The following is a 144,179-nucleotide window of genomic DNA, read 5'->3' on the forward strand; positions in this document are numbered from 1 at the left end:
CTGTTCAGAATGAAAACAAATAACATTATCTTTTTATCAATATAAAATGTATATATATAATTTGCAGTTCATTTTAAAAACGCATGACAAATAATTCCTTGGTTTAAAACGTCACTATTGAACTTGTTGTAACTTGTCATTAACGGAACTATGATGATATTTCCCGGCTTAATTTCCCGTTTAGAAGCTCTAAAAAGTTTTGGCCGGTAACTTTTCAACCGGGCCTGTAACTTTTCAGATTTACAGGCCCGGCTGGCCTGTAACTTTTTGAGGCATATTTCGAACACTGTTTAGAATGTCATAAAGATCATTGCATATAAATATCAGCTAAATTGGAGCATTTTTGAAAACTTGACCTTTGACCCCTTTATGACCCCTTAATGACTATAAATGAATATTGAAATATTTACCTGTTCAGAATGTCATAAGGATCATTGCATTTAAATTTCAGCTCAATTGGAGCATTTTCGGTTAAAATGACATTTTTTGACCACTGTGACAGCCCTCTAATTAACCCACGGCACTGACTGCATATTGCAGTGGGTGCCCACCCCCATTGCCGCAATGCCTTCAAAATATGTCCTTTACCGACGGCAGTCACTTGCCGTGCCCCTAAATGAAGTTGCCGTGGGTGCCCTAGCCGGCTAGCCTTGCACCTTCATTATAAAATCATTAACAAGTACTGGTTACTGACCCCCAAAAATTGTGGAAAATTAAATCAAAAATCTTGAACATGATCGCTATTTTGAGCATCGTAACCACAGAATTGATCGTAACCCAGCTATCAATCACAGTATACACAATAGTTTGTTGCCATTAATATTCATTACCCCTACGTAAGCTTACATATTCAGCCAATCACATCGAGAAAATAAAGTCAGATTTCTAGCAACCAGATAATGTATAAAAGCCGTAGACACATTTCTGATTGGTCAACCCGAGACATGTCATTCATAAAGAAGGTGCTCCAGACAACTGCATTCTTAGTCAATGGGAGTGGTCTAGTTCGTAGACACATTTCTGATTGGACAATCGCATGATTTCGGGTGCCGTCTATCAGGCCGTAGACGACCCCGTCATCATCATGCGCGTCTTGATAATGCGTAACACGCGATGTAGAGGTCTTGCGTATGTATCGCGCTGGATGCGTGACTAGTGCGGAATCTGCGAACGCTTCTAGCAGTACGCGCAACAGAATACGTGAAGTTGTAAACAAGTTTCGTTCATTTTATAATGAGGGGAGTTTTATGACGGCAACTTAGTTTTTGCTTTAAAAAAATTGTTTCCAGTTATTAAAATAATATTTAACTGACTAAGAATGAGAATAAACGATAGGAATTTTTATTGTGCCTATCCTCTACCTATGATAGACGACAGGCAGGTCCAAAATTTATATTTTTTATTTTAATATTTTTATGCGCCGGCATCCACTACTCAAAATATTGGACCTGCCTGTCGTCTATCACACGGTAGAGGATAGGCAAAATAAAAATTCCTATCGTTTATTCTCAAAGTAATTGTCTCCTGCTGAACTAGTTTTTCAATCCCCTTCTGACTGTCGACCTCAACATCAGGGAGAGACAAACTATTACCCAACAACTTATTTGACTCTCCTAGGCCTGGTTAGGAAACAGGAAGAGGAGCAACTGCAGAGATGCCAACATTAACATCTAGAAAATAGGGAGGATTCAAATAAAAAATTGGGAGGTTTTCAAAATTACATGCAACTTCAATGGCACATAACTTCTCAGAAATAGGGAAGTTGCAGAATTTGGGTGTCAAAATGGACAAAAATGTTTCCGAAAATAGGGAGCCTCCCTATAAAATAGGGAGGGTTGGCATCTCTGCAATTGCTCAGGGATAACAAGGCCAAGCTGGCCAAGGCCCAGATGTGAAGTGCTGAACTGAATGTCATTGGTGCAACCACTGACATGACTGTGGAGAGGGACACATTACTGTTAGACAGAACTATAAGGTTGGAGAAATTACTCTTAGGAGGCTCGGAAGGAGCAGGGGTCCTCAGACAGACGATCTTTAGAAGCTTGATACCACATCCTATTTCAGACACTTTATATTATAGTATTCCTGACCATCACATTATGGGCACAGAGTAGCCCTAACCTATGTTTCCTGACCCGCTCCCAGCAATCATTTATTGAGACAACGAGTCAACTTGAAAATGAACACCTTCTTCCTTCAAAATGCGATGATGAAATGGTGAGTGAAGAGGAAACAATAGAAAGAGGAAAACGCAAAACTGAAGGGCAAAAACTTCTTGTTGTTTTTCGTGACAAGAGTACTTTTTCAGCAAATGATGATCAAAGAAAATTGTGGACTGATTGACAGACGGGGCATATCAGAACAAAAGGGCGAGGCTCTTGCCTGACGATATCAGACTTTATCGATAAACATAAACGGGCATCTTCGATTAAACCCTGAAGAGGAGAAATCCAAAAAATGGCTTTGAACATTCCCAGACCTGAAACAGGGTCTTTATTAAACAAGAGGGAAAAAACTGAAAATGCTCAAAAAACAAAACGCTGAAAAAGGTGTACAGTACAATTGGGGTAAAATGGCTCAAATTGAGCTGAAAAGAGGAAAAGTTTCAGGTCTGCATTCCAAATCCCGAAGCTCGACACAAATTTGAGTATGGACAGAACAGAGAGGGCTATTGGGACAAGGATAAATTCATGGCACAGGTCAAGAGAACCATTGACTTCACAAAGGTTAAATACCCAGCTGATGATAATAACATTGTATGGTTGTTTTCTTTTCATACTCTTCCCTTCTGTAGACAAGTGTCTGAGCAGTCCTTGGCTTATTATGGAAAAGGCACAAGTCTGGTCCATTGCCAAGTGGAAAATTCTTGGTGAGGCCCACCCGTATCTGGGCTATCTTTGTTTCAAAACTTCCCCATAACTAGTTGCACATATTTTCATTGCCAGATGGCAAAGAAAAGCAATGGCAATCACTAATTGAAAAACTACCAGAAGATCACTGTGTGGTAGAAATGGACTTCTCAGAAACTATACTGCAATGAACAGAGACGAGGGAGTCTACAATCTTAGTCACATGTACGATCCACTTCTGAAGACTGCTAGCAAGACTAACATCACTACCGGAAGTGACATAACTTCCCGCCAGTCATCAGCTGTTGGATCATCACAACAACACCAAGCTTTGATAAAGTCAGTGGCTCACTGACGAAACTGTCAGCAAGAAAAACTAGTGGCTCACTGACGAAACTGTCAGCAAGAAAAACTAGTAAGTTTTCTTCAAATTGGTTTTGACAAAAGAAAAACTCTCTTTATTTGTTGATTACCAAACCTGATGAATTTGTTTAACTATACTGCAACATACCAGGATAAATTATGATACAATCTCTTCATTGGGTAAAAACTTGGATGAGTATGGTTGTGACTTGTCTAACAGTTCCAACAGATACATTTGCAGAGAGTCATGTGAAAGAATATTGGTTAGTTATTTCCAATGAACTTTGTTTGTCATGATTTTAATTTTGTAAACCACTGTGTTCAAAATATCATAATAGTAGGACTGCGGAAATTAGGTTGCAAAATATCAGTACTTCATCAACAAACAGATGGGTGCGCTTCATAATACAAGAGAGCCAATTGTTTTGGGGACATCCCAAGAAGTGAACAGGATTTAGGTGTTAAAGTTAAAAATAATTTTTCTGATAGTGGTCACGGAAATGGAGAGGTTGATGCGGCAGCTGGCTTTGTACAAACAGCAGCAAGACAATCAAAATCACTCATCAGGAATTCAACATTTGGACTGACAACACTGTCTTTCCAAATCATGTCATATATGGGACTGTAAACAGCAGATGGGACTTCCTCGCTGTCTGTATTCATTGTACCAATATCCTCTGCTTCACATTCATGGTCATCACTGTCAACACTGTCCGAGAATGAACTATAGCTAGAATAATTAGCTGAAACACACTGAATACAACTGCAAGAAAGTGAGTATTTTTAGCTCTCTTTTCCTTCTTCTTTATAGTTATCATCTCTTTACTGTATGTATTTATCTTGATCAGACACCAAAAAAGGAGATTATAGTCGTACACGGAGGACCAACAGGAAGGCGATGAAGCAATTCAAGCCGCTGACGGCCAAAGCAAGTTCAGATAAAAGGGGAAAATGATCAACGATGCGAAAAACATAGTGGGCCAAAACTTCTTAATAAAGAATGGTTAGCCTGACCAAAAACTTGTAAAACTTCTAAATGTCTAATCACAGATCAGTGATGTTTCTGAAGAACAATGCATTTAAAAATGGTATAGACACAATATTATTGAATATTTATTGAATATTTATTGAATATCAATAAAGAATCTGAATCTGTAGTCCATGTTAAATCCATTGATGGTAGAGCAAAATGAGTGAATATTTACAGATTTTTTTCAAATAACTTCTCATAAACCAAATAAACCCATTGAAAAATACAAAAGTAGCCCTATATATTGCAACAATATTTTGAACTGTTAAAAAGGTTTGAATGTGCCCCAGGGAATGTGCAAATTGGACCACAGTGCATAAGTCCATGAAACCTTCTATGCGTATTTGTACAATGTCCAAGGCAGGCTTGAAAGCCTCAATCTTAATCATCAGATGAGAGATCTTATTTCGAAGAGGTAAGATAGTATACAAATACTACATGCTTTGAATGGAAATAGGGGTGGTAGGCATGTAGCCAGTACCGAAGGGGTGACCCTACCTTGTAAATACCATGTAGTATTTGTTTTATTACACCTCATACATATTTATGAGTGAATGACACCAATTCATATACAAAATAGGCGCTAGCCCAGGAAGATGGCAAGAGGGAAAGTAACAAAAAATAACTGCAAATTGTAAGGTTCACATCCTTGAGTCAAAAAAATCAATGGACTACAGCCATAAAGAGTTACTTGCCTACTTCGTCAATGTGGCTATTGAGGAGGTTGTCAGAGAACATGATTTGCAAGGAAAGGATGTGATTGACAAAGCCATTGATGAGACTGAATATGCAAATAAATGTCAAGTGTTGCAATGTAGCACAACTGTCTTGCAAAGCAAGCACAACTGCTCTAATGTCAGGTGGTTGATTTGAACTATGGACTGTGCTTGGTCTGCCAGCCCTTACCCTTCCACTGATCATATGGTCAAAGATAAAGGGGATCAGTCTTAGGCATTTCCATGTTGGAGGATGAAGAGCCACCTGTCGCTGTTCCATTCACCCTCTTCTCCACATCATCATGTTACATTTCATACCAACAAGAGAACCGCCTCCTTCTGTGGAAGTGGGAGAAGATGTTCACTTCAGAGCAGCTACCACCAGAAGTGATGAATGGATCAAGTACTACCACTGATGATGAGTGGGGTATTAGCAGCGAAGAGGCTGGGGACGATGTTGTCATGCTTATTGATGACAAAGAAAAGGAAGAGGATAACAATTTTATCAGCGACGCTCTGGCAAACTGCGACACAGACCCGCACTACATAAAAATTATTGACTCATTAAACACCAATGCAACCATATATATTAAGACAGCCGAAGGGAAAACCAATACTACAAGTATTAACCGAGGTGTAAAATAGGGATGCAGCATTTTTTTGCGTTTTTCAGCAGATGACACTATTTCTGCAGACGACAGCTCAGGTTATCCCATTCAGACACCCACTATTGTAACACCCTCTTCAAATACCAACGAGACAGACATGCCAGTAAAGTACCGGGTAATTGTCATTTCCTTTGTATGGATGACAAGTCAAAGGTGAATTTTGGAGAGCATGGGAACAGCAATGGCTATGGGGACGAGTGGTCATCAGACACTTGTACCAACAACATCAACTCTGGGTGCTGCTGACCATAAGTTTTGAGAGGTATTACGTTGGCCATGTTTTTCATACACTGTTGTACATCAACAAGTACAAGAGACTGAACACAACAATGCATTTGCACTGTGATGTTGATGCATCCAAACAGTCCTATTACGATTCAATACTTTGATTTTTGAGCTACAATATTTCTTGCCTGAATTTTGATTTGTTTTTATGTATCATTTCCAGCATCAGCCATGGCACCTAGCGCTACAATTACGTCCATGAAATTACAGGTGATGAATGAAATGAAGTAAACATCCGAGAAGAGCTGGCGATTTGACGCAATTACAGAGAAAGATAGCTTTGAGAACATAAGTCTATAACCAGAAACTGATGCCAAAATTGGTAAAAGACAAGACTGAAGTGAAAGTAGTGAAAATTACAAACTATTCAGTCATTGAGAATGAGATTGAATTCAAGTAGCAAGGTAAATATTTAACATTTAAACTAGTTTTGGCAATTTATCTGACAGCTGTATGACTTTTGTCATGAGAGTAAAATGTTGGATTACTTTCAAGTTTGTATTTGTAAGTAATCTAACATTTCAGTGTGTTTTGTTTGACAGGGTATTACCGGTATGTCTAAATTTAACATATCTGCTAAATGCAGTCCTTTATGCATGGCGGGCAGCATCGACAAGGCAAAATTATATATTACAGGCAAGCTTCCAGGCACACTTAAATTGAAGTAGAGAATATGAGTGTCATTCGAGTTCTGCATCAATTCTCATAACTTCAGTTCTGTAAATGGTAGCATCTTAAACGTCTGATACTGATATTCTTTGTTCATATTTATTGCAGAAAGACATCCACCACAGAGGTGTTTAACTCTATGATTGTGGCATATGTACCAAAGCGGATATCATACAGCCCAGCTACAAATTGAGGTTACTTTTTTATTGTGGAAACACATCCACCACAATGTTAACTCTATGATTTTGATGTCTGTTCCAGAGAACATATCCTACAGACCACCTAGTTACAGAGCAAGGTTATATTTTACTGTAGAAACACAGGTGTTTAACTCTATGATTTTTGTGTATGTACCAAAGAGGATATCATACCAACAAACATAACAAATTGGATGATGTTATACCAGACAGAATCCAGGCACACATTGAATCCTTTTCTGCCTGTGAGTAGAACAAAACAAAAGACCAGGAAGTATTTAGATGCTGCTTAGAGCACAGATGCATCGCATCTCAAGCGCTGGGTGCATCAGGACATACTTACACAGGAGTACAATGTAGCATTTGATTTGGTTATCCCAGAATCTGTGATAAGTGTGAAGGCTTCTACGCCAAGATACAGTACAGACAGGCAGTACAGACCGAATCTATTGCCACAACATTAGCTTAATTATTTAAGTCCAGCATGAGCATCATGTCAGAAAAGCAGAGCATTTCAAGACACATATGAGACAGGTTTCTGCAGCTGCAAAAGGAATGATACACAAGCAGTCATGTGTATGGATTTCCAAAAAATTATAACTCTTCCACTTGTAGGCATAGGTCAAGCATACTACAAATGTCAATTATATGGGTATAACAACACTACCATGTACCTCTACTGAGAACACTATGCTAAGAAAGGTATGTGTTACAGCAACACACTACCAGCCAACATGAGTGACAGCAACCAGGGTCTTAGCTAGAAATTAAGGGTTGCCCATCATTTGAATAAAATTGCCTGTCCTAATTTGACCTTTAAAACATTTCCCAGACATCTATAGCCCGTTGGGGGTTCAAAGAGTTCAAATATGTGCTGATATGGCCTTGTTCTACAAATTGGGTCTACTAAAAAGGTCAATTAGCTTCTCAAAACAAACAATTTATAATATAGCATCTGTCATAGGCATTAATTTTGCCCGTCCCAGGAGCAAACTGGCCGTCTAAAATGACGGCCAGACGGGTGGCTAGCTAAGACCCTGACAGCAACACACCAGGAGCCCAACTGTTAGGTGCAGCCAATTCCAATCATTCATGCATATATTGTGAAATATCCACCACTTCAGAATGTTGTTGGACAGTTGAGATCAATTGCTGAAATAATAGAGTTCTTTTTCTTTTTTTTAAAGCCAGAACAAAATTTTCATGCAAGTGCATCCCAATCTTCAAATCAATCCCACTAGATTGTGACACACTTTCGCTTGTTTCTTTGTATTTCAGACAAATTAATAGAAAGCTTAGTGAAAGACTGCAAGATCACAGATAAAGCAGGTGAAAAGAGTGTCCACATATGTGTGCTCTTGAAGCAATGATCTCTGAATGTGGTATTCATGCTGGATTCTACACTGACCGTGTCAGTGAGTTAAGAAAACCTAGAGACTTAGGGAAGGGGTATGTTTTTGAAAAATATCAAATTTTAATAATTTGTCATAAAATTTGTATTATATCGTGAATTTCAAAAATGAAAATTATTTGATATCAGAAAGACATGCTTTGTATTCAGAATGCAATTCGATACGTCTGAGGTGCACTCATGTCCCACAAAAAATACTGTCGAAACGCCATAAACGCTCATTCTAGATCCCTTAACCAGGCCAGAAAATTGAGGTTGTTTGGAAAATTAGAGAAAGTATAAGAGCTACTGAAGACTTGTAAACATAGGACTGAAACAGAGGTTTCTCAGATTATGAGTGTATGGAGAATTTTGTACAATCACATAAAGTCATTTGATGAGTTGGGGTGTGAATCAGAACAATGGACTGATGGTATCTCAGGGCAGCTCAAGAAACCGTTTTGGCAATGGTTGACAATGTACTAGTATATCTTTTTACAGCCCATAATGTAATGCCATATATGCACTTGCTGACTGACCACATTAGAAACCTCATAAGTGCACATGGAAGTCTTGACATCTTTAATTCTCAAAGTCTTGAAAAAAAAATCGTATAATCACAAGTCATACATGTAGAGTCACTGAGCCAACTTATGCGCAAGTATAATAGGAAATTGTTCTTTTACCACGAACAAATTTCTATCCAAGAGCGGCAAAAGAAATGCAGCAATTGCAGAGAAAGTGGCCATGATGTAAGGACATTTTTGAAACAAATTTTTACGGTATTTTTCGGAAATTAGCCCAATTTTGCCTCTCTGTTTATAGTAAATGATGCAACATTTCTTTTCTTTTCAAGATTAGAGGGTGTGGTCAAACAAAACTTAGCAACTTCTGCTCAAGCTCTGCAAGATTGTGATGTCAGACCAGTGATAACCATACTTTCGATACTGAGCCTGCTGTGGGGGAAACCCTGCTTTGGTACTAGTGGACTTTCATGTCCAAATTTGTGGATTTTCTTTTGCCCGTGTAATCATGGAGAAATTTAAAATAAGACAAAAGGCAACTGAAAGGGTTTTCGCTCAGGACTGAAGAGGTCTGAGGCAGAAGTTCCAGACAGAACTTAGGGAAACAGAAATGACTGCCAATGTACATGACATTGCAACACAAATTATAGAAGCTTTCATTCATTGGATTGATGATGACTGGAGACTTCAAAATTGCTGCCTTGGTTCACGGTATGTCCCAGAAGACCATACAGCAGAAAACCTTCTGGACTGCATGGAAGACCTTTAGACTTTTGGGCCTTAGATCCTTTAATGCAGGTTGCAGTTACCACTGACAATGGAATAAATATACTCAAGGCTTGATCCATAAAAAGGATGGTACTACGGATCTCGATGTTTCTTGGAGCCTCTATGTGGAGTTTTCTAAAGCCCATAATTTGAAAATGGTGTCAAGTTCATTGACCACAATGGTGACAGTTTTGAGCGTCAAGCTGCACTATTAACATGTACATATGACCTTCCAGTTAAATGTCTGGTAACCAACAGCATGCAATTCAATGGAAAATATGGATGCTGGCACTGTCTGCAGAAAGGGGAGACTTACCGTACAGAAAAATATGACCTTCCAGTTAAATGTCTGGTAACCAACAGCATGCAATTCAATGGAAAATATGGATGCTGGCACTGTCTGCAGAAAGGGGAGACTTACCGTGGAAACTGCCCCATTTATCCACATAACGCTGAAGATAAAGAAGGATCGAAGCGTAACCACAGATTCCATTAAAAATATGTAACACAGGTTAATTCAACAACATTATAGTGGTAAACGAGACTATGTCACCAATGGGATTAAAGACCTTTTGTGGCTGATGTATTTGAATATGTTTAATTTTGGGGACGGCTTTGTGATAGATAATATCTAGCAGATGCTGTAAAAGCAACTGGGCCCCTGTTTGCTAACAACAGTTTTGCATTTGAAGATATCAATGGTTTCATCGTGTCCCACATCCACGGAACGCAGGGAGTTGATACCTAGGTATTTCACACTATAAATTTTACTCAGCCTACACCAATTTTACCTGAGCAGTTTGCATACAACGATGATGAAGCTTTAGTTTTCATAGATAGAATGTCCGGGAACAGTAAGTAACAGGTTATGGGAAAGAATAGGCGATGACATATATCAAATTGACTCCACTAAAAGTATTTCTAAAGATGATTTGTGTGCCATTAAGCAGAGATATATAGAACAGATGCAGTTAAATGCTGGAAAAGAATATATTTGGCATGCAGTGGCTCCTTTGTATATGGGTCATATGACAAGTTGGTGAGGAGAAACCAAAGTGTAGTAAAATACATGTATATAGAAGGAGGTGTATATTTGGTTCAGTCACATATTTTACAGAAGTACTATTTCACAGTACCAGCTAAGATTGCTGTATTGAATCAATTTCATTTATATGTATATGATCCCAAAGACCACTTTCACCATGTCAAACCGGAGTTAGACAAAGTTCACATTGTTGACTTAGAGAATGTTGAAAGAGATACTGTGCACTACACTACTAAAACAGTACCAACTGACCAGCAGGGAAACTTTGAATGGATCTTAAAAAGATTCAAGTAGTGTACATAACCAAGGAAAATAAATGTTAAAAACTGTTTAATATGTACAACAACATCCAAAATTTAGAGTTAAAAAGACAAAACAACCGATGTTTCGGGAGCTAGTGCTACTTGTTTTTACCCCGGGTTTTTACCTTATAAAAGGGATGTTTTTATGCTCCCGAAATGTTGGTTGTTTTGTCTTTTTAACCCTAAATTTTGGATGTTGTTGTACATATTAAACAGTTTTTAACATTTGTTTTTATTAATCAGACATCAATTTTCCATGTGGAAGTCTACATCTGCTTTTCCAATGGGAATTGATTCCTGGCAAATTAGCATTGGCACAAGAAACCTTTGTTTTTACATGAACAAAAATCTGTGATAACTGCCTGTCAAATTCCTTGTTGAGGCTAACAGATTAAAGAAATCATCAGAAATCAATACTGTTAGGGCAAATTAAAAAAAATTGTGCAAAGAAGACCAACAACTGATATACATATGCCAAATATGCCAGCAAATCCTTTTCAAGCAACAGGTAAGAGCATTACATCGAGACAAATATAATGAACGCATATATCTTACTATATACCAGCATATATTGCAATTGCAGAATTGCCTCTTACTACAGGATAACCAAAATAAATGGATATGTGAAGCCTGTCATTAAATATGTTATCAAATTCTGTTCCTAGATTAGCAACAGTAAATCAGCTTAGCTTACATAAGCAGCCACCTGAACTGTCTCAGTTAAATATGCTGGAAAGACATCTCATTTCGCCAGCCATACTATTCATGAAAATGATTTCACTTATGAAGGGTGCTCAGAATAGAATCAATAGACAGGTTGTATGCATCAAAGCTAATGTCGATAATACTGCTCGGTGTTTACCAAGACTATCAACGGAACAAAGTCTAACAGAGTGAAACTGAAAAGGAAATTAGAGTGCAAGGGATAACACATGTGTCAGGACGTAAATCCAACAAAAGTAAGGCGAGCTCTTGTCTGGTTAAAACAAAACAATCCAGAGCATAAAAGTGCTGATATAAATTTCGACGAGTTTGACACTATGTTAGAGGATCAGTTACTTTGCAATGAAAAACATCAGGGACAAAACAATCCGTTGGAAGAAACAATGTCAGAATCAAGTCACCACCACACTGATGAACTTTTCCAAGATACTTCTAAGAACGATGATGAGCCATTCATGCAAACTACCAACTATGATGGAAGTTCTAGATGACCCACGCTATGCCACTGGCAGCTTTGATGACCTTCGCATCTGTAGTATCATATTGACATGCTAACTTGGATATATAACATGGTCTAAACCATATACCAGAACAAGAAAGGCATGCTATTTGGCAGAAATTTCACAATCTTGATGACAGTGAGGGTTTTGCTCCTAACACTTATGTATATAAGAAGTCCAACACGTTCATGAGCTCTTTCATAATCGGAAGTTTAACTACAGAAAAGGAGGCAGTATTTGAAGGGGTAAAGATAGCAATGGCCAAAAGGCTGTGGACGGCAATATTTTTCCTCCATGCCTTCCTTAGGTAGAACTTCAGGCTGGAATGTCAACATCAGTGAAGGCACAATCTAGCGGATTTAGGAAAATGTGGTGGTACTGTCAAAGACTTCCTTGGCATCACAAGTTGAGAATGCCACCGTAGCCGATATCAGTACATTCATATCTCAGGGGTGTGATTGGTGCTTTTTGAAAAAAAAACCAAGGCAATGAAATTGCGAAGCGGAGCGAGCGAAGCGAGCGGAGCTCGCCTGTTGCGGCGGGGGGGTCCAGGGGCCCGCTCAAGGGCCCCTGGTGGGGTGCAGGGCAACGCCCAGATGGGAATCTAGGGGCGAAGCCAGAGGGTTTACACACTTGAGCACCACTGGAGATGCAATTTCATGGGGTAAAATGCAAAAATGAGAAACTGTTAAAATACTTCACTTTATAGTATAAAAACATTTATTATCTGCGAATACATACTTCCAGTATCATATCATTCACATACACATGAGAAATTGCATCACCATTTTGCACAGTACAGTGTGTCTATAAATCATCCAGTCAGGGTTCTAAGGAATTTTCATTTTAAAATTGGAGATTTTCTCATATCTGGAAACTGAAAATTCCGGAAATGTGACATCTCTGTTAAGCATTTAGCTTTTGGTCCAGGGCCACTCCAAAAGCGACAAAAATCCGGAATTTTGTTTTAATCCCAAAAATCCGGAAATCCGGAAAAATCACACCCCTGATATCTGCAGCCTCTTCAGTCTTGGCAAAATACAAGTAAAAAATATACAAATAAAATATAGTAACATAAAGTTCGCAATTTTGGACACATATAATCAATACCATTTTTAATATAAGACACAGTCCCGCCATGTTGCATACTTTTCCTATGGACTAAACCAACTGTCCTCATCATTGGTGATTCAATCCCAAAGTATCTGCAGGAAAGGTGCATGTCAAGATGCATACGTATTGTCAATCGCTGTATCCATGGCAACACTGTTAACCTGTGGATCAAGCCTGGCCTAATTTTCATCCAAGAGGATCAACCTACGTCTGTGATTCTTCATCTCGGAACTAAGAGTATGGACACAACATATCCACTAGAAAATGTGGAAATGATCTGCCAACTAGTATGCATTATGAAACAAGTTGACCGTCATGCCACCAAATATATGGATCGCAATTAGCACTCACTGCGCATGCGCATGAACGAAGCTCACTCACATCGACCCACAAACAAATTTCGTGCAACCTGGATCGTAGGGAAAAGGATCATTGGTTTAAAATATATAGCGAACAAGAGCGTGCAACCACTTTAGCAAAAGAAAACAATAGGTTAGTAAAACAATTAGACTCTACTAAAACTGGTAAGCGTAACTTAACGTTTGAGTTTGAATCGGCTGCGACGGCTGCAAAGAAAGCAAAACAAGATCATTAAAGTGAGATTGAATGGTACAAAGAATATACCTAGCTCCGACTTTAAAAGTGAAAACAGAGTTGCGTGACTCGGCTATTGTGTCCTGCTCAGATACCAGTCATTTTTGGTACATCGCAAGTAAATGTTATGTTTTCTATCTTTCTTTTGTTGCTATTGCAGTCCCAGCTACATGTAGGCATTACTGGGACAGTGGTATTCCCAGCTGAACTGGTTGATATGATTAGAACCAGATTTCCTGCTGACCAACATGATGCTCAGCACAGGGCAGCAGTAAATTTTGTTTTCATCATTTCAATGTGATATTTGATTGAAAAGATGGATATATTAATGGAAGAAATAAATGAACTTACAGGAAAACTGCATGAAGCAGAAGACAAAACCATAAGTTTTTACAATCCAGAAAAACGCTGTTTTGTGCCACTTCTACATAAATGTGTCTGGAATTTATTATCCAAAAATGTGTCTTTTTCTAACGTCAGCGACGTGATAGCCATTGTTTTAAACACATGCAACATAAAGTATGACCGCCTTCCAAGTGATCAACAAACACAATGCTACATGCAGACTGAAAGAATTTTGTACAATTCACAAATGGACATAATATGTATGTACCTTCACTTAGGCAGTGATTCAAGAAACATTTGAACTGCTAATTTCAAAATTTGTACGTTAAAGCAATTGGTGATGAAACTGTGCCCATGCAAGTGGATGGGAAGAGATATCTTTGCCTCTACTGCAAAGGAAACCTTTTAAAGGACAAGATGTCTCCACTTTCAAATATGAAGAATTTAGAATAATTTTCTCCTCATGAATCTGAGACAAGTTTAAATTTGACAGAGCTAGAGCAATGCATGATAGCGAAGGCATTACTGTTCATGAAAGTTTATAAATTACCAAAATCTTTTTTTAAATCTTCTGACAGCCGGCCATGGTGTTAATATTTTATTTCACAATTTTGTGGATTAAAATGGAGACAATGAAATAACAGAAGCATTCTGGGCAAGTAAAGCATCAGGCTTCACCGTCAAAATCTACGCCAAAGCAAACAACCAAGAAACAGTTAAGCTTCTGTAGTGTAGAAACAGAAATTGAACACACCCGCACATCCGGGTCATCCGATTCGGTTGTAAACAAAGATGGCACCGCCCAGTCAGTCAGTTAGTTGCTGTTACGGAACATTGCCTAAATCTTGTTAGAAGGCTGTAAAGGACAAACTTGTTTATATTTCAGTATTCAAAGAGGATATCATAGCAAAACTTTGCAATCACTTCCTCGCACTCCTGCAGAAGCGGCAATTGAAAAGAATGAAAAACCTGAAAAATTATCATTTAGCTGAACATTTAGCTTTTTGCCAGAACTTCGTACTTGCAAGGTAGCCTCATCCCTTTTTTACTACATGTGGTTTATTGAATGGCTATTTTTTTCATGTCACCTGCCCAGGGCTGCCCTGCTAACAAAATATTTCACTGTGAACTTTGACAAGAAATAAGAAAAGCCACTTCCTCTATAAGATTAAAGACAAAGTAAATATGGTGGCACTCCCATAGTCAAGGAGCCTCATAGTTATGGTATTGAGACCATGGATGCCATTTCTTACATTTCCCTTTTTTTTGTTTATTTGCTGCTTAGCTTGTGATTTTCCATTTTCATGTTATTTATTTATTTAACCTTGGTCCCTAGAGTCATATTCTTGCTTGGATCCTACAAGAAAGAATGGTTTGAATACAAAACAAACTAAGGCCGGTGTCAACAGGTCCTCTGTCGGAATCCTGTCGACAAAGTGAATTATGTCAACATATCGACAGAACTTCGTCCATGGCGACACAGTGCTCAGGCGATGGCCCAGTAAAACTTAAATCAGGCAAGCTCATTTTCACTCAAAATTTTGGCCATTTCAATGTATTTTCAACAAAATGCAATGCCAAATCTTATCTTTTACCTACTATTTACGCCAACTTTTTTTGTTATTTGCCTTCAGGGGTCATACTTTTGACAGTATTTTGCCTTGTTTTCCGGTATAAATTGTACACTTTTCGCTATGTGCTCGCTATGAAAACGGCCATCTTGGTTTTTTGGAAATTGCCGCTGGTGTTTCTAGATATTTTTAGGTTAAAATTTTTAAAATATTCCTAAAATCATGAAAAAAAAAAGTCCTGGTATTTTTTCGGAACCCAAATGTATGTCGACACACTGTCGACGTCAAGATACGAAATATGTCGACATCAAAAAACAGTGCCGACCCCGGCCCTAAAACAAACCATCAGAATAACACCCGATGGAAGACTATCAATGAACTGGTAAAACAGAAGGAGTCATCATGCCTCATTTGTGAGGTGTTGTACATATAGACATGCAGCACAAATACTACATCCAAATTCAGGTGCAGCCAAACTACAGGATATGAGTGGTGTGACTTTGCGGAAGCCCCTCTTCAGATTGATTTTTCAATTATACAGATGTGTCAGAGGGAGCAGTGGACCAGGGTGGTCCAAGGAATGAGCTCTTCACTATGTACCTGCAGGAGCTGCAAAAGGAGCTCTTCAAATTGATTTTTTCAATTATACACAGATGTGTCAAAGGGAGCAGTGGACCAGGGTGGTCCAAGGAATGAACTATTTACACTTTGCTTGCAGGAGATGCAAAATAAGGGGAAGTGTTTCATTGGTGAGAAGATGAAACCCAAGTTTTAACTTACATTTCTTCCAACAATAAGTTCTTGTATATGTTGAAATTTTTACAGATGAACAGCATGGACAAGGGGGAGCAGATTACAGGTTGCATTCGTGGCTGCTTTGATCAACCTGGGAACAGACAGTACCGGAAGCTACAGGATCTGCTGCTGTATGCCGTGAATGGCAATGATTTTGAAGCCCTTCTTAAAGACGTAACATCATTTTATGGCTCCGATTTTGACTCGGAAAGTGGTTTATGGTTCTAGCCTTCTAGCTGCTCACAAGTGCTTCTTGACACCAAGACTTTTGCACGGACTGACGTGGTGCCGTTTCTTCAATGTTGTTGGGAAACTGGACACTAACATTCAGCCAGACAGAGCTTGTGAGCATGACAATAGAAACTAAAAAGACAACATAAATGCATTCCATGGGAAGATTACCAAACAGGCAGTGCATCGTGTCAGCCGATCAGCGCACAGCATACAGACAGTTATGAAGAGGTAAACGCAGAATGTAGTGTCAGGAAAGGGTTTGGCAAACACAAAAACAAAGAAGAGATAGCTAGAGAAGATGTGGCAGCATCAGCACATCACTACCACAAGGAGGAACTGTTTGTGTTCAAGCCAGGTAGAAGATTCAGGGGAATTCCTAGTTTTACTAGGAATTACCTTACTTCACAAGTAGATACATACCAAATGCAAGTTTGGATGAGAGAGACATTGAAAAAGGTAGGCTGCGCCATAGCAAGTATCTAGATAATAAACAATTGCTGACCTACTACTTTTTTTGTTTTTACATCCAGTAAATTTTGCTCAATATTTTGCAGACAAACATGATGAATCAATTATCTTGTTCCAGGCCAAGGCAATATACCTGAAAAGGTTTTGGAAATGGAAGCAAAAAGTTTTCCATCTGACAAGGAGTACATCCATTTCCCAAATGTACATGTAGAGCCCCAACTTGGGCGACTGTGATTTGTTAGACATATTAATTTAGTAAATTAGCTCATTGTCTAGAGCCTCAAAATTGTTGAAATTAATTTAATCAGATATGGGCTTTGAGCAACCCATTTGGTAAAACTGTCAGGTTGTTTTTACTCAGAGACAGGTAATTCAGCTTACTCGTCTCATTGTACCAATCCCCATCTAATAACATTATCTGATTTACATCAGATAATGTCGGTCGTCAGCGTGTTATTGAAGATGAAGAATGTAGGAAGCAACAACATGAACATGGGTCAGGCAAAACACGTACAAAAAGGGTGAGCCAAATATGACAACTTATGACTTCTGTAAATGGGTGAACTGTGAACTTTTGCCTAACATGACCCTTGAACCAGGATTTCCAAGATCAATTTCAACAGAAACAGCCAGTGTACAGTGTGGCTTCACGAACTTGACTTTACTCCACGTGACAAATCAAGTAACAAAGTGTACATTGACGGACATGAACGCGATGATGTTATTGAATATCGCAATGAGTTTTTGGCAACTCTTCAAAAGCTTGAGGAAAGTCACATCCCTCCACCAAGTGATGAGAACTATACGAACAAGGAATCGGCAACGCATGCTGAACAAGAACGTAATGGAATGAAACGTATGGTGGTTATTTGTCAGTTGTCACGATGAATCGGCTTTCAACTCGAATGAAGATCAAGGAACAGTTTGGGCAGATGACATCACCAACATAATTAAACCGAAATCGCATGGATCAGGTTTGATGGTGTCTGATTACGTTGAAGAGTATGGCGGTTTCCTTCAACTGTCTGATGATGAACTTTGTGCCGCCCAGGAGACAAAACCGGCCATTAAACAGCGTGCTCGCAAGACCATCGACTCTCGGAGTATGAAGACTTTAAAGCTGAGAAGTCTATTGTGCAAAATCTTCTTGAGAGCAGGGGTCACACCTGCATCTTTATCCCCAAATTCCATTGTGAATTTAACCCTATTGAGCGTGCGTGCGTGGGCAAACAGTTTAGTTAGTCTGACAGTTGGAAAACAAGTGATGCACATCAGACAAAATTTGGATGGATGAGGTATAAACAGGCAGCTGAAATCACAGAAGAGTCTAGGCTTCTGAAGTTTACATTCTCATCAAAATGCTGAAAAATTGCCCAAAGGCTGTAGCTTATCATAATTGCGGAAATGATCAGAGTCAGCTACAAAAGGATTGTTGACAGATGATCCATTCTTGTCCAAACTTTAATGCCAAATCCATCACAGCCTGGGAAAATGCTGGATTACATAACATAGTCTAATTATGGGAGTCAAACTAACCATTCAAGAAGATGGGATGTACAGATTAGATGAAAGTGATAAGGTGTACTGGATAATTTTTTGATGCAGCTAAGACAATTAGCAAATACAATGTAGGGCTTTTTCTTACAACTAACATTTAACGATGTCTGAAGACAGGCGATGCATCACCCTTTCACCCATCAACTGTCCAAGATCGCCTGATGTATGTCGATGCCATAGACAACATTACAGGTTGCATTCGTGACAGCATTCATGGTTGCATTCATGGCAGCATCAGCACATCACTATACCACAAGGAGGAACTGTTTGTGTTCAAGCCAGGTAGAAGATTCAGGGGAATTCCTAGTTTTACTAGGAATTACCTTACTTCACAAGTAGATACATACCAAATGCAAGTTTGGATGAGAGAGACATTGAAAAAGGTAGGCCGCGCCGTAGCAAGTATCTAGATAGTAAACAATTGCTGACGACTTTCCCGATTCAATATCCGATTCAAAGATATGGAAGATTAAACGCAATTCTGATCTGGATCCTATGATAATACTGAGCCATCAAAATATAACCCTCTAAATGCATCAGAAAATAATGTGCAAACGGAAACTGATATGTTATAAATACCTCAGCACCACTTTTTAGTTTTTACATTCAGTAGAATTTGCTCAATATTTTGCAGACAAACATGATGAATCAATTATGTATCTTGTTCCAGGTGAAGGTTTTGGAAATTGAAGCAAAGAGTTTTCCATCTGACAAGGAGTACATTCATTTCTCATATGAGATGACGATCAACATTACAGGTTGCATTCGTGACTGCTTTGATCAACACGGGAACACACTGTACCGGAAGCTACAGGATCTGCTGCTGTATGCCGTGAATGGCAGTGATTTTGAAACTCTTCTTAGAGACATAACCGCATTTTCATGGCTCCGATTTTGACTGAGGATTAAGTGGTTTGCGGTTCTAGTCTTCTAGCTGCTAACAAGTGCTTCTTGACACCAAGGGTTTTGCACAGACTGATGTGTTGCCGTTTCGTCAATGGTGTAGGGAAGCCGGACACCAACATTGAGACAGATAGGGCTTGTGAGCATGACAATCGTAACCAAAAAGACAACATAAATGCATTCCATGGGAAGATTACCAAACAGGCAGTGCATCGTGTCAGCAGATCAGCGCACAACATACAGACAGTTATGTGTCAGGAAAGGGTCTGGCAAACACAAAAACAAAGAGGAGGAAGTTAGAAAAGATGTGGTAGCATAAGCACATCACTACCACAAGGAGTAAAGTCTCTCTGTGTTCAAGCCAGGTAGCAGATTCAGAGGTTTTCCTAGTTTTACTAGGAATTACCTTGCTTTGCTTGCAGGTAGATTTTACTAGGAATTACCTTGCTTTGCTTGCAGGTAGATACATATATACCAAATGCAAGTTTTGATGAGAGAGACATTGAAAAAGGTAGGTTGCACTAATATGTTCCAAAGGAATAGGCCAAAAAGAATATAAACTGTAACAGTGTCACCATGACATTCTTGATAACCTTATTTCTTAAATTATTCCATATCAATTTGTCCATTTTTATGGTTTAGGAACAAGTATGGCGCATTTGTTTATCGGGTTAAGATAGAAGAGGTAATGAACCAACAATTGAAGAATTTATACAATATAGGCTGAAGAAGATATACGAGCAATACACCCCCCCATTTAGATGGACACAAGAAGCCCAGGAGGCATTCCAGATACTAAACAGCAAATCTACAGTGACTTTAGTAATGTACAGAGACAACATGAGAGGGTCAAATAGGCGAGGAAATGTATGCTGCTGGCAGTTTGAAACCTGTCTTTTCAAATGGCCAAGTTCTGTTCACAAAAAATTTTGCTCATCGCTCTCCTATTACATGGGGCATTGTGGAGAAGATGTACGAGAAATACACCCCACCATTTAGATGGACACAAGACTTACGCAAAAACTTGCCTCATCGCTCTCTTACTACATGGAGCATTGTGGAGAAGATGTACGAGAAATACACCCCACCATTTAGATGGACACAAGACTTATATGCAAAAACTTGCTTCATCGCTCTCATATTACATGGAGCATTGTGGAGAAGATGTATGAGAAATGCACCCCATCATTTAGATGGACACAAGACTTACGCAAAAACTTGCCTCATCGCTCTTGTACAAGGTGTCCCATAAAAAGGTTACATGTAGAAAATGAACCGCATTTTGCGATGGTGCAACAAAATAATGTCATTTTTTCAGATATTATTTATTCATCCTTCTTGTAACTGTCTGCGAAGTTTCAATTCCTTATCTTAAAATCAACGTAACTTATGAGCGCAAGATGACATGGGTGTCAAGAGTGTATACCCATCAAAATATCGCACAATGAAAGTTGATCACAAACACGACTTTGTTTTCAGATTTTTCATTACTTTTTATGTTTCTCTTAATTTTTCATTGTTGAACTTATTGCACAAAAGAAACATATTGAAAAATTAAATATTGCACACTGAAAATAAATCAGTTTTAGAGCTTCTTGACTCTTGGTGGTAACAAATAAAGGAAGATGTAAACCAACACGTATTTGGTAAAAGCAGTTCTGCACGCTGTATCTCCTATCATCAACATAGTGAAATGAATAACAATCTTTTGCATTTTGGCCTTGCTTGGATTTTGTTGACTTGAAATCGCTGCTGTTGTTTTTATATTTCTGACTGAACTCTTGAAATAAAACTGAACAAGTTTTATTCTTTATTTGTCAAAATAAAACACTGCATCTGCCATGCTATGACTGTGCCTACTCAAGCATTTTTCTTGTATCATGTAATGAGTGAAAAGATAATAATAAATCTATCTATCTATCTATCAAGTGCCCCGCCAAATGCACGGTGGCTGTGACGGTGGTATAATGAATATCGTGTTGCATTATTTCACGTAAAGAGCTTGGTCAAGAATGCCTGGAATATGGTCTAAAATCGTGGGTTGTGAACTTGACATTCACAGGGGTACTAGTAGAGGGTATATAGATTATGTCATGAAAAGGATAGTTGTATATTTTGTTCACATTAACTTAGATTATTTTCAAAAATCTACATGTAACCTTTTTATGGGACACCCGGTATTACATGGAGCATTGTGGAGAAGATGTATGAGAAATGCACCCCCACCATTTAGATGGACACAAGACTTATGCAAAAACTTTGCTCATCGCTATCCTACTACATGGAGCATTGTGGAGAAGATGTATGAGAAATACACCCCACCATTTAGATGGACACAAGACTTATGTAAAAACTTGTTTCATCACTCTCTTATTACATGGAGCATTGTGAAGAAGATGTATGAGAAATGCACCTCCACCATTTAGATGGACACAAGACTTATGCAAAAACTTGCTTCATCGCTCTCTTACTACATGGAGCATTGTGGAGAAGATGTATGAGAAATGCACCCCATCATTTAGATGGACACAAGACTTATGCAAAAACTTTGCTCATCACTCTCTTATTACATGGGGCATTGTGGAGAAGATGTACGAGAAATACACCCCACCATTTAGATGGACACAAGACTTAAGCAAAAACTTGCCTCATCGCTCTCGTACTACATGGAGCATTGTGGAGAAGATGTACGAGAAATGCACCCCATCATTTAGATGGACACAAGACTTACGCAAAAACTTGCCTCATCGTTCTCGTATTACATGGAGCATTGTGGAGAAGATGTATGAGAAATGCACCCCCACCATTTAGATGGACACAAGACTTATGCAAAAACTTGCTTCATCACTCTCTTATTACATGGAGCATTGTGGAGAAGATGTACGAGAAATACACCCCACCATTTAGATGGACACAAGACTTACGCAAAAACTTGCCTCATCGCTCTCGTACTACATGGAGCATTGTGGAGAAGATGTACGAGAAATACACCCCACCATTTAGATGGACACAAGACTTAAGCAAAAACTTGCCTCATCGCTCTCGTACTACATGGAGCATTGTGGAGAAGATGTACGAGAAATGCACCCCATCATTTAGATGGACACAAGACTTATGTAAAACTTGTTTCATCACTCTCTTATTACATGGAGCATTGTGAAGAAGATGTATGAGAAATGCACCTCCACCATTTAGATGGACACAAGACTTATGCAAAAACTTGCTTCATCGCTCTCTTACTACATGGAGCATTGTGGAGAAGATGTATGAGAAATGCACCCCATCATTTAGATGGACACAAGACTTACGCAAAAACTTGCCTCATCGTTCTCGTATTACATGGAGCATTGTGGAGAAGATGTATGAGAAATGCACCCCCACCATTTAGATGGACACAAGACTTATGCAAAAACTTGCTTCATCACTCTCTTATTACATGGAGCATTGTGGAGAAGATGTACAGAAATACACCCCACCATTTAGATGGACACAAGACTTACGCAAAAACTTGCCTCATCGCTCTCGTACTACATGGAGCATTGTGGAGAAGATGTACGAGAAATACACCCCATCATTTAGATGGACACAAGACTTCACGCAAAAACTTGCCTCATCGCTCTCAGTATTACATGGAGCATTGTGGAGAAGATGTACGAAAATGCACCCCATCATTTAGATGGACACAAGACTTACGCAAAAACTTGCCTCATCGCTCTCGTACTACATGGAGCATTGTGGAGAAGATGTACGAGAAATACACCCCACCATTTAGATGGACACAAGACTTACGCAAAAACTTGCCTCATCGCTCTCGTACTACATGGAGCATTGTGGAGAAGATGTCTAGAAATACACCCCATCATTTAGATGGACACAAGACTTACGCAAAAACTTGCCTCATCGCTCTCGTATTACATGGAGCATTGTGGAGAAGATGTACGAGAAATGCACCCCACCATTTAGATGGACACAAGAATTACGCAAAAACTTGCTTCATCGCTCTCATACTACATGGAGCATTGTGGAGAAGATGTATGAGAAATGCACCCACCATTTAGATGGACACAAGACTTATGTAAAAACTTGTTTCATCGCTCTCTTATTACATGGAGCATTGTGAAGAAGATGTACGAGAAATACACCCCACCATTTAGATGGACACAAGACTTATGTAAAAACTTGTTTCATCACTCTCTTATTACATGGAGCATTGTGGAGAAGATGTACGAGAAATGCACCCCACCATTTAGATGGACACAAGACTTACGCAAAAACTTGCCTCATCGCTCTCGTATTACATGGAGCATTGTGGAGAAGATGTACGAGAAATACACCCCATCATTTAGATGGACACAAGACTTATGCAAAACTTGCCTCATCGCTCTCTTACTACATGGAGCATTGTGGAGAAGATGTACGAGAAATACACCCCACCATTTAGATGGACACAAGACTTATATGCAAAAACTTGCTTCATCGCTCTCGTATTACATGGAGCATTGTGGAGAAGATGTATGAGAAATGCACCCCATCATTTAGATGGACACAAGACTTACGCAAAAACTTGCCTCATCGCTCTTGTATTACATGGAGCATTGTGGAGAAGATGTATAAGAAATGCACCCCCACCATTTAGATGGACACAAGACTTATGCAAAAACTTTGCTCATCGCTATCCTACTACATGGAGCATTGTGGAGAAGATGTATGAGAAATACACCCCACCATTTAGATGGACACAAGACTTATGCAAAAACTTGTTTCATCACTCTCTTATTACATGGAGCATTGTGAAGAAGATGTATGAGAAATGCACCTCCACCATTTAGATGGACACAAGACTTATGCAAAAACTTGCTTCATCGCTCTCTTACTACATGGAGCATTGTGGAGAAGATGTATGAGAAATGCACCCCATCATTTAGATGGACACAAGACTTACGCAAAAACTTGCCTCATCGCTCTCTTACTACATGGAGCATTGTGGAGAAGATGTATGAGAAATACACCCCACCATTTAGATGGACACAAGACTTAAGCAAAAACTTGCCTCATCGCTCTCAGTACTACATGGAGCATTGTGGAGAAGATGTCGAGAAATGCACCCCATCATTTAGATGGACACAAGACTTACGCAAAAAACTTGCCTCATCGTTCTCGTATTACATGGAGCATTGTGGAGAAGATGTATGAGAAATGCACCCCACCATTTAGATGGACACAAGACTTATGCAAAAACTTGCTTCATCACTCTCTTATTACATGGAGCATTGTGGAGAAGATGTACGAGAAATACACCCCACCATTTAGATGGACACAAGACTTACGCAAAAACTTGCCTCCGATCGCTCTCGTACTACATGGAGCATTGTGGAGAAGATGTACGAGAAATACACCCCACCATTTAGATGGACACAAGACTTAAGCAAAAACTTGCCTCATCGCTCTCGTACTACATGGAGCATTGTGGAGAAGATGTACGAGAAATGCACCCCATCATTTAGATGGACACAAGACTTATGTAAAAACTTGTTTCATCACTCTCTTATTACATGGAGCATTGTGAAGAAGATGTATGAGAAATGCACCTCCACCATTTAGATGGACACAAGACTTATGCAAAAACTTGCTTCATCGCTCTCTTACTACATGGAGCATTGTGGAGAAGATGTATGAGAAATGCACCCCATCATTTAGATGGACACAAGACTTACGCAAAAACTTGCCTCATCGTTCTCGTATTACATGGAGCATTGTGGAGAAGATGTATGAGAAATGCACCCCCACCATTTAGATGGACACAAGACTTATGCAAAAACTTGCTTCATCACTCTCTTATTACATGGAGCATTGTGGAGAAGATGTACTAGAAATGCACCCCACCAGTTAGATGGACACAAGACTTACGCAAAAACTTGCCTCATCGCTTTCGTACTACATGGAGCATTGTGGAGAAGATGTACGAGAAATACACCCCATCATTTAGATGGACACAAGACTTACGCAAAAACTTGCCTCATCGCTCTCGTATTACATGGAGCATTGTGGAGAAGATGTACGAGAAATGCACCCCATCATTTAGATGGACACAAGACTTACGCAAAAACTTGCCTCATCGCTCTCGTACTACATGGAGCATTGTGGAGAAGATGTACGAAAATACACCCCACCATTTAGATGGACACAAGACTTACGCAAAAAACTTGCCTCATCGCTCTCAAGTACTACATGGAGCATTGTGGAGAAGATGTACGAGAAATACACCCCATCATTTAGATGGACACAAGACTTACGCAAAAACTTGCCTCATCGCTCTCGTATTACATGGAGCATTGTGGAGAAGATGTACGAGAAATGCACCCCACCATTTAGATGGACACAAGAATTACATAAAAACTTGCTTCATCGCTCTCATACTACATGGAGCATTGTGGAGAAGATGTATGAGAAATGCACCCACCATTTAGATGGACACAAGACTTATGTAAAAACTTGTTTCATCGCTCTCTTATTACATGGAGCATTGTGAAGAAGATGTACGAGAAATACACCCCACCATTTAGATGGACACAAGACTTATGTAAAAACTTGTTTCATCACTCTCTTATTACATGGAGCATTGTGGAGAAGATGTACGAGAAATGCACCCCACCATTTAGATGGACACAAGACTTACGCAAAAACTTGCCTCATCGCTCTCGTAGCATTACATGGAGCATTGTGGAGAAGATGTACGAGAAATACACCCCATCATTTAGATGGACACAAGACTTATGCAAAAACTTGCCTCATCGCTCTCGTATTACATGGAGCATTGTGGAGAAGATGTATGAGAAATGCACCTCCACCATTTAGATGGACACAAGACATATGCAAAAACTTGCTTCATCGCTCTCGTATTACATGGAGCATTGTGGAGAAGAAGTATGAGAAATACACCCCCCCACCATTTAGATGGCCACAAGACTTACGCAAAAACTTGCCTCATCGTTATCCTACTACATGGAGCATTGTGGAGAAGCTGTACGAGAAATACACCCCCACCATTTTGATGGACACAAGATTACGCAAAAACTTTCCGCATCGCTGTCTTATTACATGGAGCATTGTGGAGAAGATGTACGATAAATACATCTTCACCAAATAGCCTATAATGATGGAGACATCTTCAACTATTAATTTTGATTCCGTCTATTGTAAGGAGGGAAAAGTTGAAGCAGTAGAAAAATACGGCTCATGGTTTAACTTTTTGATTTTTGTTATCATTATTTACTGGGACATGAGAGGGGGAAATAGGCAAGGAATGCAAGTATGCTGCTGGCAGTCTGAAACCTGTCTTTTCAAATGGCCAAGTTCTGTTCACAAGACTTATGCAAAAACTTGCTTCATCGCTCTCGTACTACATGGAGCATTGTGGAGAAGATGTACGCAAAAACTTTGTTCATCGCTATCCTATTACATGGAGCATTGTGGAGAAGATGTACGAGAAATGCACCCCCATCATTTAGATGGACACAAGACTTATGCAAAAACTTTGTTCATCGCTATCATATTACATGGAGCACTGTGGAGAAGAAGTACGAGAAATACACCCCCACCATTTAGATGGACACAAGACTTACGCAAAAACTTGCCTCATCGCTCTCGTATTACATGGAGCATTGTGGAGAAGATGTATGAGAAATGCACCCCCACCATTTAGATGGACACACGAATTACGCAAAAACTTTGCTCATCGCTCTCTTACTACATGGAGCATTGTGGAGATGTACGAGAAATACATCTTCACCAAATAGCCTATAATGATGGCGGCATCTTCAACTATTAGTTTTGATTCTGTCTTTTGTAAGGAGGAAAAAGTCGAAGCAGTAGACGAATACGGCTCATGGTTCAACGCCATGGTAATATCGTCTGATAACCAAAATCACACAACTGATCCTGTGACATTTGATGGGTGGCCGAGTGATTTCGATTTGGAGGTGGAATTATCTCATATATACGACAGAGATGTGGGAAAGCGGAAAGCACTACCTTCATTTGAAAGGTCATTTCTTGCAAAATAAAGAGGAGATACTTTTTTGGCCTCAGGAATACCATGACACATTTGATATCAGTGTGTATTTGTTGGGGGAATGTTATGAAGAAGTGGGGCTAACATATCGCTGACGGCGAGTGGACTATTTAGGAAATAATCAACAGAGAATGCACATCAGGGAATGGATAAATATAAACCCAGGGTTTCAAGACATGGATTTTTAAAAATTGTTGCATTTGACTTCTTAGACCTGCTACAAGGAACGGACATTTTTTTGCCATATAGGCCGGAGCTTTTCAAACTGTGTGTCACAAGCATTTCTTCATGGGGTCAAATATTCCTTCAACGCCTTCATGAGAGTGGTATCAAATCTGCCGCTCTTTCGCTTGTTCAATCATACTCAAAGGAGTTTGTTCCAAAGATAGCATGAAAGACCTATCCAAACCCTCTAACATCATTTAACCAACCAGAACTGTATGGGAAATCATACAAGGAGATAAATGAAACCTGCAAGAACATAGATATAACAGTGACTAAACAACAATCAAGGGCAGTTGAGCGGGATACGAAAGAACAGGCACAAACTAAGTTATGGTTTGCTCAAAGAGCTGGACGTATAACAGCATCCAGAATGAAAGCAGAGTGCCACACCGATCCCCGCAAACCAGCACAGAGTCTTGTTAGGCAGATTGTGTACCAAGATCTATACAGATTTTTGTCCGCAGCAACACACTGGGGTCAGAAAGAACCACATGACAAATATGAGCAGTATATGGCGATACGGCGGTACACGAAGGTGAGGAAGCATGGGTTTACTGGCCCAGGACCCGTTGGCCCCACCTTCGATGGTACATATATAGTATAGGGCGGTGGATTTTTTCTTTTAATTTTTTCAACTGGCTGTTATCCTCCAGATGGTCGAGTGAACAAATGCCAACTTGACAATTGCCAGGAAGTGTCTGACCAGCATAGATGAGATAAATGCATGGCTGGGCATAACATTGGTGATGGGCGTGGTTAATATCAACAAGCACGTCGACTACTGGTCAAGCAACCTTGGCCTGAGAAATATGCTTATCAATTGGACTATGTTACTTGGGCGGTTCAAGGTTCTTACCAGAAACATGGGATGCTGTGACAGTGTTAATAATCCAGACCTATGTCCTGCCAACATGTTAAAGCACCAGGCAGCACCAGTACAACAAGAAAAAGTATCCCACCTACCTAGTCAAGCCAGTATGGGATGCAGTAATGCACAACTGCAAGACCAAGTTCCTGCCCAAGAAAGACCTGGCTATTGATGAGGCAATGATAGCATACAAGAGCTTCAAAAGTGCCATACACCCAAGTGTTTATGCCCCTGAAACCTACCAGGGTACACTTCAAAGCATATTCACTTGCAGAAAGCAAAAGTGGCTTCCTACTTAATTTCTTCCCGCATCAGGCATCTAAATCACCCCAGAAGATGGGAGACATCGCCTACAGGGTCGTGAAGCCCTTTTTAAACCTGCATTATCACATGTATACTGATAAGTTGTACACATCGGTCTCCCTGGCCAGGAGATTGAAAGCTAAAACCACCTACCTAACTGGCTCAATCAGGCAGAATGTGGTGGACCTGCTTTCATTTGCAGCAAGGAGTATAACCCGCAATAAGACCCACAGCCAATTTGTGATGGAAGTTGTGGAAGGCCTAATCAACGGGTATAATGATACCACTGAAACCACTAGGCCTATGTACATGTAGGTCAAAATGCAGCTTGAATTTAGCAGCAACAATGTGTAATCCTTATCCTATTTGTCACAATTTCAATATACCATTTATAATATTTGCATTTTATGATATTTTACTGTATTTTATATTTATGCTTCATATACTCAATCCATCTTTGTAAATGCAGGGCCTCCTTGGAAATCAGTGTTTTAACATTGAAGGAGCTACCCTGGGTAAAGAAAAGTTCAAATAAATACAGGTATTGTATAAGGATCCATTCCGATGATAGAGACAGTGCTGAGAACAATGATTCAGACAGTCAGTATGTATGGCAATACAGACGATGATGATAGAGACAATAGAGATTGAGGATGATGTTTTACTATACCTCAAAATATTTATTAGGTAATCTAGACATCTTATTGGTTAATAACGCCAGCGTCCGAGTACAGTATTTCGACTACTTCCCGCCTGTGCAATTACTGTGAACGCTGGAAGTAGTAAAACTTCCGCACCCCTACTACCACACGGTGTCTCAACCCCAGCGTCACCGTTCCTTCAGGCGTAGCATTATGCTACACATGGCGATTCTGCAGATGCGTTTATCGTGAAAATGACGTCTGCTGCAGTTATTTTGCCGAGATTACCGATGGATAATAACACACGAATATGACGTTTTATGAAACAAACTGTTATTTATGGAAAGTTCAAAAGAAAATTAGAATAATAGTCAAAATGTAGATATTGATTGAACAGAAATACTCCAATAAAATCAGGTAAGCAAAATATTAAGCTTATTTACCATGCTGGCCGGCACGTTGACTGGTGTGTGTTTTGACTTTTGTTTACGATTTTACCGTGATAGTGAAAATATTTATGAGGTATAGTAAAACAAATACAACATGTTTCATTTCGGGAAGTAGTCAAAACTACTGGTCCCTCGGTGTTGGATGATTTGACTACTTCCCTCCGCTGACGCGTCGGGAAGTAGTCAAATCCATCCAACACATGAAACATGTTGTATTTGTATACTTCCCCCCAGTGATAATCTATATTCATCAGATTCTGATTAGGTTGTGGATGAGCCAGATATTCTAACCGTAGATAAAGAACTAGCAAAATGGGCAGCCAAAAATAAATGTACACGAGGATGTATTAACAAAATACTGGAGATAATGAGAAAGCAAGGTCCTTGACTACCAAAAGATGCACAAACCTTGTTAAAAAACCCACACCATATCGAAACAGTAGAGGTGTAGTGGGACATATTATTATGAGTATCACATCTGGCATTTTAAGATTCGTCAGATTCTGATTATGTTGTGGATGAGCCAGATGCTGAGCCAGATATTCTAACCATAGATAAAGAACTAGCAAAATGGGCAACCAAAAATAAATGTACAAGAGGATGCATGAATCAGATGGCATTAAGTCTATCATTCTTGAAGATGACCTGATACTTCAGTTGGGAAATTCAAAGTTGGAAAAGGTCCGGAGAAAGTCGAAAGAGCTACATAGGCCAACAAATGCGGCAACTTGGGTGTGTTGTCAACAAAATGCGAGAGATGACAGGAAATAAAACCATAAGCTTGAGCCAGTGTATAGACCCAAAACATTTTGATAATGTAGTTACTGCTACAAAACAGCCGAGCAGTGTGAACAGGAATGCAAAAACAATGAATGGTGTCTGGAAGCCCATCATTTGGCCTACATGTTGGTCATGCATTGTCAAAGGCCCGTATCCTTGAAGTTGGCAGAGCGATACGAGCAAAGGATAGAACCATGAAAGAAGCAGCACTCAGTTTTGCTGAGCTCCATAGTTCAGAGTGGACGGACCAAATTGCAAGCCCAGCTTTGAATTGGGAAATAAGGAGATCATCACAGAGTCGAGATGTAAGCAAATTAGGGACGAGTCAGATATATGTCTATGCTGCAAGTACCCATCGCCAATAAACCTACACACTATGATCCCCTTATTAGAGTTGTACCCGGACAGAAAATCGGCAAGAATTTTAGGTGAAGGGTTCAGGTTTGGGTTTAGGTTAGGTTTTCGGGGGGAAAGGCATCTGAAGGATGCACCAAATTTGAAATCAATAGAAATAGATCCAAAAAAGGCGTGGGAAAAGCTAATGAAAGAAGTGAAAATGAAGCGCCTTGCCGGCCCATTTGCACAAAGGCCTATATCAAATTTAATTGTATCACCAATTGGGTTGGTCCCAAAATCGGAACCGGGGAAGGTCGGATAAGGGATTTACAATCATTAATAGAATCGTTGTCACTTGTGTGCAAAGCTATATCGCCAGGTAGGGCATTTTTGCGGCGTCTAATCAGTATTACATGCGGCATAAAAAAGCCTTGGTGCATGTTGAAACTAACGGTGGGAGCGAAAAAGGACCTAGTGATGTGGCTATTATTCCTTGAACACTTCAATGGAGCAGCAATCATTCCTGAACAAGCATGGTTTGAGGATAATGATTTGCAATTATTCACAGATGCTAGTGGGGTAATTGGGTTTGGCGGATACCTCAGAGGTAGATGGTTTCAGGGCAAATGGCCAAATGAGAAAGTCAAGAAGTGATCCATAGCATGGTTAGAGTTCTTCCCAATTTTGGTAGCAGTGGTGCTATGGGGGAGCAGCTGAAAGGGAAGAGAATAATCTTAAGAACAGACAATATGGTGGTAGTATGCATCATTAACAAACAAACTTCTAAGTGCCCAGATATTATGAAATTACTGAGGTTTTTCATCCTTCAGTGTTTGAAATTAAATTCAGCTTTTCGTGCGAGACATATCCCTGGCATTTCTAATGACATTGCTGACGCTCTCTCACGTTTTCAGGTGAATCGCTTCACAGCGTCGGCACCAGAGGCAACGGGAAAATGAGCAAGAGTAAGCAAAGGCCTATTTTACAAGCGCACATTACCCAACAATGAAAGATTGGCCACTCATCTAAATGCATGGCGCCTGAATGAGAGACGATTTTAATGCAACGAGTGCGGGAAGACATTTGGAAGGTGGACAATTTAAACGACATGAGGTCAACCACCGGGTCAATCTCCGAGTGTCTTGTCCTATTTGCGAAAAAATGTTCGCAAGAAAAGATTGCTTGGCCCATCACATAAGAGATGTTCATCAAAGAAAACGCAAGTTACCTCCAACAGGAGAAGGAAACGTAAAAAGATCGAAAAAGAAAATGGCAGCTATGGTTGGATAAGCAAGAAAAGATAAATCCATGGCTAACCAGGTTGATGTAGGCCTATGTGTTGACACACAGGTCAGTGGATGATTGGTCCATATTGAATGTGATTGAGCTTATAAAGCAACATTATTGGAATATCTACCATAATTGCCTCGAGGGCAAAATTTGATTGGCACATCAAAAGGGCAGATTAATAAGGGGCAGAAGAAATAACCATTCCCTCCCCAACCCCCCGACACCAGACCAAACCCATATTGGGGATTCTGTATAATGATGATTGGTCCATATTGAATGTGACAGAGCTTATACAACATTATAAATACACATATTTTGTGTAAAAAACAAGAGCTCTGTTGAAAATTTCTTATCCACAATAAAAGCCTTATAGCAAAATAGTAGCCTGATCTGTCCATCATTATCAAAAGCAAAGATAAATATGTTTTCAAAAAATATTGCACTTCATGTTCTAGCTGATAAGTTATTCCCAAAATAAGTGATATAATCACAAAATGCAAGGTATAGATGAGTTGACTTGTGATGTCATTGCCTGGCAGTAAAACCGCGCGTATCATCACAATTTCTGTTGTTTTTTACCTGACAGTACACACGCGCATATTTTGTTCAGGGCAATCATAACATTATGCCTTATATGTTAGAAAAATAATTATCAAGCACGAATCACGTGGTTTTATTTAAAACTAACTCATATTGACCATAAAAACGAATAAAAATAGTCGGCTCTCAACACGCGATATTCAAAATTCCCGCGCCGAAATTGCCTAAGTGCAATGACGTAATGGTTATTTGTGCTCAATGGTCGTCAGCCTTCATTGTATTACTGGGACGTCATTGCACTCGACAATTACAGCGCCCGGGAATTTTGAATATCGCTTGTTGAGAGACGCATGTTTTTATTCGTTTTTATGGTCACTATGAGTTTGTTTTAAATAAAACCACATGATTTGTGCTTGATAAATATTTTTCTTACATATAAGGCATAATGTTGTGATTACCGGAGTCATCCTTTAAAAATCCTGCTACATCACAATAAGGCTATTGAACAGTGTAGTGGTTGTATGCAATTCGCTCAAGCATATCGATATACCAGTTCCTTGCCTTTGTTGATAAACATTGAGGTCAACTCATCTATACATAACAAGTGTAAGATTGAAAGATGAAAGCCTGCACTTCCTGGAATTCATCTGAAAAGTAACACATTCTTGTGTCAGAGCAGAGTAAATCTGAACTCTACCTTTGCTTATCCAGTGACTATATGCAATGTGATGAACTTGCACATAACGACTGCTCAGTGCCAGATAATGGTAAGTACAATAGCTAGCTGCCCTGTGAACATAAGGCAATTTACATACAGCATATTGTACTCATCTACACATGGCAGCTATTTCACTTTCCCACTTCTGGCACTGAGCAGTCTATAACACCAACTGTATCACACCTTTCGTCTAGAATCTACATCGATTATCAGAGTAAATTAAAATAAACAAAATATATATATATATTACTTCAATGTGATTCCAGGTAATAATGCACAGAGACCTGTTTTCCTGGGATAATGCATATGATCATATCAAAGGATGCAATTGTGGAGTTTGTGATTTATGACAAAATCAATAAGCCATCATATTTGATGGCTTGTTTCATTTCATGGCAGTCTCTCACTGTTCAGTCTGTCACAACTGTATTAATATGGTTACACACACATTTTCTAAATTCTCACTGATACTCATCAGTCTTACACATCAACAAATAAATATAATAAATGAATAACAAATTATAAAAGTTATATAACTAAAAAAATACAGGTTCAATTCGAAAATATGTTGCACGGAGCAGATTTGATTCTCACACATAATTTGTACAAAATCATACAATAATAATTATGCTGTATATAGCACATGCATGATTCAGAGAAATTTAATTTGATAGCTTAAAGTCTAAGGCACTGTGATTTTGTAAGAAACAATGACCTGATACATACAAAATTTGAACCTATAACAATATGCTTATGGGTTCTCAGCTTTTCCTTGAAACCACTGGTAAACACATGTCAAAGATGGGCTTTGTTTATTTGTGACATGATCTGGTCCATGGATGCCAAAGGAAACATTTTTGAAAATTCAGTTACTATAATTATTACCTTATGTTATACAAACAAAAGGTCTAACATATTTGCTTCTAAAAGTTATGACATTTTGCAATGTCTTTATGTCTTTGATTGTTTTTACTTCATATTTTTGCCTTTATCGCCATTTCAAATGCACCGCTTTTGGCCTCCAATTGTGTAACATTTTACCAATGGGAATTTTTGATCCCAAGTTAAAATATAATGTACATGCATAAATAAACAAATACAAATTTAAGGGCTCACCACACTTGGGGTCATGACCTATAGGCTGAGAACCCTGCATTATGTGGTGTGATCAAGGAAAATCAGTCTGAAGTCGGTCATATTAAATTTTCAGTTTCTTATTGGATTGTAACCAGCATTTGCAAAGCTACATTTTGCAGAAAACCCCATCAAAATTGGACAGCCAGTTCAATATAATTATAAATTCCAAAACAGTGGGAAACAAAAGCAGATATTTCTTTTGTTTGGCTATATCTTAATTAAAATCAATATTTCTGACTTCAGACTAATTTTGCTTGATCACATCACATATTAGTACTATTGACACCAATACCATATCCTGTTAGCATCCATGTGGTATCCCTGAGTGAGTATTCCATTCCATGGGAGTAACATTCATCCTGCATCTGATCTGCTGACCATTCGCTGACACTTGGTACCCTATCCACTTACGGCTTTAGGATGGACGAGTCCATAAATGATGACAGACAAACACACACTAAGGACTACCAAACCTACTCCTAGCAGTCCACAGGCCTGCAATGAGTCAAAGAAAATATTCAATTACGTAATTGTAAGAATATGGTTTGATCTAGCTCTCATTCAGAATGTATTGTTATTATAATAAACTCTGGTTAATAATTACGTTCCCCTACATTTATTTCGATACTTTACTCTTCATTTGCTTAAGTTAAAAAGTTACCTTTTCCAGGGTCTTGGTTAGTAGCAACGTAGCTTGCGACACCATCACAGCATTACCATCTTGTGGTCACAGGACCACCCAATGGGTGGTCAAGTGTTGGCTATCATCATAAACACTACACTGAATGAAGATGCTGTGATGGTATCACAAGCTACGTCGCCGCTAACCAAGACTCTGAAAAGGGTAACTTTTAAAGCAAATGTCAAAAAAAATATCAGTCAACACGCTGATACAGGGTGTATCAAAATGTTTAGTACCCATCAGATGTGGTGTTTATTGGCAAGCTTGCTTCTTCAATATGCGACATTGGATCCTCTTGGAATGCTAAGAATTTATAGTTTTATGACCTAGAATAACAGTCATCCATGAATAAGGTAGCTCATGGGTTGCGTTTTGTTGTGGTAATCTTGTCCATAATCACTGTAAACGGATGGGTACCAATCATTTTGATACACCCTGTATACTCTTCATGTGACTCAAGTTACCTAGAACCATTTCAAGAGAGCCAGTATCTTTAGACCAGACTCATTAATGAGATCAACATTTATTATTTGATTAAACGAAGTTGTTACTTAAACAAAGTAACAATCTTGTAAAACTTTTGCTCTCAATCCCAAAACAATCAGTACGTTTGTACCAAAATAAAGTGTATGATTTCTGACTTCTGTAATTCATTCTAAGTTAGACTGGAAGACACAGCAATATTTATTTAATAGAATGGCATACTTTTTGTTACCAACATAGTAATATTTAAAGAAAAATTTAAAAATCAAACCAACTCAAATCAAAAAGTGCTAAAAATGATAACCCATTAAGGATTTATTCCAAGTGAAAAGACTTCTGAAATATTATCAAACATATCAAGGGGTCACAACCAAAGGTAAAAGCCTAAGTGCATTTTTGGCCAAAATTAGATTTTGGTGCCAAAATAATCCTTATAACACTGGGCACTTTATGATTGTATACCATAATCAAGGTATAGCTACAAAAACTGTTACCAGTGAAAATGTAAAGCCCTAAGTGCAACACTATGCATGAAATGTGTGAGAGCCAGAAGGCCCTAAGTACAAAAACGCCTGTATTATTAAATGTCGTTTTTGTACTAAGGGCCTTTTGGCTATGACCCCTCAATATTATCCACATGTGGAATTTAGTGTACTTACAGCCACTTTACGTATAGAAGACCAGCTTTCTCTTCCCAAAAACATATAGAATAGGGCTGGTAAGATGAACACCAATGTACAAGATGCAGTTGCTCCTGAAAAAAGTATCAAGTACGGTTTTATTTTAACAGAGCAGAATCATACACACTAAGAAGGCGCGGCAAAGCAACCTTTCATTACAACCACATCAGAAACATGAACATTGGGAAAAAGTTATGGCCATGTGTACTCCAATATCCAATGGCATATTGAATTAACACCTTTAAAATGTTCAGAAGTAGACTTTTTTTAACTTTGGAAAACTTAAACATAAGGGGATTTGATGGCTATTCACTCGGTCGGACATCCGGGAACGTTGTCCCCTTCGTCCCCTTTGTACAAGCGCGCGCATAGCAACCAGCTCGAGAAAGGGTAACTGCACATGCGCACATAGGTTTTACAAGGCTATTTCCCCTTTGTGACGTCAGCCCGACCAAGAGAATGAAGATCCATGGATATAGCATCACCTACATGCTGCTTCCACATTTGAATGGTGCCGCTGCTACAGCTGTATGAGTCATAACTAGTGACATCCTGGACTGCCACATACCATTATCTGCCTTTAAATGATAGAGATTGTTTCTTTGAAAGACAGTGCCTGATAAGAATTGCATCAGATTTCTTGTAATGACTTGGGCAAATCACTATTATTTGAGACACTTACCTACAATGCCAAAGATTTCTTTTAGATTCGGCATAAATATTGCAAGACATGTCACTATTGTTAGAAGGAAGACTGTTGCCGCCATATGACGGATCCAGGAAAAGCTTCCTCCTGAAGGCCGCCATATGTCGATCACCATCAGCAATGCCTTTCGACTCTGGAAAATAAAACATGAACATGAGGTAATAATATATGATTTTTGCACTGAAAAGCAAAATTCGCTATTATAGATGACGACATCTCATTTTCACCATTTCAATTATGGTATTCATTTAGGCAAAGATGCCCACTATTAAAGTTTGTGCTTATATATTGCAGAAAAAATAAGATTCATAACACTGTGTATTGATATAAAATGATGTACACATAGTTTGGCACAATGCTTACACCAGTTGTGCGTTGCATAATGCGTGACTGGCACACGCTTATGTGAATTTATCCAAGCGTGAATTGGGACTTTATTGACGCGCACAGTAACAAAAGCCAAATAATTTCCGCCTTATAAAACGAACAAACTTAAGAAACACAAGGATTTTATAATTTGTTAAATAAAACACGATGTGGTCCACACATGAGTATTTATGTTAAAATATAACATGAGAACCAATATCCACAGCAAATAGAAGTCCAAGTCATACTACTACTTATTTTAACCATCTACATTTAAAACATTTGACCAAGAATTGTATCTCCTATAAAATGTAATTACTTACTGGATAATGCACAAGTGGAATGGTTAGTATGATAGCCATTACAACAGCTAATCTCACTGTCAATATCAGTTTATCTTTCTCATCATATTCAGTGTAGCCTTCAAGAAGCTCATCCTTGATATTACCTGCAGGAAACAAAACAATCATATATAAGTAAATACAAGGCATGTGGTCAGCTCTTTATCAGAATACAACAGAAATGATCACAAGTCCATCCTTATGATTTACAAATTTTTTTATTTGATTTGTTCGGGTTTTGACAACCCTGGATAACCCAAGCAAGCCTCTATTGAAGCTTATTTTCATTGGGGTCCATTTGAACACCGGAACAGGTTGGGAACAGTCAGGGGTTTACACCCTACTCTTTTCGAAACTGGCTTCGAGATACATGTACAGTTATGGCTCTCTGCACACGGGACCGACGGCTTAACATCCACTCTGAAGGACGGAGTACTTTCATGATTCATTTACCCAATTCTAAATGAACCATGGGGAGAGCGGAAGTCTGAATTTAATCTACAGAGGCTGCCAATTAATTTCAGACTTTTTTTTCCAAGTTAATATCCCAGCAAATCGCCACCGCCGGGAATTGAACCCGGGACCTCATGCACTAAAGGCAAGCACCCTAACCATTTACCCACAAGATGGCAAAGGCTGATGGCTTCTATAAGATACCAATATTTCATGCTACAATTCAATCAGCCAATCAAGACAAAACTTTCAATCAAAACATCACTTCTGTTTTTGCACCCTTTCAAGCTAAATGATTCTGCACAAGGGATTGTTCTGTAATTAAAATCAAATTAAACATTTAAAAGGGCATTTCGAGATCCACAGCCTTATCCCCCACTTTTCTCAAAAACAGTTCAGATTTTTATACCAATGGAAACCTCTGGTTACATAATGTTTATGTACCAAAAATTTCTTGCAGATTAATTCGTTTAGCAAAAATATCGTCAAATTTGAATTTTGTTCTGGTATAGACCACTTGACATCACTATTTATCAACAAAGGCGAGGGACTCGTCTATCGATATGCTCGAACGAGCCACGACACTGTTCAATGGCTTTCTTGTACTGTATGAAATGTGGCGGGCGATTTAAAATGCACGTGCCCTTAGCAGACTATGATGCGTACGCACACTGCAGGGCAAAGAACAATATAAATTGTCATAATGCGCGTGCATACTGCCGGGCAATGGCGTCACATGCCAAGTGGTCTATACCAGAACGAAATTACAACAGTGGCCTATGGAGCAGTGTAATACACATACTCTTGCATAACTCGCAAACGCAAAATCGGAATCAACTGAAATTTTGGGAATAAGCTTTTTTCGTGGATATCTACTGAAAAATGTCATAAAAAGAGGATGCTAGGATCACAAAATCCTCCTTTTAAGTATGAAATAAATACTTGCCATAGAAAGTGAGATATCCAAAGATTGATGTTACTGTATACATGAGTAGGCACAGGGCGACTGATGTGTTGGCTACATTCTGCATACGACTTCTTGAAGGTCTAGTAGGTTCAAGAAATCAAAACAAATTTTGTTCAATTATTTCTAAATCTTTGCCATTATCAAATTCTCAACTGATTTTCTGAGGTCCAAGTCACCAAAAATCTCTAAAGATTTGACTGATAAATTTACTCTTTCTGCAATTAGCACATCGATGTTCTCTGACAAAGGTTACAAACAACCCTAACTATGGTATCACTGTCACATAGGGAGCCAAAGCATGATGTATACAGCCAAAATGGTTTGCTAAGTTCAGCCAAGCTTTGCTGCCTTCACTGATGGTTCAGCTTCCCTAGAGCCTTCAATACAAACAAGTGAACTATATACCAGTATGCCGATATGTATCGGAGCCTTCAGTAAAGCAGCAGGATTATAAACACTGGTCGGTGACACAACCATAATCAATTACCGTATTCATTCCAATAAGCGCCCATGCCCCAATAAGCGCCCACCCAGGGTATTTTCAATTTGCTAAAGGGTACATGTACCATTAATGTTTAAGTGACAGATAGACGTTGATACAGTGAAATAGCTGGAGGACTATATCCGGTGTAAACTTGCAATGCATTTTCAACATCAGAAAAGCAGGACCCTTTTATAACATATGTACATTCGTCTCTAATAAACGCCCCTCACGAAAAATTAGGAAAACCAGGTAAAAAATAAGTGCCCACCAGGGCGCTTATTGGAATGAATACGGTACCTTTGTGTAATAGAAAGTCAATTAGGTGTCAAGGGATTATCAATTCAAGCATGGTCATAAAATAGATTCAATCAATTTTGGTCAACGGTGGCATCATCAGAGCAGTGTGTGGGCTTGCTTAAAGCCGGGTACCCCTTCGCTAGAATATATTACCAAAGGCAGGAAAGCTTGGCTGAGCTCAATAAACCATTTTGGCTGTCCTCTTCTTCTTCTCTTCTTCCTTATTAGTGCCTCCCTCGTATATGTATGAGTATTATCGCACTGCGTACAGAAAAGCTGTACTTATTTTTTACTCTAGAACCTAGAGTAGATGAGTGTATTTTTGAAGTACAGTCAACAGTACCGGGATGATCCCCTGCTCTTTACGAATAGCCTGTGACATTCTTTAACGTGCACACTGCATTAATGTCAGAAATACATGTACACAGCAGGGTTGCCAAAAAAATTTCAGCCCCAATCGCGGGTCAAATAATCTAAAAGTCGCCCAATTTTTCTCTTAACCATTGGTTTCTATGGGGCAGGAAACTATCGGAAATCGCGGGAGCCAATGTTGAAAAGTCACCCAATTTTTTTCTTAACCATTGGTTTCAATGGGACAAGAAATTGTTAAAAGTCGCGGGGAAAACCTTCAAAAGTCGCCCAATTGGACTACTAAATCATGGGTTTGGCAACCCTGATACACCAGACCGACGGCTTAGAGTTCCCTCCGAAGCACTAGGCAAGTAGAGTGAAGGACACAAAGAGATGAGCTCTTACTGGTACTCAGTGTTTCTATACCTACCTTGAGAGCTCTGTATAAATTGGTAGAATAGCTGTGTGGCAAACAAATGAAAAGGCCATGGTTGGAATAGCAAAGGCAATCTGAAATAGAAAAGAAAAAGCAATTTACATAATAGATCATATCCATGCTAAAAGAATGCAACTTACCTTAGTTAAAGTGTTACACTTTACAAGAAATGTTGGGAATAATCATACATGAATGCATTATAGAGAAGATACAATGAACACAAGTTGAATCATAAAGACAAACAAAGATGAACAGGGAGAGAGTCCATCATTGACTATATAGTGTCTCGTGTCAAGTTCAGAGTAATGCCATGTTAGATTTTGTGATGGTAAATTTGAATCAGTGCATTTACGTAGTTGCATCGCCACCGCACGTACAAATCACCCTTCTACTTGTGTATACACCACATGGGATTATGTTAGCGCATGATTCAACTCTGCCACTGTGAAAAATATAAAATGTCTGATGTGCTCTTAGGTCCCACAAAAAATATGTGAAAACATTGCTATTCATAATCCAATCCCTTAAAAAGTTAAAATATTTGGTCAAGATACCATATGTGACAAAATCTGGCCCATGGGGTCCAAATGATGCATTTTTGAAAATGATTGTAATTATTACATTACATTACACATTAGGCTTTCATTTACTGAAAACACCAAAGCAGGCTCAGAAATCTGACGCGAATCCGTGAATCGATTCGCGCAAAGATTCTCGTAAAACATCAAACGTCAGAAAAAAAAAATATGTACCAAGTTTGACTCTGGTTTGACGACATGTATATACTTCATTTTTTATGCAACCGAACCCCCAAAATGGCGAATTATGGTATAATTTACTTCAATCATTAATAATTTGTACAATAATACTGATTTGAGTGGGCATTTTAAAAGCAAAAACAGTCATCGGTTGCGGGCCGATCTTTTGTTCGCCAGAGTCGCCATCTTGGATGACTAAATCAGATTGTATAAGGGCTGTTTTTTTTTCAATCATTGTGCAGCGGGAGCAGGATGTAGATTTGCACGAATCAAGGATTCTCGCAAAATTCTCTTTCTAGGCCTGCAAATGTCTAGCATGATGAAGTTTTTGATGTCTATTTTCTTATGTAATTTATTGTTTTTTACTCCATATTTTTACAATTATCTCAGTTTCAAATTTGCTGCCTTTGGCCCCCATGGACCAGATCATGTCACATAATATTATACATATGAATCTCTCACTTGTTTTTTTCTCATCAATAAATCGTACATACCTCCATTGAAAAAGAGTAGTACTGTACACTACACTGGTCTGAGGTAGAATTGCCCAGATTAGTCTCTGGTATTTCATAGTCCATTGGATATGAGTATCTATGGGTGTGACTTGGTTCCTTGTATTCTGTGTATAATGATGCATTGACTATGGTGCCATTGTGTGGAGGAGGTATTGGGCATGGGAAGCTCCATTTCTTTATAACAACCTAGAAAAAGATGACAAATTGTAATCTATTAACAATTCATAACCTCATTAATATATGCGAAGCCTGTAATCCAATCAAAAGAAATTGATTGCCTGAACGCGCACTAATTGCAAGGTCATTAATAACTCACAATGACTCCGGACGCGCAACAATGACTTCTGCGAGCGTGTGGGTGTATAAGCTACGCGTTATCGTAACGCACACGCCTACGCGATGCCGTCGCGCTTCTGTGATTGGTAGCTCTTGTTGTCGGCGCGAATGTTATATTCGCCTGGTTATATTTAACAGCGTTTTATGGCATAAAATAACATAAAATGCCATTTTGATTTGTTCAAAATATTAGATACGACGGTAATGAATGACAATAATAACTTTGCCAATTTTTTTTTAGAAAGTTGGATAAAGTTGTACATTTTAATTACTTTTGCTTCTATTGAACAGCTAACAATGTACACTAATTCAATGTGTCCCTGACTGTTCAATAGAAGCAAAAGTAATCAAAATGTACAACTTAATCAACTTTGTAAAAAAAATTAACATTTTTTTAAAAAGTAGTTTTTTAAAAGAAAAATCGGGACATCCCGATTTTATGACGTTTTTGGGGGGGGTCTAAAATCGGGATGTCCCGCCAAAATCGGGACACTTGGTAGGTATGGATTTGTTTTGGGCCTCGGTATTTCCTCGGAAAAATACCCTCAGTCCAAAACAAAACCCTCCGATTTCACACAATGACCTCAAAATAGATGGTGCGCAGTTATTATTGTCTAAATAGAGGTATCCAGTTTGGATAAAAAAACGTGTCCCATGTTGGTTGAGGGCACATTATTTATCTACATGTATAATGAATACTGTACTGCAACCCTTATTTCTATGCATAACTACAGTGTAAATAATAGTGCATATCATAGGATATAGAACACATAACCATGCACAATACCTGTGATACATTCAATTAAAAGCTATTCTGAATATCAGGAGTAAATTTAAGAAGAATTTCCTGAGGCATTACCTTCAGAACTCATTAAGCAACATAAAATAATATGATAGAAATGATCAAAAAGTCCACTGCCGTATCGGCAAGTACAATAGCTGCCCTGTGAACATTTAGCAATTTACAAACAGTTTATTGTACTCATCTACACATGGCAGCTATTGCACTTACCCACTTCTGGCACTGAGTAGTCAACATGTAGGCATCATGTGTATAATGCTGTGGAAAATCTTTCATAGTGAATTGTCATGACTGAGAACCAAACTATAATAGAAATTTCATTTGAATGAACACAGCTACCGAAAGTTTGACTAGTCTCCGCGTATATTGTGTGATAAACGCCCGTGTGTGCATAACGCAGAAGTGAATCCAACCATCCCAACTCATTTGTGATTAGTTAGTATTTTCATGAAACCAAGGGTGTGCGTTCCCTTTGTATTTTGAACTATAATTGCTGCCAGATTGTGTACAGCTGTTGGTAACTGTGTTCATTCAAATAGTACAACTCCAGCATTTTGCGCAATGACCCAAAATCACTTGATAATTAAAGTGGCACCTGTTTCAAACATCATACTTACCACAACGGTGAAGAATACCATACAAAGAATTGAAAGACCACTGGTATATCCTAGAAATCCTATCTTTGGTAGACATGATAGTGGCAGAATTATCAGTATTAGTGACAGAAGTACGAGGTAGTCGCCATTCAGATACCACACACTAAAAAAGAAAAAAATCAACGTAAGGTTCATTTTTATCATGTTTCAAGAGAAGCCTCCAACAACAAAATAGTAAGATTTCAATGTCATCTTCACCAATATGCTGTATGTAGACAACACATGGTTTTTTGGAAATCAAAATTGATTTTTGCTAGTAAGCATCTTTGCAAAGATCAAGTCATTGATTCTTTCTGATTGATTGTGATTATTTACAACTTCAATTCTCACTGAAAAATTCCTGTCTGTTCATTATATTAGTCACAATTATTTGTAAGATGGACAGTCTTGTTATCAACATACATAAATAGTGATGCTATATACAAGTAGTTAGCCATATGCAGCATTGGACTCTATTATGATTTACATGATAGTTGATTAGCTTTTCATTTGATTTACCGCATTGAAGAGGCCCTACAAAAGCCAAAAGCCAATTCAATAATTCAAGTTAACTAAAGTATCTCAATTCTTCAAACAAATTTTGCTACGATTGATAAGCAATGGTCTATCACTAATACTCGAGAAAGTTTCAATGCAACAGACTGAAAATTGTATAAATTATATAGATATGCCCTCTCTGGATGCCCATTGTATGAACAATGCATGAAATATAACTTGTACAATCACATGAATTTGCTACTGAATACGATATTATTATCAAATGTTTAAAAAATTTTAAAAGCTGTGCAAGTGTGCTTACTGTAAATTTGTAGAGTTCAACAAAATACCCTCTCAAAAGAGAGGGTATACAAATAATGTAGAAATGAGGCAAAATAATTATGCAAATAAGCTCATTAATATTCATAAATAATAACAAGACACAAATCCATACAGCACATGAGGCCACCATATCCTATCACCATACCAAGTTTATCGGTTATTGCGTTGGAGCTGTAGAGTGGAATAATGGCTTTGCTTCTCCGGACAGCCAACAGAGCAGACAGACAGGCAGGCAACCATCTGGGCGATAACATAAGCCCCACATTTGTGTGGGGGCCAAAAAAAGCATGAGCAAAGGCAAAATAAAAATGCAAGACTTACTCTGGATTTGGTGAGCCAGATTTACCAACTAAAATAGCATGGAAGATTTCTGGTAATTCCTCCTTCACTATGAATAGATAGCTTGACATAGCTGCATAGCATGAAAGGAATATGCGATAAGCAGGATTTAAATATTATAATGATGAACTGATGTTTTACAATCGTATTTGTAACTGCCATTTTACCACCAGGTCTTTCCTAGGATTGGATTTGGAAAACACCTTTCAGAGAAATGAACATTAAAAACATAATTTGTTCTAACATTGTAATAAAACAGCCTGTTAGATTTTGGTTAAATCTATGAAGACTGAAGAGGGTCATCATCATCAGAATAAGGTTTCAAATTCCTGATCTAAAATTAAGTCAATAAAGTACTCGATGTTTATTGTTACACACTGGAATTTATAACATACAAAGTGACCTGATTGGTCAAACTGTTATTCTTAAATTATAATTGTATCGGGTTCAGCCATATGGAGTCTCCTAAAATGGAAGGCAATACCGGTTTACATTTTCCCTCAATTGACACCACAAATTAACTGATAAGGTGAATTTCTAAATGGAAATATTAAAAGGAAATATTAAAAGTCTATCATGATATGACTAGCAAGTGGTAGTGCAAAATAAAAAATTATGATAAAAATGAGATACTGTATTTAAGTCAAATAAATGCCCCGAGCGTTACATTTTCCCAAGGGGGGGGCATTTATTCAAGGTCAATTTTAGAACGATAAAAACGCTAAAATGATGAAATATGAACTAGAAACACTGATTTCTGGCTCACTTCCGGGTTTCCAATCCAGATTTTCGCCAATTATTGACGCTATTATCGACCATGTGGGGAACTTGGTAAGCTTACTACACAAGATGGCATGGAAATATCGGCATTTTTGAAACATCTTGATTGAAAAAAGTGGTGGGGGCGTTTATTTGAGGGGGGGGCGACTATTTGACGAAATACGGTATTCACTAGTTCCCTTCAAAGCATGCCATTTAAACCTGTAATAAAATCAGCCTACCCACGTTTAGGCCAATATTCGACATTCAATGTTAGCACACAGATTCCTAGTGGGGCCACCTGCACAGGTACACTGTCACCAAGGTACTTGACTGGTACTGTGCAGTACCAGCATTGGTACTATGTAGTTACTGTGTAGGTACTTTGTGTGTACCAGCCCAGTACCTTGGCGACGGTGTACCTGTGCAGGCGGCCACAATAGGAATCTTATAGTGTCAATGTATAACTCCATAAATGAAACAAAGGTACTTACATCCTATATTTTGGGTTATTATAGCACCAGCTGCCAAGAGCTGAAATAAAAGTGAAAAATAAATCAACCAAGTTATGAAAATAATCAAACCAACAGCATTTACTTTAATTTTTTAATATTGCTTTGAGAACAATTTGCAATTTATGTGTAAAGCAAACTTTACTCATTATTCTGAACATATGGCTACAAACATCAGAAAAATACATCATGATTTGAATAATTCCATTAAATGAGTATGTTATAATCCAAGACAGAATTAAAAAGACTAGTTTGCGTCTGTAGTCAGAGCAAAAGCATGGCGTGATTGATTGCTGACCTGCACAATATGGTATTTTTGGTTCACAAGACTCATATGCAAACTGTCTTTTTAATTTTGTCTTGGATTATAATCATATGAAAGCATACCAACAAGTACTAAGTCTATAATGTAGTTTTAACAAAATGCATTTATACTAGTTATTACAGGAGAAAATAGGGGAGCAAGTAGGGGCTTTACTCCTGGAGTTAAAAGACACTAACCTTTCCTGGTACTTTGAATGCATAGAAGCCAACATCTTTATATGATTTGATACTAATTTGACACCAGTCAGATCATACATATAAAGCAGCAAATGAATGGCAAAATAAAAGTCCCCTCCTAAAGACACTAACCTTTCCTGGTACTTTGAGTGCATAGAAGCCAACATCTTCATATGATTTGACACTAGTCAGATCACACATAAAGTTGCAGATGGATGGAAATATAAAACTCCCCTCCTAAAGACAATAACCTTTCCTGGTACTTTGAGTGCATAGAGGTCTACATCTTCACATGATTTGACACTAGTCAGATCACACATATAAAGCTGCAGATGGTTGGAAAAATAAAAGTCCCCTCCTAAAGACACTAACCTTTCCTGGTACTTTGAGTGCATAGAAGCCTTTATCTTCATATGATTTGACACCAGTCAGATCACACATATAAAGCTGCAGATGGATGGAAAAATAAAAGTCCCCTCCTAAAGACACTCACCTTTCCTGGTACTTTGAGTGCATAGAAGCCAACATCTTCATATGATTTGACACCAGTCAGATCACACATATAAAGAAGCAAATGAATAGAAAAAGTAGCTAACACTGCTATGACTACAAGTAGAAAACTGGAATGAAAAGAAAAATTTCAGTTGGTAAGACTCCGAGAAAAAACACCTTCTTCGACGGGCGGACGGACCTTTTAAGTAAGGTCTAGGTCTTGCATAGTATTTTTGTGTGTGTTTAGTTTTCTTCAGCAAATGACTCTAAATATCATCAAACTCTGTAAATAAATAGCAGTTTCTTTGCACTTTTCTTTCCTTATTTCACTCTTTTTTTCATTCACAATAGATCTACTTTTTGCCCCAAACAGTTGATTTTACATGCATGCAGCAATTTCCATCAAACTCAAATCCACTTTTGGCAAAAAAAATGGCTGGCTAATTTTGCATGCATACAGCAAATTAAAGAAATAAATTAATTTAAAAAAAATCCAAAACAAAAAATCAGGGACAGTGGAGCAGAGTTGTTTTTCCTTGCCTAAGCTAACATTTTTATCTTAGATTGGCAAACATTTGGATCTTGTATCATTTGTTATAATTCTTCTGTAGTTCAGGTTTGTGCTGGTCATCAGCGATCGCATAGAAGAGGTCCCTTCTATGCGCTGATGACCAATGGGTCAACCGCTTTGTTGTCATGACCGTTGATCATCCAATCAGCTTGATTGTTTATCACTTCTGCATTCACTTTCTTATAATTATGCTTGACGCATAGCACACACACATCACAAACGAATTTTTTTTAAATTACTTCATATGCATCCAAACCCAATAGTGCATCGAATGATTGTACAAAGCAGAGCATAAACAATTACATTTGACCATCTGACCATACAAAATTTAGTGCAGTGAAAAATGCATCAATTAATACCAGTAAAATATTCTTTAAAGCAAGATTTTTACAACTGCAGTGAAACAAGTGTTAAGGGGGTACTACACCCCTGTGGTAAATTTGTGGCTATTTTTGCATTTTCTCAAAAACTAATAACACCCTGGTAACAAAAGTTATTATTGGGGCAAGGGATCCAATAACTACGCTGAAATTTCAGTGACCTAAGACAAGCGGTTCAGTATATATGATAGGAAATGAGGTACATCCTAGCGGTACCCTATTTCTTATCATAAATAACGAACCGCTTGTCTTGGGTCACTGAAATTCCAGTGTAGTAATTGGATTCCTTGCCCCTATATTATACGTAACTTTTGTTACCAGTGTGTTATTAGTTTTTGAGAAAAATGCAAAAATAGACACAAATTTATCGAGGGGTTTAGTACCCCCTTAAGTTTTGTTGAATGTCCAGTACCTTACCTAAAGAGTACAATGCCAGTTTTAGCCATTGCATATGGTAATCCCAGTATACCGCTACCAAGGACTGCATTCATTACATTGAAGACAGACAGACTGAATGATGCTCCTCTTACTGGTCCTTCTTGAACAAATACCTCGCCATCTTCATCATCCTACAATGAAAATAGATCATAACATATTATAGTATAACTGCTAAGCTAACCCATTGTGCAAGAGTAATTTGGTATGTCTGTAAACAAGATCAAAGCAATTTTTTTACCCTGTAAGGCGTTCGATCACGGTAAGTCGTCTTTCATCCAGCAATTTGGCTTAACTTAGGTAAGTTTTGGGTGCCGAATTTGGAAATACATTTCTTGTAACTGCAACATGGACCCACAAACACCAATTTGGGACCCACAAATTTCAACTAAATGGGATCTGAATGGGTCCAGCATAAAAAAGTGGACCTGGTTATTTGAGAGCAAACTGTGAACCCTGTAAATAACCCTTTGGAACAAAGTTGTGAACCCTTTGGAGCAACATAAAAGTTGGTGGAAACTAGAGCGGTTCTCGACTTATTGCGGTTCTCGACGCATAAGCGTCGGCCATAATGCTCTCCACCTTGAGGCGATCATTTGAACTGGTGCAATTTCAACCTGAAATGACCTTCCAAAAATTTGGTTCTAAATATTGAATGTACCCACCAAGTTTTTACTAAATTGACCTCAGATGACCCCTTGTGACCCCGAAATGACCTTCCAAAAATTTGGCTCTAAATGTTGAATGTACCCACCAAGTATCATGCCCATACGACAGTATTTACTAATTTGACCTCAGCTGACCCATGGATGACCTTGGATGACCCGAAATGACCGTCCAAAAATTAAACTTTAAATGTTGACTGTACCCACCAAGTTTCATGCCCATTCGACAGATTGAAGTTATTTGACCTCAGATGACCCTGGGTGACCCCGGATGACCCCAAAATGGCCGTCCAAAAATTTGACTCTAAATGTTTATTGTACCCACCAAGTTTCATGCCCATACGACAGTTTTAAGTTATTTGACCTCAGATGACCCGTGGGTGACCTTGGATGACCCAAAAATGACCTTCAAACAATTTGGTTCTAAATGTTTACAGTACCCACCATGGTTCATACCCATGTTTACAGTACTCATGCCCATATGACGGTTTTTGCTAATTTGACCTCAGATGACCCTAGAGCGACATTGGGTGACCTTGACCCACTAACCACACCTACTGGAATTTGAAGACCGCCAATGACCATCCCTCCACCAAATTGCATCACTATACATCTTACCAGTTGGCCCATATGACGGTTTTTGCTAATTTGACCTCAGATGACCCCTAGATGACCTTGAGTGACCTTGAACCACTAACCAAACCTACTGGAATGTGAAGACCGCCAATGACCATCCCTCCACCAAATTGCATCACTTTACATCTTACCAGTTCCGAGAAATTGGACCCGCAAGCTCGGACGGACGGACAGATGGACGGATGGACGGACAACCAGGAAACATAATACCTCCGGTGGAGGCATAAAAAACTGCTGAAATAACACCAAACTTCCCTACCAAGAAGAAAATTTTAGCGTACCGTACCATATTTGAAATGTATTATGTTACCAGTTACCTGTTCAATTTCTTTCAAATGTTTTACCTGTTCTATGCTCACTAATGGAGAATTGATGGAATGTGAATGAAAAATGTTTCCTGGCATTCTTGTAAAATCTTCAGCATCATCTATAGATCTGGTCAATCCTCTTCTTGGTGTGGGCCAGTCTGGTTCCTCCATGGTTCTGTGAAAATAAAGTGTTGCTGGTATAAATCAAGCACAATATTTTGCGGTACGGCTTATTTTGTGAATGTTCTGTGATTTCTACAACATACACTTAAGATCTTTCCACTTGAGATCTTAAAAGATCCCAAGTGGAAGAATTTGGAAACACGGCAACAAGAAAGCAGTTGGATGAATACACTTGCATCTGGTGCTGAAGGCTACACAAGAGTGGCTTGAATATAGTATGACAGTCAATGAATTTTGAAAAACAGCAGGTGTGCTACAAATCGCACTTCTGGAAATAGTCAGGCGAGCTACAGGTGTGCTGTTAATTGCACTCGGTAAGGATTTTAGGTGTGCTATCATTTGCACTCGGTAAGAAGTTTAGGTGGGCTATTTGAATTATTGCACTTAATATTCAGATAAGCATTTAGTGTTGAATGTGGGACTACAAGTACAATGTACAGGTGGGCTTACTAACTTTGTGAGAATAAACTTTCGACACGTATATCGTCCCGTCTGCCTCGGTTTTTTCAAACCCCATTACATCATTAAGCTTGTAGGATTTCCACGTCTTGTACTGGACCCATTTGTTCTTTTTGTCCGCCATGATGAGTAGTATAAACTGATATTTCTACCGGCAAACCTCGGTACAATTTTATCATAGCGCTACACTCACCGCTGACAGATCACACGTGTGTAGGTCATGTCAAAATATTAAATCAGCCTTGTTCAGCTTCTAAATAATTATACAGTTCAGTTGAATGCATAAACATTACCACATTTAATACGGTGTTCAATGGCATGTCATGTCTTTGTTGTGACATGAACAGCACGTTATCATATTTCGGTAGCGTGACCTCACAAGAAAGGTCAGCTAATTTACATATTAAATTGTCGAAAATGGCCAATCAGCGAGTAGAAAAGATATTGTTTGGGTCGTCACCTTTGTAAAGGCCATGACGTCGATTTATTTTATGAAAATCACTTTCGGGAACTTTGGAAACTCCTTGAGGTGACAAGGTGCGCTATCAAATCGCACCCGGTAAAGTGATTTAAGGTGGGCTCTATGTGCGCGATCGCACTCGCGCGCCTTAAAATGCATTGACTGGTATGAAGTCAAACTATTCCATTAAAGGCCCAATTCTGGCATTTCACAATACGATGCGCGGCCAGCGGTTGTTCTTGCCAGTCCAATTTTTGACCTTCAGGGTCGACATCACGATTCTAGCCACCATTGAATTTTCATGCGAGTGTGATAATAATAATGTTGGAAAGAGCTCCACAAAGGATTCTGTGTGATCAATAGAAAGAAAATGGATCTACTTAAATTGTAAATTACTGCTTTGCTGCGCACTCGCGTGTAACATCGTTATATTGACATTTAAACACACAATGACATTATGTTCCTGTGTTGTATTCGTATTACGCGGGCTTTGGATGTAGACATTTCCCCATTATACTCTGTGTGTTTTGAATCCAGCTGGGGGTGCATCGTATTGTGAAATGATCATTTATATGGTGGAAAAAGCAATGGGCTATTCCATTTCAATCCACACTACCCCTGTGGAAGATTTTGGAAATATCTTCCCCAGGGGGAGTATGAATCTCAAATGGAATTGCTAAAACACATTAGGCAGCTTCATTTGAATTTCATACACCCTCTGAGAAAGATTCATAGTATAGTACCGGTATAGCATATTTTACAGTACCGTACAAAATAAACAAAACTTGTTTATTTTTTTCTAAATAGAAAGCGCACCGAAATGTCAATTTTGAGGACTAATTGTTCAAAAAAGGGGGCCATTCATCAGTGCAACAATTTCTTTGGAGTGTGTGAGACAAGTTCAACTCAAAAGAATGAAAGCGACATAAATATTTCCATTTTATCGGTACTAGCTAGCTACATGTATATCTATTATGTGATACCAAAACTTCATCAACAATGAAAAATATCGGGGGATGTAGTCCGAATAATCAGTCCCAGAACAAAATATCAATTTCTGACATGATCGTGTTCTGGGTCTGAACTGATTCCATTCGAAATCTTGATGGAAAATTGGACAACAGTAGCACATGGTTCTACTTGACAGCTTTAATCCCTATTCATGTTAGGCCAATGAAAGTCAATTCCTTGTTTCCTGTTACACAATTTTTCATGACTGTGTAGGTGACCATTTCATTTTTCATACCATTTCATTATTGCATATGTTACAGGTGTAAACCAATACCCATGTATACATATGATAAATCACTTTCGTAGTTTACAGATGTACAACCACATGAAGGTGATTGTACAACTATTTACAATATTTTTTACGGGATGTGATCAGAGCAGATCAAAAAGTGCGGGACAGAGAAGTGAGTAGGTATTCATTATTAATTCATTATTAACCATATGCCATGCTCCTACTGCAAAGAAAATCCCTGAAAATCAACAGAAAGAGATTTATTTTTATATTTAAAACCACAATTTTTTATTGGTATGTTAAAGTTTGTTATAGCCAAAGTAACAAATTCTCGATCATGAGAGGATGTACCTTCTGCGTCAGCGTACTTTTCATAGAATAACACAATCACGCAACCTGCATGACCGAACCTTGACCTTGCCTAGCAACGACACCTCAAAAGCTGTGTTTGCGCCGTAAGTGCCGGTATTTGCGTAGTACGCTGGACGCAAATACCTGTGCATACCCAAGTTGGCTCTCATGATCGAGAATTTAATATTTTGGCTATAGAAATCAATGTTTTATTCAAAATAATGAAATATTTGGCCAGCAATTGGTTTTGAGCGGAGCTAGTAGGGTAACGGGAAACAAGGAATCGACTTTCATTAGCCTTACGTGAATCACGCTATTGTGGACCATCCTTCTGATACTTGAGTGTTTGGACAAGCGGAACGGTCTTCTGTCTACCTCTCTGCTGTTTGTAAACAGATGAGCTTAGGAGGTCGAAATTGTCATCCTCGCCGAATAGGACAGTCATATAGTACGGCACTAGGGGGGATGATGCTGTCGATCGGGTTACGGACCTTTAATTATTGTCAATATTAATATTTTGCGACATTTATAATGAAAATAATTAACACTGAGTGAAGACACCTTATAGCACCTTCTACAACTTTAGAACAAGTCCTCAAACGTTCAAAATTTGTAGTTACTACAACTGACTACAACTTAGTCCTGGTCATGTGTCATATGGTGGGACCCCAAAATAGTGGGAGGCGTTACATTTTTCTCTCCTCTTTCAGATATAACTTGTTGGTACAGAGCTATTCTTTGTCCAATTGCATAAAGTTTGGGCTCATTATACAGCTTGATTATTCTACTTTTCAAATATGTTTCACAATTTGAAATTAGTGAAAAATATTAAAATGTTAACGAGGATAAACCTGGAGGATAAGCGGTGGAGGAGCATGTGCAATCTCTATGAGAAATGTTGTGGAAACATGATATCTTTTTGAATTTTAAATTTTATCATTACCAAATTCTGTGCTATACATGGAAATCGTATCTCAAATCAAAGCTTGTTTATTTATTATTTATATTCAACTATTAGTTTGATCTATTTCATGTTTACAAGTATTAACTGAGAACCGCAAGTCACAATACCCACAATTTTTCCCTATTCACTACACACACATGCCAAGATTTTCTGTCACAACATGCATTTTGGCTTTAAATTGTTGTATCTTGAGAATTATACACCCTAACATAGGAAAAGTATACATTTTTGGAAAGCATTTTACCTCAGAAATCCAAATATGCAGTTAAAATAAATGTAGGATACACTCTAAAGAAAATATTTTCAAAAATGTAATCAACATTTGGTGCACAAAGTTACGTACATTTTTACACCCTGTATCACCACTTTGGTCAATCATAACATAGCAAAAGTATACATTTTATTAAAGCTCATAGTGTTGCCTGCCACAAAATTAGATTACATTAGAGATATTCCATATCAGTAGCAAATGCAATAAATTATCAATTTTCTAGTAAAATTAATTTTTTTCATGATATCACCCTATATATTTTCTTACACACCCTGTATACCAACATCAATTTTGCATTGTTGGATTCCTTGGAACATTAAAGCTTTCCAAAAATGTATAGTTTTGTTGGTGTGAGATGTATAGTTTTAGACATGTATCAATTTAAGTGAAAATGAGGACAAATGATCAAAATCAGTGCTTGTAACACAAATGTGCCCCACCATATAACACATGACCTCCTGCCAGCAAGACTTCAGTCTTTATCATAAACATAATGACATCTACGGTATGCCGAGTTACAGTTACTGGAACTAACTACAACTGGACTGGTCTGAGTTCTGCAGCGTCAGTCTACTCCAGTGCCATACTAGTATTACACTGACTTACGCTGACTTTTCGGCGAGGAGGACGATTTCGACCTCCTCGTTTGTTTACAAACAGAGAGGTAGACAAAGGGAAAAAATTAGCAGAAAAGTTTGACAATGTTGATGATAAATATTCTAATCAAATGTCTACTTTTAAGGGTAATCATTTTAAATTTTCCCCCATAACTGAGGAGCAGGTTTTTAAGTGTCTCAAGTCTCTAGATACAAAGAAAGCAACTGGTTTAGATGGTATTAACAGTCGGCTTCTCAAAGCAGGGGCTGGTCCCCTTACTACTCCTTTGACTAAGTTATTCAACAACAGCTTATCCAGTGGGCAGGTCCCTCAAAAATGGAAATTATGTAGAGTCACTCCCTTATTCAAAGAGGGGTCCAGAGACGAGGTCAACAACTACCGTCCAATTTCTGTTATTCCTGTTGTTATGAAAACTTTTGAACGCCTAATTCATAATCAGTTGTATGCCTTTTAAGTCAACATAATTTGCTCTCTTCACATCAATCCGTTCAGACCCAAACATTCCACACTTACCACTTTGATCGATGTTTCAGAATACATCCTCCAGAACATTGATGCTGGCCATTTTGTTGGAGGGTCTTTATTGACCTAAAAAGGCATTCGATCACGGTCAATCATGCCATTCTTATTCAGAAGCTTACATCTTTTGGAATTTTGGGTCTGGAGCTGGATTGGTTTAAATCTTATCTTAGTGATAGAGAGCAGGCAACTAAGATTGGTAGTACTATTTCTGCATTCAAATGTGTCAGCTTTGGTGTGCCTCAAGGTACAATTTTGGGCCCACTTCTATTCACGATGTACATCAATGATCTGCCTCTAACTGTGTCCAGTGATACCAAAATCACGCTTTATGCTGACGACACGGCCGTTTTTAGCTCATCAAAAGACATAAATGAGATCAATGTGCATCTTAATGATGATCATAAACGAATTACATCGTGGATGGAAGTGAACAAATTGACCTTAAATGCTAAAAAACAAAAGCCATGCTTTTTTGTTCAAGTTATTTTAATGCAAGGGTTGATGAGCTAAGTCTTTACATGAATAGGGAACAACTTGAAAATGTAAATCAATGTAAATACCTGGGAGTCATTCTCGACCAAAATCTAAAATGGGAAGCACAAATTAATCAAACTTGTTTAACAGTTTCGAAATACATTGGTATGTTGTACAGAATCAGGGAATGGCTATCTGCTAACCACATGAATACAATTTATAAAGCTCTAAAGGGTCTGTCAAAACTGTTCCGCTTGTCCAAATACTCAAGTATCAAAAGGATGGTCCACTATAGAGTGATTCACACAACATGAATAGGGGATTATAATAGGGGATTAAAAAACTGTGAAGTAGGACCATGTGCTTCTTTAAGGATACGATACACGATTTACCGACAAGTTACTCATTTCGGAATGCGATCATGAATTTTGAAGGAAAAAAAGGTTACCACAGGCTTCGATGGGACTCGAACCAACGATTTCAAGAATCATTGATTATGAGTCCCGGTCTTTACCGCTCGGCCACGGAGGCAGATGATCAGAGAAGTGTAATAATAAAAGATAAATCTCATAATGCTATCTTTAGCCTTTTGTTTACATAAAAATGATGCATTTTGTAAAGATAGATTGGCCGTTTTATGCATAAATAGCACGAACGTTTGATAAAGGCCTCAAACAAATAATAAAGACACTGATACGATGATGAAATTGCATAAGAGGGGAATATCTGCATCGCAATGTTTTTTATTTTTTCGGTTTTGTAGTGTCCCTAGACCTAGACCTAAATGCTAGGATCATTCATGGTTGACCTAAAAATAAAATAAAAAAAAAAAAATTTCAAGATATTTTGTTATTTTTAATATGAAAATTGATAATTTGTATTCATGTCATAGTCTATTGATGATTTCAAAATGCATTCAAATTCAATACATTTTGAAATCATTAATAGACTATGACATGAATACAAATTATCAATTTTCATATAAAAAATAACAAAATATCTTGAATTTTTTTAAAATTTTTTTTTAGGTCAACCATGTAGTCAGGGAGAGAGAGCTCTGGAAAGGCTGTCTGCTGGAATTAATTCCTCAATCGACAATTTTTGTACTGGTAGACGTGGCTTCAATTTTTCTATCACATATCCAAAATCGACCAAAATCCACCCTGGGCAAAAAAAGCTACAGGCATTTGAAAATCACTATTTTACAGTAAAAATACACAAATCACGAACGTTTCCGACTATTAAGCCGCATTTACGCAGCATGGTTAACGCGTCCACGCTTACTGTTTTGTATTTGCGTTCACGCAACAAGTGAGCGTATTGGCGTTGCATACTGCGTAAATCAGAGCGTCATCATACACCACACGAAGTCGGTGTCTAATTGATCGCCACCTTGTGCATCTAATTTGTCGCTCGGATCCAAGACAAACAATGTCTATTATAGCTCGGATGACATAGTGGCATATCACAAAAATGGCCATTTTGAGATAATCATGTTTGAAGTTTTTGCAACTTTTACCTGTTTGTCATACCTGAATTAAAATGTCCCTATTTGTTGAATGGATATGAAAAAAAAAATATTTAAGTAATACATTTTATGTATAAAATACATTGATGTCCAATTAATTGTAATTAGGCCTAGTCATTAAAGCTAGGACTATACGTCATTATAGTATAGGCCTACTAAACGTCTAATCAATTTAAACCTCATGTAGGTCTATAAGCCCATAGGGCTTAACACTTACATCCTAAATAAATACAAACTTATCAGAACGGTCAACAAGAATGTATATTGTTTTCTGTAGAAAAAGTATGGGACTTTGTTATGAAAAGATATTATAGGCCTAGGCCTACATGGTATAGGCCAGACTTGATCGGTAGGCCTAATAAGACATAATAAGAAGCATACAACGGAAATTAATAGTTATCTAGACCTAAGTAGGCCTATATCTCCGTGGATTGGCTTTCTCTATCTCATATTCCCTCTTTTTTGCATTCTTTCCGTGCACCTTTATTCCGTTTTTAACCAGTTGGTTCGATAACCATTTAGTTTAATACCGGTACCTAATAAGTCTAAAACCATTCTTAGATTGGTCTAATAACCCATTTGGTCTACAAACCATTTGGTCTACAAACCTATGATTTTGTCCGACAAGCATTTAGTCTGCTAACTGTTTGGTCTAAGCCTAGGCCTACTAACTGGTTGGCTATATGCAATTATTTTGCTAATGCAGTAGATTTATCGTGTTTTTATTTTCCTAATGTATTATAAACTGACGTCCTAATAGTATGACTATAGGCCTACGTCATTGTATATCTGCTAGCACATGCTTATAGCCTACACATGTGATATCGCGTGTGTTTGATACTTATTAGGCCTATACCATTATCCATGATTATACTATAGGCCTAAATGTTGATCTGTTGATTAAAATAATTGTTTGCAATATCATCCGATATCAGTTTAATAGGTCCTTATGGTGATTTAATGTTTTTTTGTTTTCGGGAAGAAATGTATGCAAGAGTTATTAAACGTGAACGCAGGGGCGTCGCTAGATCAATATGATGGGGGGGTGATTGAAATGTTATTGCTCCATGAAATTGAGTCACTGACAATCGATGGCGGATTATCATTAAATCTTGCTCAAATATTATTTTATTTCTAAGCGAAAGTTGACGGAACTTAGTTTAACCCATAGCTTTAATAGATGTATTTGTACAAAGACAGATTTGCAGTAGGATTGAAGTAAAAAACGTTTAGATTGTTATGATCAGTCCAAGAGAACGCCAAATATGGATCAGGAGCATTACATAATAATACCCTGCTATGACAATAGCTGCACTAGGTTAATCGTATAATCTCCTTATGTGGTTAGCATGGCTGGGCCAGAAATCCACAAGGTCAGCCAATGTATGTACATGTATTCGGTACATGTACCATATCTTTTACAATGAGTGATAAATTTCTGGTTTGTTTTATTTCAAAACGCAACATTCGATATTCTAAAGCTTGGTCCAAATCCAAGAGAAGAACCAACTCTAGTAATTTATGTGGTTTCAAATTATATCAGACGTTGCCGTTTTGATAGAAATGGTGTTTTTTGATGTGCACAGTTTCCCATTAGATCATAACATGCTGTTGTACATCCAAGGTCAAAGGTCTTTTAATCCATATTTGGCGTTGTTCTGGGACTGATGATTGACAAATCCAGATTCTACTCTACTTCTAGACTTTCACAAGCTTGGCACTTCCTGCTTCACGAGGGAAAAGGTGGTCAATCGGGATACAGGCTACCTACTACACGCTACCCTGGACCACGTATGTATATAGGTAGGCCTATAGGCCTAGACCTACGATCCACTTAAAACTTTTTAAGTGGATCGTAGGCCTATACCTATACATATACCTTTTAATAAAAGAATCAAACATCATGGAAGGTTTTGTGCTCACATATAGGCCTACCCTAATTAGAGAGGCCCGACCCTCCCAGAACAACAACAAAACTAAGCCCTTGTCTTTTCTTTCCAGACATATAACTTATTGTAGGCCTATATATACGCTAAAACAGCCCTAAGTTTATTTTTATTTGCACCAATTTTGAGATCATTTTTGTAAGAAATAAAAAATCAGCTCTTCCTCTTTTTTGTTTTTCCTCCGAGGACGAGAGACATGTTTTTTTTTCTTTTCTTTTTTCAAATAATAGACCTAGGGCTATAGCAGGCAGCGTAGGTGTATAATAATTTATAATTATTTACACTAATACTAAATACGAAACCTTACGAAATATCCTGTAAGCTATTAATGCTGAAGATCCCAATAGAGGTTATCCGTGTTCTAGGCTATAAGCTGCATATCCTATCAGCGACTGCTATACCTTGTTTAGGACTTTCAAAAGAAGTACTTGAATGTGCAACCATAACTGTTTCAAAATAGACCGCCAAAATCATGCAGGTAACTCCGAGGTCGTGCATTGAATTGGTTTGAATGAGGAATACTACGGGAACCAGCGCCTTTAGTTAGAAGTCACACATGAGTGAAGTGGATAACCTCTATTTATAATCCGCATTTCATTGGCAAAACAAACGTAAACAGTCCACCGTCAATGAAAGGCAAAATATATGCAATCAATGCTACGTGACGTGTGTCAGCGGAAGGATAATTATAATAAAATGCGAGCCAGCGCGTAACACGGTGTATGCGCAATATACGCAATTTGACGCTCATGTATCAGCGCGTAATGCCGCCGCGATAGCCGATGCGACCACGCTTCGCAAAAAGTATTTTTATTTACCTCTTGAATTAAACTTGCTCAAAGTTAGAATAAGTGCAATTTTCAAAGGCTTGTAATTTTTTTTGCCCAAAGTAGATTTTAGTAGATTTTTGTTATTCAATACTACAATAAATTCTACATCCACCGGTACAAAAATCGTCGACTGAGGAATTAATTCTACCTAAATTGCTTTCACTCCCTGACTAATGAATGATCCTGGCATTTAGGTCTAGGTCCAGAGACACTACAAAACCGAAAAAGAAAAAAAAACTTTAAAAAAAAAAAAAAAAAATTTTTTTGTTGCAATTTCGGTACCACCCGAAAATTGCGGTGGTACCAATTACAAAATTACCCGAAAATGCCAGGCCTAATTACACTACAATTTTTATTCCTAGGGGTCTTTGATTTCTTCAAATATTTTTTTATAAGGCAAAATAAAAAATAAACATGTTTCACGTCCCCTCCCGCTTCCTTTTTGAGGTTTCCTCAAATATATTTTTATTTTTTGAAATTCAGTTATAACTTTTCAAAAATATGTCTTGGAAGTTGGAATGCTTTCTATAGCCTTGTTAAGATACAAGAATCATTTTAGGAAGGTTTGACTTTTGTGATCATTGTAGGGGATGTAACTCTCAGAACAAGAAATAAAAAAGGGCCTCCTTCTTTTTCCAGGCATTATTGTATACACTAAAACATCTCTAAGTATGGGTATTTACACCAATTTTGCGATAAAAAATAGAAAATAAAAAGCCCCTAGTTCGCAACACAAACTTAAATAACGGGCAAAACAGACATCATTTATCGGTATGACATTTTCGTATTGGTGCTACCCTATCTAAGTTTGCACTGAAGTGCCATCTCAGTTTTGGTGCGCCGATGTGGATCATGTGTTAATGAATTTTTATTTATTCTGGATAAATAATGGGGTATTATTACAATTACAAGCATAAGAGTTTAGACAAGAAGTACAAGAAGCTGTGTAATTAATATGACAAACATGCAACTATTTTAGCTACAGGAGCCTTGTATTTTTTAGTGCAATGTTGCACTAGCTTTTTGTATACACTTCATCCCATACCGTTGTGCAGAGCTACTACGGTATGGGTTCCCCGTACTAAAAAGCCCCCTCCTCCTTTTTTTTTCGAAAACCCGGACGTGAAACATGTTTTATTTTTTACTTGGCCTGATAGAGACAGAGTGAATCCACTGGCCTTCTATAATTACACACAACAGATCGCCTCCCCTTAATATTGCCATCAAGATTTCGAATGAAAACAGTTCAGACCCAGAACAGGATCATGTCAGAAATTAATATTTTGTTCTGGGTCGGATTATTCGGACTAAGTCTACTCTAGAACTATAGTGGGAAATCCAATTGAATGAACGCAGCTTTTAATAGCGTGACGAATTTGTGCGTACACTGCGTGATGTACGCCAGCGTGTGCAACTGTGCGTGAGTAACGCGAAAGTGAATCAACCATGCCAACGCACTCATGATTGGTTAGCATTGTATCCAAGGTCGTATGCGTTAAGCGTTGTAGTTTGAAATACGCGATATACGATCGCGGTTGGATCGAGTGCAGCTGTTGAAAGCTGCGTTCATTCAATTGGAATTCTTACTATAGATCATGAGATTTTCCCACTATTCATGCTATTTCTCATAATATCCAAAAAAAGCACACTTTCCCTCCAGATTAAATACCGAATTTCTCAAATACAACATTAGCCAAATCTTTAAATACCTACATGCATAAAAACCCTATTAACAGAGCTCTACTTTGTCTATCTGCTATCCTTAGATGATGAACTTTACCCAAAGATCTTTCAGTAATATTAGAATTCTGTGACTTACTTGACCTGAAATTGGGCGCAGGTAAATTAAAGCAGGAAGCTCGCCTTAAATAAAACTACAAATAATAAGCGTTTCTAGGGTAAAAATAGAATTTTCCTAAACTGGAACATAATATTAAAAATATTGAAATACATTATAATTCTTCACCCCCGTTATGTTCTTTTTAATTACCTTTGTAATTGGTACGAGTATCCAAAAATACAACAGTATAATGTGAAAATAACAGATAAATTTTAGATCGGATATATGAAGGAATCCCTGCCTTGTTCATAACGCTCAGCTTGTCAGCAAACACGGAAACACGATGAAGTTTATCGACCTAAAAACACAATCCCCGTAAGTTGTAATCGAATACTAACAATAAGCACTGGTCCAGATCTGTGTAAAAGTTGTTATGATCTATGTTTGTCCATATTCCTTGATTCAGAGTATTATTCTTCACGGCTAGCGGCTCTGAATGATTGGATCAACAGGCCATGATCATGCATGGCTGCCAAATTCGGCAGCATTAGCTAGAGCCCTAGAACTCTGGCCATAGTATCCGTTTTACTTCCACTAGGGCCAGAGACACTTACATTGAAAAATTTGGTGGACATACTTGAACGATCCAGTACAAAAAATGAAAGCATTTCAATGTTTGATCGAACCAATACAATGTGTGCCAGGTCACTATACTAAAATGCAGTAAACCTTCGACGAGCGCGTATTGTAAGGATATATCGCGTATTTACTGCGTTGCACGCACTTGTCTCTGATTGGCTGCTGAGGCGATCTGTTGTTGCCGAGTGGAAATTTCATGAATGAACTGTGCACCGTACGCGTTGTTAGCGCCGAATTTGCAACATCACGGTAGTCGCGCTCGTCAAAGGTTTGCTGCATTTTAGTATAATTAACATCATAAACATGATAAAATCCACTTGAGAACACACAATCGCCGGTCTTCTATCATATGCATATAATATACTCAATCGCTTTTGCAGAAACCTGAATCGCACGCATGATCAGTGTAAGCTACTAAATCGCTGTCGTATTTGCCTGCTGAGCATGCGCATGATTCGCTGTTTTTCAAAAGCGACACGTAGGCCTATATTGACACCCTCTGTCGGTCAACGTTCTCTACAATTACACACATAACTTGTGCAGTTAACGACAATGATTCAGTCTGATGATGAGTAACCCATGGGTATAAACACAGCTTTACAGTTACACAATGACTAATTTATATATAGGCACAAAAGACCGTGTTCATGTACCGTTCAGGTGGTGGATGACGTGCATTCCCTAAATTCAGTACATTTTCATCGTTTATTTTGAAATTTTAAAAAGCTTGAAATATCACAAACAAATATGATAAATAATATAAATACTAAGCTAAAACCGTTGGGGTTCGATAATGAACCCCACAAAACTAACCGAGTATATGAAAAATGCCATACGGCCGGGCGGTTTCACGAGTTGCCGGCTCGATCATGTCATCCGCCGCCTGGTACCGTTACTCAGCCAAACATGGCAGAGTAGGTCCCGGATGTTCGGTACATGTTCCTATCTCCTAGACGTTATACCTTTCCAACAAGGAAAGAGATACGAGAAGCGAACGTTTACTGCTGCCCTCCATGCCTCATTCGTCAACCATCTGGATTGTCGATTGAGAAAACTACATGGTCATGCAAAAAATTGTCAGACTTTTGCAACCACTTTCTGGTTGCAGTGAGACTGCACAGTTGTGTCGATATTGACCTTTTGACCGAGTTTGTTGTATAATAATTAGAACTTCAGAGCACGATCTTGTCATAAGAATATAACATCAAATTTTACGGCGCAGTTATTGTCGCAGTACACCCAGTACAGCGACGCTATAAACCGCTAGGCTAGCCTAGGGCGCCGCTAACATTGGCTAGTCAGTCATGTCAGTCGCGCTATACGGCGCACAACAAAGCCTCAAGGTCGCATTGAATATTTTCAAAAGTCCATCACAAATTGAACTGTCATGACTAAGTTTTATCACAGCATACCCATGCGCAGTGTGATAAACACACGGTCGCAGGTGTAGCGTGGTCAAGAAGGTAGCGTACAGCCGTTACACATCATTATAAATAAATATAATATTTAAAGAAGAAGACAAGTTGGATGGATCTTGGATTTTGAATCTTGGATTTTTTTATTTATCTCCAATACATGTACCGGTACTGGGGTACTCCCTGCAGAAGTCCCAGGGCAGAAGTTTTAACTGGAGTGTGAAAACAAACTCACACAAACAAAGAATTAAAAACACTACCGGTACCGGTAGTCTCACTAGTTTGCGTCTGACATCATCATTCAATTATAATCTCAGACACAATTTGTTTACGAGTCTCATCATGATTGAGTTTCTGAATGCGGTGGTAAAAAAGTTTTGCATGTTGTTTTATACAATTGTAGTCACAAAATTCTAAGACTTGACACAAGTCTATTCAAAATTTTGAGTATAGGGTAAGAGTTAGCTCATAGTTTTAATACCGGGTATGTTATTTTTGTTAATTGGTTATGAAAAAGATTGGAAAATGTGTTTTCCAAAAATTAGAATGCATAACTTGAAGTTAGTCTTTGTTCAAGTCTTTGGGCTTGATTGTCACAGAATATGAAAAAGTTGAAAAACACCCCATAAATACATATTTTAGTTCCTCATATCTGCTTGAGTATCATTTTATTAGATCTGAAAAAGAACCTTTCTCAATCAAATGAACTATGAACGATCCTGATGAATCTGTTTCAAGATGAAACATTACACTTAAAGACATACATGTATTTTCTAAACTTGTCAATATTCATGTTTTCATATTTTTTACAGAGTTGAGAACCAATAGCATGACTACAAACATTTAATATTGCCAATGGGGAAAAGAATTGTGATCAAACTTCCATCAAAAAGACTAGCAAAAGTACCGGTATCAAAGAGACCCTCAGCTGCTGCTGAAAGAGTAAGGCGATATCGTGAACAGTTGAAACAAGATCCACAAAAACTGGCAGAACAGAAGAAGAAAAAGAGTGAGGAAAACAAGGCATATAAAGCTAAAGTAAAGGCTCGAAGAGAAGCGGATCATATGTACGACGCTGAATGCAAGAAACAGCAAAATAATTGGAAGGGAAACAGCAGAAGAAGAGCACAAGACTCCGCAAGAAAAGACTCAAAAAGGAGAACGAAAGCTAGTGTAAAAAAGGAAGCAAAAAAATAATCAAAAAGGAACTAAAAAAACTACAAAGAAGAAAAGACAACAAGATTACCAAAGTCAAAGTCCTGTCAAAGCATCATCTATTGCAATACAATGTAAATACATGTACTTAACAAATATTAATGCGACTGTTAAAAATATGCCATTAGCGTCAGAACTGTTTGTGATGTGATCAAGCAAAATCAGTTGGAAGTTGAAAATATTGATTTTGAGATATAGCCAAACAAAGTCCTGAAATATTTCCTTTAGTTTCCTTTTGTTTGAGTCACATCTTTTGAACTGTTTGTCCAAATTCAATGGGGTTTTCTGCAAAATGTAGCTTTGCAAATGCTGTTTACAATCCTATAAGAACCTGAAAATTGATTATATGTCTGACAGACTGATTTTGCTTGATCACACCACATTTTTAACTTGGAAAGAAAAGGTGGCTATGTACGCATATTTTGAAACTCTGTTCACAAAATTTTGTTCAATATTATTAACAACACATCAGTATCTTTAAAGAAAAATGCTGAATTTAAAAATTGCTGTTACAGTGATCAATGTTTGTTTAACATCAGCATTGTGGCATGCAATACCCTCATTAGCTTAGCACTGAATTCAAATCAATACAATTTACTGCAACTCATGAATTCAGGTTTTTCTTTGATAAAATACTGCTGTGTTGTTACTATTGAACTAAATTGTGGAAATGGGGTATCAAATTGTGCGTACATACATGTAAACCTTCTTTCTTTCTGTGTTGAAATATTGTGAATACAATGAATGATTCTGAAGCTAAGGGCGTATTTGTAACAGCTGTAAAGTCTCTATATTCATTTCTACCACTTTGTTTTAGTGTCTTTTTGAGCAATTTCTTGGGTGCTTGGTGTATAACCCGTAATGATTGCAAGTGATATGATTTGTTTATTTTGGTGTTTTCATCACTTTACATTGTGTCACAGTTCACTGATCTGATGCGTTTTTGCATAGCTCATTACATTGTGTCACAATTAACTGATCTGATGCATTTTTGCATAGCTCACTTTCATTGTCACCTGTCAGTGGCCTGTATTTCTCAATCAAATTCAAGTAATATGGACAAAAAATTGTTAAATTTTTGTGAAAAGTGTGAAATTTGGCTCAGATGTAGTATTCAGTCTGGTGAACAATTAATTCTAGGGGAGGGCCAAAAATATTTTGTCCAATATGGCGCCATTGAGGTCATCGAACTTTATACAGGGAAAAAGTTCAAAGTTGTTCAAATTGAATTATAAACCATGCCAACGTGTTTCCCTGGTCACAAGGACCCAGAAAAAGTATAGTTTGACCTATCTGTGATGTACGGTTCTCAGGTTATAAGCAAAAAGATCAAGGTTTGACATCTACAGGGCTCAAATTTGAAAACTTCCTCCGATTGTTATCAAAATAGTCTACATCTGAGCCAAATTTCACACTTTTCACAAACATTTAACAATGGTTTCACCATTCTGCAGCACTATCCATAAGTAATGGTCATAAGGGTTCATATTGAAATTCCCTCACACAGGAAGGTGTGCGCCATCCTGCAGCTTTCCTGTGCTAGCCTTCTTTTGTTAAAATCCTGGGCAGGGTGTATCACTGATGCATATAATCCATACGTTTTATGACCGAGCTTTCCTGAGGCGCGCGCTTAGCGAGGGGAATCCTGCCTTCTTTCTGTGTGAAAACGTGGTAGGGTATTTCAATATGAGCCCTAAGTAATTTATCAATGTAAGTCTGTAATTTCCTTGTTTTGGCAGCGTATGTCTCCTATTGCAATGCACACTTTGGTATTTTATGGTAAGGTGCAATATAAATCCTAAAGTATGTATGTGGGTGGGGGTGTGTGTGGATAGGTGGGGGTGTATACGTATATATCATATATGTATGTAACCCTAAAATACGCCAAATAATTTGGACTCCTAAAACAGAGGATTGTTGAATTGTGGACCAGGTCAACTCTGGCCAGGGAAGTAGCCAACATCTGTTTTTGTGCAGAATCTACTACATTGTATATTAACAGCAATTACGGTACTAAATGTTTACATGTGTACTAGGATTTGGGCAGGTATAACCTTGTCCTTACATTATATCACAGTGTTCTTTTTTACATCGGTTGCTGGACCTTGGGGAGTTGGACACTTCAGTTATCAGAATTATATTTTGCCATAAAATGTTGAGCTTGTAACTTTATGAATAAATCCAGATGTGATGGTTCGTCTTTAACACTGGGGGTACACCCATTATTCTATCCTTGTCCAAATAGCCTAAAATCCACAAGTCTTTCCTTTTCTAAATTGGTTGTTATGCATGGTTACAAAAAATGTAATGCTGGTTGATGACACATTCACACATTGTAAATAATTCTGTTCATTTGCAGCTTTAAATAACTATACCTACCACAGTGCAGTGAACTCAACATGCGGTAGCAATGCACCGATTAGCTCCGAGACTTCTCTCATCATTGACACCACTCACTCATCATATCAAGATTGCATGTACAATGGCACAAGCAAGCTCAAGTCTGGCGTCCGTCTTTACGCCATTATCCGGTAAACTTCTTGATGACAAGAAAACAATAGACAAGGAGTCGTTCAAGAAGCAGGTGACATTCCCTGCCGTCCATGTTGACAAAAGACTTGTGAACAAGGGTAGAAAAGCTTTCAAACAAAGCCTTGTGCACAGGAAAAAGTTCCTAAACATTCGGGATGATCCGGCGGATTCGGAAAGCAAGTATTTGCTGTTAAACCCGGCCAAAGTGATAGATTTCAGCTCACTCTCCGACCAAGAGAGGAACTTCCTTGAAGAAAGCGGGTTGGAGAAGAAGTTGCACGACTTTGAGACAGAGCTGACGTATGATAATTGGAATCCAGATGAAGTTTTGAGGACTGTTATGCCAGAGGGAATGGAAGTACCAACATCTTTTAGCATCATTGGTCATATTGCGCATTTGAATCTGAGAGAGGAACAACTGGAATATAAACATGTTATTGGTGAGTTGTGATATCCCTCCTTATTGGGCTTTTTTAATTGAAATCCATACCATGGAAGACATGACTTTAATCTCCCACACAGGGAGTGTAGATTTCAAATGGAGTCACTCATTCAGATTGCCCCATTTGAGTTTACACTCCCTGTGTGGAAGAATTTGAGACTTACACTCCCTGTGTGGAAGATTAAGGTCATGTCTTCCATAGGGGATGTATAGATTTCATCTGGAATAGTCCATTTGTATATATATCATCAGCCAGATATTACCCTTAAAACATTTGTCTTCCATTGCATATTGTTCTTTTTTCTCCACTAGAGAGGGTCCCCAAGGACCTGCTTTTATGAGGCAAATATATAACGTGAATGTATCCAATGTGTCACCTAGTCCTGCAAGCAAGACTTCAGTCTTTATCATAAACATAATGATATCTACGGACCTGAAGTCTTGCAGCAGGATGTACGTTTAAGAAATTATATAGAAGTTCAAGTATCAAGATAAAATACCTAGTATTTGTCAGTTCTACCTCGGAGATGTTGTAGACCCTCTCTACACAGTGTAGAAACATCACAAGGAGAGTGCTGCTCAATATGATGAATCCAAATCATGAAAATTAAGGAATTTTGCAGAGCAATATTTTGACCACTTTTACTCCCATGAAGATTGCAGGTTTTGCCAGGTCAAGGAAGGTTGAACCCACCCAAAATACGAGATCAATTAAAATCATCCACGTACGTCCAAACCCCTGTACAATGGGATTAAAATCATCCAAACATGCCCAGACCCCCTTGAGACAGTTCCTCAGCTACATCCTTGGAGCCAAAAATTAGCCCACATATTGTGATGTTTCTTATTTTTTTACAGCAAATGTCAGTAAACTGCACTGTAACTCAGTATCCAATAACGTCATAATAATAAATGTAGAGTTACAGTTACTGGAACTATTGTGGACCTGGCACACAATACATGAATATGATCCCGGCACATGATTAACATGGGCATGATACATAAGGAGTTAATCGATCCAGGAATCATCATACATGTCATGATGTGTGCCAAAGCTCCAACTCTTGACACAATTGTATACAAACTACATGTAGATGGGTATTTTGGACTTACAGATGATACATATGTACTTCCTTTGGGCTTGATTATCCTTCCTATCTAGTCACATTATAGTTTTTACCTTTTTCTTACTTGCTCAGATATGAACAAATAAGTTGGTGTAGCAATCAAAAACTGCCAAATGTTACTTTAATATCAACAACTTGTTTTGTTTGTTTTACAGGTCAAGTACTTCTAGACAAAAACCCTGCACTTAGAACTGTAGTCAACAAAGTCAATGAAATCAACAATGAATTCCGTTTCTTCAAGATGGAACTTTTGGCCGGTGAGGACAACATGGTGGCGCTTGTGCGTGAACACGGCGCATCGTTCGAGTTTGACTTCTCAAAAGTCTATTGGAATTCTCGTCTCAGCACGGAGCATGTGCGCATTGCATCTAAACTTGGCGCCGACGACATCCTGTACGATATGTTTGCTGGAGTTGGGCCTTTTGCCATTCCTGCTGCCAAGCGCAAATGCACAGTTGTCGCAAACGATCTCAACCCAGAGTCCTACAAGTGGCTAACTCATAATGCAAAACTGAACAAAGTCCAGAACAGAGTTAGGACTTGCAATATGGATGCCCGACAATTTGTCGTAGATGTGGTGAAGGATGACTTGATTGCCGTTGGCAAGAAGTGCAGGGATGGTAATAAATTCAACACTCATGTTGTTATGAATTTGCCATCCATTGCTATTGAATTCCTGGACGTGTTTTGCAATCTTTTGAAAGACGTTCCTGTTGACCTCCGACCTTACATTCCACTTCCCATGATGCATTGCCACTGTTTCTCTAAAGCAGACGATATGAGGCAAGATGTTTGTGATAGGATTAAGGAGGTACTCCACCACAAGGACATAGACAATATTATGGTACATGATGTAAGAGATGTGGCACCCAACAAGGAGATGTTTTGTGCAACCTTTAGGCTCCCTCATGATGTTGCATTTGCTATTGATGTTAAAGGTAGGTGAACTAAATTTATCATTTCTGATGGTATTAACATTGGTGTACCGATCCGAGGAGGCAAGTGTTCCCCCCCCCCTCATCTCTGCTAGACAAAATTGACCAAAACCTGTGATGTGCACCTAACTTTTGGGTTGTTTCATACCAAAACTTACCAAATTTTGGCACATTTTAGCTATGAAATTACAAATTTGTAGAGATCTGTCCAAGTAAAGTCATTTTAGAAGCAGGTCAGCAGATGACTTTTAAATTTTTCCCCTTGGGAAATTTTGCCTGGTCCAGACACTTGATTGAAAATGTATACCAAACACACTTACACTAGTTGGTCACCCAAACCTATGTACAGAAGTGTTCTCAAGTGGGCTATTCTGAAAGAGGAGAAAATTAAATCAGCAAGGTACAGGGTGTGATAAAGACTGTAATATTCAGATAGTTACAATGTATACGCTGATTTTGTGTCAAATGACTGTATAAGGGCTCATATTGAAATACCCTACCACGTTTTCACACAGAAAGAAGGCAGGATTCCTTGTACGATATGTTTGCTGGAGTTGGGCCTTTTGCCATTCCTGCTGCCAAGCGCAAATGCACAGTTGTCGCAAACGATCTCAACCCAGAGTCCTACAAGTGGCTAACTCATAATGCAAAACTGAACAAAGTCCAGAACAGAGTTAGGACTTGCAATATGGATGCCCGACAATTTGTCGTAGATGTGGTGAAGGATGACTTGATTGCCGTTGGCAAGAAGTGCAGGGATGGTAATAAATTCAACACTCATGTTGTTATGAATTTGCCATCCATTGCTATTGAATTCCTGGACGTGTTTTGCAATCTTTTGAAAGACGTTCCTGTTGACCTCCGACCTTACATTCCACTTCCCATGATGCATTGCCACTGTTTCTCTAAAGCAGACGATATGAGGCAAGATGTTTGTGATAGGATTAAGGAGGTACTCCACCACAAGGACATAGACAATATTATGGTACATGATGTAAGAGATGTGGCACCCAACAAGGAGATGTTTTGTGCAACCTTTAGGCTCCCTCATGATGTTGCATTTGCTATTGATGTTAAAGGTAGGTGAACTAAATTTATCATTTCTGATGGTATTAACATTGGTGTACCGATCCGAGGAGGCAAGTGTTCCCCCCCCCCTCATCTCTGCTAGACAAAATTGACCAAAACCTGTGATGTGCACCTAACTTTTGGGTTGTTTCATACCAAAACTTACCAAATTTTGGCACATTTTAGCTATGAAATTACAAATTTGTAGAGATCTGTCCAAGTAAAGTCATTTTAGAAGCAGGTCAGCAGATGACTTTTAAATTTTTCCCCTTGGGAAATTTTGCCTGGTCCAGACACTTGATTGAAAATGTATACCAAACACACTTACACTAGTTGGTCACCCAAACCTATGTACAGAAGTGTTCTCAAGTGGGCTATTCTGAAAGAGGAGAAAATTAAATCAGCAAGGTACAGGGTGTGATAAAGACTGTAATATTCAGATAGTTACAATGTATACGCTGATTTTGTGTCAAATGACTGTATAAGGGCTCATATTGAAATACCCTACCACGTTTTCACACAGAAAGAAGGCAGGATTCCCTCGCTAAGCGCGCTCAGGAAAGCTCGGTCATAAAACGGATGGATTATATGCATCAGTGATACACCCTGCCCAGGATTTTAACAAAAGAAGGCTAGCAGGATGGCGCACACCTTCCTGTGTAAGGGAATTTCAATATGAGCCCTAACTTACGTTCATACATGTAGGCATGATTAAAAACTGGATTGTGCGATTGTTTTCAAAACTAACCCAAAATATTCTTCATTTCTTATCAAATTTCAGACGAATCATCTCCTTCTGAACCAGATTCCAAGAAGCAACGATACGAGTGATGAATTGAGGCCCCATTGGAAAAACAGAATGGATATCCGAGATGGACTCTAGAACTTAATTTCTCACCAATCTCATACATACTGCTCAACGATTTGAACACTTCGGTCTTGTGGGGTAATTGATTTTGGTTGAGCTTCTAATGCCATACCATCAGTCACTTTGATCGAGAGACAATTTGCAGGTGATCAAAGGCTAGCAGCGATCGATATACTAAACAGAGGTAGTTTTATAATACTTATGCCTGTTGCAATTGCAATGTTACAGCATGATTATACCTCAAACAACAAATGCTGGAACAACAGTAAAAAGGGGTCACACAGAGGGTTATCCGACTCAGGTAACAGATATAATCGAGAGAAAATGATAGAGTAACATACATGTAGGCTTCACTCAACATTTGAACAAATAACAAACCCATCAATACATTGTAGCTGCAACAATAAAAATTACTTCTCAGCTGAAAATCAGCTGCAGTTTCCTTTAAGGTGGTACTACACCCCTTGATAAATTTGTGGTTATTTTTGCATTTTTCTCAAAAACTAATAAAACACTGGTAACAAAAGTTATTATACTACACTGGAATTTCAGTGACTCAAGACAAGTAGTTATTGATTTATTGATCAAATATTGGTTTTCCCTCATTTTTGTCTGTAACTCCACAACTATTGTGTGTGCTGAAATAAAATTTTTAGTGCAGTAATTGTAGTCCTTGCCCCTATAATATACATATCTTACTTGTCACCAATGCGCTATAATTTTTGAGATAAATGCAAAAATAGGCACAAAAGTGACCAGGGGTGTAGTACCACCTTAAAGTATTGGACTTTTCATACAAAAAAGGGCCTTATCATGGGATTTCATGAGATGTGTGGAGACATTTAAATCCTTTAAACTAAATATAGGTCATCCGGTTTTAACCACTATTTGTGCCTTTTCATTTCATGTATTCATACACACTACAGTATGAGATTTCTGTATCTGATTAGATTAAGTTATAGTATTAAAACTGTGATATCTGAAGTAGCAACTTTTGTGTGATTGTTTCTGATCTTCAATGTTATTTTACCTTCAGTATTGTATATCAACTGCTCAGTGCCAGAAGCGGTTAAGTGCAATAGCTGCCCTGTGAACATTTGGAAATTTACACACAGTACTGTACTCATCTACCTACACAAGGCAGCTACACATGGTAGCTATTGCACTTACCCACTTCTAGCACTCAGCAGTCGAAAACAAAAACAAAGTCCTCACTTCTTTGACCTGTGATAAATATGAACCTGATCATGTTATAACAATTTGATGGATAATCAGGGGCGTAACCAGACCTGACCTTCCGGGGGGGCAAGATTGAAAAATTTCCCAATTCTTGACCAAAAGTCGCGAGCGGCTTGCCGCGGAGCGTTAAACGGGTGGGGTCCAGGGGCCCGCCTTAGGGGCCCTGGTGGGGTCCAGGGGCAAAGCCCCGGTGGGGGTCAAGGTTTTTGGTTCTGAAGCTCCTGGTTTTTGGCATATTAGAAGCTAAAAAATCAGTGTTTCAGAGTACAAATTTCAAATTCCGCTTTCTTTCCCTTTCTCTTCTCCTTCCCTTTTCTCTTCTCCCTTCCCTTTTTCTCTTCTCCCTTCCCCTTTTTTCCCCTCTTTTTTTCTTTTCTTCTTTCCCTTTCTCTTCTTCCCTCTTTTCCCTTTTTTTCTCTTCTCCTTCCCCTTTTTTCTTCCTCTTTTTCTCTCCTTCCCCCCTTTTCCCCTTCCCAATTTTTTGCTCTTCTTCCCAGTTTTTTTTTGTGTCCAGCTTGCCACCCCACTGGTTACGCCACTGTGGATAATGAATGAATAGGATGTGTGCAGAATCTTGATAGCTCCAATCTGATACAGTCCAACCTCTTTTATCCGGCCATATGGGACCAAGCATTGTCCGGATAAGTGAAAAATCTGGATAAGTGAATTACATGTAATTCTGTATTGAAAGTGCCAAGGACTGAAATTGTGACAACAAAAGATTGGGCTAATATGGGATAATAGCATTAAAAGATGGCTTTAGAGTGCTTTATGCAACATAGATATGCCATTCTAAGCATTCAGAGCATGGAATTAAGGTGTTAAATCATCAAAAACACATTTTCCTGTGAAGATTTCACAGCCAGGTAACAGAGAAAGAGGTCCGGATAAGAGAGGTTGGACTGTACCACATTTCATACCGGAAGTTGCAAACTGTGATAGATTTCACCTATACTATTTTGCAGTAAACCTTTGACGAACGCGACTACCGTGATGTTGCAAATTTGGAGCTAACAACGCGTACAGCACACAGTTCATTCATAACTTTCCACTCGGCAACAGCAGATCGCCTCAGCAGCCAATCGGAGACATGTGCGTCCAACACAATAAATACACGGGTGTATGCTTAAAATACGCTACGCTCGTCAGGTTCACTGCAATTGATTATAACGGTTGTTTTGAGCCATGACATGGCTACGCTTGGCAATTTGCCACTGCATGCTCCTTCTAATTTGTAACTTTTGAAATGCACCAAATTTCAAATTTCAAATACCGGTAACAATCTTTCTCAATTTAGAGATTTTGGTAGCAAATGTGGTTTCATATCGGAGCTAACAAGATTCTGCACACATCTGTATCAAATTATCAATCACATTGTCCAGACATAATCGCTGATTAGGTTTAGATTAATAACAGCTCAAAGGAGTGAGTACTTTCTTTTTTGAGCTTTGTTTTTTCCACAAAATACAGTCCCAAATTTTTCATTTGCTGGATGAAGGTCATGAATGACGTCTATTTGTGCACACGTCTTTCCTTTCATTCACAAATCAATCCCATCCCTGAATTTGAATCCAGCAGCAACTCTTTTAATTTTGACACCCAAAATATTACACCAACATAGATTTTGAAAGAAAATGCAAGTTGTGATTAAAAAACTGACTCTGCTACTGAATTTGACTCAACCGTTTTCTTAGTATAGTGGGTGGGCGGTGGTGGGCAGCAGAGCCCACTACTCTGTCCAGTCTTAAAATCACAGCCGAGTCACTCAGTTTTGGAGCCCACCACTGGCACTTAGGGCGCGTTCTCACTATGCCTGTTTGATACCAGGACGTGGACTCGATCCTACATCGAGTCCACTTCCAAGCATAGTGAGAACGCGAAATAAGTGGTCTCGATCCTACATCCAGGATGTAGCATCGAGACCACCTCATTGAGGTAGTCTCGTACCTAGGACGTGGTATCAAACAGCATAGTGAGAACGCGCGTTTACAAGTGGACTCGATACACTTATACCGGAAATGCTCTATGCACGACCTTGATGGCCGTCGTTGTACTATCTATAGGCCTATACAATATACAGTCTACATTATATAATTTTCCATTATAAAATTTAAACATATGCATTTTCAACTTTAAAAAAATCATAGCTGGTATTATAGAACAAATTTCTACAGGCTTTATTTCATGTAGTAATTTACAACATTTATTTTTTTTTTTTTTTTTAGATTGGGTAAAGTGGCTATACACGGAAGTTCGTTTGATGCTTGCCGTAGTTTGATGAGCAGCATGCTTCTCGTGCAGTGTGAAAACAACGGTATCGCGGCAAGATACAGATTTTATCCAGTTTCAGAATTAAACAAAACAACATTGAACTTTATAGGATAGTACAAAAGGATATTATTCAGGTGTAATATATTCGTTTTTGAGGTGTACAATTTGCTAGACTGAGTCAAAATTACCATGGTGATTTAGAGGTTGTGTTGCGTGTAAATCGGCGTGCTTGACCAAAATCAGAAATAACAACCCGATGTATTTCTCTCATTTTACATGTATAGGCCTAATATAAAATAATAGTTTTTAGAGCGTTTTATTTCAGATCTTTCCAAATTATACATATCACAAAATAACATATCCATAGATTGCAGAAATATATCAGGGGGCCTGGAAATAAAAAATGATCTTTCAAAATTGATAGTCTAGTAAAGTTTGATTTGTGCTGTGAGTTCGGCTCAAAACATGCATTGGCAGCATTGCAACAGAATTTGTGACGTCATGCGTTGATATTATAACATCCGGGTAAGTGGAGTCGACCCTACATCAGCATTTTGGTGTTAGTGAGAACGCGAAATCAATGTGGACTGAGTCCACTTGTATGTGGACTCGGACCTAGGTACGAGACCCCATGTCTGTAGTGAGAACACAACCTTAGCTGCAATTTTAGGACTGGAACCAACCACTCTAAGTCCAAAATTGGTTGAATTAGACTAGAATAGGGTCAATGTTGACAACAAATTGCCATACATGCAAGATTTTTATCAAATGCCACCCAGAACTAAATATATTCTAGCTACAACCCTGCATGTGTGCCATATATTCCATTGTACATTTAGTGCACAGTAATTGCCGAGCTCTTGTTTTTAAACGAGTCCATCCTCAGTTCTGATATCAATACTCAATCCTAGATTTCAGGATCTTGCATAGTTAACTGTGCATATAAAGCCTGTGCGATAATACTCATACATTGAGGTACAGAACTATAATTTGCACTTTTCTACCGTTGATGGGGTGAACATCAATATCACATAATCAAGGTAAAGAAGGGTATGATATCAACGTTCACCCCATCAATGTTAAGTAGGTGTCAATTATAGGAATGATAATAGCTTACATTTACATCGACTGCTCAGTGCCATAAGTGGGTAAGTGCAATAGCTACCATGTGTCGATAGATGAGTACAAAATGTGTATAAATTGCCAAATGTTCACAGGGCAGCTATTGTACTTGCCCACTTCTGGCACTGAGCAGTTGGAATTGTAGAGTAAAGCTGATATTCTGGCCTAATTATTGTAGTCATAGATAAATAATACAGGTTGGAATATTCCATGCCTACGCCCTCTAAGCGTACTTGAATTCAACTGATGCCATTGGAGCATTTGGACATGGCAACATCGCTCATCTGAGCATACACAGAGCACTCAACTAGTCAGCGTATTTTTGTGTGTATGCTCACACTATTTGTGAGTTCGCTAACGCACCCCTTGGTTATTGTCAACCCTGTAGGCAACATGCACACCTTCCACGGTATGATTGTAGCTGACAAGGACATTGACATGTTCTATAATGATTAAATAAGTGTCTATATTCAATTTTATTATCTGTGTACATGTATATTTTATTTCACATTAGAGTCACGCGGTAGCTTGACCAGCAAGTTTTTAAAAAAAACGACTGATAAAGAAGAATAAACAGATGCACCGCGAGACTATATTTACACGGAACAAAACGCTATTGTTGTATGATATTTTTCGCTGGGTACAAAATATATCTAAAACCATGCTAAATCGTATTTACTGTCCAAAGTGTCATATTTTAATAACTCTTTATTTCAAAAAGTTACACGAATCTTACAGTCAATCCGATTGTTTGATAATAAACAAACATTCTTGCTTTATTTCACGCGGTATTTCATAGCCAAAATTAGTGGCAAATCATAGCTAATCATACTGATATCCACAATCTTTCGACACTGCTACAGCCATACATGGCTGTCACTGTTGCACTAATTTTTCAGATTCACTTTCAAATATACCCAGGCATTTTCCTGGATACCCTACATACAAATTCTGGACCCCATTCGCCAAAAAATCAAGTTTTTCACAATTCTTTTATTCTTTCCGGACCACAGCATATATTCATATTAATAAATACTCCACTTTCACACATCGTAATAACGGGGCGTCCCGTGGCGAAGTGGTTAAGCCCATGGACTTCTAATCCATTTATGAATTTTTGCTCAAGTTCAAACTTCCCACCACTTTTTTTTAAATGTTTTATTAATCAATTTATTGTCGTAAATCAAGAATAACACCATTTCGAACATCCATTGCTATTGTGATATTATAATTTTTTTCATCAAACAAACATGTTTGATTTTTTATTCACATTTAGGCCTAGGCCTTGGGCCTACTTTCACCATCCAGATGCTATCACCATGCCTGACTATCATGGCATCTTCGTCATTTAAAACACCGAAATTTATTTATTATTTATTAATCAGTGGCTCTGTTCAAAGCTCAGACTGAAATTATATTTGATACAAATATTATAAATGAAAATCACAAACCGCGAAAGATCGCCAACAACTGCCGCTGAATATTGATATCCAACTAGATTTCCCCACAGGGCTAAAGGGCATGACTTAATTAGGGAATTAAAATCACAAACCGCTGAAAGATCGCCGACAACCGCCGCTTAATAGGGGTATCCAACTAGGGCTACACAGAACTACAAACCGCGAAATTTGGATATCCAACCAGATTGCCCGCAGGCATATCGATTATATGGATATCCAACAAATTAAGACCACAAACCGCGAAAGATCGCCAACAACTGCCGCTCAATATTGATATCCAAGTAGATTGCCCCGCAGGGCTATAAAGAACCACAAACCGCGAAATTTGGATATGGAACTATTGCCCCAGGGCTTCAAAGAACTACAAACCACGAAATATGGATATCCAACAAGCTTAAACTACAAATTAGCTCCCGATAGAGAGCATGACTTGATGAGGGAAATTAAAACCACAAAACACGAAAGATTACAAAGAACCACAAACCGCGAAAGACTAGATTGCCCGCAGGCCTAACGATTAAAAAGAATCACAAACCACGAAATACGGATATCCAACAAGCTTAGACTATAAACTAGCTCCCGATAGAGGGCAGGGCTTGATGAGGGAAATTAAAACCACAAACCACGATATTCAACTATATTGCCCGCTGGGCTACAAAGAGCCACAAACCCCGAAATTGGGATATCCGATTAGATTGCCCGCAGGCCTATCGATTATTCGATTATAAAGAACCACAAACCGCGAAAGATCAACAACAACTGCCGCTTAATATTGATACCAACTAGATTGCCCTTCAGGGCTATAAAGAACCACAAACCGCGAAATTTGGATATGCAACTAGATTGCCCCACAGGGCTACAAAGATCCACAAACCACAAAATATGGATATTCAACAAGCTTAAACTATAAATTAGCTCCCAATAGAGTGCAGGGCTTGATGAAAAGCACAAACCACGAAAGATCGCCGACAACCGCCGCTTAATAGGAATATTCAACTAGGTTGCCCGAAGGGCTACAAAAGAACCACAAACCGCGAAATTTGGATAGCCAAGTAGATTGCCCCGCAGGGCTACAAAGAACCACCAACATTAAAACACGATTATCTGGGGCATTTAGACGCTTCCGTAGTATAGGCTTAAATATATGCGCATTTACCAGTTCCGACATGAAGTAGGCCTAAATCGGATTTACTCTATGCGTGTCTCTCTGGCATTGTCAACATTGGGTGTGTGTTGTTCATATTTACATTTTATTTACATATTTACGTAGCCTTGAATAATTAAAGTATATTAAAATGTTTATTGATCATTGTGTACGCCTCTGAACATTACAGTCACGCGTGACGAGCAAGTTTAAAAAATAAACGATTGATAAAGTTTTGTTTAATTATTTATTGTCATGAATCAAGAATGGCAACTTCAAACATCCATTTTTCGTTTTATTCGTTTTATGGTGCACTTCATAACCTGACTTTCCAAGCTTGGAGCTGCTTGGCTACATTCATAAAAAGAAAAGAAATCCACCAAAAAAACGTTGACAACGTAAAGAAATCAGCAAGTTTAAAAAAACCCACCTCGGCTCACTTTTTGAAACTTGGTCCCATTTGAACACCAACAGCAAATCAGTGTTTTTATTTTATTTCAACAGAATACAGCGTTTCCAACAAGATTACAAACAAGCCTACTTGTTATTCGTTTAATTCAATCATTAATCATGATATTATAAAACAAAACACAAAAAGATATTGGCTTATCATGCAAGAACAAGATAATAACTGTTCAGGTCGTTCCAGAAAGCTTACAAATTAATATTGCATCTGCACATTAAAGATACACAACACTTCTGGAAATGTTTTAAATTGATGTAAATATGATAAAGTTTAAATCAGTACCTTTTACAAATGGGACCAAGTTTCAAAAAGTGAGCCGAGGTGGGTTTTTTAAACTTGCTGATTTCTTTACGTTGTCAACGTTTTTTTGGTGGATTGCTTATTACATTGTTGTTAACAATGAATGCTTATACCTTACAAAAATAAGAATATTAATGCAGGCTTACTACTCCAAACCAATTTATCTTTGGTAAATTGTAACTTGCACCCGGGTCTTAGCTAGAAATTGAGGTTTGCCCCATCATTTGAATAAAAATTGCCTGTCCTAATTTCACCTTTAAAATATTTAAAGCCCCTTGGGGGTTCAAAGAGATGAAATATGTGTTGCTATGGCCTTGTTTTACCAATCTGGTCTACTAAAAAGGCCAATAGCCTTTCTCAACACCTACAATTATAATGCAGCATCTGTCAAAGGCATTAATGTTGCCATCCCAGGAGCAAACTCCCCATCTGAAATGTCAGGCAGACGGGTGGCTAACCAAGACACTACTCACACCTGTAACAGTTTGGAATCTCTGCATCTCAAATTACTACTGTGATGAGCAATCACAAAAATCATACCATTTCTTGTGTACTTTTACTGATTCCATTGAATTTTTTGCACTGTTGTTCATGGTAATGGTGGAGATTTCATGTACAAGCTTAAATCACATGATACAACTCAGTTCTGTGTTGGTCTGCAAACAGGTAGTTGCAAGCAAATTGCATCATTTGAACTGGCTATTAACTGATCCCAGAATCTAGCATGTGATAAGGCATGCCTATCATCATTTTAAAAGGGTCTATGTGACCCATCCTTTGTGTAAACCAGCAGTCATGGTACCTTATGAGCTTTACACTCCCGATTCCTACCATGCCATGTAGACAATGCCCAAATAAGGCTTGAAAAGTTTTTACATCTTGATCTTGGAGCCCAAATTCAATGATGCTCTCTAAATGTACTCTACTTATATTAGCACTCATAGTTTTCACCAGTCAGTATCCACTGTTTTCACTTTAAAGCTGAAATTGCCCATCACTTGAATGCAATTGTTCATTTGGACTATTCCAGTTGAAATCTATATACCCCCTATGGAAGATATAACCTTAATCTCCAACACAGGGGGTGTGAATTTCAAATGGGGTTACCTGGATGGGTGACTCCATTTGAAATCTACACCCACTGTGTGAACCATTAAGGTCATGTCTGCGACAGGGTGTGTATGGATTTCAACTGGAATTAGCCCATTCCAATATTTGACTTTTTAAAACACAAATCAGGCTTCTGTAGCGTATAAATACAAGTGAAATCAATTCAATTCTGTGTCGCTATGACTTCATTTCATGATTTACCAGACTTCGTCAACAGCTAATATCTGGCAAGCATCTGATTTTGCCTCTGCAAAGAGCGATTTTGGAAAGTGAACAAGCGACTGGCTAAAACACTGGTTTCCTCATTTAAGACATCTTGTGTAACGACCTAAGTATCAGGCTTAGGTCCTACTTGTACTTTGGAAATGTCTTGTAAAAAAATAAGTATTCTGCCTCTATTGAAGTGATTGTCCATGTTGCATCAACTTGTCTCCATGAGTGAGACATCGTTAACATTTTTAGCTGAGAATACTAATCCTGAGAATGCTTCTTGCAATGCCCTGAAACATGCAATGTTGTGAGAATAGCCTCCGCCTAGACCTTGTGGTGATGCTGCTCGCACATGCTTGTTGTACCTGTGAAGGACACGAAAATAAACCAGGAATGATTTACATTGTAGCAATAAAGCAATCACATGAGAAAACAGAAGTCTATGAAGATCCAACCAATTGGCTTATGACATTATAAATACAAATGTATAAGGTTTTGTTTTTACAGCTGCCCCTAGTTGCTGACTAAAATTGGAACTAATTGGCTGAATCTTTCTAGCTCTAAGGCATAAAATTACTGGAAAATGTCACTTTAGGTAATGGAAAAAGATGAGTACATGAGTAGATGGCTACAGAAGCCTGATTTGTGTTTTAAAAGGTCATTTTTAGAATGGTTATTCCAGTTGAAATCCATACACCCCCTATGGAAGACATGACCTTAATCTTCCACACAGGGTGTGTGAATTTCAAATGGAGTCAACCCATTCAGGTATCCCTATTTGAAATTTCCACTCTTTGTGTAAGATTAAGGTTAGCAACTATCTTAAACTGTTGCGATTTGGTAGCTCACAGCATCTTGCGAATGGTAGTGAACTTTGGTAAAAATTGCATTGATTATTTCATAGCGAATGTGTAGAAGAATTCAAATATCACAGACAACCTACCCAATTGATTCCAATTCCTCTGGTGATGGAGCTGGTGGTCCATATGTCTCTGTTTCTGTCTTCCTATATTCATAAGGAATTTCTTGCACCTTTGGAACAGGAAGGAATGACTCCTGTTGATAGCCTACACCCTACAGAGGAAAGATAATTGACATAGTTGTTGCAGACATTCAATACTGATGGTTTCATGTTTTGATACAGTTGGTAATATCTTTCCAACATATGTATGAGCAGCAAGTTCATTCATCAAGTAATTTGAGCCAGCAGGAGTTTGCACCAAAAATACTTTGAAATATCACATTCACATGAATGCTTAAGGGCTCAGATAGCAATGTTTGCACAGTATTTTTTTGTGGGGCATGAGAGCACATCAGACATATCAAATTGCATTGTGAATACGAAGAATGTCCTTCTCATATCAAATAATTTGATTTTTTTTAAATTCACGCTATAATACAAATTTTATGGCAAATTATTAAAAATTTATATTTTTGATATTTAACAGTTCTCAAAGTAAAATTGATAAATCTAATGATATTCACTAAAAGCTGGGAGGAAAAGCTGACGATCATTTGAAAATTTTGACTTTTCGTATAAAAAAGATATTATATGTTATCCCACAAATTGGGGGAAAAAATGTGTTATCTTCAATACAAAAGGTAAAATTTTCAAATAATCGTCGGCTATTCCTCCCAGCTGCATACACTTTAAGTACATATCAGTAGATTTGTTACTTCAAGGACTGTTAAATATGAAAAATTGAAACATTCTTATCCAGTCCCTTAACTACCTCATTTTCATCACTTATTCAGCATATTTATGAACTAAATATGCAGACAACAAGTTGTGTTATTAGCTAAACATTTGTTTACAGTAATACTAGAATTCAAGTGTTGCATCATCTTCTTACCACTTTAAGACCCATTGAAGAACTGGTTCCAGGTGCTTTCTTTGCATTAGGATTGTATGTTGGAGCATCTTGCTGGTGTGCTGTGTGACTTGCTATAACCTGATCAGCAGGCATGTCAGAAAACATCTGCAATGGGGGAAAATTATAACAATTTTATTCCATACTACGTTTGTTCAAATGTAACTTATTGAAAATGCAACCAATCTTTAACTCTCATTTGAGCTCTAATTTTTAGTCTGTACTCATCTACAACCAATATCAAATTAAAGATGTGGCACCAGAACCCTCAAAACAAGATTAGACAAACAAACTAAATCCTCCTCTCCAGTCGGCGAACATTTGACCCCTTTTCAACACAATATTGACTGGGAGGGGGTCTAGGTATTGGCCACAGAGAAGAATTGGTTCAAGCGCAGTGACAAGGAAACTATTCATATACGGAGGACCAGCAGCGACCTAATCAGAGACAGCAGGGACTGCCTTTTGAGGAGAGTGAGAGCAATCACTCTCTACTGCTCTCCTTAAATCTGATATAGGAGAGTGATTTTTAGCTCTCCTTAGTTCTCCTTAGACCATTCTTGCCTTGCATTCTATTGTACTATGCTCTAAAACAGCTCTCCTTGAAGGCTCCAGAAGAGCTATTTAATGCTCTCCTGCAAATTCCAAAAGACAGTCCCTGAGACAGAGGGCGCCACCACCTTCCAAGAATGTACAACAGGCTCACATTGTGACGTGATTCTTGTCTTACCAGGCCCGGTCACATGGCCCCTCCAACATCCCAGTAACATCTGTTGGTACTGAATGTCGACAGATGTCGTCCACAGGCCACCACAGCTAAAAAGTAAGTAGTTAGAATTTGGAACTTTTCTTTCATTCATAAAGATGGGGAGCTTTTTGACGCAGTGTGTATTTCTCAGTTGCACCCACCAAATGTTCTACCTTGCTATGCACTGATGACATTGCAGCAATTTGATTCAACATGAACGCACACAAAACATATACTTTCATTAACATATGCACAAGAAGTAGCACTGACAAATCGACTGCTCAGTGCCAGAAGTGGACAAGTGCAATAGCTTCCATATGTAGCTGCCATGTGTAGACAACATATACTGCATGTTAATTACCCACTTCTAGCACTGAGCAGTCAAAATTGACTGCTTACTTACCAATTCATCTAATAAAGCTTCTTTGTTGATTTTCTTTTGGTTTTTAGCTTGTTTCTCTGCAAATTGAATCTCATCCCGCTTGTCCTTCTCCACTTTCTTTTCTTCTAGTAATAAACCGTTGAGATACTTTTGATCCTGACTCTATACAAGGCAAAGAACAATAATTTGAGATTTAGTTGAGATGTTGTCCAAAAACAGCAAAAAGTACAAGAAGATTAACTGTGTAGTTTCCTACATGTCACTTTACCAAGTTGAGCAATATAATACTGTAGATAAAAATACAAACATATATTACATGGAACAGGATTAAAGCCCCAGTATAAAGAGTAAGAATACCTTTTGGAGATGCCAGGTCCTAGTTCCTAGTTGGTTTATTTTTCATAATTTGCTTGGATTTTGTGGTATATTTGATCTCTTGCAATTCATACACAACCACATGGATCTCATTCCCACATACAAATACACATACCCAGGCTCATAGTGGGTGACCCCCAGTATAAAAAAAGTCCCAACAAATTCCAATTCAATTTCTATGCTTTATTGGTCAAAAAAGGTCAACATTTTGTGAAGATCCGATTTTCACAGAATCATGCCTTCCCAGAAAAAAGGTCCCCTTTGCAAAATCTGCACCCCTCAAAATATACCAGAATATGTAGTTACCATCCACTGTGAACAGCAGTATATACCTCTTGGTGTTTTCTCTATTCAACAGCAGACACATGTGCAAGTTTTATTTGCCTTGTGGACTATTTTTTAACTTATAAAAGTTTTCACCATGGAATGACAACTCACCCTATACCTAAAACCCTAAACCTTAACTACAGGATATTATTTATGATATGTTTTTATGCAAGGGCTTTCAACTTTTTGGAATTGCTTGATGTACGACACTGTCGAAGTGGCGCACTAGGACGGAATTATTGTTTGCCGACTACAATTGTTAATTTTGCCCCATGATTATTTGAGCCAGGGCACTCGAGAATCTAAACAGTGTGGGGGTAGGGTCTACTATTTATTTTTACGATGGGTGACATTTTGTGAGATTTTACAACTTTGGCATGACCTTTACTACCTAGGAGTCCGAGTTTACTACCTTAGCGTGAGACCACGAGAAAGTGCCTGAATGCATGACAGTTGACTTGTTTTACTCCCTTTTTAATACAGTCTACACACAAATTTTTCATATGTGTATCCTCAATTGCAGCCTTTTGCAGATGTTTATAGACACCTCTGACACACACACACCCCACTTCCAACTCATTACTTACTTGTCTGTGCATATTCTTCTTTATCATTTCCTTATTCTCTTTACGGTGGTTTTCTAATTTTTTCTTTGTGGCTTCCACATCAACGCTGTTTGTTAAATTAAAAACTGAAATGGAAATTTAACATGAAAATAATTATATAATGTTGGAATGTTACCGATACATGTAGGCCATTGTAATGTCCAAAATAGTTCAGATTTTTAATGCTTGTGACTCTCATGGAAAATGTTTACAAATCTCCTCAGCATTTTGAAAGTCCTATATTCCATTCCATGTTCTAAAGATTGTTCGGCTCATAATTGGCAAAAATATTTTTTTGGTAACTGTATGAATCAATGTCCAAACTTATGCTCGCGTAAATTCACATAAGGCAATGCCAGTCACACATTAGGCAACACACAACTAACATAAGTACTGTGCCCAACTGTGTGCATGCAATTCTTTATCAATACACAATGTATAACAAGTCTCTTTTTCGCCAATTATAAGCTGACCAAATTGTAACTAAGGTCAGAATTTTCTCATCATATATACATAATAAGGGCCTTCCTTGCGCTAGATGATTGGACCAACTCTTAAAGGCCGAGATTTTTCCAGGGTTGTGCACAGTGAGCCAGGCCTTGCACTTTATTGGACACTGGATGTATTTCTGAAACAAAGTTGGTTGCTGTCCGGGTTTCCTCTTGCCATGAGTTGGGACATACAGTGCATACAGATTTATCAGGCAAGTGGAGTATATGCCGTATGAATTTCAGTTGACGAGTCCTGGCTCTCTCAAGAAGGGGTGCTGTCTCTGTCAGATTGTAGATGGTAGCATTTGGTACTCTGTCTACTCTCTTTTGAGGTCTTAATATTGTATGTATCTGCAATGAAGTGTACCAAATGCCAATGTAATTTAAGGGATGAAATCAAAACTCAACCGGCGGCTGACGGCAGGTTCCGTCCTGTTTCTATTGTTCTTAAGGGGGTACTACACCCCTGCCAAATTTTGTGCCTATTTTTGCATATTTCTCAAAAATTATAGCGCATTAAGAACAAGTAAGATATGTATATTATAGGGGCAAGGACTACAACTAGTGGACTTGAAATTTTATTTCAGCACATACAAAAGTTGTGGAGTTACAGTCAAAAATGAGGGAAAACCAATATTTGATCAATAAATCAATAACTACTTGCTTTGAGTTGCTGAATTTTCAGTACAGTAGTTGTAGCCCTTGCCCCTATAATATACATATCTTACTTGTCACCAATGTGCTATAATTTTGAGAAAAATGCAAAAATAGGCACAAATTGGCCAGGGTGTAGTACCCTTAATGGAAACCGGGCGGAACCGCCGGTCGAGTTTTGATTTCATCCCTAACTATAAGATTGATATGAGATTGTAGTGGCGAGCGCAGGTTTTCAAAAGTGGGGTCCACGGGTCTGGATTCCCTAGACTGCTCACAAATCCCCCCACCCCTTTTGCGCACACCACTGTAAGATTGTAATCTTTCCACGTCATGCACAATGTGTAAAACTGAAGCAATAAAATATAGTATCAATGTCTCTTCCTATATACTTACTTATGACTTCGATCTCCTCTAAATAGTCATTATATTCCTGAAGGCTAGCAAAGTCTTCTTCTTGTTTATTGAAACTACAACAAGACAAAATCAACATCTTCATTACTATTGCCATATAATGGTGGCAAGGTACAATTTAGCTAGTCAAAAAGAGGATATTTTTTCATGCTCAGTCAGACCATAACTGCATCTCATGCAAAACAAATTTCAGGAAGTATGTCAAAAACTGATTTTGCACTACTTAAATTAATTAGGCACAAACATAAACATACTTGTTTGGTAAAGTTATACATGTAGTATTTGCACCTCACACATGTAAGTTTAAGGTTACAGTTTAGACTTGGGTTAAAATGAGTATTACTTTTAGGTTTAGGGCTACAATAAAGGTTCAACTTCAAATAAGCATAAGGAATATAGTAGAATAAAAGGGCAGCACCAAATTATTACTGCAACTACATTGTAGTATTACCAAAACTATTGCGTGGCGAATTGTCATGTCAGACCGCAGTGAATGACTCTCAAGTAGCCCAATTTTTAAGATTAAAAAAAAAGTGTCCAATACCAGAGATTTGGACGGTTTTACCCGTTGTTATTAAAATTTGGAGCTTCAAACCTTCAAAAATTGGCTTCATTGAAAGGGAAATATGTGAATTACTGCTATGGCCTATCGCCAGGGGTGAAAATAGGGATTGATGGACCAGGGGCTACTTTTACATAAAAATGGCCCCTGCTTCAACATATTTAACTAAGCCTAGGAACCAGGGGCCATATCCAATCACCAAGGGGCCAATAAAACTAAAGATGTGCTGGGTGAGTTAAGGGGGTACTACACCCCTGCCCAATTTTGTGCCTATTTTTGCATTTGTCTCTAAAATTATAGTGCATTGGTGACAAGTAAGATATATTATAGGGGCAAGGACTACAACTACTGCACTGGAAATTTTATTTCAACACAGACAACAGTTGTAGAGTTACAGTCAAAAATGAGGGAAAACCAATATTTGATCAATAATTCAATAACTACTTGCCTTGAGTTGCTGAATTTTCAGTGCAGTAGTTGTAGTCCTTGCCCCTATAATATACATATCTTACTTGTCCCCAATGCGCTATAATTTTTGAGAAAAATGCAAAAATAGGCACCAAATTGGCCAGGGGTGTAGTACCCCTTAAAAGCACTAGCAAAGTAGCCCAATTTTACGCAAGTAGCAGTATGGTTTTTTGAGTAGCGGCAAGTGATTGGCACTGATCGCCGTGCACCTAAGGCGTGGCGGTGGCATCACTGGTTGCAACTCTTCATTTCAGTGTTATTGACTTTATGACTTACTCTTTGAGAATAGTACGCCGTATGTCAACTTCTTTCTCTACACCAGGGTCCTCAAAGAGCTGTAATCTGTACTGATTCCTACGTAAAGCTGTACCACACTCTGGACAAGATCCTGAACCACGGAAGAAAAGCTTCTCTACACAGTTTTCACATCTGTTGAGGGTAAATATAGAGATTAAGTCTACTTTGCAAAGTTAATTGGTTCACATTAATGGATTATATTAATACGTTGTGACATGCTTAAGGGAGGAGGTATGAACATTTTGGCCGTATTTATTGTGGGACATTAGAGCACATCAGACATATCAAATTGCATTCTGAATACGAAGAATGTCCTCCTGATATCAAATAATTTTGATTTTTTTGAAATTCGCAATGTAATACACATTTTATGGCAAATGATTAAAAATTTAAACTTTATAAATCTGATGATTTATACTTAAAGTGTATGTATGTGGGATGAAAAGCCGACGATCAATTGAAAATTTGGACCTTTTGTATTGAAGATATGGATTAAAACACCAAAAAAATTAGGTCTTTTGGGGAAAAAAATCCATATGTTCAATATGAAAGGTCAAAATTTTTAATTGATCGTTGGCTTTGGTGATCGGTTAATAATTCACTCTTTAATTCTTGCATCCTAAAAATGGAGGGGATCATGTAAAGGGTGCTGGAAATATTTTGGATGGAATCAGTTGATGGGAACCACTTGGACATTAGCCATGGCTTTCAAACATTTTATTTTGTTTCTGACATCTTATCACATCTCAACATAGTTTTAAAATGTAAAAATTAAATAAATACATTGAAAATTATTAATTTAAACTTCAACACTACTTGTTTATTTCGCTTACGGGAGCGCTTTCGAGGAACTTCCTCGTCATCAGCCAAATCCATATCTTCAATACAAAAGGTCCAAATTTTCAATTGATCGTAGGCTTTTCATCCCACATACATACACTTTAAGTATAAATCATCAGATTTATAAAGTTTAAATTTTTAATCATTTGCCATAAAATGTGTATAACATTGCGAATTTCAAAAAAATCCTTAGCCGTTTCCAAGAAAACATCAGAGCTAACAACATCGGCTGATGACGAGGAAGTTCCTCGAAAGCGCTCCCGGTAAGCGAAATAAACAAGTAGTGTTGAAGTTTAAATTAATAATTTTCATTGTTATTACCACTACGTATGAATCTGCAATTCTATAAATAAATACATGTTTGTTATAATACTTTTCAGTTGAATACATTGACTGTACTTACAGTGAGTGTCCGCAGATGTTGACAAGTAGTTTTAGCGACGGGTTCCTATATTTAGTAGTCTTGCAATGCGGACAGCATTGCTCCATGTCGTCCATACTGATTCAACTGGACCTATAGCCGGGGATTAGATAACAATAATTTTAAAATATGTCATTTTCCATTTCCAAAATACATTATACACATATAAAACAAAGCACATTACGGGCAATGAAGGCAATCTTAACTCATTCAAAAAGGTTTTGAATAAATACCACTCGCATTATCGCTTACCAAAATGGTATGCATGCTCGTCCCAGCACCACGTAATCAGTGTGGAAAAATGTCACCCCTTAATGGCGTAAGGCTCTGTAAATCTTACCCCTAAAATATGGTGTAATTCGGCGTAAGAAACTAAAATGGAGCCCTAGATGGCGTAAATTCTAAAACAAACCCACTAAAGTTGAAAAATATACCCTAAACGTCGAAACTTTTATACCTGAAAAGCACCCTTTTTTCTAAAAATGTCACCGCCGCAGTGTTCGATTTACCACCTGCATACCTGCACCAGTGCATGTAACATTCCCTCTGTGCATGCAGCTTTTCACTACCTGCCTGCACACGTGCATGTACGATTTTAGCGCTAGCGATATGACAAGGCCAATATACAAAAGTAAACAAGCAGTCAGTCCGATTGGGAAAAACCCAATCTATTTTTAGCGCAACCTCTTCTGACTTCATTAGAAGGGCTGGCACAAATCGCACAATTGACAATTCCCGATACCCCTATCACGTGAGAACTGTCACTTTTTTCATTGACTTCCCTAGTCTTCTACACAGCCAGTTTGCATCGGTCTGATACTCGTCCATCCTAACGAACATTCGCAATAGCCACATACAGTCTGGTCCAAGACTATGACTTCCCTTAGAGGGGCTAGCGTAATGTGACATCATATGCCACCAATTCCCGATACTCTCGCACATGTAGAAGAGTGTCATTTTCATTTCATTGAAAAAAAAAAGAACCAGAATTTAATCATAATAATGTCCAGCAAAAAAGGAAATAGCTCAAAAAACACTTGCATCATTCTGGAAATTGTGCACCTCGTCGGCGACTAGTTCTAGAACAGATGAAGCCACAGCATCCAGTGTTTTGGCTGAGAAATCGGCGAGTGAAGGGGCGAGTGATCGGCATAAAAATGACACTGACAGGGGAGCCGGAAATATTATTACAAGCTTAACTGACAATGATCGTGATTCAATGTGATTTTATGTTCATACATACTCGCTATATAACAGCCTGCGTGATTGGTCGATAGGCGGGCATAAACAACGTTTATGCCCGGCGTTCGATCATAAACAAGCGCGCGAGAACTGATGGACGCTTGCGAGTAGGATATTACGCGTCTATGTTCGCGAGCTATTTACGCATAAGCGCGAGTGATGTACGCGCGATGTTGCGCGCGTCCAAGCACGATGGACTGAGCAAGAAAACGTTTTCTTACAATTAGCGATGGAGAAACTGTTAAAAATGATAAGGAACTGGTAGTTTTAGTTTAAAATGATGGTATTTTTAGTTTTGGAGGAAATAACAGCAAGCAGAATGTTGCGTATGTATGAGCGGGGTTCATTCATATATTTTCATGACTAAGCGTTGTTTATGCCCTCGGGCTAAAGCCCTCGGGCATAAACAATCGTTTAGTCATGAAAATATATGAATGAACCCCTAATTTGCTTTAATTTTGGTGCATGCACACTTTTTGCTGTGCATGTAGAAATTTTGGGCTACATGCACCAGTGCAGGTAGGAAAAAAATTGTAAATCGGACACTGCACCGCCGCCACAAGGCCAAAAATCAACCCTTTTTCGACGTTTTTGGGGACGAGCATGCATACCACTTTGGTATACAAGTGACCACCCCCCCCGGTATATAAAATGATGCAGTTTGATGGCAAATTTGAATTCACCTAGCATACCTATAATAATCAAGTACGAAGGGCCTAAAGTGAATTCTTTATTACTTCCGTGGTCTGAGCTGTGCGCCAAGCGTAGACGCAGAAGAAATAAACAATCACGCTGATTGGCTGATCAACGGACTTGACAACAACGGACTTGACCCATTGGTCATCAGCGAGGCGCGTAGTAGGCGACCTTGTCACTTTCTACGCGATCGCAATTCACCAGCGCGTACCCGGACCACGGAAGTAATAAAACATTAACTTAGCTGTGCAGCTGTGTTGACCTACAAAGACAACAAATTTGGCCGATTCCATTTAGGTGCAAGTTGGGACATGTGTAAACATTACAAATATGCAAAAAAATCAGGTTTGAAAAAATTAACCAATTTCATATTATAAGATCAGTACATTTTACAAATATTAACTGTCTAAGTATGAGTGTGATGGTCGAAATATAATTAAGAGGTGAAAGATGGATTGTTCCATACAACGAGCCGGAACGGCGAGTGGAATGGAACAAGCCATCTTTCACCGAGACTTATATTTCGACCATTACACAAATTTAAGACAGTTAATATTTGTTTTATATCACTCCTACATAATTTCTATTACTAAAATACTATTTACTGTAGGAAATACATTTTTTCATCAACATAAAACCATGTTTTGCCGTGAAATACTTCACATTTTGGGGTCCACCCCCATACTAAATCGGCGAGTCTAGTAAGAGTCAGCGCACAGCTTGGCGCCGGCGCACAACGGCGCAGCACTATGATGGTAAAAACTATCACACAGAGAGGCTGATGGTAAAAATGATAAATGGTAATTAAACAATTGACTGTCTAGAATTTATGTATGAGTGATATAATTATTTATGGCTTTAATTATACTAACATGACTAAACAGTAAACTTTAAGCTTACCATACATGCCATACTAACTTAAGGCATTAACCATGTTAAACTACTAGTATTTAGTAATTAGAAACGTATCTGACAAATGTTTTAAGTTCTTGAAGCATACCACTGTATAATATTTAGCATACCTTGCTTGAAAATGACACCTATTTCCTCCTCTAAAATGTGCAAAACAGTTTACATGTAGACAATTTCAATTTCATCGACCATGCTCGTTGTGTTTACAAGAATAATACACTTCCGGGTCATAGTCGCGCTATGGGCGCACAACACCAAATCTCGACACAGACACAAAACAGACAAAATCCCGGGACAAAATTCGTGCTCAATACTTTTTTTTGTGCGTGAACCCCGCCCGAGTGAACAGTCCCACTCCCCTTTATATGATGACTTTTAGGAGTATACTAAAGCTGACTCTTGGTCAGAAAAAAAATCAACTTGCGAATAATGTAGGCCTAGTCCCTAAACCTCATCGTAAATAAATTTTCGAAATGGGTGAAATCGGATTTTTGAAAAATACCGCAAAAAATGGGATATCGGCCGGCCGGGGGCACTCAACTTTGGAGGTGACGCGTATGTAGGGCTGTTAAGACCACCCCCCCCCTTTTTTTTGAGCATTGCTGTCATACCGTTCGGCACGAAACGGCAAATCTGCATTGAACGGGGTTGCGCGCTCAGAGAAAACTCGGCATTTTGCCGACTGCAGAGCTATAAAGAAATCTAAAAATGACAAAGCTGACCAAAATTTAAAACGGCACTACAAAGCAGAGATTATCATCTGCCTGTTTCTCTATTTTACCTCCCCCACCTTTTTTTTTTTTAATAGCGCGGCATATAGGCCCCCGAATGCCAATTTTTTAATTCGAGCCGAGTAACCGTGCGCGTTTTAGGATTTTTTCGCTATAGGCCTATCTACTGAAGATAGCATTTAGAATCTCATCCCGATTCATTGCATCTTTTTCGCTATATCTACTGAAGATAGGCCTAGCATTTAGAATCTCATATAGTCCCAAATTAAACCAAAACAAATTGTCTCAACATTTGAAATTTTAATTTGATTCTCAGGAGATAGCCTATAGCACCAGTTAGGATTTTTTCGCTATATCTACTGAAGATAGCATTTAGAATCTCATCCCGATTCATTGCATCTTTCTACTCTACAAGTAATGTTTTACATTATTTTTCTAAATATTTACTTCATCATGTAGCGGCGAGTTTTTTCTTTCTAATACATCAGAAAGTTTAAAGCGATATTACAGACTCATCACTTTCCGCATCTGCCTGTTTCTCTATTACCTCTTTTCCCCCCTTTTTAAATAGCGCGGCATAGCCTATAGACGAATCCAAGTAGCCAAGTCATGGTCAGGATTTGGTCGGCCATCTTTGGGTAGCCGCTAGCACCAACCTGGGGTTTTGAGCGCCCTATTGTGCAAATAAAAGCCGCCTAATACCTAGAGAAGATGCAAGGACGAGGAGGGTTAATAGAATATACAATAGAGATAATTCCGCAGGTAATCCCGTCGCATCTATTTATACTTAGCCCGTTTATTCGCAAGTACATCCATTTGTAGCGTTTGATATGGTGTAGTTAATCCGATTTAATATTATGTCACTTCAACAGCGAATAGACCATGTAGAAGCTGTGTATTGCCGAAGGGAACTGTAGGGCCTATTGTGTTGTAATCTTTTGTCTGCCTGTGTTTTCGCGGAAGATGTAAAACGGGTGATGGAATGCAGTTTAAAATTTCCGCCTGAGGCCGAATCATTTCACATTTTGGGTGCATTGTAGCCGACGGCTACCCAACTAAAGGCTGCTAGTCAGGTGTAGGAGTGCGTGGATTTGGATTCGTCATTCGTCTATAGGCCGAATGCCGATTTTTTTTTATTCGCGCAGAGTAACCGTGTGCGTTTTAAGATTTTTTCGCTATATCTACTGAAGATAGGCCTAGCATTTAGAATCTCATATAGTCCCAAATTAATCCAAAACAAAATGTCAAGAAGCTATTTTGTGGTATGTACCCTTTATTTCGTTCAGCAGACAAAAACGACAACCAGCGGGCATTTAAATTTGAGCTATCTGCAGTTGATAGCAAAATCACACAAATCCGACAAACACCAAAATGACATAAAACAGATAAAGAAATGTAAAAGCTTTATTTCAAAGTTTGTTTCAGGGTCATACGGTATTCGGTTCTTGAGATATTTCAATTTTAATATTACCCATGTAAATCAATGCAGGAGCTCTATAGACACCGGCACCAGAATCGAGCAAATTACGGCATGTCTCGCCACATTTTCTTTTTGGTATAAAAATCGACACTAGGCCGAATGCAAAGCTAAAAAAGAAATGTTAAAATGACGAAGCTGACCAAAATTGCTATCTTCAGAAGATAGCAAGCAAAAAAAAAACACAATAATAATATTTTAAAAAAAGAAAAACATTGCCTAGCACGCGTTGTAAACACAGCCAAAAAAGAAAGTCTCCAGTAGTTCCATCCCCATTTAATCAGAGTCTGATGAGTTTATGGCAAAATAATTTATATAATAGTTTTCTATACACTTTCCTTCAAATGTTGATACCAAATTTGATATCAAAAGTTTAATCATCGTGAGCATAGAAACCGTTGTTTGGAAATTCGCGCAATTTTAAAAATGACATAGGGAATTGTATCACGTAGCAGAGCTAGCGTGAGTACCAAGAATTACGTCGCCTGAATAGGCCGGCAGGTTAAAGGTTTACCCATGCATGTCAAAATGCAAATCAAATAACCCGCTCTTTCAATTGTGCGCAGGCACGTGTGCAATGATTCATGTACGGGTTGCTTCAGGCCACATAATAAGCTGATACCATGCATTGGATTTTGCGTGGTCAATTCGTAATTTGTCATTTTTTAAATTGCACGAATTTCCAAACAACGGCTCCTATGCTCATGATGATTAAATTTTTATATCAAATTTGGTATCAACGTTTGAGGGAAAGTGTATAGAAAACTATTATATAAATTATTTTGCCATAAACTCATCAGACTCTGATTAAATGGGGATGGAACTAATGGAGACTTTCTTTTTTGGCTGTGTTTAGATGATGATTCAGTACGGCGCGAGAAACTGCATTGAACGGGGTTACGCTCTCAGAGAAAAATCGGCATTAGGCCGACTGCAGAGCTATAAAGAATTGTAAAAATGACAATGCTGACCAAAATTTAAAACGGCACTTATAAAGCAGAGACTATCATCTGCCTGTTTCCCTTTTTTTGAGCATCGCTGTCATACCGTTCGGCACGAAACGGCAAATCTGCATTGAACGGGGTTGCGCGCTCAGAGAAACCTCGGCATTTTGCCGACTGCAGAGCTATAAAGAAATCTAAAAATGACAAAGCTGACCAAAATTTAAAACGGCACTACAAAGCAGAGATTATCATCTGCCTGTTTCTCTATTTTACCTCCCCCACCTTTTTTTTTTTTTTTAATAGCGCGGCATATAGGCCCCCGAATGCCAATTTTTTAAATTCGAGCCGAGTAACCGTGCGCGTTTTAGGATTTTTTCGCTATAGGCCTATCTACTGAATTAGATAGCATTTAGAATCTCATCCCGATTCATTGCATCTTTTTCGCTATATCTACTGAAGATAGGCCTAACATTTAGAATCTCATATAGTCCCAAATTAAACCAAAACAAATTGTCTCAACATTTGAACTTTTAATTTGATTCTCAGGAGATATAGCACCAGTTAGGATTTTTTCGCTATATCTACTGAAGATAGCATTTAGAATCTCATCCCGATTCATTGCATCTTTCTACTCTACAAGTAATGTTTTACATTATTTTTCTAAATATTTACTTCATCATGTAGCGGCGAGTTTTTTCTTTCTAATACATCAGAAAGTTTAAAGCGATATTACAGACTCATCACTTTCCGCATCTGCCTGTTTCTCTATTACCTCTTTTCCCCTTTTTTTAAATAGCGCGGCATAGCCTATAGGCCGAATGCCGATTTTTTTTTGATTCGCGCAGAGTAACCGTGTGCGTTTTAAGATTTTTTCGCTATATCTACTGAAGATAGGCCTAGCATTTAGAATCTCATATAGTCCCAAATTAATCCAAAACAAAATGTCAAGAAGCTATTTTGTGGTATGTACCCTTTATCTCGTTCAGCAGACAAAAACGACAACCAGCGGGCATTTAAATTTGAGCTATCTGCAGTTGATAGCAAAATCACACAAATCCGACAAACACCAAAATGACATAAAACAGATAAAGAAATGTAAAAGCTTTATTTCAAAGTTTGTTTCAGGGTCATACGGTATTCGGTTCTTGAGATATTTCAATTTTAATATTACCCATGTAAATCAATGCAGGAGCTCTATAGACACCGGCACCAGAATCGAGCAAATTACGGCATGTCTCGCCACATTTTCTTTTGGTATAAAAATCGGCACTAGGCCGAATGCAAAGCTAAAAAGAAATGTTAAAATGACGAAGCTGACCTAAATTGCTATCTTCAGAAGATAGCAAGCAAAAAAAACAAACAATAATAATATTTTAAAAAAAGAAAAACATTGCCTAGCACGCGTTGTAGATGATGATTCAGTACGGCGCGAGAAACTGCATTGAACGGGGTTACGCTCTCAGAGAAAAATCGGCATTAGGCCGACTGCAGAGCTATAAAAAATGTAAAAATGACAATGCTGACCAAAATTTAAAACGGCACTTATAAAGCAGAGATTATCATCTGCCTGTTTCTCTATTTTTACCTCCCCCCTTTTTTTTTTTTTTTTTATAGGCATATAGGCCGAATGCCTTTAATTCGGGCAGAGTTACCGTGTGCGTTTTAGGATTTTTTCGCTATATCTACTGAAGATAGCATTTAGAATCCCGATTCACTGCATCTTTCTACTCTAGAAGTAATGTTTTACATTATTTTCTCTAAATTTTTTCTTCATCATGTAGCGGCGAGTTTTTTCTTTCTAATACATCACTCCCAATCAGAAAGTTTAAAGCGATATTACAGACTCATCACTTTCCGCATCTGCCTGTTTCTCTATTTTTACCTCTTTCCCCCCTTTTTTTAAATAGCGCGACATATAGGCCGAATGCCGATATTTTTTTATTCGCGCAGAGTAACCGTGCGCGTTTCAGGATTTTTTTTCTCTATATCTACTGAAGATAGGCCTAGCATTGAGAATCTCATATAGTCCCAAATTAAACCAAAACAAATTGTCTCAACATTTGAAATTTTAATTTGATTCTCAGGAGATATAGCACCAGTTAGGATTTTTCGCTATATCTATACTGAAGATAGCATTTAGAATCTCATCCCGATTCATTGCATCTTTCTACTCTAAAAGTAATGTTTTACATTATTTTTCAGAAAGTTTAAAGCGATATTACAGACTCATCACTTTCCGCATCTGCCTGTTTCTCTATTTTTTACCTCTTTTCCCCTTTTTTTAAATAGCGCGGCATAGCCTATAGGCCGAATGCCGATTTTTTTTTTATTCGCGCAGAGTAACCGTGCGCGTTTTAAGATTTTTTCGCTATATCTACTGAAGATAGGCCTAGCATTTAGAATCTCATATAGTCCCAAATTAAACCAAAACAAAATTTCAAGAAGCTTTTTGTGGTATGTAGGCCTACCCTTTATCTCGTTCAGCAGACAAAAACGACAACCAGCGGGCATTTAAATTTGAGCTATCTGCAGTTGATAGCAAAATCACACGAATCCGACAAACACCAAAATGACATAAAACAGATAAAGACATTTAAAAGCTTTATTTCAAAGTTTGTTTCAGGGTCATACGGTATTCGGTTCTTGAGATATTTCAATTTTAATATTACCCATGTAAATCAATGCAGGAGCTCTATAGACACCGGCACCAGAATCAAGCAAATTACGGCGGCATGTCTCGCCACATTTTCTTTTGGTATAAAAATCGGCACTAGGCCGAATGCAAAGCTAAAAAGAAATGTTAAAATGACGACGCTGACCAAAATTGCTAGCTACAGGAGATAGCAAGCAAAAAAAAAAAATAATAATATTTTTTTTTTAAAAGCATTGTCTAGCACGCGTTGTAGATGATGATTCAGTACGGCGCGAGAAACTGCATTGAACGGGTTGCGCTCTCAGAGAAAAAATCGGCATTAGGCCGACTGCAGAGCTATAAAGAACTGTAAAATGACAAAGCTGACCAAAATTGAAAACGGCACTTATAAAGCAGAGATTATCATCTGCCTGTTTCTCTATTTTTACCTCTCCCCCCTTTTTTTTTAATAGCGCGGCATATAGGCCGAATGCCGATTTTTTAATTCGGGCAACCGTGCGCGTTTTAGGATTTTTTCGCTATATCTACTGAAGATAGCATTTAGAATCTCATCCCGATTCACTGCATCTTTCTACTCTAGAAGTAATGTTTTACATTATTTTCTCTACATTTTTGCTTCATCATGTAGCGGCGAGTTTTTTCTTTGTAATACATCACTCCTAATCAGAAAGTTTAAAGCGATATTACAGACTCATCACTTTCCGCATCTGCATGTTTCTCTATTTTTACCTCTTTCCCCCCTTTTTTAAATAGCGCGACATATAGGCCGAATGCCGATTTTTTTTTATTCGCGCAGAGTAACCGTGCGCGTTTTAGGATTTTTTTCTCTATATCTACTGAAGATAGGCCTAGCATTTAGAATCTCATATAGTCCCAAATTAAACCAAAACAAATTGTCTCAACATTTGAAATTTTAATTTGATTCTCAGGAGATATAGCACCAGTTAGGATTTTTTCGCTATATCTACTGAAGATAGCATTTAGAATCTCATCCCGATTCATTGCATCTTTCTACTCTAGAAGTAATGTTTTACATTATTTTCTCTAAATGTTTGCTTCATCATGTAGCGGCGAGTTTTTTTTTCTTTCTAATACATCACTCCCAATCAGAAAGTTTAAAGCGATATTACAGACTCATCACTTTCCGCATCTGTCTGTTTCTCTATTTTTACCTCTTTCCCCCCTTTTTAAATAGCGCGGCATATAGGCCGAATGCCATTTTTTTTTATTCGCGCAGAGTAACCGTGCGCGTTTTAGGATTTTATTCGCTATATCTACTGAAGATAGGCCTAGCATTTAGAATCTCATATAGTCCCAAATTAAACCAAAACAAATTGTCTCAACATTTGACATTTTAATTTGATTCTCAGGAGATATAGCACCAGTTAGGATTTTTTCGCTATATCTAATGAAGATAGCATTTAGAATCTCATCCCGATTCATTGCATCTTTCTACTCTAAAAGTAATGTTTTACATTATTTTCTCTAAATTTTTGCTTCATTATGTAGCGGCGAGTTTTTTCTTTCTAATACATCAGTCTCAATCAGAAAGTTTAAAGCGATATTAATTTACAGACTCATCACTTTCCGCATCTGTCAGTTTCTCTATTTTTACCTCTTTTCCCCCTTTTTTAAATAGCGCGGCATAGCCTATAGGCCGAATGCCGATTTTTTTTTATTCGCGGAGAGTAACTGTGCGCGTTTTAGGATTTTTTTTCGCTATATCTACTGAAGATAGGCCTAGCATTTAGAATCTCATATAGTCCCAAATTAAACCAAAACAAATTGTCTCAACATTTGAAATTTTAATTTGATTCTCAGGAGATATAGCACCAGTTAGGATTTTTTCGCTATATCTCCTGAAGATAGCATTTAGAATCTCATCCCGATTCATTGCATCTTTCTACTCTAGAAGTAATGTTTTACATTATTTTCTCTAAATTTTACTTCATCATGTAGCGGCCAGTTTTTTCTTTCTAATACATCAGTCCCAATCAGAATGTTTAAAGCGATATTATAGACTCATCACTTTCCGCATCTGCCTGTTTCTCTATTTTACCTCTTTTCCCCTTTTTTGAATAGCGCGGCATAGGCCTATAGGCCGAATGCCGATTTTTTTTATTCGCGCAGAGTAACCGTGCGCGTTTTAGGATTTTTCGTTATATCTACTGCACTAAAGATAGGCCTAGCATTTAGAATCTCATATAGTCCCAAATTAAACCAAAACAAAATGTCAAGAAGCTTTTTTGTGGTATGTACCCTTTATCTCGTTCAGCAGACAAAAACGACAACCAGCGGGCATTTAAATTTGAGCTATCTGCAGTTGATAGCAAAATCACACGAATCCGACAAACACCAAAATGACATAAAACAGATAAAGAAATGTAAAAGCTTTATTTCAAAGTTAGTTTGTTTCAGCGTCATACGGTATTCTGTTCTTGAGATATTTCAATTTTAATATTACCCATGTAAATCAATGCAGGAGCTCTATAGACACCGGCACCAGAATCGAGCAAATTACGGCATGTCTCGCCACATTTTCTTTTGGTATAAAAATCGGCACTAGGCCGAATGCAAAGCTAAAAAGAAATGTTAAAATGACGAAGCTGACCAAAATTGCTATCTTCAGAAGATAGCAAGCAAAAAAAAATAATAATAATAATAATAATATTTAAAAAAAAACAAGAAAAACATTGCCTTGCACGCGTTGTAGATGATGATTCAGTACGGCGCGAAACGGCAAAACTGCATTGAACGGGGTTGCGCTCTCAGAGAAAAATCGGCATTAGGCCGACTGCAGAGCTATAAAGAAATGTAAAAATGACAAAGCTGACCAAAATTTAAAACGGCACTTATAAAGCAGAGATTATCATCTGCCTGTTTCTCTATTTTACCTCTTTTCCCCTTTTTTAAATAGCGCGGCATAGCCCAATGCCGATTTTATTTATTCGCGCAGAGTAACCGTGCGCGTTTTAGGATTTTTTCGCTATATCTACTGAAGATAGGCCTAGCATTTAGAATCTCATATAGTCCCAAATTAACGCCTATAGTCCCAAATTAAACCAAAACAAAATGTCGCAACATTTGAAATTTTAATTTGATTCTCATATAGCACCAGTAGGCCTAAATCTCGCGCAGGGGACAATGAAAACATAGGCCTGCATTTTATTTCAGCTATATACTAGTATTCAGTATGTAGAACAAAAAACCACATGAAATTAAAATTATAAACCAAAACAAAATGTAGCAACATTTGAAATTTTAATTTGATCTTCAGAAGATAGCACAGCAGTAACATGATTCTATAAAATATCGCTTCATGGTTCATATACCACTAAATCCGCCTGTGAAGCGGTATCCGGTAAAAGTTTATCACGCCTATAGTCCCAAACTTTGCATAAAAATTCTACAAAATCGGTACAATATTAACAATTTTAGTGTTGAAAATCGTGTTTTACTAGAACTTATGAATGTGATCTCTACAAATTTGAAAAGAAAATGCGAAAATTTGAGTGATATTTACGATTATGTGCGCATGAACAAACGAGGTCAGAAAGCGGTTAGCAGTCGGATGTAAACACGGGAAAATGTGGCCTTTTTATGATAGCAAAATTAGTCGGACCAAAAATGTGTAGTCATTTTCAGAAATGTTATGCAGAATTTTGTTCTAGTTCAGATGATATCAAATATATATTTCAAAGTTGGACGTAACTCGACTTAGGCCTATGGCCAAAACGCGATCCCTAAGTTAGCACGTAAAGTCTCTGGAAAGCTTTTTTGTGGTATGTAGGGCCTACCCTCTATCTCGTTCAGCAGACAAAAACGACAACCAACGGGCATTTAATTTGAGCTATCTGCAGTTGATAGCAAAATCACACGAATCCGACAAACACCAAAATGACATAAAACAGATAAAGAAATGTAAAAGCTTTATTTCAAAGTTTGTTTCAGCGTCATACGGTATTCGGTTCTTGAGATATTTCAATTTTAATATTACCCATGTAAATCAATGCAGGAGCTCTATAGACACCGGCACCAGAATCGAGCAAATTACGGCATGTCTCGCCACATTTTCTTTTGGTATAAAAATCGGCACTAGGCCGAATGCAAAGCTAAAAAGAAATGTTAAAATGACGAAGCTGACCAAAATTGCTATCTTCAGAAGATAGCAAGCAAAAAAAAACACAATAATAATATTTAAAAAAAAGAAAAACATTGCCTAGCACGCGTTGTAGATGATGATTCAGTACGGCGCGAGAAACTGCATTGAACGGGGTTACGCTCTCAGAGAAAAATCGGCATTAGGCCGACTGCAGAGCTATAAAGAAATGTAAAAATGACAATGCTGACCAAAATTTAAAACGGCACTTATAAAGCAGAGACTATCATCTGCCTGTTTCTCTATTTTTACCTCCCCCCCCCCACTTTTTTTTTTAATAGCGCGGCATTATAGGCCGAATGCCGATTTTTAATTCGGGCAACCGTGCGCGTTTTAGGATTTTTTCGCAATATCTACTGAAGATAGCATTTAGAATCTCATCCCGATTCATTGCATCTTTCTACTCTAGAAGTAATGTTTTACATTATTTTCTCTAAATTTTGCTTCATCATGTAGCGGCGAGTTTTTTTTTCTTTCTAAGTACATCACTCCCAATCAGAAAGTTTAAAGCGATATTACAGACTCATCACTTTCCGCATCTGCCTGTTTCTCTATTTTACCTCTTTTCCCCTTTTTAAATAGCGCGACATATAGGCCGAATGCCGATTTTTTTATTCGCGCAGAGTAACCGTAAGCGTTTTAGGATTTTTTTCTCTATATCTACTGAAAATAGGCCTAGCATTTAGAATCTCATATAGTCCCAAATTAAACCAAAACAAATTGTCTCAACATTTGAAATTTTAATTTGATTCTCAGGAGATATAGCACCAGTTAGGATTTTTTCGCTATATCTACTGAAGATAGCATTTAGAATCTCATCCCGATTCATTGCATCTTTCTACTCTAGAAGCTTTTTTGTGGTAGTACCCTTTATCTCGTTCAGCAGACAAAAACGACAACCAGCGGGCATTTAAATTTGAGCTATCTGCAGTTGATAGCAAAATCACACGAATCCGACAAACACCAAAATGACATAAAACAGATAAAGAAATGTAAAAGCTTTATTTCAAAGTTTGTTTCAGGGTCATACGGTATTCGGTTCTTGAGATATTTTGATATTACCCATGTAAATCAATGCAGGAGCTCTATAGACACCGGCACCAGAATCGAGCAAATTACGGCATGTCTCGCCACATTTTCTTCTGGTATATAAATCGGCACTAGGCCGAATGCAAAGCTAAAAAGAAATGTTAAAATGACGAAGCTGACCAAAATTGCTATCTTCAGAAGATAGCAAGCAACAAAATAATAATAATAATATTTTTAAAAAAAAATACATTGCCTAGCACGCGGTGTAGATGATGATTCAGTACGGCGCGAGAAACTGCATTGAACGGGGTTGCGCTCTCAGAGAAAAATCGGCATTAGGCCGACTGCAGAGCTATAAAGAAATGTAATTTAAATGACAAAGCTGACCAAAATTTAAAACGGCACTTATAAAGCAGAGATTATCATCTGCCTGTTTCTCTATTTTTACCTCCCTCCCCCTTTTTTTTTAATAGCGCGGCATATAGGCCGAATGCCGATTTTTAATTCGGGCAACCGTGCGCGTTTTAGGATTTTTTCGCTATATCTACTGAAGATAGCATTTAGAATCTCATCCCGATTCATTGCATCTTTCTACTCTAGAAGTAATGTTTTACATTATTTTCTCTAAATTTTGCTTCATCATGTAGCGGCGAGTTTTTTCTTTCTAATACATCACTCCCAATTAGAAAGTTTAAAGCGATATTACAGACTCATCACTTTCCGCATCTGCCTGTTTCTCTATTTTTACCTCTTTTCCCACTTTTTTAAATAGCGCGCATATAGGCCGAATGCCGATCTTTTTTTATTCGCGCAGAGTAACCGTGCGCGTTTTAGGATTTTTTTCGCTATATCTACTGAAGATAGGCCTAGCATTTAGAATCTCATATAGTCCCAAATTAAACCAAAACAAATTGTCTCAACATTTGAAATTTTAATTTGATTCTCAGGAGATATAGCACCAGTTAGGATTTTTTTCGCTATATCTACTGAAGATAGCATTTAGAATCTCATCCCGATTCATTGCATCTTTCTACTCTAAAAGTAATGTTTTACATTATTTTCTCTAAATTTTTACTTCATCATGTAGCGGCGAGTTTTTTCTTTCTAATACATCACTCCCAATCAGAAAGTTTAAAGCGATATTACAGACTCATCACTTTCCGTATCTGCCTGTTTCTCTATTACCTCTTTTCCCCCTTTTTTAAATAGCGCGGCATAGCCTATAGGCCGAATGCCGATTTTTTTTTATTCGCGCAGAGTAACCGTGTGCGTTTTAAGATTTTTTCGCTATATCTACTGAAGATAGGCCTAGCATTTAGAATCTCATATAGTCCCAAATTGAACCAAAACAAAATGTCAAGAAGCTTTTTTGTGGTATGTACCCTTTATCTCGTTCAGCAGACAAAAACGACAACCAGCGGGCATTTAAATTTGAGCTATCTGCCGTTGATAACAAAATCACACGAATCCGACAAACACCAAAATGACATAAAACAGATAAAAACATGTAAAAGCTTTATTTCAAAGTTTGTTTCAGGGTCATCCGGTATTCGGTTCTTGAGATATTTTAATATTACCCATGTAAATCAATGCAGGAGCTCTATAGACACCGGCACCAGAATCGAGCAAATTACGGCATGTCTCGCCACATTTTCTTTTGGTATAAAAATCGGCACTAGGCCGAATGCAAAGCTAAAAAGAAATGTTAAAATGACGAAGCTGACCAAAATTGCTATCTTCAGAAGATAGCAAGCAAAAAAAAAAATAATAAAAAAAAGAAAGAAAAACATTGCCTAGCACGCGTTGTAGATGATGATTCAGTACGGCGCGAGAAACTGCATTGAACGGGGTTGCGCTCTCAGAGAAAAATCGGCATTAGGCCGACTGCAGAGCTATAAAGAAATGTAATTTAAATGACAAAGCTGACCAAAATTTAAAACGGCACTTATAAAGCAGAGATTATCATCTGCCTGTTTCTCTATTTTTACCTCCCCCCCCTTTTTTTTTTTTTTTAATAGCGCGGCATATAGGCCGAATGCCGATTTTTAATTCGGGCAACCGTGCGCGTTTTAGGATTTTTCGCTATATCTACTGAAGATAGCATTTAGAATCTCATCCCGATTCACTGCATCTTTCTACTCTAGAAGTAATGTTTTACATTATTTTCTCTAAATTTTTGCTTCATCATTTAGCGGCAAGATTTTTCTTTCTAATACATCACTCCCAATCAGAAAGTTTAAAGCGATATTACAGACTCATCACTTTCCGCATCTGCCTGTTTCTCTATTATTTTACCTCTTTCCCCCCTTTTTTAAATAGCGCGACATATAGGCCGAATGCCGATTTTTTTTATTCGCGCAGAGTAACCGTGCGCGTTTCAGGATTTTTTTCTCTATATCTACTGAAGATAGGCCTAGCATTTAGAATCTCATATAGTCCCAAATTAAACCAAAACAAATTGTCTCAACATTTGAAATTTTAATTTGATTCTCAGGAGATATAGCACCAGTTAGGATTTTTTCGCTATATCTATACTGAAGATAGCATTTAGAATCTCATCCCGATTCATTGCATCTTTCTACTCTAAAAGTAATGTTTTACATTATTTTTCAGAAAGTTTAAAGCGATATTACAGACTCATCACTTTCCGCATCTGCCTGTTTCTCTATTTTTACCTCTTTTCCCCTTTTTTTTAAATAGCGCGGCATAGCCTATAGGCCGAATGCCGATTTTTTTTTATTCGCGCAGAGTAACCGTGCGCGTTTTAAGATTTTTTCGCTATATCTACTGAAGATAGGCCTAGCATTTAGAATCTCATATAGTCCCAAATTAAACCAAAACAAAATTTCAAGAAGCTTTTTTGTGGTATGTAGGCCTACCCTTTATCTCGTTCAGCAGACAAAAACGACAACCAGCGGGCATTTAAATTTGAGCTATCTGCAGTTGATAGCAAAATCACACGAATCCGACAAACACCAAAATGACATAAAACAGATAAAGAAATTTAAAAGCTTTATTTCAAAGTTTGTTTCAGGGTCATACGGTATTCGGTTCTTGAGATATTTCAATTTTAATATTACCCATGTAAATCAATGCAGGAGCTCTATAGACACCGGCACCAGAATCAAGCAAATTACGGCATGTCTCGCCACATTTTCTTTTGGTATAAAAATCGGCACTAGGCCGAATGCAAAGCTAAAAAGAAATGTTAAAATGACGAACTTGACCAAAATTGCTATCTTCAGAAGATAGCAAGCAAAAAAAATAATAATAATATTTTTTTTTTAAAAGCATTGTCTAGCACGCGTTGTAGATGATGATTCAGTACGGCGCGAGAAACTGCATTGAACGGGTTGCGCTCTCAGAGAAAAATCGGCATTAGGCCGACTGCAGAGCTATAAAGAACTGTAAAAATGACAAAGCTGACCAAAATTGAAAACGGCACTTATAAAGCAGAGATTATCATCTGCCTGTTTCTCTATTTTTACCTCTTTTTTTTTTTTTTTTTTTATAGCGCGGCATATAGGCCGAATGCCGATTTTAATTCGGGCAACCGTGCGCGTTTTAGGATTTTTTCGCTATATCTACTGAAGATAGCATTTAGAATCTCATCCCGATTCACTGCATCTTTCTACTCTAGAAGTAATGTTTTACATTATTTTCTCTAAATTTTTGCTTCATCATGTAGCGGCGAGTTTTTTCTTTGTAATACATCACTCCTAATCAGAAAGTTTAAAGCGATATTACAGACTCTTCACTTTCCGCATCTGCATGTTTCTCTATTTTTACCTCTTTCCCCCCTTTTTTAAATAGCGCGGCCTATAGGCCGAATGCCAATTTTTTTTTATTCGCGCAGAGTAACCGTGCGCGTTTTAGGATTTTTTTCGCTATATCTACTGAAGATAGGCCTAGCATAGAATCTCATATAGTCCCAAATTAAACCAAAACAAATTGTCTCAACATTTGAAATTTTAATTTGATTCTCAGGAGATATAGCACCAGTTAGGATTTTTTCGCTATATCTACTGAAGATAGCATTTAGAATCTCATCCCGATTCATTGCATCTTTCTACTCTAAAAGTAATGTTTTACATTATTTTCTCTAAATTTTACTTCATCATGTAGCGGCGAGTTTTTCTTTCTAATACATCACTCCCAATCAGAAAGTTTAAAGCGATATTACAGACTCATCACTTTCCGCATCTGCCTGTTTCTCTATTTTTACCTCTCCCCCCATTTTTTTAAATAGCGCGGCATATAGGCCGAATGCCGATTTTTAATTCGGGCAACCGTGCGCGTTTTAGGATTTTTCGCTATATCTACTGAAGATAGCATTTAGAATCTCATCCCGATTCATTGCATCTTTCTACTCTAGAAGTAATGTTTTACATTATTTTCTCTAAATGTTTGCTTCATCATGTAGCGGCGAGTTTTTTTTTTTTTCTAATACATCACTCCCAATCAGAAAGTTTAAAGCGATATTACAGACTCATCACTTTCCGCATCTGTCTGTTTCTCTATTTTTACCTCTTTCCCCCCTTTTTTAAATAGCGCGGCATATAGGCCGAATGCCATTTTTTTTTATTCGCGCAGAGTAACCGTGCGCGTTTTAGGATTTTATTCGCTATATCTACTGAAGATAGGCCTAGCATGTAGAATCTCATATAGTCCCAAATTAAACCAAAACAAATTGTCTCAACATTTGACATTTTAATTTGATTCTCAGGAGATATAGCACCAGTTAGGATTTTTTCGCTATATCTAATGAAGATAGCATTTAGAATCTCATCCCGATTCATTGCATCTTTCTACTCTAAAAGTAATGTTTTACATTATTTTCTCTAAATTTTTGCTTCATTATGTAGCGGCGAGTTTTTTCTTTCTAATACATCAGTCTCAATCAGAAAGTTTAAAGCGATATTAATTTACAGACTCATCACTTTCCGCATCTGCCAGTTTCTCTATTTTTACCTCTTTTCCCCCTTTTTTAAATAGCGCGGCATAGCCTATAGGCCGAATGCCGATTTTTTTTTATTCGCGGAGAGTAACTGTGCGCGTTTTAGGATTTTTTTCGCTATATCTACTGAAGATAGGCCTAGCATTTAGAATCTCATATAGTCCCAAATTAAACCAAAACAAATTGTCTCAACATTTGAAATTTTAATTTGATTCTCAGGAGATATAGCACCAGTTAGGATTTTTTCGCTATATCTCCTGAAGATAGCATTTAGAATCTCATCCCGATTCATTGCATCTTTCTACTCTAGAAGTAATGTTTTACATTATTTTCTCTAAATTTTTACTTCATCATGTAGCGGCCAGTTTTTTCTTTCTAATACATCAGTCCCAATCAGAATGTTTAAAGCGATATTATAGACTCATCACTTTCCGCATCTGCCTGTTTCTCTATTTTTACCTCTTTTCCCCCTTTTTTGAATAGCGCGGCATAGGCCTATAGGCCGAATGCCGATTTTTTTTTTATTCGCGCAGAGTAACCGTGCGCGTTTTAGGATTTTTTCGTTATATCTACTGCACTAAAGATAGGCCTAGCATTTAGAATCTCATATAGTCCCAAATTAAACCAAAACAAAATGTCAAGAAGCTTTTTTGTGGTATGTACCCTTTATCTCGTTCAGCAGACAAAAACGACAACCAGCGGGCATTTAAATTTGAGCTATCTGCAGTTGATAGCAAAATCACACGAATCCGACAAACACCAAAATGACATAAAACAGATAAAGAAATGTAAAAGCTTTATTTCAAAGTTAGTTTGTTTCAGCGTCATACGGTATTCTGTTCTTGAGATATTTCAATTTTAATATTACCCATGTAAATCAATGCAGGAGCTCTATAGACACCGGCACCAGAATCGAGCAAATTACGGCATGTCTCGCCACATTTTCTTTTGGTATAAAAATCGGCACTAGGCCGAATGCAAAGCTAAAAAGAAATGTTAAAATGACGAAGCTGACCAAAATTGCTATCTTCAGAAGATAGCAAGCAAAAAAAAAAAATAATAATAATAATAAAAAAAAAACAACAAGAAAAACATTGCCTTGCACGCGTTGTAGATGATGATTCAGTACGGCGCGAAACGGCAAAACTGCATTGAACGGGGTTGCGCTCTCAGAGAAAAATCGGCATTAGGCCGACTGCAGAGCTATAAAGAAATGTAAAAATGACAAAGCTGACCAAAATTTAAAACGGCACTTATAAAGCAGAGATTATCATCTGCCTGTTTCTCTATTTTTACCTCTTTTCCCCTTTTTTTAAATAGCGCGGCATAGCCCAATGCCGATTTTATTTATTCGCGCAGAGTAACCGTGCGCGTTTTAGGATTTTTTTCGCTATATCTACTGAAGATAGGCCTAGCATTTAGAATCTCATATAGTCCCAAATTAACGCCTATAGTCCCAAATTAAACCAAAACAAAATGTCGCAACATTTGAAATTTTAATTTGATTCTCATATAGCACCAGTAGGCCTAAATCTCGCGCAGGGGACAATGAAAACATAGGCCTGCATTTTATTTCAGCTATATACTAGTATTCAGTATGTAGAACAAAAAACCACATGAAATTAAAATTATAAACCAAAACAAAATGTAGCAACATTTGAAATTTTAATTTGATCTTCAGAAGATAGCACAGCAGTAACATGATTCTATAAAATATCGCTTCATGGTTCATATACCACTAAATCCGCCTGTGAAGCGGTATCCGGTAAAAGTTTATCACGCCTATAGTCCCAAACTTTGCATAAAAATTCTAGAAAATCGGTACAATATTAACAATTTTAGTGTTGAAAATCGTGTTTTACTAGAACTTATGAATGTGATCTCTACAAATTTGAAAAGAAAATGCGAAAATTTGAGTGATATTTACGATTATGTGCGCATGAACAAACGAGGTCAGAAAGCGGTTCGGATGTAAACACGGGAAAATGTGGCCTTTTTATGATAGCACTAATTTTCTCAAAAATTAGTCGGACCAAAAATGTGTAGTCATTTTCAGAAATGTTATGCAGAATTTTGTTCTAGTTCAGATGATATCAAATATATATTTCAAAGTTGGACGTAACTTGACTTATGGCCAAAACGCGACCCCTAAGTTAGCACGTAAAGTCTCTGGAAAGCTTTATTGTGGTATGTACCCTTTATCTCGTTCAGCAGACAAAAACGACAACCAACGGGCATTTAAATTTGAGCTATCTGCAGTTGATAGCAAAATCACACGAATCCGACAAACACCAAAATGACATAAAACAGATAAAGAAATGTAAAAGCTTTATTTCAAAGTTTGTTTCAGCGTCATACGGTATTCGGTTTTTGAGATATTTCAATTTTAATATTACCCATGTAAATCAATGCAGGAGCTCTATAGACACCGGCACCAGAATCGAGCAAATTACGGCATGTCTCGCCACATTTTCTTTTGGTATAAAAATCGGCACTAGGCCGAATGCAAAGCTAAAAAGAAATGTTAAAATGACGAAGCTGACCAAAATTGCTATCTTCAGAAGATAGCAAGGAAAAAAATAATAATAATAATATTTAAAAAAAAGAAAAGAAAAGAAAAAACATTGCCTATAGTCAAATGCAGCAAACCATGACTTTTCAGTGACAGTGTTTGCCGCGGATTAGCTAAAAATGTTGTCAGCTCTGCATTTCATCAGTGTTCATTCTACATTTCTAGCTGCTACGCGCTCTGTCCATGACTCCACTGTCGTATAGCGCCCCAATCCTTTCAACCCAATTATTAATGCAAGAAAAATAGGTGGCGTGCGTTCTAGACCGCGGTACATGGGTTTGTTTGGGCAAACAGGAGGGAGCTTTTGTGAGAAGGGAAAACCAGGGAAAACGGCAAAAAAACTGCAAAAGGTGCATTTTAAAAAGTAGTCTCTCTGATTCGCGCAAAATCCTTAGAAATGATGTGCCTCTTTCGGGTAAAATAATCCTTATAAACGGGTTGGGCTTCAGGGACGTGCCCGGGTTGTGGTGGTGGGGGTGGGGGTGTCCCCGGGGTTTGTCCCGGTTTACGGGTTCGCAAATCATTGGTCTCTATGCCTTTGCTACCCCCCCTTGCAAAATTTGTATAAATAAGGGTCCATAGGCCTACTTTCAAATTCTCGGACTCGGAGGCACGTGCCTGCTGCATGAGCAAACCAAACACGACATCATTAATATCATGAATTTGATGTGGTCCTCGTAGAAATAGGCTTATGCGCGATAAAATTCACGGACGTGCATCTTCATGCAAGTTCCCCGTGCTCAAAATAAATGCACACTTGGTCCTGCGTCGCAAATCAGGAATTGTCACAATTCCGGAATTGTGAGAGTTTCCGTTTTGATGCAGCTTGTCAAAAGTCGCATTGTCACAATTTCGAAATTGCGACTGTCATGTTTTCAACGGTGACGCAGCCCGCGCGGTGACGCAGCCTGTCAAAAAGTAGGAATTGTCGCAACTCCGGATTTGCGACAGTGCCAAAATCTTGGAATGTTTACTATTTGTGACTTCGTGTCATTTGGCACGAAACAGGTACGAAAATTATGATCTCCGTGCGGTTTGTGAAGATAAAAGAAGCAGGCTTGTTGGTCTTTAAATTAATTATGTACGCCGCTCTTCCTGGATAGGCCTAGTCAAAAAGTCATGATATCGTTTTATATATTCTCATTCTTAATTAATCAGTTAGGCATAATTACTATTTAGCAAATAATATTAAAGTTACCGTTATGTAAACTCCCCTTGGTAATATTCTGAAAAGAACGAAACTTGTTTACTGAAGTTTAGCTGCGGATACAAAAAGGCGTGTTTTACATAATACTCGCGCCTCGATAAACGTATTCCGCGTCGAAGCGAAGGCTGTCGTCTACCGTGTGGTAGACGACATCCAGGAACCAATGAAAATCAGCGCTTACGAGCTAAACTATTAATCAGCCACTGATACGAATCGCGGGATACGAATACTGTACTTCATTTCACAGGAAGCGTTTGTTTAATTCCACTAACTTTCAACAAAACTAATTAGATAAATAAAATAGGTTAGTTCATTCCCAGTATTTATTTGACTCTAAAATATAAATCCAAATAATGTGAAATCTCTTGATTTATGGCAACAAAAGTATATAGAAACCGAGTCAACACTGGCGACTGGTATAAATTTTTCAAGAACTTGATTTGTGGTGTGGATTTTGAGATCGCTAATCACGACGACTGGCCGGCCAACGCGAGGATCCTGATTGAGAGATGGATGGCCCATTATAGGCGTAATTGCCTCCAATATTTCCAAACAAATGCACAGCTCTAATGGTAACAAGTCATAAATTTTGTGCTGAAATTGGCCCCATTTCTTGCTATATGCCATCCCGTATGCCACATGTAAACCAACTAAAGGTCCATGCAATACATGCGATAGGGCGGAATATACCTTTTTCAAATAATGGCTAATTCAGGGAAACGGGATAATGGTGAACATTTTATAGTCTTTTAATTGAAGTTTGACATTAAATAGTGATAGTTTGAAGTTGCAATTAACTTAAAGCGTCTTTTATGAGATAGGCCTATCACGTATGATGTGCTGGCTAGTAGTAAGCACCATCGATATCGTGCAATCGCCTCTCGTGAGTGCGATGTGCACCCGTGGCTTTTCCTCTTTACTCGCGTTGATAATTGCGGTCTATGCAGATGATGTACATAAAACCAAAACGTCTTTATACTTTGTGCTATTAAAATATTAATAGTAGATCATATGATCTGACTTCAAGAAATATGATCATTATTTATACGTCTGTCGGTCAGGACCCCATCATGTATGGATAAAATGCAGTGATTGTAGACATATTTTGGTGTCAGCATAGGTCGTAATGCCCGCCAGGCTGTTTATTTTAAAACACAGCAGTATCATTTGGCCCTGTTTTCAGTGACATTTCTTGGCTCCGGGCAATCCTCGGCTCCGCCATTACACCTATATGCGTTCTGTTGGGTAATATTTAACGCTTTACAACAGATGCGAGCGATACTCGACAAATCAATTTAAGTTTACAATTCTATAATTTGTCAAAATGCCGAAACACTCTCACCATATTTTCATGTATCAATATATTTTTTTACACAAAACGATACACGTTCCCCATAAACAATGATAAAAGTGTTGCAATTTTTATGTAACCTGGTACAATTATTGTGTGACCAAGTTTTTCGCGCTTAAAGAGCTAATAGCAAAGCGATAATGCGCCTAATTTTACGCCGCTAATGGATCCAGATTAATTCGATTTCGTGTTGCGCCAATGACCATAATGTTACACCCGAACTTGTAATGCCGAAAACCGAACTGAAAAGTTGACAAGGTCCGACGGCTCGCACCCGGCTCGCACCACCGTAATTGGCCTTTGCGTCACTCTCTGAGTACAGTTCGGTTTTCGGCACAGTCCTCGGCGCTGGTAGCTATATAATTATTATTGTCCATTTGACCTTCCTCAAGAGAGTGACGTCATTACGTGCTCCAGTGCGGGTAGTATTGTCACGCGATGCGACACGGCTTGAATTCAGTGAAATGGTGTCGATATTATTTTATTACATGATTAAATCAGCCCGGCAATTGTATTTACGCAGTGCATGTACTATGCCAAAAATCGGGAAAAAGTGCGAAAGCATCATACTGATACCGGGTACCGCGACCAGGTAGTCGCCAGAATAAAAAGCACGATTTATGTGTCACCTACCAAGCTACTTGCGCCCGGTTTGGAATGGATTATGTAGCACCGTGTGAATACCCTCATAGATTCGTGATCATCGTCTGCTGCAGTCGATGATGACGAAAATGACATTTAGCGTTGACATATCGGCCATCACTCGACACACTCTTAAATTCAACTACCAAGTTCATCTTACAAGAAAGGAGTCCTAAAGCTTTGAATAACAAACATCAAGCTATGTGAGCTTAGAATTTTACACGACTTCTTTCTCACATTATGCAGCCAGCATGTGATGTTGGTCATTATTTTGTATTCAATTTGTGGCGCGTGATAACGGCTATGTGATACATCTCTGTCCATCTTCATTTATGTAGGCCTATTTTGCATTTTATGTCATTATTTCATTTCTTATTTCTGATATAATGAATAGGATCCAAGATTTTTGAAAACATTAACTAATAGTTTCAGTTCTGAATACTTTAATTTTTTTTTAATTTTTAATGTTAATAATTGGTTTGCCATTTGGTGATGTTAGGCTTTCGGAGTCGAGCAACTTGATTTTGTCACTAAGAGTGTGTCATCTATTAATGTAGAATCCAAGTGCCGATTACATGCAATGCTCATTTACCTTTAAACGATTGTCACCGACTCACGCGCTACTGATAGACATCATAATTTAGTGGGCCAATGACCCGACACCTGAGGGACACCACATCGTAACACGTTAAAAGACTGTCAAATAACAAAGCGTCGGATGATTTTCATCACTTACTTAATCGGTTCTAAAACTTTGTACACTGCTGTACACGTCCGAACCTGCACGCTGCTTGATTTGAAAATTTGTAACACCCTATATCGGTTATCGCGTCGCTATGGCTAAGTATACCCGACCATATTCGTCTAATTATACTTCTCTAGACTAGCTATCTCGACGTGTGAAGTTGCTAACCTTCTCCTCCTCCTCCTCAACATCTCCTCTAGGGAAAATCAACCAAGGATTAGTTTGTAATCGGCATCTGTCAGTTGATATTTTGGTGTTTATCCAAGATGAATGTTGACGACATACGATGTTGGCGCAGCATGGGTATTAGTTTGACCAATATACTGGCCCGTTGGTCGGCTGTCAACTTTGTGTAAATATTGGCATTGGACTCATTTTGACACATAATCGTCTACTGTTTCAAATAGGTTGCAAATATTATATTTTTGTTTTAAATAATGATTGACCTTGCATAAGGCGACCCCTTTTACCATTTATGAAGCGCGACAAAATTATTTGAAGTATGACATTCCAGGCATGGTATCAAACAAGGACGCAGTGTACAGAAATCAGGTATCGGCTTCATTTTGAGATTTAGATTGATCCTGGATGGACCTATTAACTTTTCATGTCTCGCGTATAACTTCATATAAACAAACCCGGTTGAAAGAGCAATTTTTCTCCAAACCCATCAAATAAATGGTGGTTTAGACGCAACTTGAATGAAATCTATCATGAAGCTATTGTATTTTATGTGGTTAGCTTCAAGCTAACCACAAAAAATACATTTTGCAAGCTATGTGTTTTTTCGTCAACTGCGTCAGTCCGACATACCCCATTTAGAGGACCATAAATGGTTCAAATCTATAGGTGTTTTTGCATACAACCGAATTAACCTGTAAATTTTCAAAGTATAGTGCCCAAATTAAGTCGCATTAAATCAACAAGCCAATCCAAGCTCTTTAAGAATTTGTGAAAAGAAAGAGAGCCAAATGGCTCGATCTTGGCTAGAAAGAGAGCCCATTCAGCAAAATGGCTCGACCTTGGCTGGTAAGAGAGCCAAATGACTCGATTTTGGCTAGAAAGTGAGCCAAATGGCTCGATCTCAGCTAGAAAGAGCCAAATGTCTCGATCTCAGCTAGAAAGAGCCAAATGTCTCGATCTTGGCTAGAAAGAGAGCTAAATGTCTCGATTTTGGCTAGAAAGAGAGCCAAATGTCTCGATCTTGGCTAGAAAGAGAGCCAAATGGCTCGATTTTGGCTAGAAAGAGAGCCAAATGGCTCGATCTCAGCTAGAAAGAGCCAAATGGCTCGAGCTCAGCTAGAAAGAGCCAAATGGATCGATCTCAGCTAGAATGAGCCAAATATCTCGATCTTGGCTAGAAAGAGAGCCAAATGGCTCGATCTTGGCTAGAAAGAGAGCCAAATGGCTCGATCTCAGCTAGAAAGAGCCAAATGTCTCGATCTTGGCTAGAAAGAGAGCTAAATGGCTCGATCTTGGCTAGAAAGAGCCAAATGTCTCGATCTTGGCTAACAAGAGAGCCAAATGGCTCGATTTTGGCTAGAAAGAGAGCCAAATGGCTCGATCTTGGCTAGAAAGAGAGCCAAATGGCTCGATCTTGGCTAGAAAGAGAGCCAAATGGCTCGATCTCAGCTAGAAAGAGCCAAATGTCTCGATCTCAGCTAGAAAGAGCCAAATGTCTCGATCTTGGCTAGAAAGAGAGCCAAACGGCTCGATCTCAGCTAGAAAGAGCCAAATGTCTCGATCTTGGCTAGAAAGAGAGCCAAATGGTTCGATCTCAGCTAGAAAGAGCTAAATGTCTCGATCTTGGCTAGAAAGAGAGCTAAATGTCTCGATTTTGGCTAGAAAGAGGGCCAAATGTCTCGATCTTGGCTAGAAAGAGAGCCAAATGTCTCGATTTTGGCTAGAAAGAGAGCCAAATGTCTCGATCTTGGCTAGAAAGAGAGCCAAATGGCTCGATCGAGAAAGAGAGCCAAATGGCTCGATCTTGGCTAGAAAGAGAGCCAAATGGTTCGATCTTAGCTAGAAAGAGCTAAATGTCTCGATCTTGGCTAGAAAGAGAGCCAAATGTCTCGATTTTGGCTAGAAAGAGAGCCAAATGTCTCGATCTTGGCTAGAAAGAGAGCCAAATGGTTCGATCTTAGCTAGAAAGAGCCAAATGTCTCGATCTTGGCTAGAAAGAGAGCCAAATGGCTCGATTTTGGCTAGAAAGAGGGCCAAATGGCTCGATCTTAGCTAGAAAGAGCCAAATAGCTCGAGCTCAGCTAGAAAGAGCCAAATGGATCGATCTCAGCTAGAATGAGCCAAATATCTCGATCTTGGCTAGAAAGAGAGCCAAATGGCTCGATCTTGGCTAGAAAGAGAGCCAAATGGCTCGATCTCAGCTAGAAAGAGCCAAATGTCTCGATCTTGGCTAGAAAGAGAGCTAAATGGCTCGATCTTGGCTAGAAAGAGCCAAATGTCTCGATCTTGGCTAACAAGAGAGCCAAATGGCTCGATTTTGGCTAGAAAGAGAGCCAAATGGCTCGATCTTGGCTAGAAAGAGCGCCAAATCGCTCGATCTTGGCTAGAAAGAGAGCCAAATGGCTCGATCTCAGCTAGAAAGAGCCAAATGTCTCGATCTCAGCTAGAAAGAGCCAAATGTCTCGATCTTGGCTAGAAAGAGAGCTAAATGGCTCGATCTTGGCTAGAAAGAGCCAAATGTCTCGATCTTGGCTAACAAGAGAGCCAAATGGCTCGATTTTGGCTAGAAAGAGAGCCAAATGGCTCGATCTTGGCTAGAAAGAGAGCCAAATGGCTCGATCTTGGCTAGAAAGAGAGCCAAATGGCTCGATCTCAGCTAGAAAGAGCCAAATGTCTCGATCTCAGCTAGAAAGAGCCAAATGTCTCGATCTTGGCTAGAAAGAGAGCCAAATGGCTCGATCTCAGCTAGAAAGAGCTAAATGGCTCGATCTCAGCTAGAAAGAGCCAAATGTCTCGATCTTGGCTAGAAAGAGAGCCAAATGGCTCGATTTTGGCTAGAAAGAGAGCCAAATGGCTCGATTTTGGCTAGAAAGAGAGCCAAATGGCTCGATTTTGTTTGGTAGTTGTAAAACATAAAATTTGACTGACCAAGCATAATTAATTTCAACTTGCTTTCAATTAAGCTCAACTTGCAAGAAGTGTTGTTATTATGTTTATACAGAACTCCAAACTCTCGTCCCGATTTGTGACCACTGAATACAACAATCGGCTACCATGCATGTACAGGGTGTCCCAATAAAAACACAACCCTCATTGGGCCCTCTTTTTCTCCTGTTTCTGAAAAGTTGATCAAATGTATTTTGATATTATAAAGATGCCTTAAATCGTTAGTTTTAATAAACCAAAACAATTATTACAATCGACTCACAACTTGTGAAGATATGCCGAGTCTTTTAAAGAAATGTACCAGTTTTTCACTCTGTCCACGGAGGAGGTTTGGCTACTTCAAAGATTGAAAAGGAGTACACGTACCATGCATGAATATCAAGCATTCCTCAATGATAATTTTATAAGATAACACACTTTATTTAGGGAATAGGCTTTACCGGTGGGCCTATGGACTATGGATTGTGTTAAGTGTTATTAACTTGTCGGCAAAATGGATGTGGGATGGGCCTTCTCTTGCTATACTTGCAATTAAACTTATTTTTTCTTGCTTATTTATGCCTTTTTGTTTTATTATGTTTCTTACTTTCTTACTTTGTTGTTTCTTGTTTTCTTTTTATTTATAACATGTCATTTTCTCTTTTGGGGATAAAAGGTAGCCTGAAAAAGGGCTGTTTGGTATATCCTTGGTTCTTCTAAAGTGAGTTTACTGTTCTGCTTTGCCCTCTAACTGGTTGCCTCCTTGACGAATACAGGTCTCAGCCCGGGGTCTCAGCCCTAGTCCTCATTGCATCAATTTCATTGCGTACCCTCCTTGCGAATGCAGCAGTAATACGGTTGAAAAGATGTTAGAGGCTAGCTGGGCATCCTCGCGCTCATAGTAAATGCGTTCCAAAGCATAATGCTATTATCTATCCATGTCATTAACCGTGTGTTTCCTTTTAATCTTTGATATAGCCAAACCTCATCCGTGGACAGATTGAAAACAGGTACATTTCTTTAAGAGAGCATATATTCAAAAATTGTGAGCCAATTGAAATAATTGTTTTGGTTTATGAAAGCTAACGATGTAAGGTTTCTTAACATACCAAAATACATTTTATCAACTTTTCAGAAATAGGAGAAAGAGAGGGCGCAATGAGGGTTCTGTATATACGCTATTCCATTTCACCTACATGTAGCGACCTACCACTCAATTCTGTCTGCATTGGGTGAAACTGTTGCCAATTATCATGATTATGATAACTTTAATGACTTTTGCAATATTTTGTTTACATTGACGACACAATTTATCTCGTTTGTTTATTGCAAGTGTCGATTGATGACGTTGTCACCTTTTCCGTACACACTCATTCCTTTTACAGCACGTATTTGCTGCTTGTGCACCTTTTTGCCGCGAAATCAAATCTTCATCGTCGTCGTTGTCGTTGTCAGTAATAATTTGTCGTTGCTGTCGCTGACATAGGCGTAGATGCCGGAGGAATAGGGGATTAATACCCCAATATTTTGAAGGGGTGGTCCATACAATCACCCCTCCCCCCATATGTATGTGGGTTTTTGATCACATTAACCTCACTGGCAATTTTAATTAAAAAAGTGTCAAATGTTTGCGCTCTTCGCGCGAATTTGTTTCACTTATACACCGTATTTCACCATTTTAGCTTTAATACGGCAATTTTTCGCGCGCTTCGCTCGCATTTGTACCACAGACTTAAGCTGTTTTCATACTACCCTGCCGCTTGCCGCTGAGCGGCGTGACGCACGCGCATTGCAGACAAACGGACACAATCAAGGCTTGTCATTGGTTGAAACGCCCTGCCGCTTGCCGCAGCGTCAAGCGGCAGGAAAGTATGCTGGCGGCATTAGCTAGACTTATCCTGTCGCTAAAGGGTGCTGGATTCACTGCTCTAATTTAGTTCAATCCTGGTCGCTGATCACTTTGAAGTGAACAACCAACATCAACGCCATTGTCACTGCCATTTTTCGCCAAGCTGTTACTAATTGTTATCAGGCGCAAGAAAGTCGGATACACCCCGTCAGTCTGAACCACCGCTAGTCCGAATTTTTAGGGTTAGTGTTAGGGTTCCTAACCCTAAACCTAACCCTAACCCTAACCATAAACATTCGGACTATAGCGGTGGTTCGGACTGGCGGTGGTTCGACTGACGGTGTTTCGGACTGACGGGGAGACCCGGAAAGTCGAACCACAAAAGTCCATTGACTATATCTTGAGCGATTAGAGTCTGAGAAGATAGCCAGACTAACTGTTCTCGATATCAGGGTAAAACAAACCAAGAAAACATTGCACTTGGTATTATTTTTTCCCGTTTGGATTACAATGATATACTAGAGCAATGGACTGTCATTAACATTCTATTGGTTATATAATTTTAGTAGTTGTACAGAAAATGACAGTTAAAAAGTTACATGTTTTTAGTAGTAAATTTTATATAGATTCAACACAACTTTTTGATTTTGGTCAAATCCTAAAACATTTGAATTTTTTTTATCATAGCATTGTATAACATGATGCCGAATCGCGCTCACGATAGAGGTAGAGTTTGTGTAATGTCAGTTTACGTTATGAATGTATTCGATGACGGATGAATGTCTTCTTGAAATTGGTGTTTCAATAACATCAACACTAACCATCACTATGGACCACAATGGCCTCATCCCAATGGCATAGTTCAATAACCTCAATTAAACAATCATAGTGCAAAATTTGACCTCAAGTTGCAGAGTATGATTTTTTGTACCCAAATTTTCAAAGGTCATTCAATGATTGTACAAATGTATGGGGTTAAAGAAATGTGCCATGATAGATGAGCATGTTGTGGATCCTAATGCATGGTATATCTTCCAACATGATAGATGGCAAGACAATGTTTACAAGTTTGTCTCATTACAACTTGGTAACAATTTACACAATATTATAATATTTACATTGTAGCATATATCATTTTGATGTTTATTTATATCAAAATATACGTGAGTGTGGTGACAATAGGCTTCAATAATCGCAATAATAATTCAACTGGAACACGTATCAATTACATATGAATGTGATATGGTTCAAGAATGCGCTTTTTTCATGGAAAGAATTGAAGTTAACAACATGGAGACAAAGAGACAATTTGAATGACCTAGTGTTTTAAAACCATATACTGTTATTTAGTATACAGGCTGGCCAAAACACTCCCCATTTTTAATTTGGTATAACCTTTGTTGTATACTATAGAAATCCGATTGATCTAGGCGGATGAAACGTCAGTTGGTAAGTTTTATCACCTTTTCATCATCACATATGCTACAGGTACTGGTTTAGTAACATTAATCTTGAATTCTTATTTTTCATTCATTTTCGGTACGCTATTCCTTGGATCTCGTACAGGACATTACTGCCAAATGCCTGAACAAAAGCAACGAACAGTTGTCAGCAATTAGTGTTCTTACTCAATACCAATTGCAGATGAATGAAAAATCAGATGTCTGTATCCAAAGTGATAGTCGTGGATTGGAAATAACAAAAAATGAATTCGAAAAGACTGTTACGATTAATATTACTCTTTTGGGTTTATAATATATGCATTCGACATATTCTACAACTGTTTTACAAATGTAAACTTAACTTAATATTGATACCAAAATGTACAAATCTGACGTTCGATACTTAGTACGACATGTTTCAAAACATGGCCTTTTTTGAAAACTCCGAGTTGACGCAACAATTCAATATTTCTTCCAATAACACGATTAGAAATAACATTATAGATTGGAACATGGAATTTACTCACCTTTGATGTATTGTACAAAACAATAATTCTAATGGATAGATATTTTATTTTTTACATAAGATGTAATAATAAGAAACAAAAAAAGTACAATAATTCTAAATGGATCCCTGGTTTGGAATGCGCAACACGAACCACAGATCTATAAGACCCCATACAAAATATTATCGACTAACATGTATTAATCTCGCTTCACTTTATCAGTTGTCATATGATAACAAAGCAAAACATGGTATTATCCGATCATCTATATGTTCAATAAAGTGAACCAATTTGTTGTACAAGTTTTGACAATAGATCCATATTGTTGCCTTGAAAGAATAACCGTGTAATCTACCGTGTTTCCAGCATGTCATCTAATTATTTATTAATTTGAGATTCGATTTTACAATAACATCTACTTGCATTATTTATATTTGTTTATATACAAACTCCCCACTTCTGATCAATTATTCATATTGTTTGTGGCTGTTAATACCCACCCGTCCTAAACAGTAACTTTATGGAATAATAGACATCCTACATGGTTATAACGGTTCATCCCAGACATGGATGTTTTAGCCTTCAATGTGCTATCTACGGTAGACGTAATCATGATCATTTTCTAGATGTTACCCTTCAAAGCACATTCCATGCTCACATTATAACAAATGACATTTATTGTTTGTCGAAGCAGCCAAACAAAAAAAGGCGATTTTCATTATCTAAATAAATATATTACTGAAAAATAACACTTTTGCAAAAGTTCATTCTACAAAAAATATTCTTTGAAAACTTGCTTGGTTTCATTGTTGCTAATGAGTTATGCACGCTTTACAAAAGTGTTGTTGTTTTAGCCCTCTTTATAACATGACTCAAGAACCACGGGACTTACAAAAGTATATCTGTGATATTTGAATTCTTCTACACACTCGCTATGAAGTAATTAATGCAATTTTTTGCCAACTCGCAAGATGTTGTGAACTACCAATTCGCAACAGTTTAAAATTAAACATTAATCTTTGACTCCTTCACTTTGAAATTGTTTAGTTCTTATAGTGAAATCCATCAATTTATTTAAAAATGTATACTAATACTAACCATGCTAAAGAAAGGGCAAGGAAAGGCTGACTAAGGTAAAAATTACAAAACAATATTATTGTGTATTATGATTAAACCAATGTGAATTCATTTATCCTGGAACTCGGTTGACTGACAGCGCTCATCATGTTTGATATTTTGATTTCCATTGTTATAGGTGTGAAGTTCAAGTTCAACTTTGTCAAGTTCACCATCAACTAAGTGTGAATGAAGTTTCTTCCATAGAAAGATACTTTGTACGTTATGTGGTCCAGAAAATTTACCAGAGTTTATTAAATATTTGGTTATTCATTTGTGTTTAATTTCAGGTTTTTTTGTAGAAGTTGATGGAACAACATGAACACAATTACAGCTATAATCATGGCTCAACAATAGACACTTGATCGTGTTGATTGATGGTTAGTAACATTATTGTTTTCAGAATCACACTCTTTTTTTACCGTAAAAACTCGATAGTTAGCATACGTGCTTACTATCAAGCGCATTTGAAAACATGAAATTGTACCATAGTCCGGCGCATTACCAACTGAGCTAATGGGGTTGAGACACAAATTTGCATGTTTACTTGTTCGTATATAAATATGTGTATCGATGATTTGCTCAAAACCCTTTACACTTTTGTAGATGGGACTCTTCGTGTTTGCATGTTTTAAAAGCGCTCGATAGTAAGCACATATGCTAACTATCGAGTTTTTACGGTATTAGAATTGGGTGGTGCAGTTGAGTGAACCATGTGAGTATCCCGTCCTTCGGAGTGGGCATTAAATCTACCCAGAGTATAAGAATATCACAATAGTCAGTTTCAGGTATGGAAGTACCCAATGTCCCGCGGCTGCAAAAAAAAAAAGGACCAACAGCATGCAAAATAAGAAGAGGAAGATAGCAAAGAATGGCATTTGGGCTAGCTTCACCATCTATATCAGGATAGACAGATATTATCACGACAATGTTAGGCCTCATCAGATAATAATAAGGAGCAACGTATGTTTCTAGTTTTGTTCATGGTTTGTTCCCTGTAGTATTACAACAATTCACACATTGTGTATATATTGTAACTGATTTGTTTATAGCTTGATAGAATTGGTTAGTGATGTTAGCCGGCTTCTCATAATAAACACCTAAGTGTAGTGTTTGTGTTGAAGACAGAGCAGAACAGATAGAGTTGTCCGACCAATTTATCGAGTGCTGATTACCAGATATCAACCGTGACGTACATGGCCATCCCAAGATAAATATTTCAGCCAGTATGTAAAAGTCAGCCGTGACATCAAAGCTACCAATCATCATGCGTGTTCACGTGGATCGTGGAGACCGCTTCTTCAATAGCTATATAATTGAAGACCGAATTTAAAAGACTAGCTTGCGTATGACGTCCTGTCAACCAGACCAAAAATGCCATATTGCGCAGGTCAGCAACCAATCACGGCGCGTCTTTGTCATGACGTCAGACGCAAACTAGTCTTTTTAATTCGGTCTTTAATTATAATAGTTAGTCCGTCGAGAAGAACGTCTTCCTCATCGACGGACTAATTCTTTTAAATTCTTAACGCCACACAGTGTCATCGCCCCGATATCTTCATGTCAGAAATCGCCATGGTAGGTTGAATCAACAGCCACGCATGTCCATTTTGTTCCGACCTGTTTAATGAGACGCATAATGGGCCGAGGGACATCCGACTAAAGGTTCGTTCATACTACCACCGCACTTGCGATGCGTTGCTTTGCGATGCCGATATATCGATTACTTTTGCCGCAACTCAACGCAACTCGTCGCATTTCCAGGTTAAAATGTATTTAACTTTATTGCGATATCGCAATGCAGTAGATGCGGTGCGACAACGCACCGCATCGCAAAGCAACGCATCGCAAATGCGGTGGTAGTATGAACGAACCTTAAGGCTATTGACAATAGCCTTGTGACTGACCTCTGTGTGTGTGAGTGAGCATTGTACGCCATGAGGTCATCTGCTTTTAGACTGCCTCCACGAGTGGCCTACGCTGCGCTATTAATAGTTCGGCACATATAAAATCAGAATTTTTGTAAGTTTTTGAGCTCAATACGATTCTTTCTCAATACGCAAGCCAACGACTATCATATCCTTTCAACACATATGTTCAAGTGCAAGGGAAAATGTGGCTTCTTTAGAATAAAAAAAAATACGGGAGATATTCTACCCCGGTAGGCCTATCCAAAGATTTATCGTCTGAATATCAAATCGTGCATAGCACATTCACGTGTATCGATCCCGTGTATTGATTTTAGTGTCTCCGCTGTACAATGTAATTATTAACCAGGCGATGTTGGTGTGCGCCAAATATTTTGGATTGCCTGCTTGGCATAGATCCAGTCCTTTTAGTTTAGTCGGTGTTGTGCATACTTCATGTTGTTGCTTAATTATTGAGTGACCAAACAAAACTAGTGATGATATCAACTCTATTTTATCTATTCGATTATTCTTTATTTCCACAATTTATCAATAATGAACAAAAAGAAATACATGAAAAGATTGAAATAATTGTCATGAGAGAGATGGCTGGGAAGCCATACCTGATTAGCCACTCCTTAGTATAACAAAAACAAAACAAAAACTTAGGATTATTCGACGGATCTGCAGTAGACCATTCTGTTAGGCATCGTATGTATGGTATCACTGTTATACTTGTTCCATAACTCAGGAATAATTTATTATATTAATAATCAAGTGATTAGCCTATAGATTAAAGGTGTATTTCGTAACTCTGTCGTCGTCCTCGTTTAGGGTGTGATATATACACGAAAAAATTATTTCCAAACTTTCAATTGTTTCAAAATTGAATTTGCGAGTTACGCCAAAGGTCACTGTACAGTAGTAACATTTTGGGAAGCACAATTTTTGGAATTAATTTTGTTTAAACTCCGACTCCTTAACCCCGTGTTTTATTTCGGATTTGATGTCGGCACATGAAACACAAAATGTCAAAATATTGAGACGTTCTGTAAACGAATGATGGGCCCCTAATAAGCACTGAAAACCCGTTGTTTTGTGCCAATTTTTGACAGTGAAAAATCTTTTTGTTATCTTTATATTAGAAAATTAGGATGTGGCATCACAAGTTACATTTACCCCATACACCGTTAGCCGTTTAATTGGTTTATAAACACTGTTGTTCAAACTTGGTATTCAAACTTTTAAACGCAGTTGTTTAAACTTTACACAGTTGTTTAAACTTTTAGATATTGTTGTTTAAACAGAGTTTTGAAATTAAATCTAATACTGGAACTTACTTTTTGCAACTATTGCTACGTTGCGTCTGGAACCACCAGACTTCATCAGGCAACTGACCCGTTGGGCTGGTCACGTGACGGCTAGGTATCGTCCCGATGGCCCGGTCCCATCAGTGATGACTAAGAACATACATTCATTGTTGTTTAAACTTGTAAACATTGTTGTTTAAACTTGTAAACATTGTTGTTTAAACTTGTAAACATTGTTGTTCAAACTTGTAAACATTGTTGTTTAAACTTGTAAACATTGTTGTTTAAACTTGTAAACATTGTTGTTTAAACTTGTAAACATTGTTGTTTAAACTTGTAAACATTGTTGTTTAAACTTGTAAACATTGTTGTTTAAACTTGTAAACATCGTTGTTTAAACTTGTAAACATCGTTGCTTAAACTTGTAAACATTGTTGTTTAAACTTGTAAACATTGTTGTTTAAACTTGTAAACATTGTTGTTTAAACTTGTAAACATTGTTGTTTAAACTTGTAAACATTGTTGTTTAAACTTGTAAACATTGTTGTTTAAACTTGTAAACATTGTTGTTTAAACTTGTAAACATTGTTGTTTAAGCCTGTAAACGATGTTGTTTAATTGAAACAGAACTATGATTGGAGCACGGGGCATATAAATAGATGCTGTAAAACAACGTATACAGGTATACTAGTAAACATGTGGGGGAATTTGTAGAATGACTAGTTCACAACAAGTTTGGGCTACGGCTTCATAAGTTACATCATGCACCGTTATCCGTTAAAGTGGTTCAAACACTACACAGTTGTTCAAACATTTAAGCACTGTTATTTAAACTTTTAAAACTTTTGAGCACTTTTGGGTTTTTTTTAACTTCGTTTAATGTTGTTAAAACATCTTTTAAACACTGTGTTTAAACACTGCTGTTTAATTTTTTTTCAAACACTGTTGTTTAAACTTCTTTTAAATACTGCTGTTTGAACTTGTTGTAACACTGTTGTTTAAACCTTTAAATGCTTGTATAAACTTATCTTAAACAATTTTTTGAACTTATTTTAAACACCACTTGAAACACTTTTGTTTACATTTCTTTTAAACAGTGTTGTTTTAAATTTTATACATAGTTGTTTGAACTATTAAACGCTGTCGTTTAAATATTGTTGTTTAAACTTGAAAACATTGTTGTTTAAACTTGTAAACGATGTTGTTTAATTAAACACTGTTGTTTTAATTTTCAAACACTGTTATTTTAAATGAAAAATACTTTTGTTTAAACACTGTTACATGTAATAGACATTGGTTGGTTTAATCAAGTGGTCATTTGAACAATGTCTAATGTTTTGAAAATATTGCAACACAGAATCATCGAAACGCGGGGCATATAGATGTTGCACAACAACGTATATTAGTGAACAAGTGGGACTTTTGTGGAATAGATATTCACAATAAGTTTTTATAAGTCATGCAGTTATCCGTTGAAGTGGTTTAAATATATAATACACAGTTATTTAAACACTTTGTTTAAACTTTTAAACTTTTAAACACTTTTTTAACTTCTTTTATACACTGCTGTTTAAACGTCTTTTAGACATTATTGTCTTAACTTCTTTCAAACACTGTTGTTTTTACTTCTTTTAAACACTGTTGTTTAAACTTCTTTTAAACAATGCTGTTTTAAACACTGTTGTTTAAACTTCTTTTGACTTGTTTAAACTTCTTTTGAACACCGCTATTTAAACTTCTTGTAACACTGTTGTTTAAACCTTTACAAACTTTAGACATTATTGTCTAAATTTCTTTCAAACACTGTTGTTTTTACTTCTTTTAAACACTGTTGTTTAAACTTCTTTTAAATACTGTTGTTTTGAACACTGTTGTTTAAACGTCTTTTAAACACTTGTTTAAAACTTCTTTTGAACACCGCTGTTTAAACTTCTTGTAACACTGTTGTTTAAACCTTTACAAACTTGTATAAACTTATCTTGAACACTTGTTGAAACTTCTTATAAACACCGTTTTAAAACTTTTAAACACTGTTGTTTAAACTTCTTTTAAACAGCGTTGTTTAAACTTCTTTTAAACAGTGTTGTTTTAACTTCTTTCAAACACTGCTGTTTAAACTTGTGTTAAACAATACTGTTTAAACTTCTTTTAAACAGTGTTGTTTAAACTTATGTTAAACACTGTTTTTAAACTTCTTTTAAACACATGTTTAAACTTCTTTTGAACACTGCTGTTTAAACCTCTCGTAACACAACACTGTTGTTTAAACATTTAAATCCTTGTATAAACTTATGTTAAACACTCATATGAACTTTTTAACACCTGTTTTAAACTTTTAAACACTGGTTAAATTTCTCTTAAACAGTGTTGTTTCAAATTTCATTTACAGTGTTTAATTTAACTTTTTTTAAACACTGTTGTTTAAACACTTGCTTAAACTTCTTGTTGTTTAAACTTCCCTTAAACACTGCTGTTTAAACGTGCTATTTAACCTTATTTCACACACTGTTGTTTAAAGTTTTAAACACTGTTTAAAATTTGAAACACTGTTCTGTAATTGAATATTGTTCTTTAAACTTTTAACGCGTTGTTGAAACTTTCAAACACTGTTGCTTAAACTTTTTGTTTAACACGAATTTTAAGCTTTTAAAGACTGTTGTTGTTTAATTAAACAGTTTTATTTGAACTTTTAAACACTGTTTGTTTCAACCTTTAAACACAGTATAGTGTTATTTTGTGTGATATTTTATAACAAATCTAACAGAAGTGCTTTAGTGATAAAATCAAAACTCGCCGGTTCAGGGCGGTTCCGTCCGGTTGGAGCCGGTTTCTATTGTTCTAAATAATGGAATGCGGTTCAACCGCCAGTAACCGCCTGTCGAGTTTTAATTTCATCCCTTAACATGGTCACCATGACCACATAGCGCAAAGCATCTTAGATACATGGAGCATGCCATCATGCAGTTATTGTAAACTACCGGTACATGTATGCACACAACACAGGGGCACTCACAATAGGCAATTCAACCATACTGGTAGCGCTGTGTTGTAGATATAGGAGATGAACTAGTTAGCGTCATATATCAAAAAGTATAAAAGCTATGATTTTAGTACTTGCTCTATGTTTCAATTACTTATTCTTTTCAAAATACCTGAATTTTCAACCCGGTACAAGCTTTAATAACGGGTGACCATACATTTTTATAAGAAAGAAATCCTACCATCTATCCAAACTCCCGTGTTATTCCAATGCACATTTTGCTTCACCGGGCAGCCCTGGCTTGGTCGTATTTGGAAGATTGGTGTCACGAAACCGTAATAGGTATATAAACTTAGTACTTTCTGTCAATCAAGTATGGTTTATTCTCTACATGTCAATCTTTAAATAATTAGCATAGTCCTTATAATAACGGGGGACCGCCTTGATTACTATAATGGTTTAGTACTGCATATATCGGTTTAATCTTCACTAAGCTGGTTTATGGCTGGAAAGGTCCCGGTGAATTTGCCGTGGACATAACTGCACTATGCATAGTGTTCAGCAATCAGCACCAAAATACTGGTTTCATGGATCGCATTTTCTATCATCAACATGATAAATGCTATCTATACCTCTGTGTAAATCACACTGCGTTGACATGCAGGAATTATTCACTTTGATACAAGTCTAGTTTTTATTTTTCCGTCAGTGGCAATTGCCCTGTCAATTCACATTACCGGTACGCGGTACTGGATAAAAATACTCAACTTATCTAACTATTTAAAACTGTTGAATGTGTTTGATATAATTTGCTTGCAGAATTTGCCATTTGCATTTAAGTGAAGTGGGTGGAGGGCAAAGTCAAAGAGTTTGGCAGTGACGTCAATACTTTACACGAATACGCCGCAAGCGTGTCGACATACCGCCTTTGTACACGTGCACGTGGGATTAGGTTAGCGCGAGCGATTCGATACACGACCAGCGACTACGCACCTACGCCCGGCACCTAGCTACGTCACTTCCAAACTCAAAGTAAAACATAGTATTATAGATGGATGTTTTATAATTATTGTTATCTGTTTCTAGAGTGAGTAAAATGCTTAGGCCTAATTAGGCATATTTGTTCAAAGTGTTCGACTCATCGCATTTATAAATGAGAGCATATGCATTGTAAGTATACCTAATTGCATGGTTGTAACGCACATGCGCGATATTGTGACAATGTGTCAATTTCATGATTTCTGCAAACTTCCGTCATGTCAAAATTGTATAAACAAACGAATGATTCATGTTAATTTAAGGATGATCTAATTATATATATTTAATATTTAATTTTCTAATTTTCTCTAATATAATCACATAGTCCTAGTGGATGTTTTGAGCGATTATCAGTTGAACATAAACTCAAACACTCATGTTCAATTTGGCACGCTTATAATTTAGTTTTAAAATCATCAACAGTATGATGAACCTGATGTATTTGGCCTGATAGAAGAACATTTGAAGCCTTTCGTGAAAAATGCCGATTTTAAGTCCGATCAATGATATGCCCCGAGTACTGATACCATATTATTAATAGACCGTCTGCCTAATATTCATCATTTGTATACTTTACTGGGGTAGCACACACAGCAAGCTGCATCGGCGCTTCGCGCCTTCGGCGCTCTCCTCTCGGCTTCGCCGTTCCTCCCTCGATCATGGATTGCGAAGGTCTTTGACAAAGACTAATAATTAATCTACTCTTCATGTTTTATATCTCTAGGGTGGGTCAATTTCAGTATAACAGGCAACCTGTCTTTAGCAATAATAATTTATATAGGAAATCGAGTCTAACACTCCTCATTATTTTCCGTGCTCATCAGTTGCTGCTTCAGATCCCATGGGATTTGAACCCGCCACACACGCAATGATGTATCGTTGGTTTTAATCTGCCCGGCTATTTCTAATGCGAGTTGATCCAGATTCAGTTAGAAACTTGCGTAATTTTGCGGCCACGCGTCAAATTAATCCATATCTAATTAAGATCATGGGGCGTACACGCACTACGCATTGGAAACACTGGAAGAAAACTAGTGCGTTAACGCATCACGCGCCTCGGCGTGCATAATCCCGATTTCATTAGTCTGAAATGGGCTTGGATTCAACCGTACCGTGTAGATAGGCCAAATATGACGGGCAAACTTAGCGGTGAACTCGCCCTACTTCTGTCGAACGCACCACGCAATGTAACCCGTGTGTTTTGTCTGAGTTAATTTGAAGACCTAAACACAATGTCTCGTACCAGAAGTCATGTCAAATTCATATTTCCGAAAGATTTAGCTCGTTGTATTGGACATGATCAATATTGTCCAGAACTGACATTCAATTTATTAAAAATGTGCCCCTTGAAATTTTGTGCATGTTGTGAAACTGCTGTTTAACGTTAACCATCTTGGCTTGTCAACTTTTAGTAAATTATGAAATTTATTATATTGTTCTTTCTTTCTTGCCCTTTCTTGCCCTTTCTTTTGCCATTTCTGTTGCCCTTTCGTTTGCAATATCTTTCTTTTGCCCTTTGTTTTTTCTTTTTTGACATTTCTTTTGCCCTTTCTTTCTTTGCCCAAATTGCTCTTTCCGCTCTTTCTTTTTTTTCGTCCTTTCGCCTTTGTTATTTCGTAATTCATTCATTCATTCATTCATTCATTCATTCATTTATTCCCTCATTCATTCATTCATTCATTCATTCATTCACCCAATCATTCAATCATTCATTCATTCATTCATTCAATCATTCAATCATTCAATCAATCAATCAATCAATCAATCAATCAATCAATCATTCATTCAAACAATCATTCAATCAATCAATCAATCAATCAATCAATCAATCAATCAATCAATCAATCAATCAATCAATCAATCATTCAATCATTCATTCAATCATTCAATCAATCAATCAACCAATCAATCAACCAATCATTCATTCATCCATTTAGGTAACCCCATTTGAAGCTTTCACTCCCTATGTATATTAAGGTTATGATGTCTTCCATAGGGGTGTATGGATTTCAAACGCAATAGCCCAATTATTTAATACAACCTACAGGTACAAAACATCGATCAAAAAAGTATCTGTGGTTTCATCCAAACTTTCACTTTTTGTGTAAATGTGTGGTTTACATCAACAATTTGCGTCCAAATTTTCACGAATCAAGGGATAATCCGGGAGATTTAAGGTGGATCTACCATGGGTATGCTGGTGAGCTTTAATGAACTTGACAGTTGTCATGGATGTAGGTATCCATGGATACGCTTGACCAAACGCGGTGTATGAAAAAAATATTGCGAATTTCTTTAAAAAGAAAAACATTTTTTGGGGCTGTAAGTTATGTCATGTTTATTGTTGTTTATCGCATATAAAATAAAATATTTTTCCAAATTATGTTAATGTACATAGCAGCTGATCCTGAATCGTGATATGGTGATGTCACCCGGTGATGTCATTGGTTCAAATCGTATATTAAATAGTAAAATGGGTAACAAGGATATATAACTGAGCGCACGATCTCGACGCTATCTACCCCATTTATCATGACTAGGCCTATATTTTTTTACAGAATTTCCCTATATTTCGCTTTTTTTATACATGATGTAAATTATTACATTATACATAAATCATGCTTAGTGAATATTTATATATACACTGTAAAAATGGTGTCTTGGCAAAAGACACTTTATGTGTCATCAATTGGGAGCCATATATGTTACTCCTTCATGTAATTATACACGAAATTAGGATTGGGTTACTTTTAGGGTTAGAGTTAGAGTTAGGGTTAGGATTAGGGTTAGGGTTATGGTTAGGATTAGCTTACACGAAATAATTACATGAAGGATCGACCGACATGTATCTATTTCTAGAGTCCGAAGTTTTCCGTTTTACGGAAAACGGACGAAAATCACGGAATCGGAGGTACAACACGGAAAATGACATTTTTGTATGATGTGACAAAAATTGTTAAAAGATAAGAGAACTAAATGTTAAAAACAATCATGAGCTGTGCATGTCAATTTTTATGATAAAAATACTGTTTAATAATACCGAAATAAAGGTAGGCCTATATTACCAAGACATGAACCCCCTATATCCCTCCAAAAACCGTAATAGTCTGCATATTATCGTGAGAATATTCCAATCAGAGCATATTGATCGCGATATATTGAACTCTTTATTGTGACATTAAATATCATTGTTGATGATTTTAGAAAACGGTAAACTTCGGACTCTAATTTAGACACAAAGTCATGTCTCTGTACAAGATATGTTCAAATGTAAAGTCTCTTTGCAAAACACTTATTCACAAGTCATGTTTTTATGCAAGACACTTCGGGTTTCTATAAGACGTGTCTTTTGTCATCAATTGAGAGACATGTCTGGCTGGAAGACGTGTCTTTGTGTCTTAGATTATGTTTTTATTGGTCCTATTTTCTTATATTTCTATTGTTCAAGACACGTCCATTGCCAAGACATGTCTTACATATGACGCCAAGACACCATTTTTACAGTGTACAATATAATTGCCATATAAATATCACTTAGCAACCTAATTGACTCTGACGATACTGATCAATTGTTTTATCTTCGGTATCACAACATGCCCCTATCAGAGTATTCATTTACATCAAGAAAGTGTGAGCAGCTATATACTGCGCCAATAAAGTATCCTTACACTTGGAAAAATAATCACAATTTCAAAACTGAACAATATTGGGGTACATGTTTTTTAAATAGATGCACTATCTAATCCTGCACATTATAACACCACATTGAATCCAATGTGACCTCAAGAAGTAAAGTTACAAGCAATTGAATAGACGAAGGTCCAGTTTTAAAAGTGACAAACTGGCTTATACAAGGCGCAAAAAGATTCCAACAAGCGCAACAAAGAGACAACACAATTTCTTCAATGAAGCGTTATTTAAAGCAGTTTTATTTCAGTTTTACTTCTCTGTACTTTTCATAACTTTCATTTTATTTGTCAGTTCTTTTGTTTCAGTTTTCTTTTGTTCCTTTTGTTTTAAATTAAAGCCAAATGCATAAATTAGCCATTCACCACTCTCAAACCAGATGTCTAGTCTGTGGAGTTTTGAATAGGCCAGTTTGTCACTTTTAAAACTGGACCTTCGTTTAATCAAATGCTTGTAACTTTGCTTCTTGAAGTCACATTGGATTCAATGTGGTGTCATAATGTGCAGGATTAGATAGTGCATCTGTTAAAAAAACAAATTTACCCCAATATTGTTCAGTTTAGAAATTTTGATTATTTTTCCAAGTGTAAGGATACTTTATTGGCGCAGTATACGAGTATACCACTGCAGGATGAATTTGAGTTCAGATCAAATTGATTTAGATATATGTGTCAAATACAAGCTTTTATAATAACCATGCACTTTATCCAGCTTTCTATTTTTTTAAATCCAGCTCAACACTTGAATAATATTTTGATTCATCATCCTTCGGCTGCGGAGCAGGCGACCACAAGATTTATCCATGCACGCGGAGATCCTTGGCAAGTGCGGCTGTCCGTTGTGCTTAAATGCCTTCATCATAGCATAGTAAACGTTGAATGTAGGTTACATACATTGTAAGAGATGCGTTGACGTCCTATAAGGCTTAGTGTTGGTCATGGCATATGTGCTGACATTTTGAGACATGATCTCTCCGTTTAACATTAAGTATAATCCCGAAGAAAAAGGGTAAAGGTAAAGGAGACGATCCTGTATAAACAGTGATCGGAGTGCCCATCTCTCTATCTTTCATATGGCGATTGGGCCAGACTCCTCCATGTAAATGTTGCTATAGGGGGATCGCTACAGGCTCCTCTACAGCGAGTCTGTTACCTTCCCAGCATTTACGAATGCCGGTACCCATTTAAACACCTGGGCGGAGAGGAGTAATCGAGATAAGGTGCCTTACTCAAGGGAACAACACGATGGCGTCGCCGGGGCTCGAACCCACAACCTTCCGATTATGAGTCAGTGCCCGTTCCGCTAGGCCACCGTGCTCCCAATCCCGAAGAAGGTACCAAAAGCGGGTCGATCCTTCATGTAATTATTTCGTGTGCGTTCAGTTTGTCCTACAATGTCCCAGAATTCACAACCAGAGGAGAATGGTCACACACCGAGTATTATTATATGATCCAGGTTAAGGGCTGGGGTATGAACGTTTGGACAGTATTTATTTTGGGACATCAGAGCATCAGACATATCGAATTGCATTCTGAATACGAAGAATGTCATTCTGATATCAAATAATTTTGATTTTTGAAATTCGCAATTTAATACACATTTTATGGCAAATCATTAAAATTGATATTTTTGATATTTAACAGTACTTGAAGTAAACTTTATAAATCTGATGATTTATACTTAAAGTGTATGTAGGTGGGATGAAAAGCCGACGATCAATTGAAAATTTTGACCTTTCGTATTGAAAATATGGATTTTTTTCCCAAAACACCAAAAAAATTAGGTCTTTTGGGAAAAAATCCATATCTTCAATATGAAAGGTCAAAATTTTCAATTGACCGTCGGCTTTTCCTCCTGCTACATACACTTTAAGAATATATCATTAGATTTATATAATTTACTTCGAGGACTGTTATATATCAAAATTTGAAAAATATCAAATTTTTATAATTTGTCATAAAATTTGTATTATATTGTGATTTTCAAAAATGAAAATTATTTGATATCAGAAAGACATGCTTCGTATTCAGAATGCAATTCGATAGGTCCGAGGTGCTCTCATGTCCCACAAAAAATACTGTCGAAACGCAATAAACGCTCATTTTAGAACCCTTAACAGATGATCATGAACGTGCGTTTAAAAAAAGCGCAGTGATTTATAGTGCGCTACGCACAGGCACAACGCCTAGACGTCGATCCACAAGCCTCAGCACACTTTACAGGTTGTCGCTGATCACTATGGCCCCACATCATTCCATAAACCATTTAACAACAAATCAGGGACTTTGCTGCGTCAAGAGCGCACACCCTAGACATTCCACAAATAACCTTCGCAACCAGGATCGGCTCCCCGAGTTTCGTACGGGTTACAACGAGACAATTAGCAGTAAGTTCCTTGTCCAAGGGAATTTCAAGCTGACTCAATTTTTTACGAGAACATACTAGGCACCACCAGGGTTCGACGGCCCGCAACCTCTCGCACCATAGTCGAACGCCTTATCGATTGAGCTAACTTGACTTACACTTTTAATGCTGGTTTCATACTACCCTGCCGCTTGCCGCTGAGCGGACACAATAAAGGCTTGTCATTGGTTGAAACGCCATGCCGCTTGCCGCAGCGGCAAGCGGCAGGAAAGTATGCTGGAGGCTTAATAGTGTAAGGCAGCAATTACAGACTAATGGACTAATAAACATTTTTTTTTTTAATTTCAAGATGAAACTAGAATAATTTTAAAACTCTTGCCATATTTTTTGAGCATTTAGTCTACTGTCGCGTACACCGCGATCCATGTTCGTATTGTCAGAAGTATCTGTGTCAGAAGTCAGTAAAAATAAATAAACAAATGTTGGTATTTATACAGCGCCTTTCACATGTAGCAAAGCGCTTTACAATTATTCCGCTGTCGTATAAGAACATGCAATGCCCAAGGTACCGTATGCTCATACCTTTAAGCGGCGCTCAAATGGACAATATTCATAACAGCTCCCCATTTCACCCTGACCCCTGGGTAGAGAGAGGCAAGTAAGGTAAAGCGCCTTGCCTAATTGCACAACACGATGGCACCGCCGGGGCTCGAACTCGCAATCCACCGATCATATTTAGGCAGAGCCCGTACCGCTACGCTACCGTGCCCCCAGTTTTATTGGCCGTCTCAGATGGATAAAAAATCTGGATATCCAAATTCCATAAATGGTGTATGCACTTAATTTTTTCGAATAGCCCATTAACGTTTCTCCATCATACATGAAACATGAGATTGGTTTGATGACGTAACTATGATATAGAGGAACTCAAAAGGCACTTTCTTAAATGCCGTATAAATATTTTAACCTTGAATTTTGAAAACCAAATGATAAACATATTTTTACACATAAATGAAACTATCAAAATTATGTCAAAACTTTCAAAATTTTGCTCCATTTTTTCAAAATTTTCTACCCGATGACCCTTTTTTTGAAATCTTATACTCAATGACCCCCGCGAATAAATGATATAAACAATGACAAAGGCTAAACTCGAACTTTGAATGAATTGAGGCTAAAAGTGGCTTTCTCCACTCTTTCCAGGATCTGTGGGCTAAGTGTATAGGGTCGCTTCAAACATAGACCATAATGGTCTATGCTTCAAACGACCTCAGCGCAATGTTTTCAATCCAAACGTAAACACGACTCCAAGAGGGAAACTGAAAAGAGGTGGGAAGAAGGCATTGCTGTAGCAGCAAACTTAGCAGACATTATGCCTCAAGGATGAGAGGGTGAGAATGGCTGTAAAAGCAAGCACTAATGGCGATGTAAAAACAAATTAGACCGATTGGAATTGTGCGAATCCCCGGCTGTGTATACAAGGATATATACCGCTTCCACAGGGAACTGTCAAACACTTTTGGGAGGCAAATATTTCGGGTTGATTTCGCTTATTTCAAACAAAGCTATATGTTCTCAGCATTCAAAATCAGGCTACATTTACACTCTCGTGATAATGACACTCGCTGGAGAATCCTTCGACATGATTTTGATAGCGTGATAAGGGGTTTTAAGAACATGGCATTGCGATAAGAAAGAGACATGCATAAGCATGATAAGTGATATTCCGTTATCATGTTCATGCATGCGATTGTAATCATTAGACGGTAGGCGGGTAAAGTGACACTTATTCGCAACTTACACTCAAATTTTCTATTAAAATGTTCACTTTCTTTGCTAAAATGAAATTTGTATGAGGATAATGTGTCACATTTATGGATGTTGAAGTACTTGATGTCCAGTGTCATTTACCGTTATCGGATGATGTGTCATGAACGAAAGAGCACATTTTTACTGTTAGTGTTGCACATCACAATCATGACAATGGGTGTGATTTCTTAACGATCGTGCCATGCGCATGTAGATAATTGTCAGTGTCGTCCGTTTGACCCAAATCTGAGCTGCATCTGACCTGAGTCTAGATTCTCTGAGATATAGGAAGTGTTCTTCATCAGGTGGGTGTTCATGCCACACCATTTACTCTTTACCAATGTTTACAATATAATAGATCACAGTTACCCTCCCTGAAGTATGCTAACAGCATAACATAAGACAGCAGCTTTGCCTATGGTCCCTATTTAAATTTTCACCGTAACGATAAAAGCACTAATTGATCCTCAATTTGATCAAGTTGTCATCTATCTTTAAATAAGGGTAACTTAAGAATCGGAAAAGAATAAAGTTGACATGGCAACTCTGAGTATAGATCAATCATGACCTTTATTTAAAATGGTAGCTACATGGGAACTGAATGTGAATTCCACGAGCATTTGATTTTGACATAAAACTTTAGTGTATACTGAGTTGAAGCTGTCATAATAAGGAGGAAAATATGCTCTTGGTGTAAAATTTGACAACTTCCCAATAAGACTGTATTAAACATAACACTTTGCAAGATCGGTTGATCTCACATGAGGCTTAAGTCAACATATTCGACATCGGCAACAGTTTTCAGACTTTGCGCGCGTGCATCGGCCCCCGTTTGGGAGAAAGAGTGCTTTTAATATTTTAGAGACATTTCCCGAGAAACGATAAAAATATAATATTATTATATTAAGTAGGTCTAGTCTCTTTAGTATTATATTGTGTTGAGCATCCATGGCCATATGATTCAAATAAGATCAAAATTTAACTATTTTTGTTTCAATTTTGACCAAAATTTGATCATGGTATGTCATGGTATAAAAAGAGTTTAAGTTACTAATTCTAAAATGTGAAAAAAAACTACTAGTTTTGTGTCTTTAAAACATTAATATGCAGTTTTCATCGATTTGGAAATTTGGTAAGTTGTTATGGTGGACGAAAAAATGGCATGGAAAATCAAATGTTGACAATTTTTTCAGAATTAGGGCCTATGCTGTGCTATATAGTTGGATCCCTTGCATAATTTTCTATCTGAAAATGTACTGTACACTTAATATCATCATTACTTTTTAAGATACATTATAAAACAATCTAAAATTTTCCCACTTAGAGTGACCCTGTCTGCCCCTTAATGGCTTTTGTGATTTCTGGCTCTGTGAGTCTACCGCGAAATTTTTGGACGCATTTAGTTTGAATCATGAATATCCAAGACTGCATCTCAATGTTCAAGCATTACATCCGGGATTACATCTTGGACGTCCAAGATCAGGCGACCAGGTATATAATCTTAGGTGTATTTTGAGCCTCATGGCCATCCATGGTCATGTCATGATCCCAAATTGCAGATCAAAAAGAAACGTGTCAGAGAAAACGGTGTCAATACAATTCCTCCCCGATTTTCTAGGTACTCCGGGTCGTAGTATGAAAAGAGAGAGGGAGCGGGAGGAGAGAGAGAGATTAGAACAGGAGGGAGTGAGAGACGGGGAGATACAAATGAAAGAGTAAAAGGCAATAAGAGAAAAAGAAAGGGAGAGAGAGAGAGAGAGTATAATGCTTTTAGTGCATTGGTTCTAGATTTCCAAGGATGGCGAACCTGGGTTAACAACCTACTCAAGATTGCACTATCCATAGCATGCATCAGCACCACTATAACGTTTTCATCTACTGATGTCGGTGTCACGTCACATCTTTCTTTACCTCCAACCACTGACCCAGGCCTAGATTTGACGCCTTTTTGGTGTCAAGTTCGTTACAGCAGTTTGTAAGAGTGAATTGTTCTGTTACCAGCAGCACGTCAGAGTCAATCGGTTGAAGCGTGTTCACTTTTCGGATTATCTGGTCAGTTGTGTGGGTCAATTCATCTATAGTTTCTAACGGACCTAGTGGAGCCGAAGTGGCCCAGATTTGAAGTGGAAGCGTGAGATTTTTGCCTCGTTAACTTTCATCTAAATATTAGTAAATAAACCACCCACTTTGAAATGCTTTTAGGCCTTATGCATTATTATGTATACCAGATCACTTTATAATGGAGTCAAATTTGATTTTCAGCTCAATTTTTAAAGAGATCATCGATTTGCCGAATCAGAACAGTCTTAAATTTAGATTTTTGCATTTTTGGAACAGCCATATGGATGTGATATATCGAAGAAGACAAATGGCAAATGTGAAGCAATCTGATAAAGATAAACTCGGACATCAAAATGAAGTTAGAATACACTGGTGGAAATTTAAAATGAAAATTCTTTCAAAAGCGATGAGAATTAGACGAAACTATGATAATTGAACATTTTCTCATTTTTAGTGAAACTTTAAACACTGTGGACTGATCGGGGCATGTTAAATTGTTATACTAATTATCGTGTTACATTTTCTCATTTAATTAAAACAATGTGACAGGTTGTTTGCACGTTATAATTAGTATTTTTCAATCATTTGGATGAGAAAGCATGCACACACAGGGTAAAAGTTTCATAGAAATTAGAAAATTTTCAATTCTCATGATTCTCATCGCTTTTGAAAGAATTCTCATTTTAAATTTCAACTAGTGATAAAATTACGTCCTTACTTTTATTTTTATTAAATCCGGGTTTTTTTCTTATTACACGACTATGAGCAAGATAACCCAGGCTTATTATAATAAATTAAGCTATAGCCTATTTCTACTAACACTTTAAACATTCTATATCGTAATTCTATTACTTTAAAGGTAGACTGATTTCTAATTTCTACAAATTATTTTGCATCTTATCATGCTTATACTGTTATACATTCCATATAATCGTTTGCAGGTCCTAAATGGGGTTCATTTCAAAAACAATGTGCACGGGACAAACATTGACGACATACTGCCACCATATAGACCCTTTCTACGGAAGCTCTGAAGGGACATGACGAGTTGACGACTTGACGAGATGACGACATTATAAATGATGACATAAGTGACAACATAATTTCGAGATGATGAGATAAATTACACGTCATGTCCCTTCAGAGCTTCCGTACATTTCTGAAAAAAGGGTATCGCATTTATTTCAGATCGACATGATCGAGTAGTGCCAGGGAATACAAATTATGGGATCGTACAAAAAGGACGCATGAACTGGCCCTCCATGAACTCCTTGAAGTCCGCAACTAAAGGCCTATTGAAGATGTATCCATTTGAAATGTATAGCCATAGGGTTAACTCGTATTTGAAGCAATCAAGACATCATCCTAGAAACCCCATCTGCTGATCCGGTCTGTTGGACAAAAATAATGCACATCAAGTTAATCTGGGTCGTGTTTTCACTGCGGTCCAGATTTATAAACGCAGTCCCCTTCCATTGGCATTCCAATCCAACCCGTAACATCCCCCTGCTGTTTTGTCACTTCGTACCCTTCAATTCTAGCACAGAGCTGTTTCAACAAACATGGTGTTAATAAAAACACAAGAGAAAAAGTTTGCTTTTATTTACTCCACAAAAACCAATAGAACTGCTAGAATCACGCTAGTTCAAAATTAGTTGTTGTCATTTGAGGGGCGTTTAACTAAAAGGTAAATTACAACGGGTGTTATGCCATGAAAACCGGCGGCAGGTAACCGACGAGCAAATACAGCGTCTTACTCCCGGCTCACTTGATCACAATTGCCGTGTTTATGTTGTAAGCTCGGCACTCTGAAACTGTTGTTATTCGTTGAGAAAATATGGACCAATTTCACAGCATGTCATCGTTCAGTGTGTAAGAATGGATATTGTGATTTTGTTGATGGTATTCAGATCTCAGGCGTCACTTTTATCCTTATTAAAAACAATTTTTTTATGTAGCATGCTATTGACTTTAACTCCTTGCTTTTTAACGTAAGTTTCAATCGTCCGTGAACCATTGTAACAAGCATTGTGGTTACTTTAACTCTGCAAGTCAAGAGGCACTAAGTTTCCACTCTTTTAGTCAAATCAAAATACCCTATACAAAACTTGTTTGGTCGTGACTTGCACGTAAGCGTGTGAAGTACCCCGCTGATATCAGACACATACCACTGCTATATCTACCGTAGATTACGATACAAGACCCCCTGTACCAAGTAAAAAACACCCGTATATCATTAATTGCATTGTAGCTTCAGTTACATAATGATGGGGGTCTATAATATAAGATAGCGATATCAGTTTGAGTACCGTGCTATCTACTGAAGATAGCAATTGCAAATGTAAATGGACATACTGACACACAAACCCATAGGTGCCAGTGACGTCGTGCTATCTACTGAAGATAGCAATTATATTGCAAATGAAAATTGACGTACTGAGATACAAAGCCTATCGGTGTCGGTGACGTTGTGCTATCTACTGAAGATAGCAATTATATTGCAAATGTAAATGAACGTCTGACACACAAAACTTATCGGTGTCGGTGACGTCGTGCTATCTACTGAAGATAGCAATTATATTGCAAATGTAATTGACGTACTGAGACACAAAGCCTATCGGTGTCGGTGACGTCGTGCTATCTACTGAATTGAAGATACCAATAATATTATATTGCAAATGTAATTGACGTTCTGACACACATAACCTATCGGTGCCGGTGACGTCGTGCTATCTACTGAAGATAGCAATTATATTGCAAATGTAAATGAATGTCTGACACACAAGGCTTATCGGTGTCGGTGACGTCGTGCTATCTACTGAAGATACCAATAATATTATATTGCAAATGTAATTGACGTACTGACACACATAACCTATCGGTGCCGGTGACGTCGTGCTATCTACTGAAGATAGCAATTATATTGCAAATGTAAATGAACGTACTGACACACAGAGCTTATCGGTGCCGGTGACGTCGTGCTATCTACTGAAGATAGCAATTATATTGCAAATGTAAATGGACGTACTGAGACACAAAGTCTGTTGGTGCCGGTGACGTCGTGCTATCTACTGAAGATAGCAATTATATTGCAAATGTAAATGAACGTACTGACACACAGAGCTTATCGGTGCCGGTGACGTCGTGCTATCTACTGAAGATAGCAATTATATTGCAAATGTAAATGAACGTACTGACACACAGAGCTTATCGGTGCCGGTGACGTCGCGCTATCTACTGAAGATAGCAATTATTGCAAATGTAAATGGACGTACTGACATGCAAGGCATATCGGTACCGGTGACGGATGACGTCATGCTATCTACTGAAGATAGCAATTA

At 37.9% G+C, this 144,179-nt stretch overlaps 4 protein-coding genes across 5 annotated transcripts; 2 read left to right on the top strand and 2 right to left on the bottom strand.

The window, feature by feature from the left end:
• Positions 1-35,366: 35,366 nt before the first annotated feature.
• Positions 35,367-62,337, bottom strand: LOC140152333 (probable sodium-coupled neutral amino acid transporter 6). Its single transcript, XM_072174636.1, has 14 exons — positions 62,260-62,337; positions 50,734-50,872; positions 49,071-49,222; positions 47,704-47,830; positions 46,692-46,731; positions 45,421-45,511; positions 44,242-44,383; positions 42,466-42,672; positions 41,208-41,287; positions 39,625-39,725; positions 38,208-38,332; positions 37,495-37,651; positions 36,792-36,886; positions 35,367-35,462 (listed from the first exon to the last, which is right to left on the bottom strand). Exons 2-14 carry the CDS (start codon positions 50,866-50,868, stop codon positions 35,367-35,369), a joined length of 1,548 nt encoding a protein of 515 aa, XP_072030737.1. The 5' UTR covers positions 50,869-50,872; positions 62,260-62,337.
• A 277-nt stretch (positions 62,338-62,614) lies between these two features.
• Positions 62,615-70,642, top strand: LOC140152334 (tRNA (guanine(37)-N(1))-methyltransferase-like). The gene is made up of 4 exons (XM_072174637.1): positions 62,615-62,701; positions 65,193-65,669; positions 67,955-68,567; positions 69,852-70,642. The coding sequence occupies exons 3-4, from the start codon at positions 68,006-68,008 to the stop codon at positions 70,640-70,642; spliced, it is 1,353 nt and encodes a 450-aa protein (XP_072030738.1). The 5' UTR covers positions 62,615-62,701; positions 65,193-65,669; positions 67,955-68,005.
• Positions 70,643-71,170: 528 nt separating this feature from the next.
• On the top strand, positions 71,171-73,833 carry LOC140153558 (tRNA (guanine(37)-N(1))-methyltransferase-like). The gene is made up of 2 exons (XM_072176333.1): positions 71,171-71,710; positions 72,481-73,833. The coding sequence occupies exons 1-2, from the start codon at positions 71,173-71,175 to the stop codon at positions 72,528-72,530; spliced, it is 588 nt and encodes a 195-aa protein (XP_072032434.1). The 5' UTR covers positions 71,171-71,172; the 3' UTR covers positions 72,531-73,833.
• A 6,816-nt stretch (positions 73,834-80,649) lies between these two features.
• On the bottom strand, positions 80,650-93,408 carry LOC140153561 (CDK-activating kinase assembly factor MAT1-like). Of its 2 annotated transcripts, none has more exons than XM_072176339.1 (9): positions 93,305-93,408; positions 90,327-90,431; positions 89,063-89,215; positions 87,739-87,812; positions 86,180-86,283; positions 84,912-85,052; positions 83,743-83,868; positions 82,833-82,963; positions 80,650-82,254 (listed from the first exon to the last, which is right to left on the bottom strand). In XM_072176339.1, the coding sequence occupies exons 2-9, from the start codon at positions 90,419-90,421 to the stop codon at positions 82,101-82,103; spliced, it is 978 nt and encodes a 325-aa protein (XP_072032440.1). In that variant the 5' UTR covers positions 90,422-90,431; positions 93,305-93,408; the 3' UTR covers positions 80,650-82,100. The 2 variants fall into 2 exon arrangements, with proteins under 2 accessions (XP_072032440.1, XP_072032439.1); XM_072176338.1 differs by having other exon boundaries at positions 90,327-90,437; positions 93,305-93,407.
• Positions 93,409-144,179: the final 50,771 nt, after the last annotated feature.

Source organism: Amphiura filiformis, chromosome 5 (genome assembly GCF_039555335.1).
Source record: "Amphiura filiformis chromosome 5, Afil_fr2py, whole genome shotgun sequence".
Classification (NCBI taxonomy): domain Eukaryota; kingdom Metazoa; phylum Echinodermata; class Ophiuroidea; order Amphilepidida; family Amphiuridae; genus Amphiura; species Amphiura filiformis.

What these genes read in the sequence shown, in the direction of transcription:
- LOC140152333 (XM_072174636.1), bottom strand. Translation starts at nt 50,868, where the DNA reads ATGGAGGAACCAGACTGGCCCACACCAAGAAGAGGATTGACCAGATCT. An exon ending in TGGTATTCTTCACCGTTGTG is followed by an intron (nt 42,673 to 44,241) that starts GTAAGTATGATG and finishes ATCTTTTTCTAG; the next exon opens with GTTGTTATAAAGAAATGGAG. An exon ending in TTCCACTTGTGCATTATCCA is followed by an intron (nt 37,652 to 38,207) that starts GTAAGTAATTAC and finishes TTTATTTTCCAG; the next exon opens with AGTCGAAAGGCATTGCTGAT.
- LOC140152334 (XM_072174637.1), top strand. Translation starts at nt 68,006, where the DNA reads ATGCACCGATTAGCTCCGAGACTTCTCTCATCATTGACACCACTCACT. An exon ending in GGAATATAAACATGTTATTG is followed by an intron (nt 68,568 to 69,851) that starts GTGAGTTGTGAT and finishes TTTGTTTTACAG; the next exon opens with GTCAAGTACTTCTAGACAAA.
- LOC140153558 (XM_072176333.1), top strand. Translation starts at nt 71,173, where the DNA reads ATGTTTGCTGGAGTTGGGCCTTTTGCCATTCCTGCTGCCAAGCGCAAA. An exon ending in ATTTGCTATTGATGTTAAAG is followed by an intron (nt 71,711 to 72,480) that starts GTAGGTGAACTA and finishes ATCAAATTTCAG; the next exon opens with ACGAATCATCTCCTTCTGAA.
- LOC140153561 (XM_072176339.1), bottom strand. Translation starts at nt 90,421, where the DNA reads ATGGACGACATGGAGCAATGCTGTCCGCATTGCAAGACTACTAAATAT. An exon ending in AGAGGAGATCGAAGTCATAA is followed by an intron (nt 86,284 to 87,738) that starts GTAAGTATATAG and finishes TTTCCATTTCAG; the next exon opens with TTTTTAATTTAACAAACAGC. An exon ending in GAGGAATTGGAATCAATTGG is followed by an intron (nt 82,255 to 82,832) that starts GTAGGTTGTCTG and finishes TGTCCTTCACAG; the next exon opens with GTACAACAAGCATGTGCGAG.